Source organism: Vipera ursinii (assembly GCF_947247035.1).
Source record: "Vipera ursinii genome assembly, chromosome: 3".
NCBI classification, from domain to species: domain Eukaryota; kingdom Metazoa; phylum Chordata; class Lepidosauria; order Squamata; family Viperidae; genus Vipera; species Vipera ursinii.
Window position 1 is genome coordinate 34,124,827 of NC_139516.1, and position 144,179 is coordinate 34,269,005.

Below are 144,179 nucleotides of genomic sequence, written 5' to 3' on the forward strand. Positions count from 1 at the left end.
GGGCAAAACAGGAAGATCCAAGTACAAATTCCTTTTGGCGACAGTAGGACAAAGAAAGGTTTGGAGGTCATCCTGTCACCTTGATTGTGGTGAGGAAGCCTCCAGTTGCTTGAAATGGCCTGGTAGTGTGGCTTGCCGTTAAGAAACATGTAGTTAAGATTCATTTAAGAGGGAAAGTTTCACAAGAGAGAGTGAAAGGCTGAAAGTTACCCCAAGAATCAGACAAGTTAAGGCAGGGACATTAAAGGCAGATGATGTGAACGAAAGAATACCATACACAAGCATTTGTTTATATGAAGAAAAATTAGGCACATGAGGCTTGAGAAAAAGAGAGGTGATAAACAAAGTTCTAGAGGAAAGCAGAGACAGGCTAATTAGAATGGGACCAAAGAAAGCCAGCCAACAGACATTCTGACAGAGAAAATGGGAAAAGAGGTAGTGACCTGAAAACAAGTATACTGAATCAGTGAATAGTGGATAAGAGAGAATCAAGAAATATGTTAGACTAGGACAACAAACACCGCCCCCATGTATAGTGATTTGCACAAGCTGAATTAAGCAAGATACAGGGTAGGTGAAAAATCCTGTAACAGTAGTCCTAACATTTTGACGTCATTTTTCCCCCCTGTATTAAGATTATGGTAGACTTTCATTTTTCTATATACTAGCCTAGGGATTCTGTTTTGTTTGGCCATTACAACTTTAAAATCAACATATTAAGATGTTGAAGACTGACTTAGATATTTCATCATTTAAACACAGTAGAAATATAAGGAATAGAAGATTTCATGCACTGCAGCATTAAGAGCTGGTGTTATTTTAAAGATGCTCATATAATCTTTCACATTTTTTAAAAATAATTTTATTAAAAGTTTTCCCAATGAAGGTTAAACATACAAACTAATATATAGAAAAAAGAAAAACAAATAAAATATATAGTGAACTTCTTTATAGCAGTTATAAGTACAGATATTTAGCTCTCTTTAAAGTTATATTATAACTCTCTTCTTTCAATAATTATCCTGTCTAATTATCAAAACTATAATTTTAAGTTATTTTGTCCTGTTTTATACAAAAAAAATCCACAAGGGGTTTCCACTCAGCAATAAATATATTGTCTTTTCTCTAATCAAACAAGTTAATTTGGTCATCTCAGCAAGTTCCATATCTTCTCTAATCATTCCTCTATTGTAAGTATTGTCAAATATTTCTATCTTTGTGCATACAATACTCTCACTGTGGTTATCATACACAAAAACAAAGTTCCATGAATTCCCCCCCCCAAAAAAACCTTTGTCTATCAACACCAAGAGGAAAACCTCTGGTCAGATGGAGGGGATATAGTTATTTTAAAATCAAAAAAGATTACAAGAAAATTAAAATTAAAGCAAATATTATTCTATTTTCATCCTGTTCTCCCTTCTGAAGATTTCAAAAGTAGTGAAATCTTCAATAAACCAATTAGATATGCTAACTAAAACAGTATAGGCATTCATGTCTTTCTTAGGAGAAAAGTTATTAGTTGAGGCCTTGTCACAGAGAAAGCCCAATATCCTTGCCATGATGTTGCTACAAGACCTACCTGTGGAACCACAAACATGATTTCCCTAGACAGGTTAAATGATTATGAAGAAAATGAGTACTTCGATCCTTTCACGGGCCAGCATTCAGATGCTGACTAACTTTGAAAAGGCTGCAGCAAAACCTATGGAATGTCAGGCTCAGGAAACATAAAGCCAAGAATCACATGAGAGTGATAAAGATCAGCACCAAGACAACTGGAACAGTTAGATCAGGGGTCCTCAACCCCCAATCTGTGGACCGGCACCAGGCCGCGGCATGCCAGCAACCGGGCCACGCAAACAAGCGAAGCCCCATCCATGGGATGCAGGCAGCACGCAAAACTATGCCTTCTCTGGTCCGTGGATAAATCTTTCTCCATAGAACCAGTCCCTGGTGCCCAAAAGGTTGGGGGCCTCTGAGTTAGATGATGTAAAGCTTCCCAGCTCCTGTACCCCAGTGAATGGAGAGAAGATTAGAGCCCATCTATGATGCTTCTTGCCAAGCAAAGGAGTAAATTTCTTGATTAGTGATAGCTGGCTGCAACATTATTTACGAGGCAGTACTAACTCATATTCTTTTGCTGGAAAAAAAAATCTGACCTCTGATTTTTGTGTGGTAATTTGCATGGATGCTACCTGTAAAAGCTTGGACTCAATGATAACCTGCACCTGGTTCTCAGAACCTTGGATTAATTTTGGACTATTTTTTTGCATGCTCTTGTTAAAAAATAAACTATTTAGGCAAGTGTCTGTTAAGAGAGACTGCTTTGGTTTGCTTGCTTTGTCTGCTACCTGTTTGTCCTTGAGTAGAAAGTGAACTACTATAGTAACTGTCAGTCTTTCAATCCAGAAGCAAGACAGATCCTAAGCCATTTTTAGGCTACTGTTAATCCATTCACTATTGGAACAACTTTTTACGTTCTCTATATTTTAGGAACATCTTTCAAGCAAATGATTTTGCTCCCTTATCCTTGAAAAATAAGAGCTGTCATGATGCAAGAAAATATTCATGGTTTATAAGTTAATAAGAGTTAACTGGTTTGAAAAAACAGGAAACATCTATCTAACATTTGGACAAGAGTTTGTGATATATTTGCCATCTAGAAGTCTGACTGCATAAAATAAATATGATTAATTAGCAAGAGGGAAAATAAGCATCAATCAAAACCTTAAAAACATAATACAGAGGTGTGCGCAAGCATACTCTGTTAAAGTGTTTTTTGTGTCAGAAAGCAAGATACTGACAGTTTTCCAAAGAAACCACAGGACAAAAGAATGATAGACTCCTCACAAATATCGCAAAACATATTTTTGAAAAAGGACAAAGTGTAATTGTTTTTATTGCTTGGGTCACCACTGGTAGCCTTGCGTTTCCAGGTGTCACTGAGCCACAAATTTACCTCTTTTGTCGTGGAACGTACCAGTGGTTACTTCGTGCTTCAGAAATGCTATATGAAACCCAGAAAACTGGATTCAGTAGGAACAGGTGTGAAGTTCAGCATTTTCGGCCAAACTCACCTTCCTGTTGCACCGCATTGGCCACAGCCTTTTTCACGCGTCCAGATTTCACTACAGCCGGATCCGAGTTTGCATAGTCGGCCACGGTCACTGCGGAAAGAAAGCGACTGTTCAGGGCACCTGATCAGGGGACAATGGCTGCCATCAGAAATGACGCCCAGGCCTCGCTACTCACTCCGCTCTAAGCAGACGTCTTCGGCCCGAAACTTGAGGCGCTTTCGAGCCCCGCGCTTGCGCATGGCGGACGGAGGTGCCACTACCGCTCGATCTCGAGGTGCCATTTCGTCACAGGTGGCCGAGGGGCTGAGCCTACCCGGTGGGCTTCGCAGCGCCGCTCCTCAGCCATCCCGTCCCTGCCGGCATCGTGACCGGCCGACGGAGCAATTCTCGCGATACCCAGAAACACCCAGGCTCGGGGAAAAGGACAGACGATCTGACTGCGCCTATGGAAGCGTCATCGGTTCGAGACGGGAGGCGGATCCGCGATCGGGGTTGCCGGAGCGGTTCAGTCTCCAGGCCAGGGGTCGGCAACCTCGGCTCTTTTATGACTCGTGGACTTCAACTCCCAGAATTCCTGAGCCAGCTATGCTGGCTCAGGAATTCTGGGAGTTGAAGTCCACGAGTCATAAAAGAGCCGAGGTTGCCGACCCCTGCTCCAGGCTCTTGGGCTACGAGGCGGGCTCGGGTTATTTTGAATTTTCTCCTCCACGATGTTTGTTTTCAAATATAGGACCAGGGGGTGATCTCTTTTCGGCGGGATTTTCTCCCCCATTTTCAGCCTCGAATTTTCCTACCTTACACGAAGAATAGCACGGCAGGTAGCATCCTTGTTCAACTTGTGAATTAGCACTCCTCCCCCCGGTCGTTTTTAATTTATTTTTTTTAAAAGAAAGAGGCGAGAAAGGTAGTTTCGGCTGGAAGGGGGATTAATTGGACGCAGCAGTGAACAGAACTGCATTATACTCCTATAATGGTCGTAGGCACCCTTAGTTGTACTCGTAATGTTTTTCCCCCATTTCACTGAGCCACCCTTGGTTCTGCCTTTCCACGAAGGAAACTGTTCTGTGAACCAGAGAGAAACCGTTTCTTTTTTCTTCCAGTGAATCGGGGAAAAGAGGTAGACAGGATGGAAAACCGAATTGAACATGAATCTCCATTGAGTTCCCAGTGTGAGAAGTAATCATACCGGTAGTACATGTTAATTTTCTTCTCCTTGGTTTCCTCCTGCCAAGTTCAAGAATACAGTGTTCGTTCTACAAGAATTTCTCTCTCCATAATTTCAAGCAGAACACATAATTCCTTTTTTTCCTGGCTGCACAGGTAGAATGTGCTTTATATTAAAATATCTCCTAGCAGGAACCTCCAAGCATGTTATTTATCCTAGTAAACTTAGCTGCAGATACTTCTGGACAAGAAATACTTTCAGACTCATTTCTTCATCTGTTTCATGTAATAGCTGAAATTCCTTCCTTCCATTTGAACTGGTTCGTAGATGAATTTTTTAGCTAAACCAGCTTAACTATGAATTTAGAGAGCATAAAACAGCAAAATCCAGATTTCTTCTAAATGGCACGGAAGAGCTCAGATTGCCTGTTTTTTTTTAAATCCATATCTGTTAGCTGTAGTTTGGGCTAACACATACACACACAAACAATGAGTCCACTTTTTACAGATCTTGTGAAGTTAATCAAAATTAGGATTTTTGTGTAATTCAATATATGGAAATTATAAAACTATGTTCATTCAATAAATATATCGAATCCTAGTTTGCTTATACCAATTACCTGAATTTATAGAAACTTATCAAACCATAAACTACTCATAGTGGTTGAGTTTCCAGAACACATTATGCTAAAATAAAGGTTTCCCCTATCTAGTTGTGACTGACTCGAGGTGGTGCTCATCTCGATTCTTAATCAGGGGAGCTTGCATTGTCTGAGAGATGCTTCCATCATCATGAACGTACGGAATGCAGTAACCTTCCTGTCAGTGATACCTATTTATCTACTTGCATTTGCATGCTTTTGAACTGCTAGGTTGGCAGGAGTTGAGGTGAGTACAGGAGGTCATCCTGTCATGTGGCGCTCAGGTCCTGAACCTGGCTGTTCGCTTTCCAGCTGACAAGCACAGCATCTTTAATTGCTGAGGCAGTTTGTACTTTACTATGTTGTATATGTTGTATGTTCATAAAGCATACAGAATTAATAAATTGATTTGGCTTGCTGAACACTCTAAATCAGGTATCCCCAACCCCCTGTGTTGCAGCCCACTATTGGGCCTTGAACAGTTCAGAACTAGAACGTGGAAGTGGCAGGTGAGCCCATGCGCGCACATCCTGCTTGGTTGAGTGTGTGTGTGCACACTTTATTTGCATGAGTGGCAGGAGTGCATGCCTGCTGCTTGCGCAAATGGAGCTGTGCTTGTGTGCTTGCCCACCACTTGCACAGAACCATCCCCGCATCCCCACCAATGATCTGCAAAGCTGGAAAGGTTGTAAAACTGCTCTAAATCATAAATTAATTACTGAACTAGTTTGCATCACACTGGGGTAAAGGTAGCCAGCCTCATTTTAGTCTAGTATATTGTATGAATCCAGCCAACTAAAAAAAATATCTTTATGATTTAATCTACAACATTCAGTCAAAGCTTCTTTATATTCTCTGCTTTACTAGCAGTCAAATTGTAATTAAAGACCTAATTGAAAAAGCAATTTAAAAATAAGCCACTTATAAATGATGATGTACCCAGGGCTTTTTTCTCATAGAATGGAGTTCCGGCACCTTTTTTGGATGGAACTTTGTAGGGTAGGCAAGGTGGGTTGTATGACGTGTGAGTTCCGGCACCTTTTTCTTTTACCAAAAAAGCACTGGGCACCTAATGAAGTACATTGCTTCAATGTCATGTATGCATTCATTTTTATTATAAAATTTCATATTGGGTTTAGTTGTAAATGAAACGTCTGTTTAGATGGCTTGACATTGTACAAACCCCTCATGATATAGTTAATGTATTTCTCATAATACACTTAAAAGTAGTGGGATAAGGTAGAAAAACTTGAAGAGAGGCCATTTTTTAAAAAAAAAAACCACATATGCTTACTGTAGAAGATCTTGTGACTTATTGGAAGGAAGCTTATTACAGAATAAGCTTATTACAGAACTGAATTCAATTAAAATTCAGGATTTAAATCAATTGAAATTCAGAATTTAGTTAAAATTCAGAATTATATTAATTTAAGTTCAGAATTAAAATAGTAGAATACTTTTATGTAGCTTATTACAAGAAGGAAGCTTATTACAAAAAGAAGCTTGTAAAAAATAGGACTGCTTCAGGGGACCTTTGGAGATGTGAATTTTGTGGAGCTCCATGTACCAGAAATGGAACTGCTATTATGATCAATTGTACATTGTGTTACATTTTATGTAATTGTATCATTTTATTATTGCATTGCCTCTGGATGTTGTTCTTGTACATGAGAGTTATCTGATTGAATAACACTAACTTTAAGTCTATATTTTCTATACTTCCTATATTGTTTAAATTGTAATAAGACTGGATCCTTAGTGAGACACACCGTGATTTCTAAGTACAGTAAATACAACCTGATATGTGCCTATTTAATCAAAGCAAGTTTTTCAAGCTAAATAATGTTGTAAGGTTGGTAAATAATGGATTTAGTTTAACAAAAGAAGTCTAAAATCAAGCTGATAAATGGAAATAAATGGAAATATATTAAATACACTAGAACGTGCATGCCATTTTTTAATTTCTCAACGAGAGGAAGTTTATCTGACGGATTTTTTTCAGATGCATATTTGTATATGTGTGTATGCGTGTGTCGTGTGTGTATGTGTGTGTATCGCTGATTATTCAGTAGAACAGGTTCCCATATGTGTGTGTGTGTGTGTGTGTGTGTGTGATAATAAACGTTTAGGGTCGTCCGTAGTATAAACGAAAGAAGCCCGCCTCTGTGCTGTCATTCCTTTATCCGCATGGGGAGAGGCGGGGCTAAGGAAACATTTTCCAGGGGGAGCAGGAGCAGCGCGTCGCTTCTACCAATAGAAACAGCGTTGAGTAATATTCAGGAGAACGGGTTGGAATAGGAAAGGGGGCGTGGCGAGACTTGGGACAGGGACGGGTTTGGGGCGTGGCTTCGGCCGAGCCGGGACGCTGTTGTACCCACTGCGAGGCGAAGCTGCCGTCCAAGCGGTGAGTAGCGGTTTGTATCCGGCGGGGCCGAACGCGTTTGCGTCCCCCTGCTGGCTCCCTCTTTCATCCCTTTCCCACTGGGCGACATGCCCGGATGGGCGAGGCGCTTGCTTGCTTCTATTGGTCTGAGGGAATCTGGGCTGATCGTGGCGGGAGCGCCGGCGCGATGCGCTGGGGGTTAAGTCGGTAGTGGAGCCCGGAGCCCGGACGGTTCGGCGAGCCGGCGCTTTCCCGGCCTGAGCGCGTGAGACAAGTGCGCCGCCCGCTCCAAGAGGCCTCCGCCTATCCACCCTTGCCGCATCACGTCAGCCCCCTCCCCTGATACTGCCGCGGGAGTGGAGAGCAAGCGAGGCGGCGAGCGCCAGCGTGCTCGGGGTGGACGTCTCTGGATGCCCGATCCCCCTCCCCCGATTCTCGCCTTGGGCTCTCTGCCACGGAGGGGGATGCCGCCCCTTGGGAGCTTCCACGGTGGGCTTCCCGTACAGCTCTCCGGAGGGGCGAGCGGCGGGTTCCCTGCCTTCCAGCTTGGCGGTTCCCGCCGCCCATCGCCCCTGGGCAGCTGCTCCAAGGAGTGAGCCGGCAGCCTGGCTCCGAGCAAAGGCGGTAGAGGCGATGGGCGTAGACAGACGGCGACCGCGATGCTGAGCGCAGGGAAAGAGATGTGGTAAGCTGGAGGTCGCCAGCTCCGCCCGGAAAATCAACGCTGCCGGGAGAGACGGAGCGGGTACGTGCGTCCTTTGTACCCCGACGGTACGAGGCTGGCTTGTGGCTCTTCGCGGGGAAAACTACTGTAAAAAAACGGATGAAAAAGCCCCAGCCTGTTGCTCTTTAAGGCAAGCCGTAGCCGCCGCTCTTGCTATGATGTCTTGAATAGTATTTAAAGCCAACTCATTTTGTCGTCGCTCAAAAGAGGTATTGATACCTGAAAAAAGGGCTGAATCTATTCGTCTTTTTTAAAAAAAGGTCTTTGAATAACACAGACTGGGGCGTATCGATTTTTTTTGGCTAAGATTTAACGCAGTTTTGCAATTCGCATTTATTGCACTGTTTTCATCGAATGTCTTCCTATTGAAGGTTCTGGTTTTTTTAGGCTGACAGCATTAGGTGTTATCAGAAGCTTATGTGAAACCAGGTAGTATTATGATTTATTTCTTCCTAGAAATAAATAATATATATAATCCCTGGACATATTCTTGTGAAAAAGGGTATCATGGATTAATTGCTTACTTGAGGGGATGGGATGAAAAGATAACCTTAATTTGATTATCATAATGCTCAGATGGGCCAGATGCATTTCCAAAGGTAGTTTGTAACTTGAATAGACTCCCTCCATCCAGAAGCTTTTGAAATCTAGTTTGAAATAACAGATGGATTGACAAATGGTTGAAAATAAACAAGGACAGCATGACAGTACAGAACAAGAGAAACAGCTGCCATAGCATAGCAGCTGCTAAACCATTTTTGTGTGTTCTGTAAGCATCAGATTTTAGAACTGTTTATATGTATATACACAGATCCCACTATCAGATTAAAATATTCTCAGTGTTCTGAATTAGATTTTACAAAACTATCTTTTGTTATTTGATTGTATGTTAGATTTAAACATGTGCAACCTCTTGTTCAACTTGAAGGCAGAAGCTTGTTTGAAGAGCCAGACTGCCTGCTTCTGTGTTTTTAATACTTGCACACAGTGTGAAGTAGGCCAATCATTGCCATGCACAGTATTGTGGCTTTGTATAGAATTAGCTTAGAAAGATCATTTGAGGCATCAGGAAAAATTTTCCAGTGCTTATTAAAAAGTGAGAGTCATTGGGAGTTTGCAATTTTTGCCTTTTAAGACAAACATAGCAGAAGAAAAATAATTTCAAGGCCATGGCATCAGGCAGAGAATAAAGAGGTGTCAGAAAGTTTGTAAATGTCTGTTCCTCCCAGCTTTCTTGCTGTATGTCCCAAACTCTTTTCATTTGTGTATGCTTTAAATTTAACCTCAGGAAAAACAGATTTGTCTGTTTGGTTTATTATATTGCCTAATTAATACAATCTATTACTAAATAATAATAACAAAACAATTCTTTCAGCTGATTTATATGTATTTTAGACTCTGGAAGTCCAGTTCTTATTACCAAAACAGTACATAGTATTCTCAAGGTATTTTGACGTATAAATTGGGACCACCTAGTTTGGGCCTCCTTCCGTATCCCCATTAAGTTGCCCTCTGAAGGCAATGTACCTACTTGTGAAAGCGGGCAACTCAGACTGCTGGGTCTGCAGGAGCTGGAGCATGTGGTAGTTCACCCCGTCCCAAGGCAGCAACTGAATCTTTAATGTGAATCTGCTGATCATCAATCTGTCGTCCTAACCTCATGAGCCCCTACACTACACTACATTCCCTCCTTGACATCAGTGAAAGCTGAGGAGCACAAGGCATGCAGGATAATTGAGAAATCTAAGAGTACCAAAAAGAAGTCACTTCATGCTTCTCGTTGTAGAAATTCCTTCAGTTATTGTGAATCAGGGCAGCTGTGGAACATGCTGAGAATAATAGGGAACCCAGAACATCTCATTCTTTTCATGAGAAACCGATATACAGGTCAGGAAGTCCCAGTATAGACAGAACATTGTGGAATAGTGGCTCCAGGTTGACAAAGAAATAAGATAAAACTATATTGTCTCCCCTTGTTTATTTACCTTTTATGCTGAATACGTATTAAGGGAAGCTAAATTGGAAGAAGATGAGCATGTTTTTGAAATTGGAGGAAAAAACATCAATAACTTGTCCTATGGTGTCCTATGACACTATGTTAACCAAATGCAAAAGATCTGCAAGGACTAATAATAACAATGATGGAGAAAATGGGACAAAATTAGATATAAGTAGTCCTCGACTTACAACAGGACACTTAGCGACTGTTTGAAGTGATGATGGACACCCCAGAGCTACTTATGACCCAGTTTCAAAGTTCCAACAACTCCCCCCCCCCACACCCCATGAACACATTTTTGCATTTTGGGCACTTGGTACCCAGCCTGCATTTATAGCTGTTTGGGGTGGGTTGTTTTTTGTTTTTGTTTTTTTGCTGGAAACCATGATTTTCTTCCTCAGGTGTTGGCCTTCATACACACCAAGTTTTTAACCAAAAACCAAGAATATCATATTATTATTATTATTATTATTATTATTATTATTATTATTATTATTATTATTATTATTATTATTATTATTATTATTATTCATTGCATAGTCAGCCAGATGTTTAGATTGGGGTTTGGCATTTTTATCCACCTAACAAGTCCAAAAAAATCACAAGGACTTTTTAATTGTTCTCAGCATCCTTCCTCAATGTCAGACCATTTGAAGCTTTAGCTTCTTTTCTATATTTCTGGATATTTGTCTGTAAGCTTAGAAGAGATCTGGGATCTGTCCTCTTTACAGTATCTATACATGTTTGCACCCCACCCTAGCCTTTTAGGTAGCTAAATTGGTTTTATCTGTTATCCTCCTTTGTTTTTTTTTCATTGGAATTATCTGGAGCTTTGCTTTTTGTATCTATTTTTTTTTCAGGAACTCTTGGGGTTCCCCCCCTTACTTCTCCTTTAATGAGACCCTACTTATGATTGCTCTAGGATTATTACATTTTGTTTCATTATAGTCCAGGATATACATTGTGTATATACTATACTTAATTTTACTTTCTCTTGAAATTAAGAACTTTCAGAATTGCATAATTTTTTAGTGTTTTTGCATACTCCATTTCCTCAATTCAGTTTTTCCTACTGGTCAACATCAAGTAAAGAATATCTGACCTTTTTGTACTTTCCTGCACTCTCTGATGGACAAGGTTGTCAGCAACACAATTCAGGAATTTATTGAAAGAAATATGTTTGTTTCTCAGCAGGTATTGGGGTAATTAAAGTTTCCTGTCAGTATTACTTAAGTTACTTTTTTTTTCCCAATCTGTAATTTGCAATCTGTAGTTTGCATCATCTGTATCTTCTCTTTAGTTGAGCAGTTGAGCATGTTGTTGTTAAACACAACATAATACAAGCCTGCTGATTGCACCCCTGGGATCTCTGCCTTCCTAAGCTTTTTACCTGAATTGTGGAATGCTTGGGTATACCTGTTTTCTCAGGCTCTACTCAGAGTCATTAAGTAAGCTGCTACCAACTGGTTTGAAGAGGAGAGATTTTCTCCCCCTTTTCATTTCTTGAATCTGGATGGGATCAGTACAGGAGATTTCCCTGTTCCCAAGAGTAAGGTCTCAAATAATTCCAGTTTTCACCTTTAATTAGGATTACTGGACTCAAGAAGTTTTGGAATGTGTCAGGCTGGTATAAAGCCAACACTAGAGTAACAGCAAATAAAAGATTTTTATTTTATTACTTTCTGTTCTTTTTGTACAAACTGTACTCATTGATGTGTTGTAAAGCTTATGGTGCAGATTAAATACACAGTGATTATACAGATACTTGCACCAAAGCAACACTCACCTTGTGAACTATTAATGCTTTTTGTGTGTTAAAACATGTTTTATTGCATTAGTTTCTTCACTTGACAGTATTTGAAGGTGTTGTTCTGATGTTCTTAAAAAAGCTTACGTGAAGTCCCAAAGGTGATATTCAAAAGACAACTGGACTTTCTTGGTTTTTTCCCCTTGAAAACGTTTTGCTTTTCATCCTGAAGAAGCTTTCAACTGAAGCATCTTCAGTTCTAGAACTACAGTATGCCTGTATGACTGAGAATGTCCATGGATAGCTTACATGAAGCTATTATCCTTCATCATACCCTCATTTAATCAGCTTAAATAAGGAATAGGCATTACTTTTCTAGTTCTTTTTATGGAAAGGTATGTTATGCTGATGTTGAATATTTTGTCGCTATTTGATTTCCCCAGGGTGTTGTGTTGTGAAGATTTTCTTTAATATTATCTTTAGTGAACAGTTCCCACTTCTTATTTTCAGTGCTCCTGACAGAAGTGTTAATGAAGCATTGAGTCATATATATATTGCTTTGCTGTATTTATACTAAATTTGCCCCCTCAGTTAAATTTTCTATTAATGTTATTTGAGCTTTGAGAACAGAAACGCTATCTTTTTGTGTGGTTATATGATACGCGGTGGCTCAGTGGGTTAGGACGCTGAGCTTGTCGATCAGAAGGTCGACAGTTTGGTGGGTCGAATCCCGAGTGCCGCGTAACAGAGTGAGCGCCTGTTACTCGTCCCAGCTTCTGCCAACCTAGCAGTTCGAAAGCATAGGGACCACTGCGGTGGGAAGGTAACAGCATTCCGTGCGCCTTTGGCGTCTAGTCATGCCGGCCACATGACCATGGAGACGTCCTCGGACAAGCGCTGGCTCTTCGGCTTTGAAGTGGAGATGAGCACTGGCCCCTAGAGTCGGAAATGACTAGCACGCATGTGCGGGGGAGCCTTTACCTTTACCTATGATATTAACCTTGGTGTTCCCCTGTGGGACAATGCAGTATTCTTTTACAATTAATCCACCACTGAGATTTTTCTTTGAAAAGATCCCTGTTTTTATAGATTGCTATTGGACAGTGCTACTGAAAAGACAGAGAGCAATTCTACAGGGGGCTTAAGCTGTCTACCTCACAGGTTATCAGGTAGAAATGAAATTAACTTGGGAAATCACCCTCCAGATGTCAAAGTTTGGTAAATAATATTGGCTAGATGTTCTGTCAGGACAGCAGTTACCACAAACTCCCATTGATAAATTTTCCTCCTTCATCCACTCATGCTGGGAAAGCAAACGTCAATCATTCCTATTTGTAAACACAGTTTCTATCTGCATAAGTAAACAGCATTCAACAGTCATAAAACCATAGACCTATACAGTTAGAATATCATCTCAAAAATCATTTAATCCGATATCCAATTCAGCACAGGAATTGCTTGCTCAGGATTTCACCAGTCCATTGTAGGGTTTGGGACATGCCACTTTTCTTGTTATTATTGGAGGCAGAAGAGATGGATGGTTGTCGCCTTTGAGATGAGTAAGGAGTCAATTGATGATGATGTTTTGAATTCATGTCTCCCAAACAGTAACTGGGCCATTCTGGTAATTACCTTGGGTAATTACCTATTATTATTGTCTATTTGCACGATCCTGAACTGTTCTGCCGACTGTTGAAATTTGTTTATGGAATTTCAGAAATGCTAAATGTATGTTAGTGACTTTACTATTTGCACCATTCTTTTTTTCTTAAACATTTTAATTATCAGCACTACAATCTGATCCTATCTTTAGTGCTCAGAAATAAATCCTTTGATAATAGGGCTTTGCAAATATGAATCAATATGGGTACAGCATGATAGTAATATCCAGTTGAGATCCTTCTGTTGATAAAAGCATTTGCAGGTAGAATAGAAAGAACAATTCACATACCTTTATACTGATCCAAAGATTTTTTTATTTGGTAGGAGGCAAAATTATTGAAAATTGTTCTATTTAACTGGTGAATGCTTTCTATCAGCAAAAGAATATCAATTTCATGCTGTCCTATCTTTTAAGTAAATAATTTTGCTTAGTATTCTTAAATGTCTGCTGAGAAAGGAAACAGAAATCTGTATTATGTTTATATAGGCATATAGGATACTTAATAAGCAATTTGTATTATTGTCCCTATGTTGTGTAAAGTTTGTAGTAGTTGAAGAACAATATGTGTTACCTGTTAAGCATATTCTTGAAAAGAACACTCTATCCATTTTTTTGTTTATAGTACAATAATTTGCATGCCACCTACTTACCATGCTCAAGACAGCCTGCAATCCTAAAAGAGTCCAATATATATTAAAACTCATATCTATTACTGTTGCATGCTGAAGATCCTACAGTCTGAACAGCTAAACAAAACAACTACAATATACCAACTGGATTCCCCTCTAATTATTTCAGATTTCACAGTATTTTTGTAAATTGTATAATAGTAGTAGGAAATATAAATACAGAAAGTGATATATTTATTGTCATGGTGGAGGTTGTAAAATTGCTTTTAAAAATTGTGTTTGGGATTTAAATAATGAAATGTTGCCTTGCAGAACAATTGTTTTGTGGTTGTCGATACTTTATTTGTTTAATAACAATGTCTGCTATTTCATATCATCTCTGAAATTGTTTTTGTACAGTGAAAGTGAACATGTCCTAATATATTTGTGAACTGATATTGCACTCCTGATCTTCAATATATTTGCTATTTAAATAATCTAGACGATATCACTAGAGCCTTGGTGGAGCAGTGGGCTAATGCCTCCTTAAGTAACACCAGCTGCCTGCAATTAGTGCAGGTTCGCATCCCACCAGGCTCAAGGTTGACTCAGCCTTCCATCCTTCCGAGGTAGGTAAAATGAGGACCCAGATTGTTGGGGGCAATAAGCTGACTTTGTAATAATGCTGCTTGGGGTGTGTGTGAAAGCCCTAATAAGCAGGCATATACATAGAATGAAGGCTACTGCTAAGCTTGTAAGCCGCCCTGAGTCTTCGGAGAAGGGCGGGATATAAATGGAATTAAAATAAAATAAAATAAAATAAATAAATTGTTCTGTGACAAAATATAGGGGCTCAGATTATTTAATCATAATATTTTCTGGATGGAATGATAGAGCACTCTAGAAAGGCATTCCCTATTATTAAATTTGCAAAAAACTATTCTTTAGTACAGGGGTGTCAAACTCAATTTCATTGAGGGCCGCATCAGCATTGTGGTTGCCCTCAAAGGGCTGGGTGGGTATGGCCAGGGTGGGTGTGGCCTACTGGGTGGGCATGGCTAGAGTGCATATGGCCTACTGGGTGGGCGTGGCCAGCTCTACATCGTTGGCATCAAGGGTGCCTATGGGGGCCTGGGCAGGAGTGGGACAGATCTGAGGGTCTCTGGCAGGAGGAGGGTCTCTGGGCCAGGGCCAATGCAGTGGGGGCCGTTCCCTCACTGTTTCCAGGATGGCTTCGCGGGCCGCATGAAACCACTTTGCGGGCTGGATCCGGGCCCCGGGCCTTGTGTTTGACATGTCTGCTTTAGTATATATGTCACTTGAATTCTAATCTAGGAGTTCTGCTATTCAGTAATCAGTGTCAATGAACAGTAAGATTTTAAATCAAAGCAGTCACCTAGCAACCAAGGCAGAAATCAGTTTCAAATCACATATATCATATTTAGGAGCACAAGCTGGAATTTAACTGAATATGAAAAAGTACAAAGAATCCATTGTACAACATGCTTAATACAAAATCAGATATTTGTTTGGCATTTTTCTAGAGCTCCCACGTAATTATGCCTCTTTTAGTATCATAGGGTATTTGTTAATTTTTCATACCTTGAAAAAACTGAGTTAAATTAATTTGACCCACACAAAGAAATGAATGTATTGGTAATGGGTCCAGAAGTATTAGTCAAATAAAGATTTTGTTTCCAAATTATAGAGATTATATTTTGTCACAATTGTTAATATATTGGAGGAATACATACATTCCAGATCAGATTCTGCACAGTAATATACAGTACAGTAAGTAAATTATATAGTCAAACATATTCTCTTGAAAACTAGTTTCTATTACGTCCTCTAGTACATTGTATTTTCCTTCGACTTAGTCTTTATCTACTTTCATACTTGCATTTATCTTAAACATTGTACACTTACTAGATACTTGTAGCTTTGGTGCTTCCTGTTTTCAGAGGAATTGTACAGCATGAGATTAGTGAGGTGCTCAGCTTTGGAGATGAAAAATTGTTTTTGAAGTAGAAGTGGGTGTTTATGCTGTAATAGACAGAGTATCTCTGGAAAAAAATAACATCTTTTCCTGGAATCCCAGAAAAATATGTACTTGAGTTAACAAGTTATTGAAGTCGTCTCTGTGCCTGCTTCAAAGTATCTTCCAGTACCCCCTTGGTGCCTCTGGTTTAACAATTAAGACAAATATGGATGATGCCTTTGCATGGGTCAAGTATTGTGTGTGTGTGTGTGTGTGTGTGTGTGTAGAGAGAGAGAGAATGCTTGTAATGATATGGAAAGTGAATCTATGTGTATATTTGTATGCACCTTTACTTTTTCCTGGAGTCATGTGATTTTGAGGATGCCACTTGATATCCTGGGAAAGGGAGCAGCAGCTATTTGGTATTGCAGATAGAGGTTATATTTATGCTCCCACATGCTTTGAAACACCTTTTGCAGGCTGAAACCCGGAAGCATGCCATCTTATTAAAGAATAATGGAATAACAGAGTTGGAAGGGACCTTGAATCTTTTCCTGTGATCAAAAAGGAAACCCTATACCATTTCAGACAAGTGGCTGTCCAGTGTCTTCTTAAAAACCTCCAGTGTTGAGCATTCACAACTTTTTTAGGCAAGTCATTCCACTGATTGTTAATTGAATTAAAAAACGGAGTCTTTATCATGATAACAGAATTGATATTTTCTTAATGAAATATAAATTACAATTTTGAAGGTTTTAGTTCTCCAAATCAAGTAGCTCACTCAAGGTTCAAAGACATAGAGAAAACTGCCTCTCACGAGTTGTGATGAGGCTAATCTAAAGGGTGCTTCTTGGGCTGACAGCTGCAAAGATGTTTTTTGTGCACAGGCTGTATTTGTTTCTATCCCATATCTAACATAATGATTTTTGAAATCTGCATTAACCTTGACTTTATTGTATCACAAATATCCATGCCACCCAAATCTAAGGTCATACTAAATTTCATTTTTAATGTGTGCCATTGTGCCCACATGAAAATAAATGTTATCTATCTATTATCTATCTATCTATCTATCTATCTATCTATCTATCTATCTATCTATCTATCTATCTATCTATCTATCTATCTATCCATCCATCCATCCGTCTATCTCCTTTGATGGGTAATTTGATTTGATCCCTAGCTCCACTGTATTCTACATTGTTCAGGCTCTATGTTCAGTATAGTGTCTTCTTCTGGAAACCACTTTTGAAGAAAGATTCAGACAAACTGACATAGATGCAAAAATATGATCATTGTCATCTAGACAATGATCAGGAGACTGAAAACTAAATCTCAAATGTTTAGCTTTAAGAAACAATAATTAAGTGAGATGTGATAGCACTTTTTAAGCACCCAAAAGACTGTGCCACCCAAAGTACTGGTTCTCTGACAGTCCAGAGAGCATAAAACCATAATATGTTACCAGAAGGATATATTCCAGTTGAATCTTAGGAAAGCTTTTCTTCTGTTTGATAGTGGAAACTAGTGAACTCTTTTGATGGTATTTGTTCAATATACATTTGAGATGTTGAGTTCCTCTTTGCTAGAGTTGTTCAAGCAGAGAATCATCTGCTGAGGATTCTTTGATTGAATATTTGAGTGGCGCAGGGGATTTAACTAAATGGCCCTTCCAATTCTATGATTTTGTGGAAGATACTTTTATTTTCAGAGAATAAGCAGAAATTACTTTCCTCGGTTGTTTTGAAATGCAGATAAGATTTGTAGTCTCTGTTTAGCTGTAATAAATGTTGTGCCATATATTCATCTTTAGGACATATTGGTAGTATTTTAAATTTGAGAGTATGTGGCCATTACATTTTGATTGAGGAAAAGGCAGAATATAAATCATTTAAGTATTATTTTCTGTTTGTATTCTTTGAATTGTGCTATTAGTATGCATCTTTAAATGTCTTGCTCATATAATTTCCTATAGTTTATCATTTTCCTGCAGGCAGTTATTATATTATGAAAATTTCTAACATACCGTATTTGAACAAGATACTATGTGGGTATGAAGGGATCTTATAGCATAGGACACAAAGCACTTGTAATTGGTGGGAATTATAATAAAGAAGCTCTTTGTACCTGTTTTCCTTAGAAGTAGGCCACTAAGAATTGTATAATTAAGAATCAATGATCAAAATTAACAGCTGATCAAAGAAGTTACCCCACTGCTGTTACTCCAGTTTGAAAATTAGGTTCTTAATGAATGAAACTCTACAATATAGGTACACAGACTTCTCTGAACAGACATCTAGAATTTTAAGATCATGTTGTATATATTCTCACAAAATGACTAGAATGGAAAAGATTACTCTTAGACAAAGTGGTTGCCATTGTGGGCAAGGTCAATCCATTTGGTGTCAGATGCATACATAGCAGTTTATAATTTGACAAATTACAGTGAAAGTTCAGCCCAGTATAGGAATTTGGTTTATGGTGTAAGAAGCAAACAAATATAATAGTTGAAGTAGAAATTGAAAGTCAAGTTAATATTACAGTGAACATTACTATCCTGCTCCAAAAACCTAGTGGTAAAACATAGTTAAGGCAACAGCAAGATAGATAAACCTTCATTGTCATTTTTTATTGTGAGCACATTGGCCCAAGATCAAGTGGTACTGGAGATCAGTAGCACAATTTGTGTTTTAAAATCATGACATCTCAAGATCATAAATATTATTAGGTAACTGTTCTCAGGCAGAACATTTACACATATGAAGCTATAAATCCAGGTGATGATAACCAGCCATAAATTAAACCAACCAGAGCTACTGGAAAGCAAAAGATCATTTTTGTTATCATGGATTGGGTGGTGGTGGAGAGTGAACCTCTTTAAAATTAAACATTTTTGTAACACTTTGATATTAGGCTTTTGACCAGGTGTCACCATCATCTCGAAGAGTTTGGTGGTTCTTTGTTTATGGATTGGGTATAGGATCTAGCTACAGTGACGGTAGGAATTGGATCTTCTTAGATAACAAGTAATACAATCAAAGAAGGAAGAAAGAAAGAAAAATAAAGCAAAGTAAGTGTGTTAAAGAAAAGAAAAACACAGGAAGGGGAACATAGAAAAAAGAAAGCATGAAAAATTATGTATATAAAGAACAGAATTCTGATATCCTCTCAGTAATTATACATACAGTTCAAACCGTTTTCTCCAATTTCATTCTAATTCTCTTCTTTCTGTAACCTTTCTAATCATCAAAACCATAATTTATCAAATCATTTTCTTCTTCAAACATAAAGTCCTGGTGGAGTGGACAAATCAGAGTTTGTTGGAGGCAATTTCATAATTGTCTGACAATGTCATAGCCTGGCCATAAAACATTAACTGGCTGCTCTGATCTGCTTTGACATTGGATATAAACTGCCTTGCTATCACGTTAGTCTTTTTAGCCTGAAATAATTAGGTAGAGAAAATAATTAGAATCTTTTCAAAATAATCATTAGAATCTTATAAATCCTGCTGAACATTTTGATCTGTTGAATATGCAGGCATAGAGACATACCTAGTGATCTGTTGAACATACAGGCAAACAAAAATATGAGAACCAATGAATTTGTGAATAGACTGGATTCACATAAAAGGTTTAAATGCACAAGAATCATCTCTTTTGATTTATATGCTGACAATATTTAGTATATTTTCCATTTTTAAATTTTAAAAACTCAGCTCTGAACCTATTATATCAAAAGGTAGCTATAGAAAGAGATAGATGAGGATATACATCAGAAGAAGCTTTTCTACTTATAACAGAATATATCTTAATAAATATGGCAACTGAATCTAAGAATTATAGCAAATTTCAAGCAGTATTGTTGCATGAAATTCTTTGAAGGTAGGTTCAAGTTCATATGAAGTGTTAGTGCCATTTTATAGTGCCCTGGTAAGACCACACTTGGAATATAGCATCCAGTTTTGGTTGTCATGATATAAAAATTATGTTGAAACTTTGGAAGAGTTCAGAGAAGAGTAACAAAGATAATTAGGGACTGGAGGCTAAAACATATCAAGAATGGTTGCAGGAATTGGGGTATGGCTAGTTTAACAAAAAGAAGGAATAGGGATGACATGATAGTAGTGTTTCATTATCTAAGAGGCTTCCACAAAGAAGAAGGGGTCAACCTATTCTGCGAAGCATCTGAAGGCAGAACAAGAAATTAATCAAGGAGAGAACCAACCTAGAAATAAGGATAAATTAGCGGAATGGCTTGCCTTCAGAAGTTGTGGGAGCTCTAACAAAGGGAGATTTTAAAGAAAAGAATGGACAATCATTTATCTGAAATTGTATAGGGTGTCCTGGTTGAGCAGGGGGTTGGACTAGAAAATCTTCAAGGTCCATTCCAACTCTGTTATTCGGTTTTCAGAACTCACAGGTTTGAAGTAAGTAAAATGAGAGAGAGACTAGGATGAAAAACAGGAAATATTTTCATTATATAGTCTTTTTTCACTATGAGTCATTTTATTTATTATTATTCAGGCTGTTTTATTTTATACTTTCTAATGGAGAATGGAGAGAATTATTGCATGTAGTGATAGTAGAAATAACAAAAATGGATTTTTAGTTTTGATCCCCTGAGCACTGCCCAGTATCAATACTGTGAAATGGGTGGCTATATAAATTGTTTATATAAATAAATAAAATTGATAGCACTGGGTAATTATTTTCAAACTATAATAGGAATGAAAAAAGTCAAAATGGAATAGATAGTACTTTAAAATGAGTAGAGCTCAGTGAAGGAGCAAAATATTATAGTAAAAGGTAAAGGCTCCCACGCACATACGTGCTAGTCGTATCTGACTCTAGGGGCCGGTGCTCATCTCCGTTTCAAAGCTGAAGAGCCAGCGCTTGTCCGAGGACGTCTCCATGGTCATGTGGCCGGCATGACTAGACGCCAAAGGCGCACGGAATGCTGTTACAGTCCCACCATAGTGGTCCCTATTTTTCTACTTGCATTTTTACGTGTTTTCGAACTGCTAGGTTGGTAGAAGCTGGGACTAGTAACAGGCGCTCACTCTGTTACGCGGCACTCGGGATTCGACCCACCAAACTGCCGACCTTCTGATCGACAAGCTCAGCGTCCTAACCCACTGAGCCACCGCATCCCTTAAAATATTATAGCAATATAGAATATTAAAGAAGAATATTAAAACCATAAAGGAACAAGAAAACAATGTTGGAAAAGATGATAAGCCGAATGGCAGAGACTTAGATGAAAATCTGAGTCAATGGGGAGATACTGGATTAGAGTCAGAGATTAAAAAAGGTGGGGAAAATTTCCTACAACATAAATTTCAGAGATGCAAGTGTAGAAGATGGGGAATTTGAAAAAAAAGTGCTCAATAATGTTACAGTTTCATTCAAAGAATGTGATGGAATATGCAAGAGGTCACCAAATTAACTGAGACTGTTGTGTTTGACATTTTCAGAAAAGACTTAATGGGAATTGAGCTGAAATAATGCTTGGAGCTGTAGTAATAGAGAATCTGACTCATGTGTTCCAAAAAAGAAAGAGGTTCCCTTCCACCCAAATGGTTGTATACTCAGCAATTCAATGCTATAGTGTTACACTTGAGATTTTTTTGATGTCTTCCACTCAGCTTTCCAAAAAATCAAAGTGACAGAAATATTTATGAAGTCCAGATCTTTTAGAACCGGAAATGATGACCAAACTGTGCAGTGATCCTTCTTGTATCTTGTTGTGTTGCTAGTTTTTTCAATTTGTTCTTTGGGTTGTCATATAAAATTCTACATATAGGTAACCAGTTTCTGGCACAGTATTTTTCAAAATGATTTGGAAAGCTTTTTTTTTTTTTTTGCTAAACTTCACATGGTAATTCTTCCTTTCCTTGCAAACTTTAGATCACTCACTCATTTATAAAAATGAGAGGCTTATTCAATTTTTCTGAAGTGTGAACAGTAGTAATTGAGAATTGAAAAGAAACGTGCTGTATTTCACATCTTTTTCTCAATCAAGGTATTACTTCTAGATTTATATGGATATAGATCTGTGTTATGTTCATGAGTAGCATAGCATCTGAGCCACTGGCTTACAGAGGATCCTTGCCTTCTTAGTTTTTTTTTAACCAAGATGTCTGGAAAACAGAATACAATCTGCCAACCAACCTACTTTCATTTGCCTTTCTTTTCCTCATTAACTGAATTTTATAAACTTATTTGCATGATTATTTTAGTTACAGCATTTAGATGTTTTGTTTTTTTTAAAAAAACAAGCACAGATTTTAGAAGTAGAGGAGGGAGTATAGACTATGCCTCTCTCTGTTGACAGCCTATATTTTTACCATTTTGCATTTTTCATGGCACTTTAGTTCGATTTTAGTTTTTAATCATCTTCCCAAAAGAGAAACTACCATTTTACTGGCAGTATGAAAACTTGTGCATATATTACCTTCTCCAAGCACTTTTCTCCTTTCTCTTTTCTATTTTTCCCTCTGTCAAACAGTTATCCAGAGCTAGATCTGAGCTATGTTTCTGCCTGTGTGACTCTTAAAGTACACATTCATAATTACAATCCTTGCCTTTCTTTGCATGAATACACATTTTGACAAAAATATATGACTAATTGCTATTGCAGATTAGTAAAACTTGAAGGAGAAAGGTATCTACAGTAGTCCTCAATTTACAACCACAATTGAGCCCAACATTTCCATTGCTAAGCAAGACAGTTGTTAAGTGAGTTTTGCTCCATTTTATGATTTTTCTTTCCACAGTTGTTAAGTGAATCACTGCTATTGTTAAGTTAGTAACACAGTTGTTAAGTGACTCTGGCTTCCCCATTGACTTTGCCTATCAGAAGGTCGTAAAAGTTGATCACATGACCCCAGGAAACTACAACAGTCATAGATACATGCCAGTTGCCAAATATCCAAAATTTGATCACATGACCCATGGAGATGCTGCAATGGTCATAAGTGTGAAAAACAGTCATAGGTCACTTTTTTCAGTGCTGTTGTAGCTTTGAACGGTCACTAAACGAATGGTTGTAAGTCAAGGACTACCTGTATCTGGCTTGCAATGATTTTGGATGCTGCATAATATTCGTTATATAATGTGCTTCCATTAGGTCTCGTTGGCTTGTTTTGAATCATGAATTTGGTGGAAAATGGGTACATCTTTTTTCCTGTTAGTTTCACAGATTAAATGCTGTGAATATTTTCCAGTAAATGCAGAGCAATGTGTTCTGTTGATGCATAGAAGAGCAACTGATGGAATATGTTCTTTTGATAATGGTTTGTTCATTTTCCAAACTGAATGGACATCCAGACCTTCTCAACTAATATAGTTTTATTTCAATAAAACTATGGAGATGGGTTCCAGCACAAGTCCGAAAGCTTGGAAGAATAAATCTGGTCCTGGTGACCGAACTGGACTGCATCTTCTAATATAGCAATATAGTTTTGTTGTCTGTTTTCTAGAGGCTGAAATCAAATAATTTTCTATTGTAACTTGGTGCTAAGGCAAGCAACATGATATATTAAAGCTTTCAACTGATGTGGAGCAAGGCATAATTATTTGTCTCGTCAAAGCTTTAGTGTGTTACAGTGTAGACTTTGGCAGCACTGCTTAGTGCTGGCACCTCTGAATAAATTAGCACTTATTGTGATCTAATGCAGAGGAGGGATTGTACGTGTTTGTGCTCAGAAATCAGAGGCTGCTGCAGCTGCATAGCTGCATCATTTAGTTACTAATAATTGCTGGTTCAGATATTGATATTAGAATGTCATTAAGTGTTTTTCCTGTCCTGATATTTTAAAGTGAATAGTAAATCTATGTTAGTATTTCTTTGCATTTGTAGCACAAGGAGGGTATTCAAACAGATGCCCATTTTAAACTACAGTTTATGGTGGTGCATTTGTCTTCTACGCTGAGCTGCACCGTGTTGCTTTTTGTCTGAATTTATGTTCGGAGTCCCACTCTTTGTAACAAGAAGGGGTATTCTAGAGTATTCTAGAACCATATCCCACATCATAGGAAACGAATTTGAGGAGTGAGAAAGGTGGGAAGAGAAAATACAATTTTTATCCCTTTTCCTCGTGTGACTCCGCAAAGGCTAAAAAACCTCAGGAAACTTGGACATTCCTTATAAAATGAGAGGCTGTGTTGTAACATTTTGTCCCGCATCTGTGTATCTAGAGAGAGGAAGATTTCAGCCCTGAGCTACAAATATTCTCCTTTATTAGAGGAAGATATTGCTCCAAAATGTTATGTAAATTACATCAAAATAAACCAAGTACTTTAATTTACACTTTACAGTATAGAACAAAGTCACACTTACGTTAGCTCAGATTTTGGGAAAAAGTTAGTGATGCAGGTGAAGGAAATTCTACCTTCCATTGCTTCAAGTTGATTGGGCAAATGTGACTAAAATTCTGATAAAATAGTTAAAATAGTATTCTCATAAAAACTGAATAAAATATGATATGCAATAATGATAAAATGACTACAGAAAGTGCATGCATTTGAGAGGGAGAAAAATTGAGAAACAGAAAAAAGCAAACATTTTGCAATTAACTTTCAAATGTCTCTAGCATTTTTATAATATAATCAAAAGTGTAAAACATAGTGTTAATATTATGTAAGACATTAGCTCTTCAATGTTGAATTGTGCAATGGTTGTTCCTCAGTTTTGTTTCTATTGTATTAAATTACTGAATTGATTTGCTTATATTTTATATGTATAAGCATAAAACCCCCAAATCCATGTAGTTTTTGTGGCTTCAATATGGGAATCGTTTGCCATTAACATTCTAGGGTTTTTTAATATTATTTTCCTAGTCTAGCATTTAGCCTTGATATTTGTTGGAGTTCTACCACCTGAGTACATACTGACTACACCCACCTCTGCTTATCTGTTAGGCTCAGCTGCATATTTTCACCTGCTAAGACATGAATCTGTTCTTATGTTTTATTATACTAGAAAGACATATTGAGTGAATTGGGTAAGTACATAGACTGTATGGCTATACGCTCCTATGTGCTCCCTAGTACATTTATGGGTATATTCAGTGATGATGTTTTCATCAGGCAATTAGAAAGAAAACTTACTAATCCTTCTGGGAATCAGCAATAGATGATTTGCAATCTTATTACTGTGGAATCTGAAGATCTAGGAAAGACAATCAAGATGAAAGATTCTGTGGAAGAGAAGTCCAGAGAAAGAATGCTGCAGGTGAATGAGTAGTTATACAAATTGTTTTATTAGGAAATGTTTGGGGCTTGGAATTTTAGTCTCAGGTATCAGGATGATGGATTGATGGTACAAGACACAGTAGGTTGCATCCCAGAAAACTCATAAGCCACATTATGATTCCTTTTGTACCGTAGTATTCAATTGTCTATCTATACAGTAATGTTAGAGTATGGAAATAAACCAGTTAAGATTGAACTCAAAGGAAGGGAGATAGGATTTAATTACTATACTGGAGACCTAATGGCATAATTTCAATATGTGGAATATAGTGAATGATATTGTTGTTCCAAAGAAATGGAAACTGCACAAAGGAAGAAAAATTGTACTATATGTTACAATGTTAGATCTATTCAGAAATTCAGTTTACTGAACTTGGAATATACCATAGTCAGAGTATTTGCAAATTGCTGGGAGGATAGGATTGGATCTCAAGAAAAAGAAAAAAGAAGAAACTTCCTCCCCCCCCAAAAAAAGAAAAAGAAAAGATAACTCACTGGAAGGAGAACCAGAAAGAACAAAAAATCAAACCAATGAGATCTAACCATCATCTTAATCAAAGACCTAGAAGAACTGGGTCTTTAGCAGGTTTCATAAGATCAAAAGAGCGGGAGTAGTACTGATCTCTGGGGGAAAATTGTTCCACAGTATATAAGTCATCCCCAAGAAGGCATGCTTTCTAGGTCCTATAAAATGATACTACTTAATTAATGGGACTTGGAATTATCCACTATAGGTGATGTCACCAGAAGGGCAGAAATATATAGAGGCAGGCAGTGTTTCAAGTAACCAGGCCCCATGCCATGCAGGGGATTATAGGTGATAATCAGCACTTTGAATTGCACCAACAAACCAACCCGCAACCATTGTAGGTATTGAAATAGAGAGGGGGACACTCTCTCAGGCCTTCTCTGCATTTACATGGCCAAACTTTGGGTGCTTGGCAACATGGACACATTTATGGCCATTTGCAGCAGCATGTGATTACATTTTACAATGGTTTTGCCAAAAATTGAAATTTCTGGTTTTTGCCCAAACTGTGCCCATAGCAAACAATTGGTTTGCTTACCGACCATAGTGTTTGCTTAACAATCACCACAAAAAGGTCATAAAATTGGATCAGTCTCATGACTCATCCATTTTATGTCTGTTATGACCTATGACTGTAATGGGCAGGCTCCATTTCTGTTGTATGTCAAGGACTACCTGTACAGGTAAAATTCAGATGAGTTCTAGCCTCCCATGGAAAATGACAGCACAATATACGTAAGCACCTAAAAATGCAAGTTAGCGGTAGGTGATATTTCAGAACAGGATTTCAGGACAAGTCTTGAAATCTCTATTCTTGGCCTCTTATGGTCAGATTTCCACATTTTGGATGTGGGGTACAAATAAGATAAAATGAAGTCCAAGGAAAATAGCATTATTCATCTTGAATCTGCTTGTGTTTTGATCTCATATCTCCTTATTAAGTGAAAACTGCTATTGATATTTATATATTACCATCTGTTGAACACAAGATTGGAAACAGTTTATTCTGATTATTTTCCAGCTGTAAGGAAAAAATGAAAAAAATAATAGAATAAAGTTGGATCATGTCCATAAGTGCTGAATTGTATGTTGTAAGAGCATGTTGAATTTTGTTAAATTCAGTGCATTCATTTATACATTTTCAGTTGGTTCTTCATATTTGTCTTATTTTTAAGAAATACGGTTTCTGGGATGCTGATCAAACAGTGATTGTTTCTAATGCTTTAATTTCTTTGCTAGATATTATTGATTCTTTTTGTGGCCAGCATTTCGTCTCAGCGAAGATCATAGTTTATCATTATAACAAGTTGATTTTCATTTTGGGAAGGAACTTATGGGAATGCTGTGGTACTAATGCTTCTATATTAAAATGTATATCTGGGCTTGACCAGAAAATCTTAATTTGAACAGGGCATTCTTCCAATTCTAGCATTCAGTAACAGCCCCTTCAGTACAGCTGAGCTTTTAAAACTATATTTACATGTTAATTAATTGGAGAATAGTTTGAATGTATATTATCTTTTGCCGGTGGCATCTGGTATTTTTTGTTTAGGAAGAGTGGTACTCAAGAGTCTTTTCTCAGAAATACTTGGCAATACATTGAATTGTATTAACGGTAGAACTACTTCAGCTTCCATTAATCTTACAGTATGATAAATTTTCCCCTCAAGTGTGTTTTCATGTGACTTGTGGATAGCTTTCCCTGGCAATTTTTTTTGTAGACAATATATCTTAGTGGACTTCATGAGCTGAGGGCTGTCATAATAGTGGAAAGACTAAAATCTACTTAGTCCATGAATATATATTTGGATATAATTCCATACACATGGAGAATATTAGCTTACTGGATAACGGTTCCAGCTTTAGTGCATTATTTGTTTAATTTAAAATATTTTACTGTTGCCATTCTGAATTTTGTCTGGGATACAAAAAATACTGGTACCATGTATAATCTTGAGAATACTTGTTCAGTATTCAAATTAATTTGTCATTTCTTGATAAATGCGTAAGTTTTTTGAAAAATATTTTCAGTTTTGGAATGCCATATCTTAAATTAGCTCTCTTTTTGATGACATTCCAGGCCAGGTTCAAGATTTCAAGATGAATTTCAACTGCAAATCAATTCCCCAACCTGCCATATATTTATTTGATTTAGCTGTTGCTAGTGCTTTTATATATAGGCATGGATAATGTTTTTTGGGGGGGCAGAATTTGCTATTCTGAATGTATAAGACTGCAGAAGTTGCTGATGTGTTTATGCCACTGAAAGTGAGGCTGATATTTTTCTGCTTGTGTTTGTGTGTGGGTGTATTTTCAGTGTTTTGGGGGTGGTGATGGGAACAAGACACCTCTGGGAAGGACAAAGCGCACTCTTAAAACAACTTTTCCCCGGCAGCCATTTTAGGCCAATTTTAGGTTTGGAGAAAAGGGTTGAAAGATAGGTGGGAGGATTTGCCTTGCAGATATTTCTCACTTCCATTTAAACTCTTAAAAATCTGAACACTGCAAAAACATTGAGTTGCAACCAGCCTATAAAATGGCAATTTTAGAACTATTAGGGATTTCAAATAGGATTTGGTGTCAGGACTCTCTGAGGTATTCTATTCCCAATTTTACTCTTAATTTTGGTGGGAGAAAAATTCATTCCATTTTGCCACAACATTCAGATGCACCCTCTTTTTTCACTTATTCTTGTTTTAAATTATTTTTTGTTCTGGTTCTTGTGTTGTATTGTTTTATTTCCATACAATTTTTTATATTTCATATTTCTAGACTGCCCATCTCCCATAGAATGTAAACTGAAAATATTTGTTCAATAAATTGTATTAATCATATTTTTAAAAGACTGAGACTATTTCCAGGAAGTAAAAATAATTCAGTGGTTTACTCATGTGCTTTGGCACTATATGATCAGGAGGTGGTGCTATAGAAATTATTTTAATGTTGATGTTACCTTTGTATTGCAAGAAAAATAGTACAGTTTGTGATCCCTCTTTCACACATTGGAAGTGATATACTTCAGTAAAGTTGGATGGTGGCAGTAGAAACAACCAAGTCATTAACCTAGCAGACATGTCAAACTTGTGATGTCACATGACATCGTGCAACGTGTCGGGACAGTTTTGCCATTGCCGGCAATGGGGTGGGCGCGGCTTCTGGATGATGCGTCTGGCCCGTGGGCCGGCAGTTTGACACCCCTGCAAGAAGCAGTACAAAAAATATGAAAAATCTAGATAGTATTACAACTCTAATTTCTGTAATTTTTAATTGGGTGAAATTGTACACCATAGTGGAAAACCTTTTGAACCAAGGTACTTCAAATGGATTTGAAATTTGGCAAATTTTATAAATCATTTTATGAGATAATATAATCATAAAACACTTTATGATAATAAAAACAGTTTATGATAATATAAAATGTCATAAAATATTTCCTGTGCTGATATTTGACTGGGCTATTTTGAAACAGATACATCTCTGCATTTATTCTAGCACAGTGGTGGCGAACCTTTTAGAGACCGAGTGCCCAAACTGCAACCCAAAACCCACTTCTTTATTGCTGGGTGCTAGGTGGGCATGGTCCACTGGGTGAGTGTGGCCATGGTGGTCATGGAAGATTGGGTGGGTGTGGCCAAGGTGGGTGTGGTCACCTCAATGTTGCTTGTGGGGAGGGACACCTGTGGGGGGTGGGCAGGGTTGGAGGAGCTCCAGGAGGTGTCTGGCAGGTGGGGCGGTAGGCAGGAGACTCATCCTGTGGGGTTAGTCGAGGCAGGGTGGGGATGCCATGGCCGTGGGCCAAGGCAAGGGCTGGGGCAGTTGCTGCCTGACACCATCGGCCCCCGCACACAGAGGCCAGCAAGCACATAGGGCCAACGGTGTCCGTCACTAGCCACAGCCTGCTGGCCCCTCAACAGGCACTCTGGAGCTCCGCAGCCCGTCGCCAGCAGTTCAAAGAAGCTGCCTCCAAGATGGATGGTTGGCCAACAGCTGAGGAGGTGATGCAGTGGGTCGTGCCTGGGAAAAGGAGAGCATGCGAGGCCAGGAGGGACGGGATGGGGGGAGGGAGGGAAACCAGCCGTGCTGGGAAGCATTCAGCCATGTGGGACCTCGGTGAATTGGCAGGCGGCTGGTTGAAGAGGGACAGTTGCCACCTCCGGGGCATGGCGCGGGTGCCCACAGGGCTCTGAGTACCATCTCTGGCACCCGTGCCATAGGTTCGCCACCACTGTTCTAGTTCTTTTAAAGGCAAGGCAGTAGAAACTGTCATTGTTGAAGGCATTGAGATATCTGATAAGAAAATATCTCTGAAATGATGATCCAAAGACTCCTGCATTGTCTAATATTCTGATAAAAATAAGCAAATATTCTGCAATCGAATTTTGGTTAAATGGATCTAGGCAAAATATACTTAATGTAAAGATACATTACAGTAAAGAAGTCTGCAAAAGATACAATGTACAATAAATATTAAAGCTCTGAAATTAGAACAAATCCTTCATGGTATCTACATCTAAAAACCTGATGGTTAAATTAAGAATGGCTAAGGGGAACAAATGGTAAACTGTATTAATCTGTGATGTAGAATTCTCCATAAATTGTTCCCCTTCTGAATTTTCTCTGAAAATTAAAAGCTTAGAAAGGAAACAAAACTGACCATTCTAACCTGTAATATTTTCTTTTCCAACAGATTCTAAATGAAGAATGAAAGACAAATCTTTGGCAAAAGTTTAACCTTGCTTCAAGAATGACCAGTCTATTTTTCCTTTGGATTTCACAAACTATTGCTTGATCTGTCTACGTTGATTTTTATTGATCATATCAGGACAAGTGAAATGTTTTGTAGGCTTTCTAATCCTTTCTAGATCTTAAGACATCAAGGATTTTGGTGCTGAATGGAAACAATGAACATTTTTAACAACAAAGAACTCTATGCCCTGGTTGATGGTCATCACTGGAGAGTTCAAACAAAGATCTGTCAAAGATTATGGGAATGATTCTCACAAGATCACATTGTCAGTTCAATCTAGGGGCCTTGCTGATCATATTTACTTTATATATACTTTGAGCATAACGATGTGATGACTTTTTCTGATTTTTCTAGATATGTAATGTTAGTTTCAGTTATTTGCAAAAGGAAATGGAGATTTTATGGACTTTTTCATCTACATTTGATAGTTGCCACAATCTGCAGTGGCCTACAGTAACCATGTGACCTTAACTTGCTGTTTCTACTGCCGTAAGAGGCATCCTAGGGAGATTTCCTTGTTCAAGTTCTTCCTCTAGCACAGGCAATTTGCAAAGTATTGCCATGATGTGTGAGGTAATGCCTACCATTAGTGAGGGTGACCCCTTAGGGCCACAGCCAGGCTCTGATTCTGATGCCAACTTTGAACAGCTGATGGTGAACATGCTTGATGAGAGAGATAAACTGCTAGAGACTCTTCGGGAAACACGTGAGACACTATCTGTGACTCAGGGCCGGCTGCAAGAGACTTTGCATGAGCGAGACCAATTGCAGAGACAGTTAAACTCTGCTCTACCTCAGGTAAGAAGATAAATATACCAGATTTTTGTTAGCTGAAATATAAGCAAGCAGCAGGAATAGTTAGATTCAAGTGTATTGATCATGTGTGATTTAATACAGAGAAAACAGCTTTTATACTGTAATCACTAAATGCACTAAGACATAAAGATGATACTGTATTCATTACGTTCTTATTTGTCAACAGTGCTTGACAGAGGTAATGCTTCTAAAGTAGTGTTGGCTTTCTCATTTAGAACAATTCTCTACCATCACTATTTAGAAAAAATAGTCTCTCTAGGTATGCAAAATGAAGACCATGAAAATGAAAAACCCTCTCAAACAGCTTAATATCCATTAGATTCTTTGAAAAGTAATAGATTTAATTTCAATTTAATGGAGAGAGAATAAATATTAGGGCTGCGTAATGCTTTGGGCTCATTTTGGAAGAGATTGTTTGAAAAAAAATGGGAGAGCGAATACTGTATCTGTGAGAAATTATAGTACCTGTTTCGGTTTTCAGGATTATGCAGCTGCAGCTGGAAAAGTTTGCTTTAATGAGTCACAGACAGGTGTTTGATTCACACTCCTAAGCACTCTAAAGCACCTTTTTTGAGTTGAAACCAAAATACTGTCCAGCTTTAATAAATATAAATTTAATCTAGCTAAGATGACTGAGGTACTCAATTTAGTATTTAGCAGTTAGTATTTTTACAATAGCAGTAATTGGTAACTTCACCCATCTGTCTGTTACAATATCGGCTTTTTCAGGTACCATTCAAGGATCACAAGTACTATAGTAGTATATAAGTCATAAATGGCCTGGGCTGCATATTTGTTATTGCTGAGATTATCCACTCTACTTCTGGCAACAAGTTTTATAAAGTTTATGTGATGAACTTAAAATCTTAAATCTTGAAAATTTCTCTGATGTTACATGTGGAATTAGTTTATTTTGTAATTGCTTCTTTCAACAGGAAGTTTTAAATGCCTCAGGCTAAAGAAAAGAGCTCTTTAGTCATAATTATTCATATTTAATGTATAGCAATTTTGTAGTATATTGTATGATTACCATAGTACATTTCCAACATTTGTAATTATTTAAATTATGGTTTACTCCTCATTAGCTTTCTTAAACTGTGTGGTGCCATGTGTACTTGAAGTTATGTAAACTAGTTTTGTAGCCTGTTGCAGTGCTTACTTACACATTTTTGGGTAGAGTGCTGCAGCAGTGTGCTATTTGATGAGAAGCATTTTGAGTATATAAAATAACTTCATGTGAGATGGCTAGTAACATAACACATGTTCGTATATACTATTCTCCATCATCATGCTGAGAAAAGGCGTTCAGGTAAGACAACGCCCCTTCTATGTAAGAACTATGTGTGAATTTATGTAAGCTTTTAGATCTATCTATGATTTATCTATGAGCTTTTAGATTAAGAGTAACTTGCAAACAAGGCTGGATTTTTATGAAAAGACAATGCAGGTGCCATTATTATCCAAGGCTGTGAAACAAGTAGCAAGAAGTCTGTCACCACATAAGGGTGGGAGAAAGAAAAACAAAAAATAGAGGCTGGATTCTGTGGTATGTGATTTGGATTCTGTGGTATGTGATGTTTATTATTAGGTCTTTTTGTATCTATAATAAAACAACATGTCAATCTCAGCTTTAGCTTTAACTCCTCCACTGTTAAACGTGGCCTGAATGAAGTTCTAACAGTACTATCAGCTACTCATCTCATCTACAAGAATGAGAAAAAGCACGAAATACTCCAGAAATAAACCATGCATATACTTGTAAATCGCTTGAAATGTATGTGAAACAGATTGCTACCACCTTTTTAGTGTCATAATCACTAAACAGATTGATTGGTTAATGAGGAACAAACTAGTGCCACAAGTGTGGTGGAATTTATCCCCAGTGACAACTCACCTGCAATCCAGGATCCAGCAGCCATAATGGGAGCTGTATCAGTTCTCAGTTGCTTTGTTAGTTGATGTATGATGAAATCAGGGAAATTTATTTCCTTTCTCAATGAGTTGTACATCTTTCTAAGACCACTTGGACTGATTTAATGTGAGGTTTATAATTAGCTTTCTGACAGAGGGACCGGCAACCAATTTATAGCCCAGACGTGAACAACTATGTCAATTTTGTGACATTGTACGGGGCTATTTTTGATGAATCTTTCAAACAGGTGACTGCCAACCATAAAGTTGTAACATAAGACAAATGCTCAGTGAGATAATGTTGATTGTCAATTGTTAACTCAGATGTGGTTTGGAATGAATGAGGCTTAAATCCCAATTTAAAAGGGTGTGCCAGGAGAAGTACAGGAGAAATGCATACATTACCGCAAAGATTTTGTATACATTAATGCAATTCTACTTGGGGATCAGTGAAATACGTGATGAATTATGGCACTGTATTGCCAAGAGAAGAAATATTCTTTGTGTTCTGTACATTATTTTCTTTGGTTCCATCATTCCCACCCCCTCTCTTTCATTAGTGGTTTTGAATATTGAGCTCTTGTAGCTAGGAGACTGGACAGCTCCTCTTTCTGAGAAGAGCTAGGTCAATGCACACAAGATCTACAGTACGTGTATCATTTGAAGAATCTAGTTACATTTCAGGAGACTGCCTTTCCAAGAGACTACCCCCTTCTGAAATGTCAATAAAATATTTTACATTTTGCAATAAATAAACAACCAGATCTAGCTTCTTCGGAAACAAATCAATCCCAATATCTGACACAGTAACATCTGAAAATTAAAAAAAAAGATCAGATATTTAATCATTTGTGTAACATTTAAGGCCTAGTTGCTCAACTGTAAAGCACCAGAACTTATTTTATTCTGGTGCCATGGGCAACTTCATAAAATCTTCAGTTGCATGTAATGTACATATCTTGCACATTCAGCCTTGTGAGAATGGAATCTGTTGATTCCAGTGTTTGTGGTTCAGCTAAAATCTCATGAATCTTCTCTTATTTATCATCTATTATCATCAAGAGTCACTCAACTTTATTTGGTTTTCTTATTACAATTTCTGATAGTTGCAGGAATAGATTGTCATCAAGCTCACAATCCATTTGCTGAAACTGGGAAAGCATTACATTGAGCTCCCATGCATACAAACTTCATTACCTGCATTGCTTCACATCTCTTACCTTTGCTCAGCACAGCACAGAAAGAACTTCCCTACATTTTATCCTAAATATTCTGGCTTTGATCATGTGTGTGAGAATTGGAAGCACAGATTGTAACCCCCCCCCCATCAGTTTTGTGACTATATCATAAACCTTATTCTTGGGCCTCAGCTTCCTGCAAAATATTGCTGACCCATATCAAAAACTGAAAGAACTGGCTAAAGACACCTGTTAAAAAAGCTTCATTTTTTTCCTGCATATTTAGACAACATTCATTTTGTTGTAACTGTTGTTAAAAAGAAGGATTGTTCCTTATTACAGGTTTCTGAACTCTGTAAGAATTGTGAGGACGTAAAATATTGATTTAAGAGCCTTGGTGGAGCAGTGGGCTAATGCCTCCTTAAGTAACACCAGCTGCCTGCAATTAGTGCAGGTTCGAGTCCCACCAGGCTCAAGGTTGACTCAGCCTTCCATCCTTCCGAGGTAGGTAAAATGAGGACCCAGATTGTTGGGGGCAATTAAGCTGACTTTGTAATAATGCAGCTTGGGGAGTGTGTGAAAGCCCTAATAAGCAAGCATATACATAGAATGAAGGCTACTGCTAAGCTTGTAAGCCGCCCTGAGTCTTCGGAGAAGGGCGGGATATAAATGGAATTTTAAAAAAAAGATAAAACAGGAGGAGCAATAAAGAATCAGTTGATGCCAAGATTCATTAGTGGTTTATCTAATCAATAGCAACTCCATTTTCAAGTATTTATACCTTTCCCTCAATTCATGTTTTCAAATTCCATATTAAACTCTCTGTCTCCTTCTATAAGGGCTTGACAGCAAGTATTACATTGTCCCCCTCATGTATGAACTCTTATAATAACTACAGAAAGCACATATTTTTACTAGGTTGGAGTCCAAAGGGATTTACAATTCTATAGTAATTTAATGAAAAGATAGCACCTTGTGTCCTATGATTCTGCAAAGCCTGACTTTGGACCCAGACCTGGGGTTGATGTTTGAAGTAGTAGTGTTTTGCTTGTTTTGTGTTATTTTTTGATCATTTAGTCTGGGGTGAGTTTGCGGTTTTAGGTTTTACTTGTTTTTTATGGATTTGGATTGTGCTTGTTTATTTGGTTCAGTTTTGTATACTACCCAGAATCCATAAGAATTGAGCGGCTATAATAAATTTAAATAAATAAGATTTGGATACAGTGACAAGAAGGAATGACCATATTCAAGGATAAACCTTTTGCAAAAATTGCAAGAATGACAAGTAATAAAGATATACCAATGCAGGAAAATTTATGTAGCTCAGGTTGAACTGTGGAGTTTTTGATGTTCTCTGAGCTTGGTTATTTGCTTGAAAACATTTTCTTACCAGACTAGATAACATTTTCAGTGCTAGAAGTGAATGAAATTTACTGTGTTCATATACTGTTATATACTGTTATATACTGTGTCATATACTGTTGCTTGCCTTGTCGGTGTTGGTGGAGGTGTTGTTTTCTCTTTGGTAATTAGGCTGTTGTTTACTGCTTGATTGTTTGGTGATAATCCTAGTGTTACTCCGTGCTTATCTAAATGTTGATTACTTTCAAGGAGGTGTTCTGGTCTCTTGGTTCCCTTTTTAGCTTTGTTATTGTCTCCTTGGAATGGTGTGTAAGTGTTGTTTATCTCTATGTGCCTCTTTAATGGCCGATTTGCCTGAGTGCCAAGCTTTCAGGAATTCCCTACTATTTTTGGATTTAGCTTGGTCTACGAAGCTTTCCCAATCAAAATTATGGTTACATTTGTCCATAAGTAATAATAATAATATAAAGTTGGAAGGGACCTTGGAGGTCATCTAGTCCAACCCCCTGCTCAGGCAGGAAACCCTATACCATTTCAGGCAAATGGCTGTCCAGTCTCTTCTTAAAAACCTCCAGTGTTGGAGCATTCACCACCTCCGGAGGCAGGTTGTTCCACTGGTTAATTGTTCTAACTGTCAGGAAGTTTCTCCTTAGTTCTAGGTTGCTTCTCTCCTTGACTAGTTTCCATCCGTTGCTTCTTGTCCTGCTTTCAGGTGCTTTGGAGAATAGCTTGACTCCCTCTTCTTTGTGGTAGCCCCTGAGATATTGGAACACTGCTATCATGTCACCCCTCATCCTTCTCTTCGTTAAACTACACATACCCAATTCCAGCAACCGTTCCCTATATGTTTTAGCCTCCAGCCCCCTAATCATCTTGGTTGCTCTTCTCTGTACCCTTTCTAGAGTCTCAACATCTTTTTTACATCGTGGTGACCAAAACTGGATGCAGTATTCCAGGTGTGGCCTTACCAAAGTTATGAAATTAAAGAGTTTTAATCGTATTGTCTGATAGCTAGTTGGTGTTCATGGATGCATTTTGCTAGTCTTCTATCTGTCCTACACAGTGGCTGTTACAATCCTTAAACTATGTGTTATAGATGATTCCCGTTTTTATTTTTGGGCTACATGAGTTTCTTAAGATGGTTTGGAGAGCTTTAGTTGGTTTGTATGCTACAATAATTTCAAGTGGCATTAGTCTGTTTATTTTTTTCTGGGATGTTTTTAATGTATAGTAGTTTTATCCTTTTCAAGTTTGTGTTGGTTTGTGCTATAGTGAATTCAATGGTCTGGCTTTTTTTTTATAATGTTCCATTTGCATCCATTTTGTTGGCTATCGTATTGAAATATATATTAAAGAAAGTAGGAAGTCATAAAAAAAGTATTTCAGCAACTGAAGTGTTCCATATGAAGTCCAGTATATCCTAACACTCTTACCGTATTTTCCGGCGTATAAGACGACCCGGCGTATAAGACGACCCCCTACTTTTCCTGTTAAATTATAGGGTTTGGGCTATACTCACCGTATAAGACTACCCCTCTTCCAAACCATCCACTCATTCCACTGTTCTCGAATGGCTTATTTAGGCACACATCCAGTGGCTGTACCAACGATGTCAATCCTGCAGGAATAACTGCCGCATCTGTGTTCATTCTTGCCAGCCTTTGCTTGCTGTATCTAGGAGGACATCCTCTCTCTTTTGAGCACACTAGCTTGCCTCTTTGCAGTCTTCGTTTTTGTCTTTGTCACATTATCGTGTTGTTCTGCTATCACGGCACCTTTGCTATTGTATAATTTTTCACTGACTGAGAACTAAATATCATAGCATTATGGGCCTGGATTTTTGCTCCAAAAAATTATGCCACAAGAATAGGGTTGTTTAAATACTCCAAAATGTCTAGCTCATTGTCTGTTTTGCAACGACTGCAAAATTACTTCCCTCAAGGAAGATTTGGTTATGGTAGCACATTTTTCCCTGACCTTTTCTACAGTTATTCTACTTGTATTTGCAGATCTCATCAGAAGACCCAGACAAAGAATATCTCTCCAGTAACTAATAATATGGTGAGGTATACAGTAATTTACAGTAATCCATACCAGATTGGTCATCACCCTAGGTCAGGGGTAGGCAACCTCGGCTCTTTTATGACTCATGGACTTCAACTCTTAGCATAGGTGGCTCAGGAATTCTGGGAGTTGAAGTCCATGAGTCATAAAAGAGCCGAGGTTGCCTACCCCTGACCTAGGTCAACAAGGACCATGCTAGGTGTTGGAGTTCCTGGATATCTGGTGACAAATGGGCTATAGGACTCTCAGGACTGTTGGCTGAGCAACCAAGGCCAGCACGACTACTAGAAGAAAAGTTGTTTATCAGTCAGAAATATAGAAAGATTGAAAACAAAGAAATAATTATGTTACCACAATTCAAGTCCAGCAAGAAAAGGATATCTGAAAAGAATGTAGCAGTTCTGGAAAGAGCAACATCCAGAATCAGAAAGTAAGAAAACGGGGTAGCAGATCAACAGTGATTTATAATACAAAGTAAAGTATTCACAGGAGCAGAACTGGAAGAATTACAAAGGTCTACCCAGGGTAAAGAAATCAAAACCTTGCCAAAGGTGCCTCAAACTATAGAGGCAAACCAGAGGAAACCAACATTAGAGGAAGCCAGCATATCTATTGAATCATTTTCATTCCCAAACCAGTCACTCTCTCCTCTGCCTTCTCTTCAGAAAGAACAAAGCCTTCTAACTGAAAATGAAGAATTAAAGAAAAGAACAGTATAAAACAATAACATGTTTGCCTGTATTGAAGATTGTTCCAAAGTGAGCACAAGTATTAAAAGATGCCAATACTATAATATCAAATATAGGCATTAGGTCACTTAAAGAAACAAAGTGAATACCATACAGTATGGCTGCAGTTATAATTGAATACCTGGAATGCAGAATCAATGAAAAAGAAAGAAAGCTAAATACTGCACCACCAAAATGGAAGAGTGACTGGAAAATAAAATCAGCATGCTAAAATCAGATGCAAACAAGTTAAAGCAGTTTAAAGAAAAGAAGCTGAGAAACAAGAAGACTGTAGAATACTTCATCAAGAAGTATCACTTAGAAACAAGGAAGATTAAGGAAGCTCTGGAAATAATAAAGCAGCAAATAACAATTATTTAATTGCAAGATGATCATCATACATGTAATTTGAATTGCACACTATAGGTAAAATCTCCAATTTCAGTCAAATCAGAAACATTTCTACCAATCCACTCATGGAGAAACTGCAATGAACTAGTTAATACCTGACAAGGAAGAAACGGTACAGTTCTGGGCGCAGATATGGGATAATCCAAAGAATACCACAAGGATGCAGCTTGGTTAAAAGATGAGATGAAAGAACTTGTAATAACAGCAGAAATTGTAGAGAAAAGAGCAAGGAAGAGCAAGGAAGATCAAGAATTTGTCAGCAACAGGTGAAGATGAACTGCATGGTTTGGGGTTGAAATGTCTTACTGGTCTACACCCATACATTACCAAGCAGTTTAGCAACATATTGCAAGGAGGTGAAATTGCAGAGTAGCTAACATCTGGCAAAACCTACTTGATAATGAAAAATTCAGCAAAAGCGGCAGCACCAGGCAACTGCAAGCCAATTACCTAGTTACCAACAACTTTTAAATTGCTAACTGGTTTGTAGCTGATGCAGTCCAATAGCATCTTGTTGAAAATAAGCTCTTTCTACCTACGCTGAAAGGAAACCATCCAAAAGCAGAGGAACAAAAGATCAATTTCCAATTGACAAGATGACTTTGGAAAACTGCAAGAGAACGAAAATCAACTTGAATATAGCTTGCTCTGATCACAAGAAGGCACTCAACTCCCTGCCACATGATTGGATAATCAAGTGCCTAGAAGTAACAGGAATCAGTAGAAACATCAGAAGCTTTGTGCAAAAACCATCAGTGCAATGGTAGACACAGTTGCTGATTAATGGTGACAGACTGAGAGAGGTTAATATTAAGAGAAGAATCTTTCAAGAAGATTCCCTGTCACCATTCCTGTTTGTTATTGCATTACAGTAATTCCTCTGTTAACAATACCAAACAAATCAGGTTATGGCTGTCCAACATCATTGAATTGTCCTGTGGAGAGTTGTCCTGTGGTGAATTGACCATAGTGAGTTGTCCTGTGGAGAGTAGGCCATAGTGAGTTGCTCCATTCTGTGCAAGAAGATCACACAGACTGATTACAAACAATACATGAAAAAGTAGGAACAATAATGCATTGGAAGATCTGCAAGAAATACCATTTACCTGCAAGCAAGAACTGATGGGACCATAAGAGAAAGTCATAGAAAATGAAGAAGCTAAAGTGCTCTGGGACTTTAAAATTCAAAGACAAGTATCTGCCATATAACACCCCAGATTTTACAATTGTCACTAAGAAAGACAAAAACATCAGATAGTAGTCATTGCAGTATATGAAGATGGCAGAATAGAAGAGTAAGAAAATCCCAAAATACAAAGACCTGCAAATAGACTATGTAGAATGACTGTGGCAAAAGAAAACAAAAATAGTACCAGTAGTAATAGGATCTTTGGGTGCAATCCCAAAACATCTGGAGAACCATTTGAACAGCATTGAAATCACTGTCAGTCAATTGCAAAATGCAGCTTTACTTAGAGCAGCTTACATCCTGCAACGATACCTTGGTAGATCAAAATGCCAAACCAGTCTAAACATCAGGCTGACTGTGTGATGAACCACAATAATAATTATTTAATTCCACTTTTAAAAATAAATAATTCAAGGTAGCAAACATAACTAATGCTCCTGCATCCTATTTTTCCCACAATAACCCTGTGAAATAGTTTGGGCTGACTGAGAGTGACCATTTCCTGGCTTCTAGGTCAGTATTTTAATCATGCACCAAATTGATTTTCAGCAAAATGACAGTATCTTTTTCTATATCTGATTAAGTAAAGTTTCTGCTTGAATTTTACTGTCATCCTGCCAGTCAAACAGAAAAGTGCGGAATGTGCAGGATTATATATAACAAAGTTGCTAAGCACATTGGTTTGTGCTTAAATTGTAAGCCGCCCTGAGTCTTCGGAGAAGGGCGGGATATAAATGGGATTAAAATTAAAATTAAAAATTAAAAGTTTATATGGAGGATTCGATAATTTATAAGCAACTAATGTAATCTATTGATAAATGAATATGGGTTATGATATTTCCCGCCTCAGAAAGATTAGTTATCTGTTCACTTTTCCTTTCCTGCACATAAAATAAATAAAATATACAAACTATATTTAGAAAGGGCAAATATTAACTCCTCTTTATGCATGACTTTATTTTTATGTTTGGTTTTACAATTGAAGTTACTGTTCTAAATTTTTTTTAAAAAGTTGAATCAATCACACAGTGGTCTATTAAGTTACTTTCGTGAGCCTGGTAGGTAATCTAGTATCTGATTTACAAAGAAATGTGAGTGTATCCTCCTTTTATATATTTATAGAATTAGTAAAACTTGTAAAGAAGAGTCTTTCAAAGGCTGACTTCAGATTGATGTATTCTTCATTGTGGTCTCAAGATTCACACAGATAGGTCTCATTCCTTCACAGCACCACTTTGGAATTGTTTAATTCTAAAAAAAACACCCTATTTTTTATCTCCTTGAATTTACTCATTGAAAATAGGTTTTTAAGTACCCATTATTTTGGATTTATTGAGCTGGAAAATTATGTGTCGTGAAGAAATCTTGCCTTCCTTATTTTTTCAAAAAACAATCCTTTACAAAATACTTTATTTTTTGTAAATTCATTTTGAAGTTTTTTCATTTTACTGAAGACATTATATTGTCTGCCAACTCCTCAACATCATTGGAAAAATTTCATTCTTCATTTCATTTCATCTCATTTTGTTTCATTATTTTTTGGAGATTTATTATGTTTTTCCTTTTTAACTGCTATAATTTTTTTCATCTCAATATTTCCCCACATGAATAATGATAACCATCAAGCTTTGCTATGGACTAGCTAAATACCTATGCCCTTTTATGGTTTGTACTGACTCCACAAAGCAGTAGTAGTATTGTAGAAAAACTTTCTCCTTGATGGGTTTGTTAATAACAGAGACCACAATACCTATCAATTGGTAAAAGCAAAAATTGCATTTATTTTGAAATTGGAAACTATAGTAACAAACCTAAAAAGGCAGGGATGCAACCCTGTATACATATTTTTGTAGATCAGAGCATGCATATATCCATGAGGCTAGAGGTAGTGAGGTAATGACAATAAATAATGGTTTATTGAGAAAAAAAGCTTCTGTGTTTTAGAATAAAGATTGTTTAGTGAGTCATTTTGTTGTCTCCTCTTGCTTGTCATAGCTTTCCTTGCCACCAAGTATGCTTTATCCTTGTTATTCGAATCCTTTTGCCTTGTAAGCATTTTTATTGCTTCTCTAAGAAACCAGGAAAGGTGACTGGGGATGGGTGGTCTGGTTAATCTAATTAATTGAGTATCTCCATAGACAGTCTAATTAACTTTTTTTTCTCTTCAACCATATATTTCTTGACTGGAATCATATCTGGTGACCATATAAGCTCAATTATTAAGTGCTGTAGATTGAATATCATTCTAAGACAGATGCAATTTTTGAAAGAGCTCATCCATTTTCAGTTGCCATATGATAATCAATTTCTTTTTCTGGTAAACTGGCTACACAGTTTGTGACTCACGAAAATCCACAATGAAAGGGAAAAAATGGTTATTCAACCATAAGTACAATTCTTTGAGTGGTCATCTGTGGATAAACACAACCCAGTCTGCTAACTTGATTAATCTTAGATGATTTAGTTGGTTATACTAGAAGTGTATGGCATATAAATATGATAGATAACAAGTACATTGATAATGACTTCACTGTTCCTTTTGTTTCACTCTGTTGGTCTTAGGAACTGAAGGCATTCAGTGGAAGCTACATTTAGTACATATGGGAAGCAGGGCTCCCCTCCAAATGGTTGGGTAAACTGTAAGTTTCAGTGAGACCATGTACAAATGCCTGTGTAATATTTTATCCTTGTAAACCTCTAGGGGTCACAGAGTTGGGCGGCTATATAAATTTTCTTAAATAAATAAAAATATTTATTTTTTACTTTATACATGGATACTTGAACTTACTAATTCTTGGTCTAAGCACCTGGCCTGATTACTGTACTGCCAGGTAGCAGTGTAGAGAAATGTAGACTTGACAAAGTGTCATATAGATAGCAGTATATTGAAATATAATTGTCAGTATTTCATTGTTTTATCTACTTAACACTATTCTTGTGGGGATGGGAAATTTTTTCACAGAAAAATAAAATTAATCTAAGGGCAAGAGACTTCTTTGAAAGTGCTGTTAGCATCATAGTGGTTGGGGTTTGAATTAATATGTGTCTGTATTTTTATGAGATTTCTCATTAAAAGTAAGGAGTTCGACATCACCACTTGCTGTTTTATGGTGGTGCCAACCCCTTTTTGCTGCTAAGCCACCACAGAATCCCCTAAGAGCTTGACAGGTATGGGAAAACCTAAACACTTGAGCTGGCCCCCTCGTGTTATGGTCTTGCTACATCTTCACTGAACAATCTGTCTTTTGGCCATTCTCTAGCTGGGTCATCCGGTTCTGTTTTATCAGTAAGTATACAATGGCCCAGGCTGAAGGCTCCAACTAACTTTTGGATAACTCTGTCTCCTGCCTCCAATTTGCTACCTTCCTGCTAAGCGCTCATCTTTTGGAGTGAGAGCCCTAGCAATGGTGTCTGTTCACGCTGAGCAGCTGGGCAAAGAGCATGCCAGGTCACCAAGGGAGGGTTATGTCTCCTGGGCTCTGCAGCCGCTTGGATTAAGGGGCTATCCAGTGATTTACTTTCTGCTCCTGCTTCAATTCCTCTGCCTCTAACATTCAGGGTAGGAAACATGCAAGCAATGCAAAGCAAACTAGGTCATTTGTGTATCTGTGAGATCCTCTGGGGGAGGCTGCTGGCTCTTCTGGCTTCCAGCTCCTGCTTGTAGCTCCTGTGCCTCTCTTACCAAATCATACATCTGCCTTCTCTGTATCTTGAAAAGCGATGTGATTAACACAGGCAGCAGATGGGAAATTTCTGCAAGCTTTGATGACACAGTTACAGTGCCCAATCCTCCTCATCCTTCTAGGTACAATAGGAAGTGATTTCCTACTGACTGGAATCTCAAACCAAGGTGTGCACTGGCATCTAGAATCTGTGCTGCTTCTAACCTTCCTTCCTGGATTTAGTTGCTATTCTCCCTTCAGTCTGTAGAGCTATGGATTTACTGATCAAGGTGGCTATGATCTTCCTGCATGAATACAGGGAACCAATTCATAAACATCTGTCTTCCCAATGGCATTAATTTCAGCATGTTCATGTTTCAGGTAAGCAGGGTATTGCTTGCAATACCTATCCATCCTAGCACTTCCTTTTTCTAGATAGAAATACTCCAGGGTTATTAGGTTTTCAGGCCTGTCTATACTTTCAAACAGACTTGCATCTTCTTTCAGAAGTTATTTGTGGGCATGACATCCTGCTTTTTTTCTTTGTTTTAAGGAATTGAAAAGGTGTTATGATAGGTAGCTCCAAAGGTCTTTGTGAGGGCAAGAGGACTTGGGCAGTGTTAGTGTTACTGGTTATACCACCAGCATTAAGAGCTAATAGTTCTAGGGTTGTTTCCTGGGATTGGTATTTATATGTAAGAAATGGGCCCTTGACTTTTGGAAGCTACTCATCTAGAAATGCTTGTTCTTTGCTTTAGGGTACTTGAACAATCAGAGAAAATTGTGTGTAGGGTTCTGGAAGTGAGTAATAGCTCAGTGAGTATGAACTTGCAGTTTGTTAAATCCCCCCTGCTGTTTCAAACTGCATGCTGTATTTGTTGATTAAAAGGGCAGACATTTATACTTTGTTCTATACTCCTATGTTCCCAGAGGGCAATTACCAAGAGTCCTAGAAATCATATGTAGAAATGTTATGTTAGAATTAGGATATTTAAAGAAATCCTGGAATTAATTTCCCCCCAGTTCTTTTATAGTTTCTGGTCAAATAAGCTTGCACGATTTGATAAGTTAGCGCCAGAGACAAGATTAGTTTTGCTTCTTTGTATATTGTACTTTGACAGTTTTAATATTTCCCTCTAAAGAAACTTATATTGTAATTTTAAAGAAGTCAATTTAAATTTATACCTATAACTGTTGTAAAAGGAAATCAGAAGCCATTCTTTATATTTCTTTTTTCTTCCTTTTCTTTCTGCACTTTTTGCTTTGTTTCCTCTTTACTTTTTCTTTCATCTTAATTATTAGTTCTTAGCTTTTATCTGTCTTGTTTCACACACACATGCACACACTTCAGTCTATATGTTTAAATAGCCACAAAATTAAGTTCTAATTATAACATAGGGCTCAAATGATTGTTCACTGTTCTCTTTTTGAAGATGTTTTTATGCTATTGCCAAAATCTGGGGTAGCACATTTTGAATACCCCATTCTGAATACTTTGAATGAGGAGGAACAGGAGAAAGGTGTTGTCATATTTATTGTGGGCTTCCTAAAGCTTCTCACTTTACTATGTGAGAAATAGTATGGTGAACTGGTGATTTTAAAGATAATCCAACAGAGAGACTTTTATTTTTGAAAGAATGGCTTCAGAGACAATTCTGAAAATATTCAGGCTGTTCTCATACGTAATCTAAGAGACACAGAAAATTTTGTTGTTTTATTATTATTACAGCTATCACTACTGCTATTTTATTTTCTAAGATTTCAGCTAATATTTGTTACTGCAAACTAAAGAGTCATATTGACAGTTATGAGAAGTTTGAAACCACTGTGCTGATTGACTGGGACAATATTGTCTTTTCCTTTTTTTTCTTTTTTGAGGGACAAGGGTTTTTCTGGCTGCTAAAAATTGGGCTAATTTTGTAATGCTTAGTCAATAGTACTGATTGCTTTGGCATCTGTTTTGATTTACAAAATAAGTTTGGCAGAAACCATAATTGCAATTAGATGCCTCAAATGAGACTAATACTCCTGAATTATTTATTTCTCCTCCTATTTAGAATATATATATATACCTCAGAATATATATATATATATATATATATATATATATATATATATATATATATATATATATATATATATGTATATATGTATATAATGGTTTATTATGGACTCCATCCAGACATAGTCATGCTTAGAACTGATCTATTCAGATAGATGGTATTCCAGTTAATCATTTCAAAATTCCACTGATTTTAGTGGGTATGCTATTCTAGATGTATGAATCCTATTCAAATACTTTAAAAGGTTTTTTTTTAAAAAAGAATGAATATATGACATCTTCATATATTACTGCATTTTTGTCGATTTGTTTCTAAAAACATACGCTAATAATTATTAAATATTTAAATTTAAAAACAACATGCGTTATCATTTATCACAGGCATGTGATCTCATTCTACAGGTAGACAGATAAAGTGTTCTCCCTAGTTTTCTGGAGAGTAAAGAGAAAAGAGGGGAAAAGTACTTTTAGTCTTGCAAGGTTTAGGTTAACTATTTGAGATTGTCCAGATAAGAAGCACAACCATGAATACTAACTATCTGTTAACTTACTTGAACAGTACCTTGCAAGACCAAAGGAAACGTGAGTCCCAAGCAAAAATACTGACATGTTTCTTTAAAAAACTTTAGATACTGTGATGTATACCAATCACACTATTCTCTTTTAAACAACTTTCATATGTCCTGAAATTCTGCTAAAATCTTTCTGACATTCATAAGAAAAAAATCACTTTGTAGTTTTTGGATATACTTTTGCTACCCTTCCTTTTGTATAAGGGAATAATGATGGTATATTTTTAGCCATGAGGCATAGATGTAGTACTTACAATAAGGTGCAACAGCTAATTACCTAGCTTCTCCATAAACAAATCATATCAAATATTTTTGTATTTCTCCATGTTATATCATCTATTCTTGCAACCTTATATTTTTTAACTTTCTCACAGCATTTTTGATGTTCATAATTTATAGCAATTATTTCAATTCTACTACACCTCTATAAATTCTGATAGAAAGCTATAAAACAATCTTTCCAACATTCCCCTCACTTCAGTTGCATTCCAAATTTTATCACCACTGTCAAGTGCAGGAAAATCAGAAGTCCAAGCAGTTCAAATGAATATAAAGGTTTATTGCAAGGTTACGCTCTCTACAAGAATCTGAAACTCAAAGCAAATTGGCGGCAGATAAGAGTCAGTGGGCTGTACTTAGACCTCTTGTGGGTGAGAAGGGACTCAAGACTGATGATATGTTTGACTTCGCTGGCTCAGCTTGGTCATCTCCTACAATCACTTTTATTTTTATTTCTATTTACTCTTCTGAAGCCTTCCTGCATAGCCTTTGTCACAGATTTCCAAACAATATTTTATTTCCATTAAAACTGTACCTTAACTAGTAATAATAATAATAATAAGTTGGAGGCGACCTTGGAGTTCCTAACTCTTTTTGATATATATTTTGCTATGACCCTTTTCTCATTAAACGCCAGGTGCAAACAACCAGAACGATTCCGTGAACAAGCCCAAGTAGATACTTTATTGTTGCTTACCTATATTACAAAAATCTCACCAGACTTCCCTTGGGAAATGACAGATATAAACCTAAGGGTTTGACCTCAGATGTTTTGTCCCCTGAATTGACTCTAAGCTGGAATGTCTTTCTACTCCTAAAGGGGCTCCCTTCTCCTTTAGCTGGTGATTCCGCCCTCAATCTTCTGTCTTCCTCCCTTCAAATAACTGTCTTCTGTCAATCTTCTGTCTTCCTCCCTTCATTTTTTTGCAGCAGTTATTCTCTTACATGTGATTTGTTTTCTCATCCACACCCCTTTCCCTTAATCATTCCATCAAGCAACCTTTTTCATATTTCCCATTAACCTAATTCCATGTGCTTCTCTAGCACTTTGTAACATGATTATTTTTATTTCATTCCAAGCAATTTCATTGTCTTTCTTTACAGCTATTTGCCAATCATTTTGGGTAAGATTCAAGGTGCTGGTTATGACCTATAAAGCCCTAAATGGCATGGGTCCGGGTTACTTACGGGAGCACCTGCTGCCGGCATCAACTTCCCTTCGTCCAGTGCGCTCCCACAGAGAGGGCCTCCTTAGGGTGCCATCGGTCAAAGAGTGTTGACTGGCGGCCCCCAGGGGGAGGGCGTTCTCTGTGGGCGCGCCAGACCTTTGGAACCGTCTACCGGTTGAGCTCCGGATGGCTTCCGACCTTCGCTCCTTCCGACGGGACCTAAAAACACATTTATTTGAACATGCCGGCCTGGTCTGATGGGTTTAGGGGTATTTTATAGTTTTGTATTAATTTATTGAATAGGGCTGTAGTATTTAATATTTTTTAATTTTTCTATATTGTATTTTATTGCATTGCCCTGTATACCGCCCTGAGTCCTTCGGGAGAAGGGCGGTATATAAATTAAATTAAATAAAATAAATAAATAAATTTATCCTCTAATCACCTTTAAAATAGGGCTCAACCTTTTTCTCCCTGTAGTCATTCTCCTTTCATTCTAACATAATTTAGTTCTTTGGATGTCCATTTCCCCCCAAAATTGATTTTTGATTCTACCAAATGATGGTACAATCTCTCTTCATCTTAGTATCCTTCACTAATTCTCTCACTGTTTCTTAATTAATCAAACAATTGTGCTTTTAGATCTATTCCTTGTGAATGAATCAATTATTTCTTGTATGTACATGTGGCAATACATACGTTAATCATGTATTTGAAGCTGACCTTATCAACTGCTTAAAACAGTTACTCATAAGTCATCATTCTCTTTCAGGTTTGGGTCTTTGGGTGTCTCAAACAATTTTCTTTTACTCTTTCACTCTTTCTGACAAATCCTTTCATCTCTTCAAATGAAATAACTTTTGCTTCTGAGATGCATTCATTCAGAAAATTGCAGTTTTCCTGTAAAATAATCTCTGAGTTTCTTTTATCACCACTCATTAGTTTTATTGCACACATATTTCACTACCTATGAATTCCTACACACATGCAGAGTAACTTAGGTGAAAGCAAATAATATTTTCTGAGATATATTTAAGTGCTTTTGTTCATAATAAAACCTACACCTTCATTTCCTGCGTGTATTCATCAACTCTACTGCTTTAAGTCAGGTCATTTTCATTCATATCTATTTCACCATTCCCCGTTCTTTTGTTTCACAGTCACAAAAATATATCTGTTTTTTCTTTCTTTTTTCATTCCATTCATTAATTCATATGCTTTATCATTTACTTCTGTTACAGTCCAAGTTGCAATCTTCCATAAACCATCTTCGTCAACCGATGGGCTCATGAATATTGACCTCCACCACTCATCAAGAAGTAGGTTACCAGTCTTAGTTTTAACCATGTCAGATGCAGCATTCCATTTTAACAGTAAGGACATAACACCCATCAGTTGGGCACATATTGGTTAATGTGCCTCAAGCACAAATGAAATGCAGTTCCACCCCAGGCATATTCACATTACATTACGCAAGCAAGGATTTCTGGCTGAAAGGTTGCCTTTGAAAGTCAGCCTGCTATTGCTTACATTACAGTATAATAAATCAGACAATTACCATTTGCACTAACTTTCCTAATTTTCCTTACCAAGTACTACTTGTAATATACACATATTTGGATTTTGTCTTAGTGAAAGACACACACAGGAGGATTTCTCCCTTCTCACTTCTTACGCTACACTACACTTATTTTACTAAAATATCAAGCCAGAGAAAATTCAAGCTGATTATATGAATGCTGTTCTCTTGTTTGCATTCTAACATTTAGGAAAGATGTCCGATTAAGAGCACTTTGAACTATTTCAGATGCTCTTTAATATGAAAGTACAATTTATTAATGTCTCCCCAAAGAGAATCAAGTATTTTCACAAGTATAAAGAATCTCACAAAATAGTTTCTGTTGTAAGGTAATCTGTGTCTGTAGAAATTTCTCCAATTGTCATTTAATTTTTAAAGTCCTCTGAAATTATAGAAGGAACATTTGAGTGAGAGAAAGTAAGAAATGGGTGTTGTTATTAGCTTCCTTTCTCTCCATCATCAGGAATGTTTTACATCTCTAACAGAGTCATCATCATTGCAGCTTCTCTAACTGACAAATACCTGGCAACACCATTGTAATAAAAAGGTAAAAAGACTACTTACCCGAGTTTTCTTGGAAATAGATAGTGTCTCATAGTAGTGAAAGTTTCATTGAAGGGCAGCTGTAGCTTTGCACTGTCAGAGACAATATTGTATGTCAAAGAGGGCAGCGACAATCAGAACATTTTTGTTGATTATCTTGCTTCTCCCCCAGGACAGTGTCGCCAACATTCAATGGCAAATGATCAATTATGAACTATGGTTTAGTTCTTTCACATTAGCAGGCGACAGCACCTCTTTGATCTTGTCTGGGTTTAAAAGCTAACCAGTGTTAGTATTTGAATGGGAGGCCACCATGGAATGCCAGATGAAGTAAGTTGAAAAACATCTCATCCCAAAGGGTTTAAACATAAGAGAAAAACCAACATCTAACCTGTCAGTCTAGAATGATGCCCTTAAAGAGCAATCAGCAGTGAGAAGATTTCCCTCAGAGCGTGCATGGTGGTGGCAAAATCAATTTTGTCTTGGTTTTATGATTTCCTCTCATGGGAAAACAGAATATCTCTCCCAGCTGGTTCACAACTAGAAAAGCAGCACTCCATTTCCACAGAAGTTGGAAATTGAGAATGCAATAATCAGTCTAGGAATTAGTAAAAGCTTGATGCAAATTACAACCTTAATTTGTTTAATGGGAAATGATCTGAGCTGTACCTTGTTTTATGTATTCTGTATATGCATTTCCTGTCTAGAGGAGCAGCCACTGAGACAAATCCTACAGACTTTCTCTTTCTGGTTTTATCTTCCATTTAGTTCCTTAACTTTGCTACTCATTAGAAAGTGTTACATTTCTCATTGAATTGTTCTGATAGAAAATTTAACTTCTATCATTTACCTGGCTAATTGGCTAAGCAATAATGAAGAAAAGAAAGCAGAAGAGATAGTTTGCTACCGTACTTCTGCCCTCTCCAAATAAGTCAGTGCAAAGAAGGACTTTATCTGGAATGAAATGGATAATGGCAATATTTACTGATTCGATTCTTGCCCAGAAATTGTAGGAGGGTGCAGGACAGTTGAGGGTGGGAGATCTGGATATCTCTACATGGGAGCCAGGAGCACCAGTCAACTATACCTCTCTGCATGTGGTTGGAAGCACCTCCAATCACACCAGGCCTGCAAGTACAATCTTTCACGCCAGGGCTGTCCCCTCCTTTTCTGGCGATACTACCCTTTGATAATGAAAAAAATGCTTACACCACAGAATCTACATAGCATAATGATTACGGTCATCTTAAGACAGGGGTGTCAAACTGCTGGCCCGCATGCCGAACGCATCATCCCAAAACTGCGCCCACCCCATTGCCGGCAATGGAGAAAAAGCTCCGATATGTAGTGCGACGTCACGTGACGTCACGAGTTTGACATGTCTGTCTTAAGGTCTTACCTGCCAAAATTCAAGCTCAGAACTCATGGAATAATGTTAGGCAGCCACTCTCAGCCCAGACTATCTCTTGGGTTTGTTGTGTGAATAAAATTAAGACAGGCCCCAGTGTAAGCTATGTTCAAAACTCAGAGGCTTTCAGAAAGCTGATGAAAATCTTGCTTGGTGGGAAAACAAACAAATAAAAGCAACTATGTATTGTTCTGCTACCAAAATGCACTTTTTATATACCAAAAATGGACTTACTAGTAACTGTCTTAAATGAACAGACTGCTGTTTCTTTACCTGATGTTTCTTATTTTCTTGAATTCACATAGGAGAGGAACTGAGGGCAGAAGTACTGATGGTAATGGAATCTTACTGCCATTTCAGATTACACTAAAATAATAAATGTAACTTTGGAATGCTTGAATGCCTTGTGAAGTATAAAAACCTGCTGATAAGTGTCAGAATAAACAAGTGTGCTGCTTTTTGTTTGCTGAAGAACAACTATGCATTCTATTCAGCTGGTTTTATAATTCATAATCAGATGTGTAACAAAAATCCAGTTTCGGTAATTGAAATATTTTATGATCTTCTTAGGCAGGCGGGGAAGGATAGGGGTGCAATTCCCTTTTTTTGTGGCATTATGTTTCTTTAGGCAAAATCTATCGAAACCTAACTTAGTTGTGGAGTTTATGGCTGTCTTGCAGGAATTTGCCACATTGACCAGGGAACTCAATTCATGTCGAGAGCAGCTGTTGGAAAGGGAAGAGGAGATCTCTGAGCTGAAAGCAGAACGCAACAATACGCGGGTGAGTAATAAACGAGTTTTACGCTGGATGCCATTCAGTTGGTAGCTTAATCCAACAGGAACATTTACATTTGCAGATAACATTCAGCCGGGCTTTAATCATAAGTTGTTGAATGTACCAGAATGGCCTGATTTGAGCATCATTAGGCCAAAAGGAAAGAAATCATATGGTTTCCTTTAATGAACCTAGAATTAAATACTGAGGTTAATTGAGATGCAGCATGGTCTGCCTTTCTCTGAGGTTCTCCCCAACACTAATCGACAGCCATACAGAAAATGTGCAGTTTTCTCTATCCCCAAGTTTTAAGAGGATTGAAAGCTTTTTGTAGAATTTGCCATCTTCAGTAATATTTGATATTACTGTTCTCTGGTTCTTTTGATTATGGCAGGGTTTAACATAATCTCTGTTAAAGCCACTGTAATTTCTGTAGAATGTTGGCCTTCTTTGTTGTATTTCTTAGAATGCAGCTTGGTTTTCATACCTGTAAAGGCACTTTAGGACCATGTCTAGTTATGGAGAATAAATTCATACCCTTCTGTTTGTGACAATCCTTCAAGTATTTGTAAACCACTGCAAAGAACATTAGGGACTTGTTAAAGGCAAGTTCTGAGATAGCTAGGTTGGTGTAGTGGTTAAGGGAACAGGCTAGAAACCAGGAGACCATGAGTTCTAGTTCCATTTCAAAGTAAACTGGGTGACCTTGGGGTGGTGACTCTCTCTCAGCCCTAGGAAGAAGATATTGCAAACCAGTTGTGAAGAATCTTGCAAAGAAAACTTGCAAGCAGTCTCTGAGAATCGGACACAATTGAACTGGGAAAAAAGCCAGTCTCTAAAGAAAAGCCAAGTTCTAGAAAGGAAAATTGCTAGCTTGCCTGGCGTTTTTATTTCCATACCTTAAGTAATATAATATAGAGGTCCTTAAAATATGAGATACTGCAACTCTTAAAATGATAATTTATACGACTACTTCATGAATATACGTAAAGTTTCTTTTGAAAGTAAACTTGGGCATGAGATGCACAACTTTCACACTACTTTCTTTGCTTAGGTTTACTGTTTTCAGCATTACTGGAAGATTGTTAGCTTTCTCAGCTACACATCAATGCATTTTCCATTTGAAATGCTAGAAATTTAAAAAGAGAAATAGAAGTATTGAACTTCACTAATTCTATACTTAGAGATGCTTCAAAGATTGGATGTACTACTACATGCCACACTAGCAGGAAACCATCTGCCAGACACAGTGCTGTTATGATTGGCAAATGGTTTTGACAGATGGCTAGACTCAGGAGTTTAGCCATCTCTCAAAACTCAGTCTGGGCTTTTGTCTCAGTTTTGGCTGCACAAGACCAAAGTAAGCCTGCCAAAACAAAGTACGAGTGAATTTTAACAATACTCCCACTTCGCCTGCACAAACTTGATCAACTTAAAAAAAACACCTGTCATAGCTTGTAACCATCTTAGGGTATTACAACCCCCATTTTGGGGACCCCAATGTAATAAATCATCTTATAATACATTTTTTTAAAAAAGGAGGATAATTTCTGAATTAATCCAAGGATAGTTTTAAAAAGCTTACCCATCTCTCCCTGTGTTACATTACCTGTGAACAATCTCTCCATGTATGCATGCTTATTAATTTATTTTTATACACAAAATCTTATCTAGTAGGTTTTAAGACTTCAGCCTTAGTCTGATGTCTATATTTCTGGTGCAGAAAATGCTCTTGCAGTTAATTATTCAAATCAAGGACTGAAGGCTTCATCTTGCTTATGGTGACTTATATAAGGAATAACTGGAGCTGCTGTTTGATTTTCAGCTTTTGTTGGAGCACTTGGAGTGCCTGGTCTCAAGGCATGAACGCTCTCTGAGGATGACTGTAGTGAAGCGGCAAGCTCAGTCTCCGTCAGGGGTTTCCAGTGAGGTTGAAGTTCTGAAAGCCCTGAAGTCTTTATTTGAACATCATAAAGCATTGGATGAGAAGGTGAGACTTACGTAGTGGTTAGTTTTGTGGGAGAAAGTTTAGCTTTAATAAAGCCATCTGTTTTTAACTCATAATCTTTTTAAGTAACAAAGTTGTTGTGATCTCTAGTATTGCTTTGGCTCAGCACTTCCTTAGAGCTCTCTTATGCATCTTATGATCCTTCCACTAAATGATTTCCATATTAAAAGGCTTTGCCCTTTGAAGAAAATTCTCAAATATTATTGCTTTACATTCCTGGAAGCTACTGTCAAAACTGAATTTGTACAAGTCTCCTCTAAAGGGATATTCCAGCAGTCCGCTTCCACTCTAATTCAACTCTATATTTCAATTCCCAGAATGTTGGCTGGATAATTCTGCGAGTTGGTCCACACATGTTAAAGTTGCTGAAGTTGAAAAATACTAATTGAGACAACTTTCTGAAATCTGTTTATGCTTACAGACAGTGCTCTTTCCAGATGCAGACCAAGTCACTATATGAAAGATCATAGTCTCCCACAAGAGAATCCTTTGTTATTTGAATGTGGTCCAGGCTCCTATTCCTGACACTTCTGCACCCTTATGGCAAATAATTTGAGAGGAGAGTGATCTCATTAAATTGTTTGTATTATGAAATGGAGTTTCAGATGCTAGGTGTTCTTAAATCTGGCACCAATAAATTGCAAGAAACCCCTCTATCAGTTTCCCTTTTAAATAACAGTTCAGTTTCTTTACATTTTCAGGTAAGAGAACGCCTAAGAGCAGCACTGGAACGAGTAGCGACACTAGAAGAACAGCTATCCAGTGCCCACCAGCAAGTAAATATGCATTTCATTTTCTATCCCAGATTTCGTAGGAATGTTTCTCAAGTAATCTGTCAGTTCTGTTTACCACAAGCACGTGGCACAGAGCAACAAAGCCTAATGTAAAAATGCGAGTGATCTGTCATTATAATAATGATTTTGGGCTAGCTACTGTCTCTCAGTCCAACCCATCTCACAAGCTTATTGTTGTGGGAAAAATAGGATGAGGAAGGTGTGTTTGATTAGTTCGGGTGCAAATTAAACAGATGATATCTAGACAGTGTCATATCCAAGGAAGGGAAGAAAAAAAAAAGAACATGACAGAATAGATGGCAGCCATGTAAGGAGTAAGATTAGATAAATGCGTGCATGCTTTATTTTATCACGTGGTTTAAACTGTACAAAATAACTTATTGGATGTGGATTGTTCTATCCAATAATTTGTCATAAGTGAAAAGTAGGTTCGCCTCCTTTGAAAGCTTTTAAAATATTGGTTTAACTGTCAGAAATGTTTCAAGTCCCTTGTTCTATAAATGCGTTTCGCATTTTTTTCCCATGTTTATGAGAAGTGTAAGTTCTACTGAATATGTATTTTCCAGGTAAATGCTCTTCAACAAGGATCTTCCCAAAGGGAAGCACCTGTAGGGGAAGATGAAAAAAGGACTGAGGGCAAAGAATCTGGGCAGAAAATGCTTTGGAAGGTGAGAGGCAACTTTCTGGGAACTGGATAATGGCCAAGATACCACTGAAATACAGTATGTCTGCAATTGTGAGTTAGACAATTATCTTCCATGGGACTCCTTAGCCTGTAGGCAAATTTTGTGTTTTCTTTGCTGTGTTTTTAAAATTTTGAACTAGGCTGATTGAACAGTTTCCCAATTGTTCTAAGATTTCATCTCATTTAGACACTTTATTTTCCAAAGTTATATTGTGTAGAGCTATACACTTGTGTAGAGCCAGTTGGGTGTAGTGGGTAAGGAATCACTCTAGAAGCCAGGAAACTGGGAGTTCTAGTTTTATCATAGGCACAAAGCCATCTGGGTGACCTTGGGCTAGTCACTTACTTGCAGCCTTAGGAAGTGGGCAATGGCAAACCTAAAAAACCTTGCCAAGAAAACTGCAGGAATTTGTCCAGGCAGCCTCTGAGAAGCAGACACAGCTGAATGGAAGAAAAAACTCACCTGATTATGTTGTTTACAGATAGAGTTATTGATACCTTGGCACTTGTTGAGTAGATATTAGAAACATGCAATGACACTTGTTCAGTGTTCTAATTTATCTATTCTCTATGGATATGAAAAATTGGATTTTTTTTTCTGTATCACTTGACAGAGACTCCCCAATGGCTCTATACACCCAGATGATGAAGCAAGTCAGATTGTGGAATTGCAGGAGCTTCTAGAGAAACAAAACTTTGAACTAGCGCAAGCTAAAGAACGGTTAGTTGGTCTGGCTGCCAGTGTTGCTGAGCTTGAAGAAGATCTAAACACAGCCAGGAGGGACCTCATCAAATCTGAAGAAATGAGCAGCAAGTACCAGAGGGACCTGCGAGAGGTCAGAGTCCTAAATTCCAGTTGTGAAAATGATGGCATACCAAAAAAAAACAACCCTCTTCTAAATTAATTTAAAATAATTCAGTTTTTCTAGCTAGACTGAAGCCAAATAGCAGCCTGCGTTTATTGAAGTAACTGAAGAAATGGGTTTAGTTATGAAGTGATAAATTATAAAATTATTGTAAGCCCTCCCGGAAAGCTAATCTAGTTTAGAATATTCTATTAAAATTCTTGAAAAAGCTTGGCAGGTTCCTTATATATTTAGTGCAAGTTCTTGAAAATCCAGGTTACATTTTTTCCCTACCAGCCTCTCTTCCTTGTTAATCTCCCTTTGCTTCTTGAAGCCCCCTGTGGTAATATCTTCGACAGATAGTGAAAGGCACTAATTTAATTAATTAATTTAATTTAATTTAATTAATCAATACTGTACAGATATTCTACAGCTGCAAATGATGTGTAGAATATACTTTGCTGCCACATATCGGAGGATTTAACTTGTTGCCCACTTCCAACTATAACAATGTTAAAATGGATACAGGGTGAATCTGACTTACAATGGAACTAGATCGTGTTAGACTCGATGGTTAGAAGTAAACCTGCGCTTTTAATATTTTCTTTCCCAGGCTTTGGCACAAAAAGAAGACATGGAGGAGAGGATAACTACCCTAGAGAAACGCTATCTGGCAGCCCAGAGAGAAGCCACTTCCATTCATGACCTTAATGACAAGTTGGAAAATGAGCTTGCCAATAAAGAGTCTCTCCATCGCCAGGTAATGGGGTCTAATATCATGGCAAATGGAATGCCAGTGTCAGTCTGATAGAGAGCTTCGTGGATGATGTGCTCTATTTTTGAATGCCCATTTTGCCTCTTTAGCAGAATTTTCTTCCTAGATATCCTTCTTTTTGAGATGATTCTTTCCCAGGAGCACTACTACTTTGCCTTCATGACTTCAGTACTGTATGTGATGTTCAAGTGAACAATTGGGCTTGTTTATTCTTGCACATAAACCTGTAATAAAACTACAGAATTTAAAAATAATATTTACATGTAAACACAGTTAAAAGTTTCTTTGAGTAAAAAATGTTTAAAGCCTTGTCTTTGCCAACGATTCCTTGGCTATTAAATTAGGTACCATGCAACCTTTTCCCAAATGGGACGTGGCAATTGAAAAGCCCTATTTTCTGATTGTGGAACATTTAGAAAATGGCCTATTATGTTGATTCGTGTGGAAGAAGCTGATCTTTATGTACAGGTTCCAAGCAATACCTAATATTAAACTTGGTTTTGTACAGGGCCCAAATCCGTTTACCTTAGTGGTTTAATATTCAGAGTATTAAAATTACAAGACTGTAATTTTAAAATTTTTGCATGAATTTGCTGCTTAACCTTTTATTTATTTATTTGGGAAGATATCTGCTAAACTCCCATTATGAAGAAACTTGGTAATACGTATAATTAGTAGTAGGGGTGTGCAAAATGTTTTGATTTTGAAACATTCTGGGTCAAAACATTCCATTTTGAGCATTTCAGAAACGTTTTAAGCTGAGAACAGTTCTGTTTCAAATACAAAACACCCTGTTTCAGGTTGAACCATTAAAATGCTCAAAACAGTTTGTTTTATATTTTAAATAATTGTCGTACACAGTTAGAATAGAGACAGGGTGTTTTGGAGTCAGAGTGTTTGAACTCAGAACATTTTACACAGGATTAAAACATGTTCTAATGAACATAATGTAAATATTCCACAACCCTGTACCAGTAAATGTTGATAAACAGGTTTTTTAAAGTCAGAATCAAAAGCGTGTATAATGAAAACCGGCATTCAAGCTTTTTCTTTGATTCTGGTTGGAATATATGCATTAGAGTACAGAGCTCTGGCGTTGTTTGGAACTATCCTTAGCATTTCTGGCTCCTGGTATACGAGTACATTGCTGCCATTCTGCATCATTCCACAGTGTGAAGAGAAGGCCAGGCATCTTCAGGAGCTTCTGGAGCTGGCGGAGCAGAAACTGCAGCAGACAATGAGGAAAGCTGAGACTCTGCCTGAGGTGGAAGCTGAGCTAGCACAAAGAATAGCAGCTCTTACCAAGGCAAGTAGACAGGACTCTAGTGAGCTTTCAATAAAACCTAGGATACTAGGTGGTCCAGGCCACATGACTTTCTTGGGATGGAAAGCAAGTTGGAGAAGGTCATGAATTTGTCTTCTAAAAATTGACTTTTGTTAAAAAAAGAAAAAGAAAAGCTCAGCATTATCAATTGGACTAGCATAAAGTTCTCTTAGAGACATAATTATCCTAAGAAGTAGCTACTAGCGATGTACAGTTAAGATCCAATATGATTCAAATAGTTGATGCTGTCCAAATCAGAAAAACTGAGGCTTTGAATAGCTGAAACACTGGATTGGGTTATTTTGAGTTAATTTTTTTGGAACTGATTGAGAAATCCAGTTTATATTCAGATTGTGTATAGCTGCCTCCTACGCTGGTATTTAGGTAAGACTGGTTGTGCTGAACTTTTTTAGTGGATTATACTAGGCTTTACTGTTTAATGCACACAGAACTGGAGGGCAGTAACTGCTGTCCAAGGATGCTTTAAAGCATATTTTAGCCCATTAAATTGTCAGACATTTTGTGTGCTTATTTTAGTTTGGGATTAAGATCCATTTACCAAGTCCATGGTATTGCTAGAAAGTCTGTTATTTGCACATAGATGCATATAAGGAATCTGATGCGAGCATTTTGTACACTTGAATGAAATATAAGGCTTGATATAAACCAGAACTACCCAGGAAATATGTGCTGTGAGGTTCAAAAAGCTTTCTCAACCATAAAGTAATGAATTCAACAAGGAACTCATGTCTGTGCCCTGGGCTTGAGAAGGTCTATTTCTAGAATCTCTCAGAGAATAGTTTGCTGCCTTTCCAAATACTTTACAAAAACAAATCCACATTGGTTATATCCCAGATGCTAAATGTGATCTTATATACGGTAAGAACAAGTCTTCTGCATTTTTCCCAACCCACATTTCCACAACTGATTTGTTCATTCCTTAGAGCAGTGTTTAATAATAGGTAATGTTTGTACCACCGATGAGCTACAGATATTCCCTGGATAGGATGTGATTAATTTTCAGGTAGTCCTTGACTTACAACAGTTTGTTTAGTGACAGTTACAGCACAAAGTGACTTATGACCATTTTTCACACAATCGTTGCAGCATGCCCAAGGTCATGTGATCAAAACTCAGATGCTTGGCAACTGACTCCTCTTTATGTCTCAAGGTCATGTGATCACCTTTTGCAACCTTCTGACAAGAAAAGTTAATGGGGAAGCCAGGTCCATTTAATAACCATGTCACTAACTTAACAACTGCAGTCATTCACTTAACGACTGTGGTAAGAAAGGTCGTAAAATGGGACAAAATTCACAAATAATTGTCTTATTTAGCAACAGAAATTTTAGGCTCAGTTGTGATCGTACATTGAGGGCTACCTGTATTTAAATCAATGCATGGGAAAGAATGGGAGAGACCGATAGAAGGGCAAGCAATCACTCTCCTGTTTTAGCAGTATAGCAGGCAGAAGGGCCTTCCCAACTTCTAGCTGTTGCCGGCAATGAAATAAGGTAAAAGAAGCTGTTTATTGGACAAAGATTGATCTTTTGACTCATCAATAAGGTATATATTTCGTTAACTTAGGGTTGTGCAGAAACTATATCTGGACTGAAACAGAAACTTCATTCTGATTGTTTGAATATCTCAGAAGAAAATCAGCTTTCTTCTAACACTGGAGTAAAATAAAGAGAGCCTCCAGAATACAATCACAATGTCTTAATCCAATTAAAGTAAATATTAGATTTTTTTTTATTGAGATGCCAGTCAGTGAAATATAACTATAGGCGCATATGAAAGTGTTTATTATATGTTTGTTTTGCAGTTATAGTTGTACAAATTATTGTTAAGAACAATTTTTCATGTAGTTAAAACTTACAATAATCAATGAATATAATAACAGAAGACATATAAATATACAAATATTCTTTAAAAAGCCAGAGTTTTTTTTTACTTTGGTGGGATTCAGGTACTTTGATACATTGGTTGAGGAGGTTGAGAACCACCATTTTAGAGAACATCTTTTTTTATATAGGCTGAGGAAAGGCATGGCAGTATTGAAGAACGACTGCGGCAACTGGAAACTCAGTTGGAGGAGAAGAACCAAGAATTGTCACGGGTAAGTTGTTTTCTGTAGAGAACGTAGCTTTATTTTATTTCAGACCATAGTATTGTTAAATTGAAAATGGTACTTTGGTGTTACTTGTTATGTTTGTTTGTATGATATTAATGTTTTACTTACAAATGTGGCAGGTTCGCCTGGTGCGCCCAGGTTCGCCTGGTGCGCCAGTTGTGACCCTATCTAGACCGGGATGCCCTGCGTACGGTCACTCATGCACTCGTGACCTCTCGTTTAGACTACTGCAACGCTCTCTACATGGGGCTGCCCTTGAGGACCACTCGGAGGCTCCAACTGGTACAGAATGCAGCCGCGAGAGTTGTGCTGGGAGCTTCCCGATACTCCCACGTTACACCTCTGCTCCGTGAGCTGCATTGGCTCCCAGTTGTCTTCCGGGTGAGATTCAAGGTGCTGGTAATGGTCTTTAAAGCCCTACATGTCATGGGTCTGGCGTACCTTAGGGATCACCTGCTGCCGGGATCAACTTCCCTCCGCCCTGTGCGCTCCCACAGAGAGGGCCTCCTCAGGGTGCCACCGGTCAGAGAATGTCGTCTGGTGGTCCCCAGGGGGAGGTCCTTCTCTGTGGGCGCGCCGGATTTGTGGAACCGTTTGCCGGTTGAGCTCCGTATGGCGCCCGACCTTCGCTCCTTCCGACGCGATCTGAAGACTTACTTGTTCGAACAAGCTGGCCTGGCCTGATGGGTGATGGGTTTGGATTTTAACATTGTTTTTAGTGTATTTTAACTTATTGTTGTTAGTTTTGGGCACCTTGTTTAATCTTTTTTTAATATTTGTGTTCTTGGATTTTTATATGTTTGCCCTGTTCACTGCCCTGAGTCCTTCGGGAGAAGGGCGGTATACAAATAAAATTATTATTATTATTATTATTATTATTATTATTATTATTATTATTATTATTATTATTATTATTATTATCATCATCATCATCATCATCATCATCATCATCATCATCACATGGATTGCTTGTTGTGAGAAAGGATAGCCCACATTTTACATCTTCAGCCATATTCACGTTATTTTATTTATTTATTTATTTATTTATTTGTTTTATATACCGCCCTTCTCCCGAGGGACTCGGGGCGGTGTACAGAGCAACGTATGTATACAGTTAAACAATAGTAAAAACAAATGAACCCCAAGAGCTGTCAGGCCAGGCCGGCCTGTTGGAACAGGTAAGTTTTTAAGTCGCGCCGGAAGGTGCGAAGGTCAGGGGCCATCCGGATATCGGTAGGCAAGCTGTTCCAGAGGGTTGGCGCACCCACTGAGAATGCCCTCCCCCTGGGGGCCACCAGCCGGCATTCTTTGACCGGTGGCACTCTGAGGAGGCCCTCTCTGTAGGAGCGCACAGGACGGTGCGGTGTTGACGTTGGCAGTAGGAGCTCCCGTAGGTATTCCGGACCCATGCCATGTAGGGCTTTGTATGTCATCATTAGCACCTTGAATTTCACTCGGAAGGCAACCGGAAGCCAGTGCAGCTCACGGAGGAGAGGTGTGATATGGGAGTATCGGGAGGCTCCCAGAAGTGTTCGTGCAGCTGCACTCTGCACCAGCTGAAGCTTCCGAGTGGCTTTCAAGGGCAGCCCCATGTAGAGGGTTAAGCGATAGGTTGTTACAGTGTAGTTAAATCTGTGGCACTGAAGCAATAGAAGAAATCACTTAAGTTCCATGTTTACTGTATGCAAATGTAGTATGATTGTGTTAGGTGTAGTTATCTAAATAATTAGCTGCACTTCTTAATTATTAAATTATTATAACATTAATTTAATGTTATAATATAAGATAATGAGAATAATGAGAATAGAGCTGGAAGAGACCTTGGATGTCTTCTATCTAGCCCCCTGCTCAAGCAGGAGTCCCTATATCATTTCAGACAAGTGGCTGTCCACTCTCTTCTTAAAAACCATAGGTGGTCCCATCTATGACAACCTCTGTCTAAAACTCTATTTCTACATTCCCTTTTCCTGTTTCTGCCTCAAGCAAAGTGATCTGTCTTACTTCTGAGATGTCATGTTATGGCCCTTCATATAGAATACAGATTAATCATGAGCTAGCAGAAGTTGCAGCCTTGGCCTAAATCAGTAATATTGAGATCATGGCCTGTGATGACCTGGTCAGACTGCATCTGGAATACTGTATCTAGTTTTGATTGTCATAATGCAAGAGGGATACTGAAGAACTGGAAAGAGAGTACAGCTAAATACAGTCACGTTGGGAGGCTTCAGGCTAAGTCCTATGAAGAGTAATTAAAATAGGTGGGTATGTATAGCCTAAAAAATAGGCAAAAGTGAGGCATGATATCAATCTTCCAATAGTTGAATACTTGAAGAAGGTGTGGATTTATTCGCCATAGTTTCCAAGGGTAAGACAAGAACCAATAGGACAAGCTTTATATAAAGAGATGCAAACTTGAAATAAGGAGGAATTTCCTACTCTGAGAGCTATTGAGCAGTGGAACAGCCTCCCTCCCACCTAGAATTGTGGGTGACTCCATCCATAGCTCAAGGTTTTCCAACAAAGGTTGGACAACCATTTGTCTGGAATGGCCTGTGATTTCTGCCCTAGAAGACTTCCAACCCTATAGTTCTGTGATATGCTAATTAAAATTTCAACAATAAATGGAGATATTTTTTTGAATATTATTATATCCTAGAATAAATATTTGCTCAAATTATAGCGCAACTCATCTCTGATTTTCAGTGCATTTAATATTTATATTTTTCTCAACTGGTGTAAGTTAAAAAAAATTAGAGGGTAGTTCTCTTTTAACATTTTCCAGTCAGTAAAATGACCATGACATTGTTGCAAACATTTTCTTACATTATAATGGGCTAGTTATAGTGAATAGTAATTACTGTTTTCTTGAATCATTAAGGTTATTTTTAATGCAGTCTCAAAGCAAAGTGCTTGGGAATATTTGGCTGATCTTGATATGTCCCCCAGGCCCGTCAACGGGAAAAAATGAATGAGGAACATAACAAGAGGCTCTCCGATACTGTGGACAGGCTGCTGAGTGAGTCCAATGAGAGACTTCAGCTTCATCTTAAAGAAAGAATGGCAGCCCTTGAAGAAAAGGTATAGTGCAGATCTTTTTATTATTATATATTCAAATAGGAAAATTAATTTTGCTGATAACTAAGATGGTATTAGAATGTTCATAACATCAAAAATCTGTCTTAAAAAAAGAAGCTAATGGGTCATATCATAGATGTTTTGAATACAGGTAGGCCTCAACCTACAACAGTTCATTTAAGTGACCGTTCAGAGTTACAACGGCACTGAAAAATGTGACTTATGACCATTTTTCACAGTTACAACCTTTGCAGCATCCCCATGATCATGTAATCAAAATTCAGATGCTTGGCAACTGGTTCATACTTATGACCGTTGCTGTGTCCCAAGGTCATGTAATCACCTTTTGCAACCTTCTGACAAGCAGTCAATGGGGAAGCCGGATTCACTTAACAACCGGGTTACTAACTTATCAACTGCAGTGATTCACTTAACAGCTGTGGCAAGAAAGGTCGTAAAATGGGGCAAAGCTATCTTAACAAATATCTCACTTAACAACAGAAATTTTATCCTCAATTGTGGTTGCAAGTCGAGGACTACCTGTAGTAAGTGTAACAGCTGTATTCAAGCCAGCGATTTATGTAAAAGGAATATTAGAAAATTATTATTGCTCCAGAGCATTAGAGCACGGGGACAGGTTGGTTAGAGGGGTTGACTCTTTGCTGCCTTGGTTTTTACAAGACTTTGCCTCCTTTCTGGGATTTTTCTCTTTGTTCTTATCATGAACTATGAAAGTATGATTTAAGTAGCTGCTGCAATAAAAATGGAATAGAATTCTGGCTTAAAAAAAAATTTTTTTTGAAATCCCTTTATTTCATTGACCCATATTCACATCGTGAGTTTCTGAGAAACTTATCATGTACTTCTCTGTACATATATATCTCTGTGTGTGACACACAGTCTCACACACACACACACACACACACTATCAAAAAGCCAGATTTTGGTTGTTTGAGATGCAGTTGAATGATCATGGGCAAGAAAGGTAATTTTGATTTACAGCCAATTGGTTGATTTTTGTGAAGAGGTAGTCCTATTAAATAAATATATGTATTTCTGGACTGAAAATCCAGTTGTTGCCCATTTGAGAAAAAATTATCTTCAAATGCTGTCAGTTTTTATGGTAATTGGGTCTACTTTCTACGATCTGATCTTAGGCCCCTTATATTTCTAACTACTCATCTTTTGGTTTTTAAGAACACACTGTTGCAAGAATTGGAAAATACTCAAAAACAGATTGAAGAGCAGCAGCATGACAAGGTAAATGCTATTACTAAACCTTGTGTAAGGAATACCAGGCATATTTATCAGAGTTACTTTTGATATCTTCAAATAACGTAGTCAAACTGGCATGGCTGATAGTTTTCATAGTAATAACCAACAGTGAATGTAACTATTGTATAATGAAGCACTTGGTGCTTCTTTTCCTGATTAGAAAAGCATAATTCTAACTTCCATGCAAATGAACCACAAGTAAATTGAGTACAAAGTCATAATCTAGAAAATATATTGTCGAGACTTACATTCAATAAAAAGTTAGATAAACAGGTCACATAGATTAGGTTTGTTCTATATTTAGTTATAGATTCTTCTCTGAAAGACTATTTTCTAGCAGACTCTCAGCTTTTTTTGGGCAGCACTTCAGAAGTGTCCCTTCTATCTTGTCTCTTTGCATTAGTATTTTTCTGTTTTCTGCTTTGTTTCATTGTTATCTGCTTGTATATGCATTTTAGCTTCACAAATGCAGTTAATTTGAAGGTTAGTTATAGCTGACTGTAGCAATTGTAGAGAAACAATTTCTGCTTTTATTCTGAACAGAGGAGGCTTTCTGATGAAATTGACAGGTTGAGACTAGAAATTGACCAGTTAAAGGCAAGAAGTGGACCTTTACTTGACAGTGTACACACCAGGTGAGGACAGTCATTTCTTTTTTATTTTATAAACACTTTCATAAATTAATATCTTGAATACGTCTGTAAGGAACAATTTTATGTATGATTTTCTCTAGAATAAAAATTAAGTTTGCTGAAAACCTATCAGTAGGAGGTTTCTTGCACCTTTTTGAGTTTTTCACACTGAACAGAAGAAGCTGGGAAATGGTTGCGTTCATTCAAACTTGGGGAAAAAAAACTTGTTATCCAATACAGACTGTTCCCCTTCATTACATCCAATGTTATTGTGATAGATGCTGTATTATTTTTCTGTCTCAGAAGTAAAAAGGCTACCTGGATTCAAGTGAGTCACAAATTGTCTTTACGTAAGGCAGTTCAAATTCATATTTTCCACTTACTCAGTGGTTGCTTCACAGCAACATGCACTTTATGATAGTCTCTTGTACGTTTGGATTTTATTGGTAAGTTCTAAACTCATAGTTTTTTTTAAAAAAAATCATGACTAGAATCTTGCCTACTTGGGAGGACAAAGGGAATAATTCATAATTTTACTTATCTGTTTCAAGGTGGGAAGAAAAACTCATTTCCCCCAAAATAATTATTATGGGCATAGGGAAAGGATTGCTTCAGGGACAGCACATCAAAGGACACAATGCCAGGAAGTTAGTCATCTGCCTCTTAAGCACCACTCAAACTCTTTGGAACACAACAAGGAGATCAACCTCACAGTGATTCATTTATTGGCAGGAAAGTGCTATTTTTTCAATGACAAAATACACAATTTGCCACTCAGACTGACTCCTGGTACCTGGAAGAGACTCTTGCCTGAAACACTGAAGGAAAAGCATTTGTTCTTATGAATTGAAGTCTGATTTGGCTTAAGATAGCATCCCATTCAAGATAGGAGAAGGATATGCTATCCTGATGGTCAGATAAGGAAAATAAATAGTTCTCTCTTTTTCATTCAATAAAATTATTTTGTAAGCCTGATCAGAGCTGACTACTACCGGGAGCATTCTTTTATGTAAGAAGGATATTATAGATGCCACAAATTTGGGAGCCAGTCTTTGAGATTTGAAAAGCCTGTGACTTTTACTAAATTATGAAGTAAATTGTATATTAACAACAAATACATTTAGTGTATATCCTTTATGAAGCCAAATAACACTTGACAAGAAGGATGGTGTCAGTAGAGTTTGGGTAACCACAATAGACCCAAAAGTACAAAAAGATCTCTTTTGGGGGATGGCTATTAGACCCTTAAAGCAGATTTACAATAATGACTTTAAATCTTACTTTATGTTCCAGGATAAGGTGTTTGCCATTCTCCTACATTTTCAGGTTGCAAAATAAGGCTAATGAAATTCAGATGAAAGTGAAATTGGCTTGTCAGTTATATATTCAGAACTAGGTGTCCTCTATATATCCCAACAGGAAGACCACTAGGAAACTGCAGGAATGGTGGCAAGACTATTTTTTTAAAAACAAACAAACAAATCCTACAATAAGAAAGGGGGAACTTTTCCCCCCATATTTTTTAATAAGAAAACAACATGAATTTGCCCATGTAGTCATTATAAAGTGAACTTTGCTCAGAGAAATTTTATCCTTATCTTAAAATCTGGATAGTTGCTGTAATTTTGGGATCCAGTAGAGGGTGCATTTATCTAACATGCCAACAAATTTAGTAAAGCAGACAAACACATAAAATGCAATTGCTTTGTTTACTTTTTATTTTGTAATGTTGGCGTAGGAATTATCTCTGTATAGTGTACTGAACTCTTTTCTTCATTCCATTTATACTTTATATGAGAATATTACTTGAATGTAATACAATTTATTGAAATCATTATCTGGATTGTCAACTGTATGTACGGTACATTTCATGTTGTAGCTGATTGCTTTAACCCTTGTTGATGCCACCTTACCAAATCAGACTCCAGTTTATCTGGTAAGATTTGTAGAGACAATATATTATGAGGCCCTCTGCCTGAGAAAAATCGTGCACTCTTCCTTTACTGAAAAAGCAAACATTTTTGTAAGCTTGCCATTGCTTCTTAGAAAAATGTATGAAATATACTGTAGCTCTGTATGTTTAGTCACTGTGGTCTAAAGAATATTATTTCTGCCTAAGCTTTTTGTCTGATTAATCCCCGGTTTAAGTAACATTGACTTTTTTTTCCTTGATTCTAATTGGAGGAAAAGGGAGACAGATATCTCCCTTGGATTGAATAGTTGGTGTGGGGAGGGGTCGGTAGCATATTACAATTTTTAAAGAAGGAATTGATTTTCTCTTTTAATCTTCTCAGTTAATAGTTATTTTGGTTTTATACATTTTAATAATTATTTTTGGTTAATTTTGGTCTCTGTGTATCACATTCCAAATATGGATTCCCCATTTGTGCAAAAACTCTATTATTGAATTACACTTCACCAATGGAAGCACTCCCATAGCTCTTTCCAATAGCTATCCCCAACAGATACCTGCCATTTAATGAATTAGCATTCATTCTCTCGCTCTCTTTTTCTGTTCTGACCTGGCACTGGGTTGGTCATTGCTTCTTCTTTTTTCATTCACACTAAGGTGTGTGGATCATTGTCCAAACTGGAGCCCATTCCTATGACTCAGAGCTCTCAACTGCAGTTTATACCAGACCAAAAAAACAAACAAAAAACCTAGGCCTAATTGATATGATCACTTTCTATTACTGAGCTACAGTTGGAATTGTTTTGTATCGTCTCAAGGCATCTCAATCCTGAACAGTCTATAGCTAAAGAACCTGTAGCATTAATACCATTAGAGGAATTTATTTCACTGTCTTGCTACCATGGGGAGGGAGGGGGAAATAGGTTGGTTATACACAGTGATTTTTTTGTAAAAGAAAAAGGTGCCGGAACTCACACGTCATACAACCCACCTTGCCTACCCTACAAGGTTTCATCCAAAAAAGGTGCCGGAACTCCGTTTTGAGCGTTCTATGAGAAAAAAAGCCCTGGAGATGCAAGTTACATGTGAGACAGGTTACAAGGATTGTAATAGGTTACAAGGATTGTAATTCCATAAAAATTCCATAAAAACATTTTTAACTTCTGCATTAGTGTTCTAAAGAGTGACAACCCCCCCCTCTGATGAGCCAACACTGCCCAATACAGGTAGTCCTCGACTTACAACAGTTTGTTTAGTGACCATTCGAAGTTACAATGGCACTGAAAAAAGTGACTTTGACCTTTTTCACACTTATGACTGTTGCAGCATCCCCATAGTCATGTGATCCAAATCCAGACACTTGGCAACTGACTCACAGTTATGATGGTTGCAGTGTTTTAACTTGAACTGATGGTTTTGGAAACCTGTCCAAGATTATCTTAATAGGTATATAAGCTTTATAAAATTGAAATATAAATTAAAAAGCGCACTCAAGTTTTGGTGTTCATCCATTTCATGTTGAGCAGGCTGTATTTTCAACACATCCTCACAAGTCCCCAACTGCTCACCACTGATATTAAATACTTAGGATTTCATATTCTGCTTGTACTAATATAACAAAAATTGTATGCGATGCAAAATAAAGTAGAACACTTTAAAAATAATATTGTTGTGTTTCATGTGATGATGTTAGTACTTACTATCGAATATTATTTATTTATTTTATTTTTATTTTTATTCCATTTATATCCCGCCCTTCTCCGAAGACTCAGGGCGGCTTACAAGCTTAGCAGTAGCCTTCATTCTATGTATATGCCTGCTTATTAGGGCTTTCACACACACACCCAAGCGGCATTATTACAAAGTCAGCTTAATTGCCCCCAACAATCTGGGTCCTCATTTTACCTACCTCGGAAGGATGGAAGGCTGAGTCAACCTTGAGCCTGGTGGGATGCGAACCTGCACTAATTGCAGGCAGCTGGTGTTACTTAAGGAGGCATTAGTCCACTGCTCCACCAAGGCTCTTATTGAAGGTTCCCTGTCAGGTATTGGCCGATCATGAAGTTGGAATTCATGCGTAAGAAGAAGCCAGTTGGTAGGACTGAAAAGTCTTATATCCAGTAGATATCACAGCTGTAGCTTTTCCTTTTGATTTTATTCTCTCCAGAATGAAATGAGGATCTCGGGCACATCCCATGTGGTGAGAGATTGGTTGCTGGCTTGGGTGGGAGCTTAATGTGGCATATGACAAGCTTAACAGATAAATATTTTAAAAAGAGTTGAGGACTTCAGTTATGTCATGGGGATAATTAATTTTAAACATGCACAGATACATTATTTAAAAAATAAATATCATTTTTAGACAGTACATTTCAAGGATGTTTTTAAATCACTGAAATCCTGTGGAATACTTCATGGAATTTTTAGGCCTGGGTTGAATTTTAAGGATCATCAATGGCTGCTTAATATTTCTGAATTTCTTTTGATATCCAGGTACAAATTCTTTAAGTCTTTTATTTTTATCTTATTTTTTATACCCAATTTTACCTTGGAGAACATGTTACATTTAAGTATATATTTGCGTATTTACGTATTTATTACATTTATATACCATTAGATCAGGGGTGTCAAACTGCCGGCCCGCAGGCCGGAGCGTCACGGAGAAACCGCGCCCGTCCCATTGCCGGCAATGGGAAAAAGTTCCGATACGTCTTGCGACGTCACGTGACGTCGTGAGTTTGACATGTCTGCAACTGCATTAGATCAACAAAGAACTCCTGGTGGTTAAAATTATTCATTACACATACACAAGATAAAATAACCACTTTTTTGTAGTGATTGAGTTGCTGGTCTAGCATCCAAATACTATGAATTCTAGTCCTCCTTAGGCATGAAAGCCAGCTGGGTGACAAGTCTCTCTCTCTCCTCTCTCCTCTCCCTCTCTCCCCCTCCCTCTCTCCCTCCCTCCCTCAGCTTGTTGCAGAGAAAATAGGAGTTGTACAAACACAAATGTGGAATGTGAATCTAATAATAATAAATATAAATTCTTGCAAAATTGTTTTCAGTCTTAATGAGACTTTCTTTTTAAAGTCAAACTTGCCCCTCTTTAAATATTAGTTCTACTGTTGACCTCTTTCCAACTCTCCAGCATATTTCCTCCCTGCAATATACAGTTCATCGTGTTTTGTAAAGGTTGTAAAATCCTGAAATCATGTATAATAAAACCTGATAATCCACCTGATCTAGGTATTCTTCCTGGTTTATTTTTTATAGCTTCAGAAACTTCCGTTATAGTTATAGTCCATTCATATCTCATCCAAAATAGCTTGTGTTTCCAGAGTATGGATTCTAAAGCTTAAGCCATCAGGTATTGTAAAATTGGTTGGAATCATAGAAAGAGGAAATCAGAAATTAAATACTTACCTCTATTCCTTATACTTTTTACTTCATAAAACCAACTTAACACACTCTGCTTCTTTCTTATAAGAAGGAAATAAATGTATTTCTACTGTATTGTTAAATAAAATTTTAAAGTTGGAGGGAGAGAGGGAGGAAGGAAGGAAGGGAGGAAGGAAGGAATGAAGGAAGGAAGGAGAGAGAAACAATTGTGTCTCTATTCTCTGGAGGTGAAAAAGTATTCCTGAAATAGGTCTTGATCTTCAGGACACCAGGTGTTCCTTCACTGATAATTAGCAGTACTCTATCCTAGCTGCAGTACTCTATCCTAGTAATCCCTTCATGGATTACTGCCTTGTCGTGGCGAAGGGGCTTGCGTAATTCAATGAAGCTATGAGCTATGCCGTGCAGGGCCACCCAAGACGGAAAGGTCATAGCAGAGAGTTCTGACAAAACGTGATCCACTGGAGAAGGAAATGGCAAACCACTCCAGTATCTTTGCCATGAAAACCCTATGGACAGTACCAAAAGGCAAAATGATATGACGCTGGAAGATGAGCCCCTCAGGTCGGAAGGCGTCCAGTATGCTACTGGGGAAGAGCAGAGGGCTAGTACTAGTAGCACCAGAAAGAATGAAGCAACTGGGCCAAAGCCGAAAGGACGCTCAGCTGTGGATATGTCTGGTGGTGAAAGGAAAGTCCAATGCTGTAAAGATTCTTTCTCCATAGGAACCTGGAATGTAAGATCCATGAATCAAGAAAAGCTGGACATGGTCAAACAAGAGATGACAAGACTAAACATCGACATCTTAGGTATCAGCGAACTAAAATGGACAGGAATGGGTGAATTTAATTCAGATGACCATCAGGTATACTACTGCGGGCAAGAATCCCTCAGAAGAAATGGAGTAGCCTTCATAGTCAAGAAAAAAATAGGAAAAGCAATACTGGGATACAATCCTCAAAATGACAGAATGATCTCAGTTCGAATCCAAGGCAAACCATTCAATATCACAATAGTCCAAGTCTATGCCCCAACCACCGGTGCTGAAGAGGATGAAATTGACCGGTTCTATGAAGCCCTACAGCACCTTATAGAACTAACACCCAGAAATGATGTCCTTATCATCATGGGGGATTGGAATGCTAAAGTAGGAAGCCAAAAGATAACTGGAATAACAGGCAAGTTTGGCCCTGGAGTACAAAATGAAGCAGGGCACAGGCTGATAGAATTTTGTCAAGAGAATACGATGGTCATAGCAAACACTCTTTTCCAACAACCCAAGAGACGGCTTTACACATGGACATTACCAGACGGTCAACACAGAAATCAGATTGACTATATGCTCTGCAGCCAAAGATGGAGAAGCTCTATACAGTCAGTAAAAACAAGACCAGGAGCTGACTGTGGCTCAGACCATGAGCTTCTTGTTGCAAAGTTTAGGCTTAAATTAAAGAAAGTAGGGAAAAGTGCTAGGCCAGTCAGGTATGAATTAAATCATATCCCTGTTCAATATACAGTAGAGGTGACAAATAGATTTAAGGAATTAGATCTGATATACAGAGTGCCTGAAGAACTATGGACAGAGGTTCGCGACATTGTACAACAGGTAGCAACCAAAACCATCCCAAAGAAAAAGAAATGCAAGAAAGCAAAATGGCTGTCTGAGGAAGCTTTGCAAATAGCTGAGGAAAGGAGGGAAGCGAAAGGCAAGGGAGAAAAAGAAAGATATGCCCAATTAAATGCAGAATTCCAAAGAATAGCTAGAAGAGATAAGAATGCCTTCTTAAATGAACAATGCAAAGAAATAGAAAAAAACAATAGAATAGGGAGGACCAGAGATCTTTTCAAGAAAATTGGAGAGATGAAGGGAACGTTTCATGCAAAAGTGGGCATGATAAAGGACCAAAATGGCAGGGACCTAACAGAGGCAGAAGAGATTAAGAAGAGGTGGCAAAATTACACAGAAGAACTATACAAGAATGAGCTTAATGTCCCTGATAATCACAATGAGGTGGTCACTGAGCTCGAGCCAGACATCCTAGAATGTGAAGTGAAGTGGGCCTTAGAAAAGCTGAGCAACAACAAAGCTAGTGGAGGTGACAGTATTCCAGCTGAGCTATTCAAAATCTTAAAAGACGATGCAGTAAAAGTGCTACACTCAATTTGCCAGCAAATTTGGAAAACTCAACAGTGGCCACAGGATTGGAAAAGATCAGTTTACATTCCAATTCCAAAGAAAGGCAGTGCCAAAGAATGTTCAAACTATCGCGCCATTGCACTCATTTCTCATGCTAGTAAAGTTATGCTTAAAATTCTACAAGCTAGACTCCAGCAGTATGTGGATCGAGAACTACCAGAAGTACAGGCAGGATTTCGAAGAGGCAGAGGAACTAGAGATCAAATTGCTAACATACGCTGGATCATGGAGAAAGCTAGAGAGTTCCAGAAAAACATCTACTTCTGCTTCATTGACTATGCTAAAGCCTTTGATTGTGTGGATCATAACAAACTCTGGCAAGTCCTTAAAGAGATGGGCATACCAGACCATCTTATTTGTCTCTTGAGAAACCTATATGCAGGCCAAGAAGCAACAGTGAGAACTGGACACGGAACCACTGATTGGTTCAAAATTGGGAAAGGAGTCCGGCAAGGCTGTATACTGTCGCCTTGCCTATTTAACTTATATGCAGAGCACATCATGAGAAAGGCAGGGCTAGATGAATCAAAAGTTGGAATTAAGATTGCCGGAAGAAACATCAACAACCTAAGATATGCAGATGATACCACTCTAATGGCAGAAAGTGAAGAGGAACTAAAGAGCCTCTTGTTGCGAGTGAAGAAGGAGAGTGCAAAACTTGGGTTGAAACTAAACATTAAGAAAACCAAGATCATGGCATCTGGCCCTCTCAATTCCTGGCAAATAGATGGGGAAGAAATGGAGGTAGTGACAGATTTTATTTTCCTGGGCTCCAAGATCACTGTAGATGGGGACTGTAGCCAAGAAATTAAAAGACGCTTGCTCCTGGGGAGGAAAGCCATGGCAAATCTAGACAGCACACTAAAAAGCAGAGACATCACCCTGTCAACAAAAGTGCGTATAGTCAAGGCTATGGTCTTCCCAGTTGCAATGTATGGCAGTGAAAGCTGGACCATAAGAAAGGCTGAGCGCCAAAGAATTGAAGCCTTTGAACTATGGTGCTGGAGAAGACTCCTGCGAGTCCCTTGGACTGCAAGGCGATCAAACCGGTCAGTCCTAGAGGAGATCAACCCTGACTGCTCTTTAGAAGGCCAGATCCTGAAGCTAAAACTCAAATACTTTGGCCATCTAATGAGAAGGAAGGACTCACTGGAGAAGAGCCTAATGCTGGGAAAGATTGAGGGCAATAGAAGAAGGGGACGACAGAGAATGAGGTGGCTGGATGGAGTCACTGAAGCAGTAGGCATGAGCTTAAATGGACTCCAGAAAATGGTAGAGGACAGGAAGGCCTGGAGGAACATTGTCCATAGGGTCGCGATGGGTTGGACACGACTTCGCAACTAACAACAACAATCCTAGCTGCTACTTAAATTTATTCTTATATTTATATTTTTTAAAAATACTTTTTTCTGAGCCACCTGGACTGTATTTTTGTTTCAGGATTTGGTAGTCTTGGAGATACTTATTTAGCACCCATTATCTAAGTATATGTTTGATATATATAGATTATGATAATGTAAGCTAGATTTTTATACAAAAGATGCTCATTTGCTTATAAATGTATTCAGTGCTTTGGTTGTTTCTTAGATAATATTGATATTATTGTTGCCTTAGTCTTTGATAAGGACCTTGGGAAACCAAAGGACATGTCTGCTGATATTTTCCTCAGTATTTGCCAAGCATCCTGCCCCTCCTTATTTTATTTTAAATACCGTAAGTCTTTCAATTAAAAAAAAACCTAATGTGAAGTTGAGACGCTGCAAGGCAAAGTACAAGTCTTAAATATAAGACTATATTTCCAACAACACCATCTACACATAAAGTCTAGATAAGATTTACCTTCTCAGGACAGAATGTTGTAGGAAACATTGAAAAGTTCCATTTTTCTACTGGACTATGGCAATCTATACAGAAGAGGGTCTGCTAGCTTCTAGAAGTTCTTTATTGTTCCAAAAAAATTACTGTGGAGTTCTTGGTGCTTTCTGAGTTTTGCTTGCAGATGTTTTTCAGTACCCACCTAGGTAGCATTCTGGAAAACTACTAACCACCTGCCCAGAAAGGCTTGAATAATGCTGCCCTGATTTAAAACAGAACATTCATAGACAATGAAATAGCCCAGTTCTTTACAGTATTGCCCTTTGATATGTAGGTGGGTTGTGACTGGACACACTCATCATTGCAACCTTTGTGTAAGAATATCTATTACATAGTTACAATTTCTCTAGAAATGTTTATTAGCACAAACTTTTCTCACTAACCAGGAAGAATAAGGAACCCATCCTGTCTTGTGATTTTCAATGCATAATCTCTGGCAATATGTGTGTATTTTAGAATATTGATAGAGGATAAGAAAAACCATATTAGATGTATTTAAATTCAGACTCCCAAAACATCTTAGGGAGATATTTACGAGAGCGAGATTCGAACAGCTTGATACAATGGTCAGATATGGGAGATTTCATGCTATACCGTACAATGAGCGTCTCTGCATTTGCGTAGCGGCAGAGGTAGAGGACCTGGCTCACATCCTATTTGACTGTTGTCTGTATAAGAGGGTGAGAGATAGGTATCTTGGTCTATATACCAAACGAATGACCCATTGGGATCCCCATATCAAAATAACTTATCTTATGTCTGGTCAGAACTTGAAAATAACATTTAACGTAGCACAGTATTTAAACAAAATGATCCGGTTAAGATCTGCATATGTGGGACTGATTGGGGTAGATTACAAGGGCGACTCCGAAATATAATGTTATCATATTTTATCTACATCTTAAATTTGTATTTTATTACTATTTCATCTTAAATTGTATTTTATTTTAATTCCATTTTAAATTGTATTTTATCAAATTCCATTTTGGATTGCTTTTATCAAGTTTTGGTGATGGTTTGTTGCTGGAACTTTGCACTTTGATATGGCCCAAGGGCTAATCAATAAAATTGTTGTAGGATTTCTCTATAGAAAGCTAAGCTTTAAGCAATACAGCTTCCATTATTTCTTTAAAATAAATATTTTTTCCATTTTATTTTTTAATAGGTCCTTTGTTGGAAGTACTCCTGATCTCAGATACCCATTGAGTACTATGGTCCATCCATCAACAGACCCCTTTGCAACCTCTAGTCTTCATCGGGCACCAAAGAGCCGTTTTGTTGCTCTGCAGGAAGAACCCTCCAAGGTAGTAACTCCTAATGTTTGCCTTGCTGCAACAAATCTCTAGAGGGCAGCTCCAGTTACGCCTGCATCTTGGAGTACACCATAAAATCTTTGTATTGGCAACAGCTGCAACAGCTGTCTTGTGCTTTTAAAATTGGAGTGGGGGGGCACATTGGCCTTTCGCTTGGCAGTGACAGCTGCAAACCTAAACCCCTCTAAAGGAAAGAGACTCCCTGTTGTGCAGAAAGGCTACTTCACTGGATGGTGGCCAGGACACTACTTATGTGATGGGCTTATACAGAAGGTGGTAAGATAAATTTCAAAGGATCTTTGCAATACTGTGAAATCTGGAAAACAAAGAAACAGCTCTTAGCTTTTGTATTTCAGTATTTGGTTGGGATCTGGTGTTGCTATTTATTTTCTTATATTTTATCATTATTTTCATCAGCCACATTGGAGATTGGAGCTAGCCATGTATATATTTTTAAATTATTTTTTTGGGATCAAATAAGTATTGCTTACTTTGGGTAAAATGACATATTGAAATGAATTTTGAAGTTCATTAAATTTCTTCCTATTTTTTAATCATGTAAGTCATTCCTCAATCCAGCGTACTCGGTATCATAGCAAATGTATTAACAATTTCCTTAAGTTCTTTTTGTTAAGAAAGTACTTTTCATGGAACTCAAGACACCATACATACATACATAAATTTAATAAATATATTTCCAAACTGTTCCCATAAATCTTGAGAGCTGAAAGGGTGAATCAGCTGCAGAATAAAGGGTAATAAATTTCTTAAATTCTAATATAAATCATTAAAATTCTGTATAGGGCCTGCAACTCCCATATAAGATTAGACTGCTATAAATTTAATAGAGGATCACTGCCTGCTCTTTGAGATAGGCTAAATCAGAAAACAAATGCCACATGAATTACTATAATAATTACAGTATTACTGAATTAATATTGATATAGGGTATAATAACACAATCTTGAAAGCCTGACATAGGTTTTCTTCTCTTTTCTTACACTAAGGAGAATCAAGGCAGGGCAATCTCTGGGTTTGTCACTACTCTCTTCCATCTATCCAGGCTAAGGTGATGTTTACACAAAGGTTTTGAATTCCTTCTTCAAGGCCACCTCCATATTCCTCCACAATCATTCTACTATGAATCTTTGATTTCAGGATTTACCAAGGCTTCAGCAGAACTGTGCAGCAGAGTCTCTGGGATATCACAATTCCCTCTGAAACTCAGTCGGGTCCATCCCTGTGGAGGGGGCGGCATAAAAAAAATCTCAAGGGCACCAGGGTGTGATATGACCATGACAGGAGGGAAAATATTAGATTTGATCTTCTTGTTGGAGCAAGGGGCAACATAATCTCACCAGATAGTGTTGCCATTGCTACAACAAGAAGATCAAATCTGGTCTGTAATCACTGAGATGATCTGAGTAAGCCCATGGCTTCCATAATAGTCATAAATTCTTAAGCCGCTTTTGAGGCCGAACCTAGGGATGGCAGATTGAAGTCCTTCCCAAACCATAAGTCTTGGGAACTCCACTGTCAGCCCTGAGATGGCCTCTAGCATGTCAGGTTGTGAGATAAGCAATCTGGAACATCTGGAGTGGATGAAATTGCCCACCCAGAATCCAAACTTATTTTAAGAACCAAGATTTTTGGTTTAATCAGCTGAAAGTCAGTTATATGTTTGCTAACTTGCTAGTTCAATATTTTCTTGTCTATATTGCTGAGGGCTATTGTTTTGCTGTTTGTATTTCTGTAGCATAATGAATGCTATTTTATGCTATTTTAAGTGTTTTATGCTATTTTGCATAAAACACTTAAATCACTAAAATACAATTTTCCTAATGTTGCATAATATAGCTAGCTTATTATGAGTAAAATGCAGCTATTTTGCCAACCCAGAATCTGTCCCCCAACCTGAACTCAATTATCTGAAGCATTGAAGAACTATCGATTTTTCCCTTTTTTGTTTCTTTCCTGGCTTTGTGCCTGTGTATGTGACCATTCTTTAAGAGAATAATAGAGTGGGAAGGGACCTTAGAGGTCTTCTAGTCCAATCCCTATGTCATTTCAGACAAATCATTATCAGGTCCTTCAGTGTTGGAGCACCCACAATTTCTGGAGGCAAAAATTCTTAAATTCTTAGTCAAGCCAAGTTCATAAGGCTAGGAAGAGATACATTAGGGCAGACATGTCAAACACAAGGCCCGGGGGCCAGATCAGGCCCGCGAAGTGGTTTCATGTGGCCCGCGAAGCCATCCTGGAAACAGTGAGGGAACGGCCCCCACTGCCTTGGCCCTGGCCCAGAGACCCTCCTCCTGCCAGAGACCCTCAGATCTGTCCCACTCCTGCCCAGGCCCCCATAGGCCCCCTTGATGCGAACGATGTAGAGCTGGCCACGCCCACCCAGTAGGCCATACGCACTCTAGCCACACCCACCCAGTAGGCCACGCCCACCCTGGCCATACCCACCCGGCCCCCTGAGGGCAACCACAATGCTGATGCGGCCCTCAATGAAATTGAGTTTGACACCCCTGCATTAGGGAATGAGTAATGTGTAAATTACATCTCTGGCAGAGGCTCGCTCCTTTGCTTGGCATCAATAGGAAAGCCTGCATTGTACGTTATACATTCCTTTCAAATGCAAGAGATTCTCAAAGAACTAAATCTATCTTCTTAAGGCCCTGTTCTCAGCAGAAGTTTCTGGTTTGCTTAGCGGAAACATTGGAAATCATTTAAATGACATATATAACAATCTGTCATTTCAAACAGATATTTCAGCAAGATGGTGAAATTGACATGGCAGTTATGTGGGAATCATGCCTTACGTGGGTACCTTGTAATTATTTGTGTCCAGGATTGGGAGCATGGTCAAACAAGTGGCATCCTGAGTACTTCAGCTCACACTTTTGATAGTGATCCGGAGATTTCTGATGTTGATGAGGATGACCAAGAGACAGTCTTCAGCTCTATGGACATGCTGTCTCCCAGTGGTCACTCTGATGCTCAGACTCTTGCCATGATGCTGCAGGAACAACTGGATGCCATCAATGAGGAGATTAGGTATGTATATCAGGTGTGTGTGTGTGTGTGTGTGTGTGTGTGTATGTGTATGTGTCATTGCTGTACTTTGTTAATTTGTCCTGTCTATGTTCATATCTATCTATGTACATGCGTATTCCTGCTAGGGCACAGAATTATCCCTGCAACACATTTTTTTAAATCAGCACACTCATTCTCAGTGCATATATCTCTCCCCTCCCCACTTAAGCTGTGAAAAGGAAGGAAGGAAGGAAGGAAGGAAGGAAGGAAGGAAGGAAGGAAGGAAGGAAGGCAGGCAGAGAGGAAGTAATTCAGCACCAGAGAGATTTCTTTGGGGAAAAAATGATTAGTGTCAGCAAAGTGAAAAGGCTGTCATCAGGGGTGTGGGAGAGTACAGTAGAGAAGGTTGAGGGACCGTTGCTTAGAAGAACCTGAAAGTCCAATCCACCACCTTCCTAAGTGGTGTGTGTCTTTGGCAGCAGGCCTCATTATACCGGCATATTGGCAATAGCTCAACCAGGAACTAAGATCTTCCCAGCTCCTACTGGATGCTTTGCGCTGCAGGTACAGTATATATGCTATCCTGTATGCTTGCTGAGCATAGCCCTTCATGGCCAGTTGGTTTGTGTAGCTGGGTTGACATAACAACTGGTTTCCACAGGCAGCTGCCTGCAACATGCCTGGCTGGTGCTTTCTGAAATGCAAATCAGCTCTTACGTGAATTCCTGTATTCGCCACTCTTGTGAAATAGTGCTAGACCTGTTCAAAAACATATATTGAGTACTTGGATGAAAATATGTGTAAATGTTTGTGTGTGTGTGTGTGTGTGTGTGTGTGTGTGTGTGTGTGTATTTGGGTGCATTAGGAGCAGTGTTATACAATAATCTTCATGGCTAGCTGTAAGAAAAGAATATTTGTTATGAGTGCAACAGAACAAGTTTCAGCTGAGACTATTTCTGTGTTGCATTCTGCTTTTTTTCACTGTGCCCTTGACTTGTCGGCTGGTATCTTGGGGTTCTTTGACATGAATATGCCTATATGCGTACAAATAGACATCACTCTCCCAGAACAGTACTAGACAGATATTTAGATCTAGCGGAGCATCTTTCTGCTGGTCACCTATTATGTAGGCAACTTGAAGGATGGTACAGAATGTTTACTTTGTTTTAAATATGACCATTAAGCTGTTTTGGGTGAAAGAAGAGGGCCTGGTCTTTTCTTGGTAGGTTCCTATGACCCCAAAGCGAATTATGCTGGCAAACTTTTGTGCCACCCCACAAACTGGAAGAAAGCATATTAAATATGAGTAGGTAGCAGGGAGAAATATTAAATGCAATCTGGTTGGCTCCCACTCTAACAGCATTTTGGAGGGCCTTGAAAACCTGGTCTTGGAGAAAATGATAAACCCAGGAAACAACAGAACTCACAAGGCACCCCAGCCACATGAATTCTGTTGTTTACTGGACTTACCATCTTGTGTTTGCTTTGCTTTTATTTGTTTTTTTTTTGCTGGTGGTGTTTTTGAATTGAATTGAATTTTATTTTCTTTCTCACGTTATGAGGTGATAGAGTTTGATGATACCAAGATCAAATAAATTAAAATGGTTGCCTGGATGAGTTCTTAGTTCAGTTGCCTCAGACCCACGGGTTGTTCCAAGGGGACAATTAGAGCATGATGGAAGGTAGTCCAAAATTACTGATTGTGTCATGAATGAATGCTGGTTTTAATTGTTAACAGTCACGAGTCCTTGTAAAGTATAGAGATGCAAACATAAAAACGATAACTGAATAAATAAGGTGAACCAACAAGGTACCAAATAGATATATCTTATCCCAAATGAATCTACTACCAAGCCAGTTAATGAGCAATTTTATTTCTGTTACCATCTTAATCTCATAGTTGAAAGTCCATCACAAACATTTTTTTGCTTTGCTCCTTGCAAGAGTTTTTTTTTAAACTAATGACAAATTGATTTACCAAGGCTTTGCCTAAGGTCTCCAATGACATACAGGAAACAAATCACATGACAGTCTTAATATTGTAATGGAAATTACATTATTTTACATTAAATTACATTACATTACATTAATGTTGTAATAAAAGTTATAATGATAATTTTGCAGGAAATGAAATATAGCCATAGATTAAAACACAAGGAGATGTGTGACCACATCACAATTTTCAGCTATTAAAAAAAGGTGACTTTTCTAGCATTTTGGATTCCGAGAACACTGAAAATGTGAACTATAGATAAGGAGTGCATCAGATCAGTGTTAGGTTGTATGGATAAATGTTTCAAAATATTATTTAAAAATGATCTCTTTTTATTTGTTTGAATAAACCCAAGTAAGCCTACCTAACTACATAGATGGTTCCTGTTTCTTTTGGTATAGTACATAAGCATGGTGTACAGAATTACTCTGTGAACTAGAGTTGTGTTTAACGTAGAAATCTTGAATTCTTCTATCTGTCCCTCTTTATGAAAAATAGTAAAATCCCAGCTGAGGTTAAATTATGATTTGGTCTAGAATGATCCAGGAGGAGAAAGAATCAACTGAGCTGCGGGCTGAACAGTTAGAAAGCCGTGTCACCAGTGGTAGCATGGAAGCCCTAAATCTGACACAGTTACGCAAGAGAGCGTCCATCCCCACATCTTTAACTGCCCTGTCTCTGGCAAGCTCATCTCCTCCTGTCAGTGGACGTTCCACTCCAAAACTCACCTCTCGCAGCACAGCTCAGGACCTTGATCGAATATGCAGTATGACCCTGGTAAGAGTTGAAAAATAAAAAATAAAAAGTGTGTTCTGCTGGGAAGTGGGATTTTTGGTGGCAAGCTGTGCTCTCTACAATGCTGCCCTTATATCCTATAACCCATCTGCTGTATTGCCCAGCTACTAAGACCATTGACATTTCTAATTGTTTCTATTTAATATCTAAAGCTATTTAGTCTAATATTGCAGTGCCACATATATTTTTTTTCTTGACAAGTCCTCCACCATAGCTATTGCTCATAGTTTCTTTAGCCCTCTCTAGTCCCAGTTGTATTAGTAATGGTGTACTAGTAATGGTGTTCAAAGCCCTACATGGCAGGGGTCCGGAGTACCTTAGGGAACACCTGCTGCCGGCATCAACTTCCCTCTGCCCTGTGCGTTCCCACAGAGAGGGCCTCCTCAGGGTGCCACCGGTCAGAGAATGTCGACTGGTGGCCCCCAGGGGGAGATCCTTCTCTGTGGGCGCCCCGGAGCTATGGAATCAGCTACCGGTTGAGCTCCGGACGGCGCCCGATCTTCGCTCCTTTCGCCGCGAGCTAAACACATACTTCTTTGAACAAGCTGGCCTGGCCTGATGAGGGGACTGGGGGGGGGTTGCTATTGTCATTTTATTGGGGGTTTTTATGATGTATTTTTAGTATATGGGCATGTATTTAATCATTTTTTAACTTTTGTAATCCTGTATTTTTATTCTTGCCCTGTTCACTGCCCTGAGTCCTTCGGGAGAAGGGCGGTATAGAAATATTATTAAATTAAATTAAATTAAACAGTGTGCCGTCTGCTCCCTAGAGTAATGTTGAGCTAACTTCCACTGTTTTATGTCAATCTTTTGACAGCCAAGTGATTTGAGGAAACATCGGAGGAAACTACTTGTGAGTCTATCCTGTTTCTTTGCTCTTCTTTGTAGATTTATATTCTTGCTCTTTTTCTCTAACTGTATTTTGTCATCTTAAACATTGGCTAGTCTAGGTTACAACAAAGCAATTGTTGTATTCTTAACAATAAATTTATACTGAGAATGTTTAAAATAAACAAAGCAATGTTTATTCTGGCTATTATTTGAAAATGTGTCATTCCCAGATGCAGATAAAATGTTACCATATAGTCAGTGTTGGGATTCAAATATGTGAACAACTGGTTCTCTGTGTGGATGCCGCTTCTGGAAGTCCATTCTGGGCCTGGGCAGCAAAAAATTAGCTACCGGTTCTGCCGAAGTGGTGCGAACTGGCTGAATCCCACCACTGCATTTAGCTCTAGTCATATAAGTGGTTTTCTTATATGGTCTACCATAAGTATAGAGCTATAAGTGTTGCAGATCTTTTCCAATTACGGTAAGTTTTGTTGCTGAGAGACCATGTGTTCACTACAAGCCATTCAGATCATAACAGATTACTGCTGTTGGGTTGTAAGTAGTAATTGATATATTATGGACTCATATAATTAGTACTTATATGAACTTATATATGGCATTCATGTCCCTGTGCTTATTTGTAAATCATTAGAATGTTTACAATATCACACTTATTCCAAGAGTGCTGTGTGAATAGATGTATGTATTTGGTTTGTTCATGTATGCTTCTAGTAAAGTCATCTTGAGTATTTGCTAGCATAGAAAGGCAGGGTGTATATTAAACAAGTAAATAGGTAAACTTTGAAATCCAAAAGTCCCAAATTCAAGATAAACCTAGCTATTAATACAGTAGGAAGTGTGCTAAAATGTAAATTAGACAGGAAGCTTTAAAGTGAGTATAATTAGATATTAAAATAATTAAAGGATAAGACTCTGGAGGCAAAGAACAGGTAGACAAGAAAAAGCACACATTGCTAATTTTCCATAACTATGTTACATCCCATAAACTACAACAGATTAGAGAATATTGCAAGACTTATGTTGTAAACAGAGAACATCTTCCGTGAGAGGTGGAAAAGTTGCAAACTAATAGCTTTCTCTTCATTGTATTTCTGCTTATTTAAATTGGGACTTGGGCTTTGATATTTAAATCCAGTGCTGTTGCTGCCATATTTATTTATTTATTTAATTGATTTTATATACCGCCCTATTCCCGAAGGACTCGGGGCGGTTTACAGGGTGAGTTAAAACAATACAAATAAGTACACTTTAAAATAGAATTAAGTAAGACTAGCCCACAATTAAATAAATTAAAATTAAAATTAAAATTAAAATAATTAAAATTAAAATTAAAATAATTAAAATTAAAATTTAATTTAAGCTATTTCTTGCCTGCTTTCACCTGCCTCTCCATTTTATACATGTTTGCATTTAACTAGAATGGCTGATGATTCTATGCTCAGAATAAATTGGTTTGTGGCCAATTCCTATTTTAGAAGTAGTTTTTTCCTCTGCTAGGGGCCTATAATTTATTTCTCTTATGGAATGCTCTTTGTTCCTGGATGCTTAAATAACTTTATTTGCAGTGTCAAATTCTGTTTACTTTAAGAAGAATGGTTTGTGTTCTAGAATATTCTGAATTAGTCTCTTTGCTGATTTGCCAGTGATAGTTCAGAAATTTCTATGAGTGAGAATTGTGAACATATTTTTTATGAGACAGTAAGAGTGGCTTTGTTCAAGACCAAGTTCTGACAAAAGAGTGTAGTGTATTGATCTATTTTTTGTTACTTTTCTATTATTTTCACTTACATAAGCAGTGCTCCTTGAACTGTGATTCTGATGATTTAATAGGCAGTTTCTGCATGGTACTTCTTCCACTCCTCCTTGGTCTTTGGCTTAGGTAGTAAATTGCCAGCTCCCATCTGACAAAAATGTATTAGCGATGGTTATTTCAAGAGTAATCCTTATGCCCATAGAGTACTCCTTTGTATATGATTTTTACAAATTTTGTCTTTTTATTTCTTTGGTTTTTTTATTGAAAAGTTTTACAATACATTTTTAAAAATATAAACTCCCTCCCTCCCCCTTACCCTCCCCTCCCCCCCGACTTCCCATAGCTGAATACAGGGTATAAACTTTCCAAACTTAAACTAAAATATGCTAAGAAACTAAAAAAAACACATTAAAATCTATCGCACTTTAACTCCCCTAATGATTTTTACAAATTTTAAATAGAAATATATGACTTGCAGTTTAAATGATGGCAAGTCAGAGGCTCCTGTCCTTATTGCTACATATTACTGCCTCCATATTGTTAATGGGTCATAATCTATCTTTGCCTTCCTGCTGCTGTTGGCTCTATTGCCTCCTATTATGACTATATCACTCCAAATAACACTCATAAGTATAACTTGACCATTCAGTCCTTTCATTGGGCATACAGTGAGCAGTAATCTCCATGGAATACTTGATGCATGTGTTTCTGTTCTGTCTTCTCCTTTAATTAATTAACAAGTGTGCTAGGTAAGCGTGCTTGAGATTGGAGGAAAGTTTTTAGACAGGAAGATCCTGTCTAAGTTTGATTTTACCTTATCTGTTCAGTCACCAGCTGGTCGAGATGAGAGTCGAGAAGATAAAACGACCATCAAATGTGAGACTTCTCCTCCTTCTTCACCCAGGAGCCTCAGGCTGGAGAAACTTGGACATCCTGCTTTTGGTCAAGATGAAGGCAAGAGGTACATAAGTCTTGGAAAGGAACAGATGCATTCTGTCATTTTATTGGCTGTCAGTTATACTGAGTTATATGAGGTGAAAAGGCAGATATTATAAAAAAGTGTTTTCAAACTTTTGCAGTATTGAATTGGGATAGACAGTATACTCCATCTATAAAAACGTATTGAAGAATGTGCCTAATATTATTTTTTCCTTCTATGTGGAGCAATAGTAGAAGAATATGAGGCATGGAGGATTCTTTTCAAGCAGCGTTGTTGGAAAACATTTAACTGTTTAATCATCTTGGTTGTACACTTCCATTTCTCCCAAACGTATATTGCAGTTGATATAACAACACTCTTGAAGAGTTTTATCTTTGTGGTAATACTTATGGTTGCCATAGACCAAATTGGGTGCATGCATTGAACCATGGCTGCTGCCATTCCAATTTGAAAATTAATATCCTTATCTATCTCTATCGATAGATATAATCCTGCCAAGATAAGTAAATTGTTGAACTTGTTCTATAGCCTGGTCACGGACTATTATAGGTGTATTATCCTGAGCACTTCTGATTTGCATGAACTTGGCCTTCTCGTAATTTATATATTAGCTGATCTAGTTGGCCTCATTATCTAAACTGATGGTCATTTCTTGCAAGCATCCCTTTGTTTCACCAAGCACTGCAATGTCATCCACAAAATCTAAAACTATTAGATGGGCTGTTGCCCATAGGGTGCCAAAGCCAGGGTTATCCATTGGTCTATTCATAACAAAGTCCATGGAGAGGTGAAACAAGAATGGTGATAGTATACATCCCTGCCTTACTCCAGGATTTATATTAAAGAAGATTGTGTTGCCAGATTCCATTTGTACACAGCAGCAGGTTCTTAAAAATGTTGATAAAATGTTGAGGAATATCATAGGACTTTACAATATTCCATAGTGACTCTCTATGAATTGAGTCAAATGCCTTTTTGAAGTCAGTAAAACTAATTACCATTGGCTTTTGGAATTCTAAATTCTATTCAATGATATTTCTTAAGGTCAGGATCTGGTCCTTACAGGAGCATCCTTTCCCAAATTCTGCTTGTTCTTCACATAGGTGTGCATCCACTTGATGCTGCAATCTCCTGAGCAACACAAGGCATAGAACTTTTTCAAGGACTGATAGCAATATTATGCCCCTCTAGTTGTTACAATCACCGAGGTTGCCTTTCTTTGATACTTTAATGATGATAGAATGATGATGAATGGAAAATCTGTTAATGAAAGTCTCATTACAGTATATAACGTTCAGTGTATGATAGTCTGTAACAGAAAAATTGGGGGGTTCTTTTCTGGGTTCTAACATTCTAACTAAATAATTCTTCATATCTGAAAGATTCCACAGAACAAATTTTAGATACATGTCTCAGCTGTGTTTTCTCTAGATGTTTTGCACTGCTATCCTTTCCCACAGACAGAGATTAGCTGAATATGGTCTCTGAGAAGAACTAGGGTATTTTGAAAACAGGTGTGGGGGGGAATGAGGCTGATCCCAAGAGGAGGACCTTAACTTCACTATGTATAATGCCATCATAAACTTTTCTTTCTCATCCTTTAGTTCTCTAGAGGATCAAGCAAGTAACCCCAGCAGCAGTAATAGCAGCCAGGATTCATTGCATAAAGGCTCCAAGAGGAAAGGCATCAAATCTTCAATTGGACGCCTATTTGGAAAGAAAGAAAAAGGACGCTTAATCCAACTGAGCAGAGAAGGCACTACTGGGCAAGGTAATTGATTCTCTTCACCTTTTCTGAATAAAAGAATTCACAAATTTTGTGGAAGCTGACCATTTAAGCATAGTGGGCTGTCTTTCTATGTCCTTGGAAGAACAGAAAATAATATGATGGAAACAGTAAAAATAGAACTGACAATGGCAGTTAAATTTTAGTTTCCTTCAGTTTTTACAAATTCCTGGATTATATTTTCATTTGTTTCAATTGTTGAACATTTACATACCAAAAATGTAATAGCTGTAGACATCCATCAAAGATATTAGAAAGAAATAATACATGGCTGCAAAAAATGTATGTTGATAATATCCCACTTATATCAATAAAGTGTTAGCCATTGGCCTATCAATATGATTGCAATAATTGGATCTTCTAAATAGGAATTTGAACTATGAATTACTAGAAGTAGTGAATAAAGGTAATGGCTTGATCACATAGAACTGGATGGATAGGGAGTGGCATAGCATGAAAGTACAATAGCAGAAGCAGAGGAATTGGCCAAAGGATGGGTGAGGATGAGAGATAATTTTATAATTGTATTTATTTAAGATTTAGTGTATTGTTGGGTTACTATAAAAGTATCTCCTTGTTTATTCCATTGGATTCTCATGGATACTGCCAAATATTAAATCTTCAAGCTTAAATTAAGCTACCGTAAGTAAAGCTTGCTATTCTTGCAGATTGAATTACTGAGTTTAAATTTCTCGATACAAAACTGAATTTGCTGAGTAGTCAAAAAATAGTTTCTGTTTTTGAAGTTTTTCTTTAAAAAGGTAGTACTATTGTATATCACGAGGAGTATCTAGTCTAATTCTTCATCTATTGTGTTTCATAGTTTTGCTAACGGATTCAGAAATGAACATACAGGACTCTCTTGGTCTTGGCAAGCTAGGAGCACAAGCAGAAAAAGATCGACGGCTCAAAAAAAAGTGAGGACAGTTGTAATTACTGTCTTAATAAGTATTGTAGCAATTATTGCATATTTATGTCTTGATTGGGGTATAGCCTCTTGATGGATTACGGGTCACTGTAGAATATTTGGAAGGGATTTTAGCACAAGCTTTCACACTGATTGAACTGAATTATCATCCTAGAATAAGCTCATTTCTTTCCTGAAATAAATTGTAAGAAGAGCGTAATTAACTGCTTTGTGATAACTGTTCTGTTTCCTTCTCCTGAAACTAATACTTCATAACATTTTCAAGTTTTTTAAAGAAACAATTTAAATAAACAGGAAGATGGAGGTATTCATGGAAGGCAGGTTAACAAGAAAGAGGAAGATTTGAACCTTCATGATTCTTATATTTCAAAGGCTTTCTTCTCTATGCTGTGAAACTGGCATAAAAGGATTATCACAGTTTTCAGAATAGACTTGCCTGTCACTATTTGGGCAGGTGATCAAGACATACCTCTTTCAGAAAACAAAGCTTTCCCCAGATTTTTTTTTAAGTTTTTTTTTTAAATTAAACCAGGTTTTGTTTTAACAGAATAGGCTTTTAGGAGGTTTCTGAAAGAGGTATGTCTTGATCACCTGCCCAAATAGTGATAGGCAAGTGTGTTCTGAAAAACTTTTCCCAGATTTTTTAAAAATATTTATTTACTGTTTTATCATAGAGAATAAAATACAAAACAATAAAACAAACAAGCAAAATGAAACAAAACAGAAGCATGCATTCAACCTTAACAACAACAACAAAAAAGAAATAAATAGTGTGCAAAAAAAGAAGAAAAAGTGGCTAATTAAAGTTAACATTTAACATGTAGGATCCACCCTGACTGGGTGCTGAAAGAAAAGAAAAAGCAGTAAATTCTCCTCCCCTTTTACAAGTATATACTGTATATAAGTTTTAGTTGGAAGGTATAGAGCTATAGAGTTAGATATAATTGTGGAAGGAGGGTCTTTAGCACCCGTTGTATATGGTTTCCCTTGTCTAGTAGTCCATTATTTCCCAGATTGTTTATAACACGGGTCTCCAAACTTGGCCCTTTTGTGACTTGTGGACTTCAACTCCTAGAATTCCTCAGCCAGGCACTGTCCAGGTATTACATCTGGCACCCATTCACTTCCTAGAATAGGGGTAAGCAACCTTGGCTCTTTTATGACTCAGGAATTCTGGGAGTTGAAGTCCATGAGTCATAAAAGAGCTGCCTACCCCTGTCCTAGAACATGGTAATTATTTACATACAGAAAGTTGACTCAGGTTCTGATGCTAAAGATCACCCTTCCACACTTATATGTAATTCTATAGCTCTGTACCTTCAAACTAAAACTTAGCAAGAGGCTTGTTAACCCCATTTTGCCAAGGAATAGAAACAGTTTTCTTCAATGGTGCCAGCTGCTTGTTCTTGTGTCTTATGCCAGAGCACATTTATTTATTTTATTTATTTATTTGATTTGTATACCGCCCTTCTCCCCAAGGACTCAGGGCGGTGTTCAACATATGATGTTGAACAGCTGAGATGTGTGAAGGAAACACGTTGCCAAAATGTGTATCAGTAGTCATACTGGAAAACTGTTGCTAGCTTTCCAGTTTTGCTCAGTGAACTCAAAATATATGATCAGGGTAGAATAATACCAAATGGTATTAACTGCATATTGCATGCTTTCCTGTTGCCACATTCTGTGGGATAGTTTGCTAAATTTGCTATCAACTGTTTAGATAAGGGGTGTCAAACTCGCAATGTCCCGTGACGTGTCACAATGTAGCGTAACTTTTTTCCATTGTCGGCAATGGGGTGGGTGCGGTTTCGGCATGACGCATCTGGCCTGTGGGCCGGCAGTTTGACACCCCTGGTTCAGATTCAGTTTTGGGGTTTTGTTTGTTTTCTGGAGGAGTGCGCAGCTAGTAAAAATTGTTGTATTACTGCTCTGCTTTCCAGACATGAACTTTTGGAAGATGCTAGAAGAAGGGGTATTCCCTTTGCTCAGTGGGATGGCCCAACTGTGGTCTCCTGGTTGGAGGTAAGTTTCTTTTAAGTATTCAGTTTAATGAATCCTGTTTGGCCAGATAACCTGAGTTCATAATGCACTGATAGATTTGGAAAAAGCTGATGCATATCTAGATTTAAGGCAAATGAAGACATTTAGTGAAAGTATCTGCAAATAGAATTTCCATTTTACACATTCATAGTGTGAGGATCTGAAGTTTTATCATCAATCTTGACTTTGCAGTATAATCATATGCCCAGATTGTTGGGGGCAATAAGCTGACTTTGTAAAAATGCTGCTTGGGGGGGGCGAAAGCCCTAATAAGCAGGCATATACATAGAATGAAGTCTATTGCTAAGCACATTGATTTGTGCTTCTTAGATTGTAAGCCGCCCTGAGTCTTACAAATGGGATTAAAAAAAAAAGTCTGATTTTTAATTCCCCGGGATCATTTTTTAAGGCGAGGCATGTGACTGTGTGCGTAATAGCGGTAAAAATGAGCAGGCGAGATATGGAAGATTTTGGCTACTCACTGCCTTAAGGATAAACTAACAAACTTTCTCAGGTTTGAAATATATACAAATATATATAATCTCACAAATTTTGATTTAAGCTGTATTCATAAGAGAAATATTTTTTTCTTTGGATACTATCAAATTTAAATAAAACATTTGAAAATATTATGTAAATATAGAGCATAGTTGTTGTTGTTTTTAGTATTTTTGTTTTGACAACCCTCCCCAAATGGTAATAATTCAGCATAATGTATCTTATACCATGAAATGTGGAGAGGCTAGAAGAAATATACAGCATTGTCTTAAGAATTTATGTCATAAGAATAGGAAGAATTTAACAGTCAGTCAAAATCTCATATTTCAATGCTTTTATTCATTGTAAATTCTTAGTATGTGAAACTTGTGCAGTTCAAAATGCAGACTCATCTCTGGCCTTTTATGTTGCAGCTTTGGGTGGGCATGCCTGCCTGGTATGTTGCAGCTTGCAGAGCTAATGTGAAAAGCGGGGCAATTATGTCTGCCTTGTCAGATACAGAGATCCAGAGGGAAATTGGAATTAGTAATGCCCTTCACAGGTTAAAACTGCGCTTGGCAATCCAGGAAATGGTGTCTCTCACAAGTCCTTCTGCTCCACCCACCTCCAGAACAGTAAGCACTTTATCTTGGCTTCTTGGGATGTATAATCTGGGCTTTCTTTCCATATTTAACGCTAAGAACCTTCATTTGAATAGATGTAAAAAACCCACATAGTCCTTTAGGCAGACTCGAGACTGTAGGTCCTAGCTAGGATTCTGATGACAACTGAAATCCCCATATTCCTCATAAAAAGTCTATCGTATCATTTGTGTCCCATGTTTGTAAAATGAATAAAGGATGTTGTGCCTTTTCCATTTCTCTACACTTGCCAGAAATAATTTCACAATAGTTTTATATAAAATGCTGGCCAACTTAAATATGCATTACTAGCAGCTATGACAGCTATTGCAAGATGGGTTGGGTTTTGGTGAACAAGGCCTATTTTTTCCTGAAATATAATGATGTACTGCTTTGCGTTCCCTGCTTGCTGTGTGAGAAATATTAATACTATAGTCAGAAATATATGGAATAATATGTACTGAGATCCTTTCCTGTACCCACCCAACAGGAAGAGCAAGTAATAGGCTGAAAACTGAAGAAGCAGACTATAGCTGTAGGTTTTTTAATGTGGATTTTCTGAAAGGTACTTCGTTCACTTTACAACAGCTTGATACTAAAACAGTCTATGTTTACCAGCTGGGAGAAAATATCTATGACAAAACCATAATTAATATTTGACAGGGGTGTCAGCAGGGTGTTATGAAAGAAGTCAGGACGGCAGACATTTCTGGTATTTGGATAAAAGATCTTCAGGAAATTCTGTAGGCTACAGGCTATTGATATTGTGCAATAATGCTAACTACTTCCATATCATGTAAAAGAAAGTAAGTTATCGCCAGGAGTTGAGTTCAACTCAAGGGAGTTTTTAACTACTTTTGACATTGTCACAACTATTGATACTATGACCTAAGCTATGGCCACAGCATTAGTTTGGAGTTGAAAAGTTTTATTGAATATTCCTTGCTTTCTTATTCATATGTGTTATATTTTCACCCTAGTCATCTGGAAATGTCTGGGTTACTCATGAAGAAATGGAAACCATAGCCCCTTCAACCAAAATGGTAATTTTTTTTTTGTGGTGTAAGAGAATTCTGCCATCTTGTCGTCATTGTAAGCAACAGGAAAATAATTTTGCTTCTCAGTTTTCGCCAGCAGTTAAATTCTTTGGTTTAGATTAGAATAATCTTTGAGATAACATGAGGAACTAATATTAATTGTTGCAAGCCATGTTGGGAATTCTGAAAATAGTTGGAAAGACAGGGCATCAGTGGCCAAAACTCCAAATATGCCCTTTCCTATCTGATACAAATGGTCTACTTCATGTTCAGAAAGCCAGCCTGAATGCATAGTAACTGATTTGTTCTAGTAAGGGGCTCTTGTGTGATATGTTCTGGCACTAGGCTGGCTGTAATAGCTATTTTAACTTATTGAACTAAAGTTTGTATGTTAGTGCCAGAGCAAGTCAGTAAACAGATCACTTGTTCTTATTTAAGTGGAAATGAGTTTATTATATCCCAAAATGAGTATGTTATATACAGAAATAAAAACTTCTGCAGAACAAGAGAAACATGCTCATCTATCTAATCTTTTTTGCTATTTAACTATTTGTGTGGGTAATATATCCTTAAATATCTAATGCATGCGTTTTGATGACTACGTGTGGCATTTTGTTTAAATCTGTTTGGAGCTCTGAGAACAAATAGAATGGTTTATAATGACACAAAATGCAGCATATACATTTCTTTATGGTTAAGCAAAGAAATACATTAGTTGTGCCTAGTGGCAACATACACCCAAATCAGCATTTGGGCAAAGCCAATTGTAAGACCATAAGTTTGGCTATTCATTTTGATAGTTCCTTAACAATGAAAACAACTGAGAATTTAGTTTGTTGTTTGTCTGTTTTCAAAACATCAGCACGTTCTTGAGAGATCAAAATACTGACCACAATGAGATTCTCTAAATTAGAAATAGTGAACAATGGGAGGCTCTTACTTGGAACCATGTTTATGTGAGAATTTCTTGATCATGTTCATGATAGACAATGTGTTTGCTTTATTGGGGGGTGGGGGAAGAAACAAGGTTTCATGCAGTATCTGACTTTACTTATTTTATTGACATGCTACATTGTCACACTTAGGATACTGAGGAAGGCAGTTGGGCACAGGTGAGACTCCTGCATTATTTTGTGGATTTCCCCCCCTCTGTACTGGAAATACGAAACCCAGTAATTTCTAGTAAAATGGAGTTACGTACAAATATGAATCATCTGATTATATCAAATTGTCTTTTTGAGTAGTTTGTCTAGATTCATTTAAGATCCTCTTAGAGAATAATGGAAACAAATGCAGAATATTTGAACATTTTCCTATGTTTCCTTTTGGTTACCATTGTAGTACCTTACTATTTTGTCCAAATGGAAAGCTAGTCATATTTCACTTAATAATAACTAATTTCTTGTCAAGTCTTCAAAATATTTCACCAATTTTTATAATATATATATTTAGGATATCAACATATAAAACCTGCTACATTTTGATTGGTGTTTTTTATTTAATTTTAGCATTATTTATACCTAACCAGATTCTTTATTCTTCCTGTTTCTCTATATACACCATGAATATATGTGTGTTCTTTAACTTTATAAAAAACCAAAACCAGATATCTCTTGTTTGACAAACAGAAAGTAAAGAATTCTGTCAGGAATGAATATGGAATAGTTCTCCGTTCCTTTCAGATTTTGCTTTCTTACCACTGAAAATTTTGACAGTTAAGAGGACAGATCTTCCTTTGAGAGCTAAGATCTTCTGAGCCAAATATTTTCAGCAATTCAGTTACTTACTTTACGTATTAATTCTGTGCTTAGCATGTAACAAATCCTATTTCATTGTGTCAAATAAGATTAACAATCACATAAAAATATCCTTCAGATAAGTTGCATATTTAAAAAGCTATGCAGTGTATTTATTCCTAAGGTATTGAAAACAATATAAATTACCAACCAAATCGCTCTATGGAGGATGCTATTTCTTCATCTGAGCTTGAGGCACTTAGAGGAAAGAAATACTCATGTGTGTTTATTGTTTGTCGACTTCAGTTTGGCATTTAACACAATCATTCCCCAACATCTAGTAGACAAACTGGGCCTTTTAGGCTTAAACACTCCTTTGTGCAACTGGATTATTGATTTTCTTACTAACAGGCCCCAATGTGTGCAAGCTGGAACAAATATTTCTAACACCATTTTCTTGAGCACAGGTTCTCAGGGTTGCATCCTAAGTCTGCTGCTGTTCACCCTATTGACCCAGGACTGTTGTGCTAGGTTTGCCACCAACCATATTGTGAAGTTCACAGATGATACAAGAGTAGTAAGCCTTATTCATGAGGGCTTACCGCAAGGAGGTTGAGAGTTTGGTGAACTGGTGTAAGGAAAGCAGCCTAGTTTTAATTACTGGAAAAAACAAAGAGATCACTGTCGATTTCAGAAAAGGCAGGCACAGCCACACTTCTCTGTGCATTAATGATTCACCTGTGGAGATGGTTACCAGCATCAAATTCCTGGGTGTGCAGTTAACAAGTAGGCTGGCTTGGTCGCTCAACAACGAGACACTGGTAAAGCGGGCACAGCAGCGCCTGCATTTTCTGTGCCGCATGAGAAAAGCACATCTTCCTTCCCCTGTCCTGACCACTTCCTACAGTGGGATGATCGAGAACATCCTGTCATACAGCGTCATAGTCTGGTTTGGAAGCATCACTGCTTCAGACAGGAAGGCAGTGCAGAGAGTGGTGAGGATGGCCGAAAAGATCATTGGCAGTTCCCTCCCTCCCATCCAGGACATAGCACATAAGTGTTGCTTGAGCAGGGTCCATAAGATTGTCTGGGACACTACACATCCTCTTCATGTCCTGTTTTCTTTGTTACTTTCCGGGAGAAGGCTCCATGGTATCTGAAGCAGAACATCCAGATCCAGTCACAGTTTTGTTCCATACGGTATTAACCTTGTGAACTCTAAAACTTCCTCCTTAGGTTATGTATTCAAGATGGACAGTGATTAATATTTATATGTTACTTATATACATATGTTGTATATAGTATGTTTAAATGTGTGTTATGTGTACACTTTGCGAGCAAGCAACTAAATTTCATTTTTATGGTGTGACAATAAAGGTTAGGTTTGTCTATCTATCTATCTATCTATCTATCTATCTATCTATCTATCTATCTAAATACTTTATTTGTATTTAAGGTTTTTGAAGTATGACATATTTATGTTACAACATATATTGTGCATGGTTAATAATACTCAAGTAATCAATTTGAGACAATGTCACAACTGTCCAATGTAAGTCATACTGTCATATATTGAAAAATGTATTTGAAACTATGTTATTTAGAAGTTACAATTTTTGTTTGCAAATTGTTTCCTCAACAAGTGTTGAGATAATAGAATTATCTCAGATCTACTGAAAGTGATCCTGAAGCATTTTAAAGCTGTTATATCACTTTTTTTCTGTAGCGTGACTCACTAGTATATTTCATTCAGTTACCTCTGGTATTTTTTTTGTAATAATTACAATCTGTAGGCCTTCCAGTCAGGATTCTGTCAGTATTGCTAATAGGTATACTGACAAATGAAAGCCAGTTTGATGTGGTGATTAAGGCACCAGGCAAGAAACTGAGAGCCTGTGAGTTTTAGTCCCACCTTACACACAAATCCAGCTGGGTGATGTTGAAGCAGTCTTTTTCTCACAGCCCCAGGAAGGAGGAAATTGCAAACCACTTCTGAAAAACCTTGCCAAGAAAACTGTAGGGACTTGTCCAGTCAGTCTTTGAGAACTGGATACAGTTGAACAGGGGGAAAAACCCAATTATATGTCCTGTATGTCACTTGCTTTTTCTTTTTTAAAATTTTCACAGACTTTGGCGTATGGGGACATGAACCATGAGTGGATAGGGAATGAATGGCTTCCTAGTTTAGGTCTACCACAGTATCGTAGTTACTTCATGGAATGTCTTGTGGATGCGCGGATGTTGGATCATCTGACTAAGAAAGACCTTCGAGTACACTTGAAGATGGTAGACAGTTTCCATCGGTGAGCAAATTTTCTTGGAACATAATATGAAGCACTCTTGCAACCACCTTAAATTCCTATAGTTAGTCAAAGAGAGTGTAATTTTTTTCATGTTGAGGTCCACATTTGGCTTTGGAGAAAGGGCCACACTCCCAACAGAGGTGAAGCCTGGACAGACCTCAAATCTGATTTCATTTTATTCAACATAGTTGTCCAATGCTTTGGATTCAAAGGCAAGAACGGGTTTTGGAACATACCAGTTCCAAATATAGCAGTTGTCTGAAACAGTTTAAATCACACATCTTTTTCACGATCCCACTTTAGCTCCAAAATGCAACAATGAGGGAAAGAAATGAAGCTACTTCAAGTAATTGTGTAAAAATGCTCCATGAATGTGCTCCAAGTTTATTTATTTATTTATAAAATTTATTGGCTGCCCATCTTACCATAAGGTAACTGGGTGGCTTACAGTTACATATAAGCTAAAACATAAAAAGTTAAAAACAAACATTTAAAACCAAAGACACATGGGGAGGGTGGGTTTAGAGTGGGCGTGTGTGGGATCTATTATTACTCAATCAACCATTCTACTGTTCCATTTTGCCTTCAGATCCAAAGCACTGAGTGACTTTATGTTTATTTAAACATAATTAATACTATTTCTCTGCAGTTATATGTATTAGTTATGATTGATCATATTAAAATTAATATGATTAAATATTTGCAAACAAATATTAAATATCGCTGAGGCCATATCCTAAATTTGATTTAGTTTAATTAAAGTTGAAATTTAATGGATAAATAATAATTTGATAAGAGTTACTCCCCATGTATTTAATAACTTTCTGCTTCTGTTACATTAGAAAAGCTACAATTTAGTGACAGCTTGTGGAGAGGCTCTGGAAACCACATCCCATGCTTTTGAGAGTTGCATGTGATGCTAGAAGTTCAGCTCGTACACTCTGCCCTTTATCAGTCCTTCCTTTGACGGGAAGAGCAATAATGACAGGCATGGTAAGAGTTTTTTAGGCAGAGTAGCAACATATCCCATAAATATTAAACTCTCAAGTTATGCTACATTAAAACCCAAAATCAGAAAATTGGACCCATAATGTAGACAGTTCAGTATTTTTGAAATAGCGTCAAAAGTAGCTATGTATTAATGCCATAGGCAAAAAATATGTATTCGGATGCACACCTCTTGAAAGTAAAAGTGGTTTGAAAATTGATATGTCTCATTCTAAGTATTGCATTGTTGCAGAACAAGTCTCCAGTATGGGATTATGTGCCTCAAAAGACTGAACTATGATAGAAAGGAGCTGGAGAAGAGGCGGGAAGAAAGCCAGCATGAAATCAAAGGCAAGTAGCAATTTAGAAATGAATTCAAGGCAAGCTGCAAAAATATAGTTGTAGTGGAATATAGTCAGGAGTCACAAAAGGGAGGGGCTCTTTCCCAGAGGGCAGAGTGGCAGTAGAGTTTGGAATGTCTGGAGGCAGAAAGACAGTAAGGTCGTACCCTCCCTAGCAGTTCTCAGATTATGACAGAATAACAGAGTTGGAAGGGACCTTGGGTGTCTTCTAGTCCAGCCCCCTGCTCAAGCAGGAAACCCTATACCAGGGGTGTCAAACTCAATTTCATTGAGCATTGCAATTGCCCTCAGGGGGCCGGTTGGGTGTGGCCAGGGTGAGTGTGGCCTACTGGGTGTGCGTGGCTAAAGTGCGTATGGCCTACTCGGTGGGCATGGCCAGCTTGACATCGTTCGCATCAAGGGTGCCTATGGGGGCCTGGGCAGGAGTGGGACAGATCTGAGGGTCTCTGGCAGAAGGAGATGGGACCGGAGCAAGTGCCAAGGCAGTGGGGGCCATTCCTTCACTGTCTCTAGGATGGATTTCCAGGCCACATGAAACCACTTCGTGGGCCGGATCCGGCCCCCGGGCCTTGTGTTTGACATGTCTGCCCTATACTGTTTCAGACAAATGGTTCTCCAATCTTTTCTTAAAAACCTCCAGGGTTGGAGCACCCACAAGTTCTGGAGGCAAACATCTGGAGGTTTACCTATAGTTATTGCAGTTAATTGCTTTAGTTTGGTAATATTCTGTTTTTAATGACGAACAACAATAAAGGAACTACTCAGAACTCCACTTAAGGTTCCTGGTTCTCTGGACCTGACAGTAGTTCATATTTTGAATTATAGTTTTTAAAGCTCTTTTTCTTTCTATTTTTCAGAAAAGTCAAATCTCTTTATGAAATGTAGACCTTTTTTCTTTACTCAATGCTGTTTACTAAAACAATTTTCCTAGTTATAGAGAGAAGAAATACTCCAGAGTCTTTCTAGTTACTGACTGTTCAGCAGGATTTGTCGTGCTTGAAACCTGTCCCGGTTTTATTACTTTAATCTTTTTAACATTATTATATTTAAATATATTTCCAGTGGTTTTATATGTCATACTCACATGTCCTTGCAGGGGATTGTGACTGATGGAAGGTTGTAGACTTGGAGTATAGGTAATTGCCAAGGATCTCAAGTTCAGGGTGGCTGGGACTGGGTTGTGGCGCCTGTGGTTTCTTGGGTGGCAAGAGGCTGTTTTTGCACTTTGCTGCTGGGCTTTGTTCTGAGTAGAGCTTGACACTGTGCTGCAGCTCAGGGGCATCTTACAGTCCCATGCTGCAGTATGCCAAGAAGATCCTTTGTGCCATGCTGCTGGGCCAGGCCAGGCCAGGCCAGGGCAGCTGAGGCTTCCAAGGCAGCTATGGATTCTTACTGTGCTGTGGGTTGGGACTTATTGAAGCCTCAGAACTGTAATGAGCCAAAAAGCCCCTGAGCTGCAGCCTATTCTTTCTTTGGCCTCATGCACCCTGCACTCTTCTTCCCCAGACTTGCATCAGCCAACTTGTGCCACACCTGGGACTCCCTCTACTTCCCTCCTAATGACCCATATGTCTGGAATTAGAATGGCAAGCGGGACTGCCAGGATTGCTGTTGCTAAGTAATGTGGTTACGTGATGTCTTGCTTTGCAATCATATCACTTAGATATGGGAATTCTAGTGCCAATTGTGATCATAACTCAAGGATTATCTGTAAAACTGAATTAACATGCTGAGGAATAATAATAATAATAATAATAATAATAATAATAATAATAATAATAATAATAATAATAATAATAATAATAATAATAATAATAATAGAGTTGGAAGGGACCTTGGAGGTCTTCTAGTCCAACCCCCTGCTCAGGCAGGAAACCCTATACTATTTCAGACATTCAGACGTTCAACATTCAAATAATATTGATGTTATAGGCTAATTAACTATGGTTGCTCAGAGACTACATTTTCCGGTTTAGGAGCCTAGTCTAAAGCTACAGAATTGCCCTGAGACTACCAAAGTCACAAAGTAGTTTATTCCAACTTCATAACCAGATCTGAGATGAGACCTGGAAATTTTTTCTAACAAAACCTAAAATATAATTTTGCTGTTTATGGAAATGCATACTCCAACTCTTCATCCTTCATCAGAAGGTCCTCAAAAGCTTTTTTATAGTAGCATATGATAATCCTGGCGAGAATTAATTCAGTCATGCTATTCTACATATGGAATGCATCACCAGAGAAGCTTGTCTGGTACTAACTTTAATAATATCTTTGCAAAATTATTATCATGGAAGCAAAGATTTTTTAAAAAAATATTCCGTAAATATTATGGCATATTGTAAATATTCTTTATTTTACTTTGTTGATCTCTGGTTTTAGTAGCTTTGCTGATTTTATAGCTGTTGCTTATGTCATTTTGAACTATTCATTTATTGAATTTTACTGTATTTGTTTTCATGGTGTTCATTTATATTTACTGTGTAGTTAATCTCAATCATATGTCAGGAGCACTTCTGCCTGCTACATCTTATTTCTGGACTGTCTTCAAGATAAAGGTGTAAATATAGATTTTTGGTGTATGAATAAATTAGCACATACTTGTTTGACATTTTACAGTGGGACTTATTTCCCCAGAAACAATACTAGAAGAATATTATGACTTGAATACACAAGATGGACTATTTTTAGATACTACATCAGTATTTTGTTCTTTTTATGTCATGAACAGCTAAAAATAGTGAGCATTCTTCTTGGTAATTTCATTTATGTTCATAATTTCAATGTCTTTTAGATGTGTTGGTCTGGACAAATGATCAAGTAATTCACTGGATTCAATCTATTGGGCTTAGAGAATATGCCAACAACATCATTGAAAGTGGGGTCCACGGTGCGCTTATTGCTCTGGATGAAAATTTTGATTATAATAGTTTGGCACTTATTTTACAAATTCCCACTCAGAATACTCAGGTAGGAAGAAATGTTTTACACCAACAGAGTTGATGGTTATTTTTCATATAATTAATAAACTTTTTGAGATTATGAAAAACATGTTCCATGAATTTTTAATCTAACATTGTTAAATTAAACAGAAATGATAACAATAAAAATTCCTTTGTTATACTATAAGTTATTTCAGTCACACATTTCTTCAACTTAAGGAAGCCAGAATCTATGAGATTGAAAGCTTATTTTACCTGTTCCTTCCAAATCTGTCTATGAAATCCTTTTTCTGTATCTCTATACTGTTATGAGAACTGAATCAGAGTCCTGATTTTCAGGTATATGGATATGGATATGGATGAATGCATCTTTTTTTTGAACACTCACAAAGGCATTTGTATTGTTATTTTTAAAGATAGAATGCTGAACTAAATGGAGGCAATTGATTTGCCTATGCCAGGAATGATAAGCTTCTTGTTTGTGAGATCTAATTTATTTGCACTAAGTTCCACCAACAGGAGCAATTAAGCTAAAAATGGATGAGCAAAATCACATGCAGTAAAAACACTCTAGTTGGATCTGGTAGTCTCCCACAACTGCTGAGTCATATACTAAAGTTATGTAAATAGATATATAGAAATCTACTTCTGTGTTACAAGGGAAATCTTGCTGGTCCACCAGAAAGAAGAGATCTATTAGTGTAACTATCAAGTTATCTTCTTTGGTTCTGTTAATAAATAATGTGCATTAGTAGTTTTATTTGGCTTCTATTGCTTCTGTTGCATTATTTGATGTTGTTTACAGGCACGGCAAGTGATGGAGAGAGAATTTAACAATCTTCTTGCCTTGGGTACTGACAGACGACTTGACGATGTGAGTATAAAATATTTACTAAAACATGATGGGAATTTAAGAAATATTGTGCTGATAGTATCAGTTAGGAAATTGATGAAGCAACTAAAGGTCTGGAATAGGACTGATATTTTAGTTATCTCCTGGGAGGTTCATTGTGATATTCAGTTATGTGAAGGAAAAGCTGAAGAGGGCACTTCCACATTGCAAACATGCATGGGGTGAGTCCCTTGGATTGCAAGGCGATCAATCCGGTCAGTCCTAGAGGAGATCAACCCTGACTGCTCTTTAGAAGGCCAGATCCTGAAGTTGAAACTCAAATACTTTGGCCACCTTATGAGAAGGAAGGACTCACTGGAGAAGAGCCTAATGCAGGGAAAGGTTGAGGGCAAGAAAGAAGAGGACGACAGAGAATAAGATGGCTGGATGGAGTCACTGAAGCAGTAGGCGTGAGCCTAAATGGACTCCAGAAGATGGTAGAGGACAGGAAGGCCTGGAGGAACGTTATCCATGGGGTCGCGATGGGTCGGACACGACTTCGCTACTAACAACAACAACAACAATATGGGGTGAGAGAGTTTATAAATGAGGTAGTGAGGCAAAAATTTAAACTGAAGCCATCTTATTTCTTGAGGGACAAAGCCTTAGGATTGGCAGAACACACACTATTTTCTCTTCTTTTAGATCTGTGAGGGAGGGTTGCTTATAAAAAAACAATTCCTGCAACATAACAATTCTGTGTAGAACATTTGGTTTAGGTTAATTTAAACTCTCAGCAGAACAGAGCTTATCTATGATCTAAGATGGTGCTTCTCAATCTTGGTGATTTTAAGCCGTGTGGACTTCTGGTCCCAGATTTCCCCAGCCAGCATTTCTCTGTGCAATATATGATGTAAGTAACCTTTTCTTTATAGGGTGAAGACAAGACTTTTCGGCGAACTCCTTCTTGGCGAAAACGCTTCCGCCCTCGAGACTTTCACAGTATCACCATGGTTAGTGGGTCAGCAGAAACACTTCCAGCAGGGTTTCGAGTGACCTCTTTGGTGCCTCTGCCACCTCCGTCAGCACCACCAAAGAAAATGCCACCAGAAGGTAGGATGAAACTCTGCTATCATTCATGAAACATGAATTACACCACTCTAAAAACTCAGAAGATTTTTCTGGATCCTCCCTGGTGTGCATGATGCATTTTCTGCTGACATGCAGCCCAGTGCTCTGTTCTTTTAAGCACCACCCTAACTACTAGGTAGATATTTTGCATTGAATTTTTACCCCCAAAACATTCAAGCCTTTATTTGAGTTCCTTGAATTTGATACTGATATGGTAGAGGTTTGACACAGACAAAAAAGATAGAAGAATAATTAACAATCTCTTAAAAACATATATCTGAATTCCACGCAGAGCATTTGCTTAGTTGCCTTAATTGGGGTAAGGAAACAACAAATTACTTTATTAGATGTTTCTAATACAAAAATGTTATTTACTGATTAGTTGCTAATATGTTTGCCACCTTAAGTTGCTTGTAAAAAGAATAAAGGCGGCATACAGACATACAAATAAACAAACAAACCTTATATTTGTTGGTTTGTTTTTAACATCTGGAAGAAAGAAACTGAATTAAGCCTTTGAACTTAAAATAGAGTATAAAAGTATTTGGATTCTAAAATAATTCTAACAATTTCTGTGGATGCCTACTTCCACCATCATAAACTCTGAAATTCATTTCACTACTTTTCAGGTTTATTAATACCATTCCTTCACTGTTTTAAAATCTCTGTTACCATATCCTAAAGCCACATTTTGTTGAGACCAGGATTATGTATTTCATGTCTTTTAAGTTCATTGCATAGTAATTTATTAAAATATAATAACTGCTGAGAAATGCACCTAAATTCTGAAATCCATAATAAGCCAAAATAGGCAGTCATCAACAGGCAACCAAAATTTTAATAATGTGCTTTGCATGAGAGCTTGTTGACCCCACTAATTGCATGCTTTTGTGTGCTGTGCTAAATGGTTTGCAGTTGGCGCACCTGGGTCCCAAAGGCTGGAAACATCCACAGTTCGGACATATTCCTGCTGAAATTCAATTTCCAGTGGGAATTGGCCAAGGCTCCAGGTAAGTTTAGTAACTAGGACAGAACAAGCAGACTCTTCATATTCCATAGAGGATCCAGAAAATAATGGATGGGACCAGGTGTTTCTTGAAGTACGGGTAGTCCTCAACTACAACAATTCATTTAGTGACCGTTCAAAGTTACAACAGCACTGAAAAAAGTGACATGACCATTTTTCACACTTATGACAGTTGCACCATCCCCTGGTCACAAGATCAAAGTTCAAACACTTGGCAACTGAGTCTTATTTATGACAGTTGCAGGGTCCTGAGGTCATATGTTCACATTTGCCCCTTTCTGACAAGCAAAGTCAATGGGGAAACCAGATTCTCTTAACAACCATGTTACTAACTTAACAGTTGCATGATTCACTTAACATCTGTGGCAAAAAAAGGTCATAAAATGGGACAAAACCCATTTAACAGTTGTCTTGCTTAGCAGCAAAATTTTGGACTCAGTTTTGGTTGTAAGCCAAGGACTACCTGTTCCAAATTCAGTTCTTCATCTTCATGTTGCTAAATTCAGATCTTTTTTTGACCTATTACTGGGCATGGCTTAATCAGTTTTATCTCATAATAATCTGTTTGATCCATGTCTTCATGTTTAAGCAGGCCATAAACCAGTTCTCCCTACATTTAATTTTCAAGAGATAATAGTAAAAAATGCACTCCACCTCCAATCAAGCAATCTTGTTATATAGTATGAGCTAACAAAGAAATGATAAAACTAACTGACCCTTTATGTAAAATAAAGGATTTGTGGGATGCTAATAGTATATGAGACAGTTATATTTTAAGTTCAATTATACAGAAAAGAATAGCCTTTAAATGGCTATAATGTCAATAACAATAGCAATATCCTAGAGTGAAATATATATTTTTTTCAAAGGTTTTATTAAAAGGAAACTGTATTCAAAACCAGTTTAATAATTATAACATTTGCAATGAGGACATATCAATTATCACAGTAGAGCTTTTAGGCACCTTCTTCTATTCCAGATTATTGGGGGTGTTTACGCCACACAGCAGTTTGGTTACATGCTATAAGAGATACAAGTGGCTGAAATGTCCACAAAATCTTAGGGGGTTATAATAACAAAGAGGAGGGAGCATTAGGAATGTGCTGAATAAAGGCAGGGGAGGTCTCTGTGGAAGTGAAGATGACAGCTGTTGGATAAAGATAGCAAACTTTATCCCTTCCTCCCCAAGGCAACATCAACACTGATATCGATAACAGAGACAAAAACAGACTCGGCCCTGTTTATTGGGCATTCTAGCTGCATCACCCATTTCTTTGCTTGTGCCTACCACTTGTTCTGCTGAGTTCTGTGTTTATCAATACAGAGTGCATTCTGCCTTTTCAATAAAGGCCTAGTGATGTGGTGTGCCAGCTACACTGTTTTGGAAGTTTCGGGTGAGGCATCCTTAATGGAATCGTGTAACCTGGCAGAGGAAAGAGGCATCAACCAGGAGATTCTCCCGAGTGTGTTCTCAGTAGTGTGGGCCCTTCACTCGAATTCAGTCCTTGGCAGATGCCTAGCCTGCCACCCTTTAGAGCTGCCCCTACTGAATAGAGTTATTGGGGGAGCCGTATGAGAACATAAAGCTAAATCAGTTTTTCTCAATATTCCTTTAAAATACTCAAGGTGAAGTCTTTCCAGGCAGGTGCCCTTGAAATATATTAGCACTGAACCTGAAAGCATGCAGTTTTAAAAACTGTGGTCCTAATTCTACTGGTAAGTGCCTAGGCACAGAAGGTGAAATGATTTTGTCCACAAGCAGTACGTATTTCAGGACAACTTTGATTGCTGTTGTAAAGCAAAATTAGACTGCCAGTCGAGAATGAAAACAAATGCAGAGAAACTTGACACAGTGGAGTTTCCTTTCTTTCTGAAGTTTAATTATCTCATTATTTCTAATCTTTTGCAGCACATTCCCACTATCTTTATGGATACATGCTGGCTGCTTTCCGGGAGTAGGAGATTATACCTGCTCCTTTAGCTCCAAAGAACAGAAGCTACTGGTCAATCATTGTAGGCCTCATGGCCAGCAGAACATTCTTCCTCCTGCTTGTATACAACCCTCTGATCTCCTGTTTGGTATCCTTAACTCCCAATTAAATCTTTTCCCCTGGCTTTAAAGATACCCTCATTGAGAAAGAGAACAGGCTTCTCTGTCTCTAAGTCTGCACTATGTATGACACAATGATTTTGACATAGGTTTGGTAAGAAGTGGGTGCACCTTAATGCTGGTCTGCAGCAGTTCCTGCACCATTGTCTGCCTGTGCTACACTCTGCCATTATGCCTGAGAGCAGCAGAAGCTGCTTGTTCCTACTGTACAGTTTGGACCTAATAAGACAATCACCAAGAAACAAGGCAAATGAAAATGGGAAAGCCCAGCTCTGAACTCTTCCTCAGGTGCATTGGGCTTCTGCTGGAGCTTCTCATCACGCCACAAGAATTTCTGTCCATGGACAACATAGGTCCTCAGTTAAGAAATACCCAGGCTAGAAACAAAATGAACTGGTGCTTGATGGAGAGAAGTTGGTTACCAAGCAAGTTTTGTATGGGCTTTTCTTAGATCCCATGTTCATGTATGGAAGAAAATGAAACCCATACTGGGAAAGCAGAAGATGTTCTTGGACATCTCTGTACCAGGAGTACTCTCTTTTTCACATAGACAGACAGAAAATTCCCTTTCCTTCTCTCTGCATCTACAGGTAGCCTGTGATCCCCACAAAATTTTAGCTGTTACTATTTCTCTCTCCTAGGGTAGGATCTGTTTGTCTCTTCATGATGCCTTTTGCCTTGTGTGCCCTCCCTCCCCCTATTACTGACGTATTTCTTGGTGGCTGGAATGCCATATATTCATACAGTGCTGTTTGAAAGTGCAATATCCAAGAGACTGTACAGTTGCAATGTCTTTTTTGGTGTACAACTTGCCTAATACAGTATTAAATATTTTTTTAATTTACAGAGTAAGTGACCCCTTTATATGAATAATCTCTTTCTTTTGTTATATTGGTACTGCATGGATTCCAAACCCTGCAAATAGGTCAGGAATGGGTGTATGTGTGTTCCAATAAATCTGATTTTAAAGCAAGGCTGATTGATTCATACTTGTCTTCTACGTGAATGCAGTGTCTCTGTTCAGAATCATATCATGAATGTAGTCAAACTGGAAGGTTTATCTCATTTATTCCAGTTGGAAGATTTATTATCTCTATCTATCATCTATCTATCTACGGTATCTATCTATCTATCTATCTATCTATCTATCTATCTATCTATCTATCTATCTATCTATCTATCTATCTATCAATCTATCTACATAGCATCTAACTATCGTCAGAGTATATATAATTTATATAATTGCCCATCTTACTAATGTGACTCTGGGTAATGTACAATAAAACCAACAAAAATATTAATAAAACAATTCACATGAATATAAATAAAATCACAAATCAAAATCTCACATATAATATAACCATATTGTGGGCTCTTTATTACCATGGTAATCCCCAGACTAGCTCAAAAAAAAAATCTACCACACGTTAAGAGATTTCTGGAAGGACGATAAAGTTGGGGTTAATCTCACCTTGGGAGGAATCATGGGCCAAAGGATGGGTTCTACAGCAGAAAAGGCTGATCTCAGGGTCCTGTTAGGTGGAGAGCTTTAGCAGACAGGACCTGCAACATGCCCCTCTTTCTGCACCTGGTGGGATGGGTATTGTGACTGAGGACAGGCAGTCCCTCAAATGCTGCGTAGGGCTTCCCGTATTTCTCTGGCTGAGTAGGAGAATAAAAGTGGATGTCATGGCTTGATACTGTTCAGTATGCTGTTTTAGATCGGTCATGTTAATAACATAACCATTTTCTTTTAGCAGTGAGGTATTCAGGCAAGATGAGCTCATTGCTGTAGACACACAACACCTCTGTTGGGTGCCCTGCACAGAACATTTTGTCTCTGTGGATGTGCTGACCTCTTTTGTCAATTTCACAACTGTGTGCTATTTCTGTTGTTTTTCTACTAGTATACACTGCAGACAAGGGGAATTGTATCTTAGACTGCTAATAGTTGACATGTTTCTGAATTAATGTTGAAAGCACATTTTGCGACATTATTTTTCAGTGTCTAGCTTACCTTTTTCAACTGAGCTTGTTGAGTAAAAATATCCAATGCCCTACCTTTTTTCCCTTATGATTTAATGGCTAAAAATTATGCTGGCTATATGGTATCTCTCAATTTTAGCTTCAGGGAAGGAAATAAGGGAAATAACAGTATACAGTATGACTACAACACTGTTGTGATAGCATTACATTTTTAAAAAAATCAATTGCTATTCCTAGTATTTCCGTGGCTCTTTCTAAATAGTATTCTTTTAGGGAAATATGGGCTCAGAGGGTTGCAGTGAAAACTAAATGAACTCATGTTTTTCAAATAGCCTCAGAATAAGTTTATTGTACATCTATATAAGTCATTATACACCTATATTTATTTCTTAGCTGTATATCCCACTTTTTCTTCAGGAATTCAAGGCAGCATACATAACACTTCTTCCTCCATTTCCCCGCCCCCACAAGAACTCAGTGAAGTAGTTGGAGTCTGGAGAGAGTGCCTGGCCCAAAGTCAGAGAGTAAACTTTCATGAGAAAAATGGACTGATATTCTGCCTAGGTATTCCCATTAATTTTGTAAGGTAATCAACAAGAAAATCAGTGCTATTCCTAGGATGGCATCTACATAGAACTGTCCCTCCCTCCGTGTTTTCTTTTAGAATATGTATAATAATAATTAGAACAAATTAGCCTGGGAGGTCTAATACTTAAAGTATGTCTCTTTTTACTTGGAGATTCATCACCATTTGCTAAGTTTTGTACTGGCAAAGAAAAGTGGATGTATCAAATGTAGCACTGAAAGGGGAAAGGCTGGGTTCAAAAGATATACAGAGAATATAATTTATATGAAATACATTTCTTTTTCAAAGAGTATTTTAGTACTTTCAAAAAGAGAGCATTCCATGCCATCTCAAAATAAATTTAACCAAAGAAAACCTTTATTTTTTATTTAAAAAAATCTCACAATAAATTATCAAAATACAAAAATGGTAACTGCACACAATAAAAATAAGAGAGAGAGAGAATGAGATTTTAGTGGCAGCATTTTCTATAGCTTTTGCATCTGGAAATTGCAAACTAACTGCCAAAAGAAGTTGGTCGAATAGCATCTTTTTAAAACACACACAACATTTTTGCACACACCCACAATAAAAAAAAATTGGCCCCCAAAGGAACATTTCTAAAATCGGGGAATGAAACAAATTCTTCCTTAGCATGCTGTTCTGTTATTTCTTTCAGCCTTAATTAGTGTTTGCAATAATACATCAAATGACATTGGACATCCTATTCAGATCCACATTTTTTCATTGAAATCACAATATTCTCTTTGAAAACCAGGCAGAAACTTAAATGGGTATGATCAGGCATCTTTCTCACTAGCTTGCCTAGGTTTGGGGGACAAAAACAAAACCACTTTCAGACATATGGAATTGGATAAGTGGCTTCATTTGTTATCTAGAACAGTCAGTATTGGGAAACGAAATGCCATCCAGTGTTAGCTGGGAATTCCTCCCTATTTGGAATATCATTCAGTATTAGTGAGAAGAGAAATATCTCCTAATTATAATATCCTAGTATCCTGTTTCTTCTATTTTACAATGTGCTGGAGATGACAAAAAAAGTGTAGATATGGCCACTGTTGGCTGCTGCTTCAGTTCTGAGACCTCTCTTCCTGGAACGCAACAGCCACATCCTCTACCACAATACTATCCACAATTGAAGACAGAGAATGAAGATTGCGGTCTTCAGAAGAATCATCACTGAGCAAGTGATCTGTGGAGAACAAGGGAGTCATTTAAGTAGAGAGCCTTTTCTGAAAAACCCAATTGCCACTGAACAAGATAGGAAGGAGGGGAGATCTTATGGGAGAATCAAAATCTGAGACACCTTGTGGTGGAATTCAGTCATAAATTTGTCTGTCTCTAATATTTTGATTATTAAAGTCATTCTATGTATTTTTACAATGTATTTTATTGCATCTAAAAAAGAAGAATTCGGGAATCATGAAAAGATGGATAGGCCAGTATATAAAATTACGCATTCACATATTAATTAATCTTTTCCACTTGGAGAAGAACTATATCAAAGTATCAGCCTGTTTCCAGGTAGTATATTTGATTAGTAGCTTTAGAATAAGTGATAAAAATTATTTAACTTTAAACTAGATCTGATTAGCCATTCAGGTGCAGTACTGTGCTTAATAAAGTAGGGCCAACAGTCACCCTTGTCAGTGAAATATAGAAAATTGTCATTCCTTCTTCTTAGTTTCAAATCAGCTGGAGGAACCAATATGACAGCTACAATGTTGGACCACTGAAAAAAACATAAACATTGCAAATTATACTGGCAATGTGATGAGATTTGGGCTTGGTCATTAATAATTCCCAAATATAACATTGCTTATTGGAGTTTTGTGTTTTTTATTGGCTTGACTTGAAGAGGTTCAATTTGTACACTTGTTTCTTAATGTTTAAGGTAAAGGTTCCCCTGCACATGCATGCTAGTTGTTTCCAACTCTAGGGCCCGGTGCTCATCTCCGTTTCAAAGCCGAAGAGCCAGTGCTTGTCCGAGGACGTCTCCGTGGTCATGTGGCCAGCATGACTAGACGCCAAAGACACACGGAATGCTGTTACCTTCCCACTGCAGTGGTCCCTATTTTTCTACTTGCATTTTTACGTGCTTTCGAACTGCTAGGTTGGCAGAAGCTGGGACGAGTAACAGGCGCTCACTCTGTTAAGCGGCACTCGGATTCAACCCACCAAACTGCCGACCTTCTGATCGACAAGCTCAGCGTCCTAACCCACTGAGCCACTGTGTCCCTTTTCTTAATGTTTATGTTGTATCAAAAAGATCAATTTAAATAAACTTCCTTAGTTATAACAATAGCACTTAGACTTATATACCGCCCCATAGTGCTTTACAGCACTCTCTGAGCAGTTTACAATGCCAGTATATTGGCCCCAATAATCTGGGTCCTCATTTTACCTCATTTTACCAACCTTGAGCTGGTGAGGATCGAAATCCAGACTGTGAGCAGTTAGCCTGCAATACTGCATTCTAACCACTGCGCAACCAGGGCTCCTTGTGTATAAATATCACAGATAAGGCAGTTCCTTATTTTATGGAGCTTATTTTAAAATCTAAGTTGGGGAATTTCTGTTGCTTTTCAGGGAACACTATATAATTCCAATCTTCAGAAGGATCTCCAGGTCTCACATACAACACTTGCTTCTAAAAAAGCACAGTTGCCTATAATCTCCTTTACAATTCAGAACTTATTGCTATTTCTTAAGAAACACAAATGTTTTATCATTGTATTATTTTTTTTCTGTCTGTAGGTCATGGAAATAGTATCAAAAATGTATGTATATTAAAATGTACAGGAATGGAAGTTGGCAGAGAGTTACAATGTGGTACAACTTTAATTTCAAATAAGAATGGTCAGGTTTTTTGGATTTGGGTTTGGATACCTGTACCCAGCCTACCTGTAGGGTGAGCGCTGAACTCTAAGTGAGTGCTCCACTCTGGACTGCATGAGGTGCTACTAGATCCATGGTCACTTGGCACCTGGAATCAGAAGATAAAAATCTGATTGTACCCTCCTTGCATTCTCTGTTGTACTAGATCAAACAGGTCATTTTTATTGCTTTCTTTTCCTACCATTGCATTTTGTTCTTCAAAAATATATTTTGTGAAGAATCATCTGTTCACCTGTTCAGAATCTCAATCCACAATGAAAAAATTGATGAGTCTAACATAAAGATGATATTATTGAAACAGATTAAAACGCTTATCATAACAAAACACAGAAGGGGAAATAGAGCCACAATAGTCTGATAACCAGCTAGACTGAAGGTTTCAGAAATAAAAATGGTTACAGTGTATATATTGTTTTCCTGTGTTGAACATGAAAGGCAGAAAGGCCTTAAAGAAGAACCCAAACTGAAATGTAAAGGGGCTCAAAAATGTTCAACATAACATTTGGAGATATCATTTTTTCTTTATCTTGGAGTTATTCCCCACCACTTCTTGTTTTGCGGTAGGTTCAGAGATAAGCCTCAAAATAGATACTGAGATATGAGATTTACAGGATTATAGTCAGATATTATATTATGATATATGATATACAGTATGTGAAATGATATGAAATATATATATATGTGTAAAATAAAAACACAATGAGATTTTCTGTATATGATTTGTGTTGTACTTGTTAACCTATACATAGTTAGACATATATGTAATGACAAAGTATTAAATACTAGTGGTGCAATAGCTTCTTTGTGTGTTTGGGGGTGGGGGTGGCATGCAGCTGTTCCTCTTGTTCCTTTGGAAATGTATGTATGTATCTATGCATGTGTACACACACAAACATTCCAGATTTGAGTTTATATAGTATGAAAAGATTCCTCAAATAAAATAGTTTAGAAAAAGTCAAGAGACCCAGTTCTAGTGCATTTTGAACTTAAATAAATACACCTGACTATTAAAGTTGGATGACTTGTCTAAGACAACTTGCTTAAGCTGTGCCAATTGAATCAGCAAATAGTTTGTAAATATGGAAATATGCAAGGGGAAAATTAGATCCGTTGGCACAAAAATGACATATAGCAGTGATCATCGCTTATGAAATTTCTGCTAGCACACTCTTCTTGTTATTTAGAACAAATGTGGATGTGTTATTTGTAGGGAGAATTTCCTAAGGAAAAAAATGAATTATCTCCATCTAGTGCTAATAAATAGAATTGCCCTGATGATTATCTGTAATTAACAGTTGGGGCAAAAAAGGATGTTTTCTTCCAAAGATGTGGACATTTGGGGGGGGGGGAGAGGGGAAATAAAAAAAATCTGTATGATGTTAAAGTTTCATTAATTCTATCCTTGGAAAATCAAGATGACAGCTGAGATAACAGTGAATAGAAATAAAAAGTTACAAGTTTTGAATATTTTATTGTAATTTCAAGCACCCCCCCAATGTAATTTCAATAGCTTTATTAACAACTCTAGTTTTTGCGGGATTTTATCTCTCTCAAACACACATTTCTCTCATTCTTTCAAACATACACACAAACACTCCTGATATTCTTAATTAATAATTCTAATTATTAGAAAAAATATGTTTCTGGCAAGCTCATACATTGAAAGAGCGCTAGAAAAAAAAATGGAAAGTTGAAGTCACAAGGTAAATTCTGCTACCAAGGCCAGACATTCAGATATCTGCTCCTCTTTCATTTTTCTTCCTTTTGGATTGATACTCCAAGTCTGTATCCAAATGTCCCTGGGTGTTTTCAAATGGAAATGTCTAGGAACCCACTTGAACTTAGAAATGTCAGCACCCATCGCTCATCCTCTCACTCTACTTTGGCACATCTGCCAGAGTTTGATTCTGACGTGTCATCTATTTACCCATCAGTCACTTCTGTTTTAATCATTGTCCTTTTTTTGTGTGCCCATCTTGAAAAATACATCTAGGTGCGATGGCATGATTTCTCTAAACAACTAAAGTATGATTGTAAAATGTTTTTGATCATTGTGGGGTTGCTTTGTTTACTATAGTGCTTCCACACTCTTTGCAGTGGTGTCAATATTTTGTGGGTTCAGGCAGTTTAAATGAGAAGTCCTGAAAAGTTACAAATTAATATTTTAAGCTAGAAAAGCTGGCATTCCTAATTAATTTATAGAAACACACATGATGCTGTCAAGGATTGCCCACTAATAATGTATATTTAACAACATATACATTTAATAATACTATATTAAAATAAAATGCGTTCTTCTGGGTATATAATCTTCCAGTTTAAACAAACTTTTCTGAACCAGGATTGAGTTACCTATATGCAGGGCTTTTTTTCTCATAGAACGCTCAGAACGGAGTTCCGGCACCTTTTTTGGATGGAACCTTGTAGGGTAGGCAAGGCAGGTTGTATAACATGTGTGAGTTCCGGCACCTTTTTCTTTTACAAAAAAAGCACTGCCTATATGCTTGTTAATTGATCAGATATGTTAATGAGCATGGTTATCTTATTACTTATGGTATATAACAAAATCTTTGTTGTAATTTATATGCTTTTTAAGGCATATTGGCTTATTACAATGATATCATTTAAGACAGTGTATGTTCTGTTGTGAACTGCTGTCGGCTCCTTTGGAAAAGAGAACTGTATGGAATACGACTAAGTAATAAATGAGACTGGAAAAGACAACAGACTTGCTTTGTTTTGCTTTGAGTTAGGCTATTCTGTTTATAGGCTCATAGAAAGGTAATAATGCTGGATCAGATTACTTATTTATTTATCATTTAAATGGCACCCATCTCATAAGAAATGAGTTTGGGTAAATAAAAACAATAAACTATTCAAACACAGTCATATTTTTTTTTAAAAAAAGGGATTATTAGTTTTTCTAACCCAGGATGATTGATGTTGAATAGTTCTCCAAAGATTCAGGCAGGAATCATTTTAACTCAGTAGAATTACTCAGTAATAGGTACTCAGTATTGGTAATGCCAATATCTTAGGCTAGAAAAGTTGGCATTCCTAAGAACATAAGAGCCCTGTTGAATTAGTCCAAAGCCCCTTGTGGTGCTAGAGTCTACACAGTACAATGGCCAAACACTGCCACTAGCAGAAACTGCCATTAAGGAAACATTGCCTGTGATTCAAGAGTAGTTACATCAGTAGCCTCCATATCTTTGCCTCATCCACTTTTAGAGCTACATCAACTGTATGTGCTAAACTATTGTGATCAGTGTGAATTTTGAACATACTGTGGCCTGCCCACATAGTTGGAAGGGCTCCTATTGCTGTGAGTTCTGTGTCCCTGTAGATAGTTGCTTGAACCCACCCCTGACACTTACCACTGGCTGGGTGCTGGCATTACAAAAGCGTAGTTCTGGTTGGTCCCGTTCCTGTTGATTGAGGGTAGTGAGCAGAGCTTGTAAGCGTTCAATGTATTGGATGGCACTGCGCAAGATCTCCACCTTGGGAAGCCGCTGGTTTGGGTTCAATAAAGTGCTCCGTTTCAGAGCTTCAAAGGCTTCATTGACTTTCTTCAGTCGGCGCTTCTCTCTGAGGGTGGCTGCACGGCGCCTATCGATGGACACACTTTTCCTCTTGCAAACTTTGCATGCCCAAGGCAGACACTGGCCAGGACTATGGTCTGCCACAACAGAGACTTTTTCTTCTATACCTGCCCGGCCATCAGGACAAAGTGTCATGGCCGTTCGGTCTTGATAGGCAGCCTGTTCGTAGTTGTGTAAGTGTGGACTCAGGTAGTTTTCTCCATCATAGAACCGGTCTGTAAAAAGATATGGGTTGGTCTCTAGGAGTTCCATAGCAAGCGTCTGGCAAAGCAGAGTCTGTGTTGGGGAATGAAACTCTGGCTCCTCACACCAACTGCTTGGTGGCATTTAAACCCCGTGTGGGCATTAAATCACAGAGATAAATATAGCAAACCTCTAGGAAACCTGAGCTTGCCCTAAGCTGCTGCTTCACATCAAAACTTGTCCATCTGATTTCATGTACTCTCCCTATGGGGATTAGTTGGCTGCTTGGGGCAGTGTTGTGGCTGAAAGGGGGGGTTGGGGGGGGTGAGTGGATGAAGGAACTGGCATGTGCTCCAGAAAAGCTCAGCCGCCTCTCCAACAACAGTCCCGCGGATTTATTTTCACTTGCACTCCTACAATGATATTGATGATCAGTTGCTGAGCTGGCTACTCTGTTTAGCATTCCTTTCTCATCTGCTCCTTTCAGTTATCGCTTCCTGCCAGTCCTTAGGTTTCCTAGAATCTGGGGGAAGAAAAGGGCCAGGACAGGCCCAAAGGTGAGTCCAGACATTTCCTGAGAGGAAAATTCACCTCAACCTCTTTCTTGGAGCAGGTGACACAATTTGGCTGGATTCTTCTGAGCTGCCCAAGCACTGCAGTTCCATGCTAGAGATGTTTGGCTGCTGATTTACTGACTCCCATGCAACTAATAGTGGAAACGTACTCTACCCATAAAATGGAGGAACTGTTCACCAGATGTCATTCCTTCTTTAGGCATCTTGAGATGGGATTATTGTAAGGAGTTCTTCATACATAGACTAACACTGGGAAGACTTGTTTCCAACTCTCCACTAACCATTAAACTTACCATGTAACTTTGAGCCAGTTCAGTTCACACATTGAACTAAGCCATGAGGCTGGATATAAACGATTATTGTATTTCTTCAGGGCCAAGAGTCCAGGGCATTTTACTTCTTTATCAGCTGTCTTTGTTCTCAGATTGCTTTACTTCAGTTTCCTGGCTTTGCTCTTCAAAGATCAACCAAATCTGAGGGCAACCAAATCTGAGCTGCAAAAATCCAGATGACTACTAGATGGCCAGCTTTCAGTTGCATTAAACTTCCCTAGCCTTTCATCCTTTAAATATATTGAACTAACCACCTTTTATACCAAATCAGCAAAGCTGGCTAACAGTTAAAAAGTTACTGCTTAATAGACCTAAAAAGGACTAAATTGCATGGCCTAAGCTGCATTGGTGGTGTAAAAAGCATCTATCTGCATAAGACAATAAGATCTATCTCTAGCCAAGGCTGGGAGTTGGGGCAGTCCTTGCCCACTTTGGATAGGAAGGAAAGTAACTGCTGTTCCAGAATGCAGGAAATACCTTTTGATGTCTTTTTTATATTGTTTTATTTATTTTATATAGGGTGGTGCTTATCTCTGTTTTGAGGCTATTCAATGAACACTGTCCCAAGATGTTTCAGTGTTCATGTGGCCAGCATGATGTCATAGAGTGCAGTTACCTTCCCACCAAAGTGTTATCTATTTATGAGCACTGCTCCCTATAGTGGGCAACGACTAGTGGAGTAAAAGCCCAGGGACTCCTTTTATTTATTTTATTATTATTATTATTATTTATTATTATTATTATTATTATTATTATTATTATTATTATTATTATTATTATTATTATTATTATTATTATACCGCCCTATTCCCATAGGACTCAGGGTGGTTTACAGGGAAAATTAAAATACATAGTATACAAAATTAAAATCAATTAAAACTATTAATTAAATTACAGTCCCTGAAGTTAAACTAAAACCCAATTAAATTAAATTAAATTAAATTTTAGAGATGCTTTGTAACCTTTTGGGAGAAACGAGGTGTATAAACAAATACAAACAGAAAATTTATTTGCTGTGCTTCATTGCACCATCTTCTTTTACATCTCTTTCTGCATTTCATCTTACATATTCTGTCATTCACACAAGGTGCTGGGAGTGAACCAACTCAACCAGCAGAACATAAATGAGAGTTCATAGTCAGGATCTCTTAGTGCTTAATGCATAACTAATCCCCATTAAGTGATTCTGAGAATGGGCCCTTGCTTAAGAGCGATAGCAGTGTGCTTCTAGATCAGACTCCAGGGTATTTAACATGCTTTGCAAGAATCCCAGCAAGCAACAGGTGGGAAGGGGGGATGACTGCATTTGGGGGACTATAAGTTGCAATGACACTGTGTGGCCATTGTCCAATCCTCTTGCCACAGTATCAAATGTTTGGTCCTGTGCCAGATTAATGGGTGGCGATACAAAACACTTTCTTTTGGGACGGGCTCACATATGCTTAATTGTAATGTGTTCTATTTGGTTTTGTCAAAACAAGTTGTAAGCATATTGTTTTATATGTTTTATAAATTATATTAAAGGCATAGTTTATGGCTTTGCTCAGGTGATTCTGATTTATTTAATAAACTATGGGTAAATGTTCCATGGCATAACGTTTTGGTGGAATTTGAGCCTTAGGTTGGATGCATTTTAAGTTAGAATTAATCTAAAATCTAAACTTTTGGCTGCTTCCTATAGTATTGGAGGAAGCGTGACTTTCTATACATGTTCTGTTTCTAAATGACCACTAGGTATGTCCACTGGAACATACTGAAGCTGCTTAGGAGCCAAATTTGCCAAAGATATTTGTTCACTATCCATGCTGTATTCACACCGATTTACTGGATTATACACTAGTCCATACTGGTTCCTCCAGTGCACTGGATTCTAAGTACTACTTGTCTAGAGGCCCTTTGTCTGCTCCCCTCCCCCAACCATATGACAATCTTCCAACAATTATGAGAGTAGAAAAATCAACCAGATAGACATGGATCCAGTAGGTAATCCTATAATCACAAGGGACTGCTATTATAAATGGATTTCTATGGAAATTTTCAATCATCCAGGTCATGGTTATCCAAAAGGTGCTTTTCAAAAGACAACTGAACTTGCTTGTTTTTTTTCCTTAAAATTTTTTTGCTTCTTATCCAACAAGCTTCTCGAGTTCTGACTGAATAGTGGTGAATGGAAGGATGTATATTCTTTGCAGAATATAAATGGATTATTTCTGTTCTTGAATAAATTTGAGTGCTGCACATATAATCCCTTCTTCAACTGAAGATAAACACTTTATGCATCCTACTAATTGACTCCAGTCCATGAAATGTTGGACCTAATAAAATTGCTATTTTATAATCCAAGGATTCTTTGGTTTAAAAAGTTGAGTTGATCAGGCATAGTCTTTTCCTAAAATGACTTGTTTTATGGTAGGCTTGGGAATCTGTGATCATCTAGGAGTTGTCAGACTATCAGCTAGCACAGTCATGACAAGAAATCACCAATATCTGAAGTGCCACAACTGTCCCATCTCTGTTCTAATCAAATAACAGAAAGTGTTTTTGAGAGGACTTCAAAAAGTCTGGGTGAGAATTAAAAGGAAATAACTGGTTATAATGAACCCATTTTGCTTCATTGTGATGTATTATTGTGTTTTGAACTGAGATAATCAATAGCAAAATTAATTTTCTCTCCAAAAAATAAAATATAATGGATTTTTTCCTATGTATGGGATAAGCACAGAAAAAGGAATCCAACCAAAATGTCCATCACATCTAGCATCAACTTTGCACCATCATTGACAGGATTGTAGCTCTCTTAGATTTGAGTGCACAGCTATGGCTATTTCAATTCAATACAGAGAAATTTAAAACCTTGCAATGATTTCCTTATTTAGCACCACCCAGGCATCTTGTATTCTAGTTACTTATTAAATAAAGTTTTATTTTTCATTTGCTCCATGTTCTTTTCTCATTGTTTTTGCAGAAATAATTCACACTATGTTCAACAGAGCTTAAATCTGATTGGCATTCATAATGCTAGGATATGAGAGTTTACCATCCATCCAGTTCATCCAGCATGGCTTTCAGACCAAATACCAGTTGAGGGTCTGGTCAATGGAAAGAATGTAAGCAAAAAAAGAAAAAAAAGTGGTATTTTTCCTTTCAAAATCCCCCCCACCCAGACAGAGGGACTTTCTATTTTATTCACATTTCTCAGCCCACAGGCTCAATGGGGAGGGACTTTGGGAAAATTTCTAGCATGTTTCGAATTTGCCCTACACAGTTAGCAGCCACACCAGCCTATGATTCATTAGGGAAGGCTACAACTTTTTGGGATGCTCATAACTGAGCTGCTTAAGTTATGACCAGAATATGATGTTTAATTTTAAACAGAGCACAAATATAATTGCTTTGAGAATGTGCCTCCCTTACTCACATTTTTGGGCTGTATTCAAATTTTTGGCATCTGTGCAGTATGCAAATACATACATGGACACTCAGAATAAATTTGCTTTTGCATTTATTTGCAAGTATGTGCCTTATTTTAACCTGCCCTAAATCACATGTTCATACCTAGAGATGGATTTCAAGAATCAGTACATTTTAATTATTATGCAGAGCAGAGAATTTCATCTAATGGAGTATGTCACAATGTTGTTGGGTGAGAAAAGCAGCAATCTGGAAAAGGATCCTCTCTTGCCACATTTTTTTAAAAAGTGTAAGAAAAGTAGGGCACCCCTATCTGCTCTAATTGCTTTAATTGCATGCATACCTGGAATTGTGGAGTTGCTTTTACTACCACAGCTGCAAGTTTAGGCTGAACAATAACCTAAGTGATGGTTCAATATCTACCTGGCCATCTAAACTTTAGATAGTGGATAGAAATAAATCAAGGGGAATCCTGCACATACACATTCTCCTTCATTAATGTGCATACAAAGAAGAGTGACACCTTCATAACTTTTGTGATTCATGGCAGCTCAACTCTTGGCAGTGGGGTTTTTTGTAACACCAATTTTTTATGATTTAAATTTGGCTTGTCTTAATTACCTCTGATTAGAACAAGCAGACATTTTCCAAATGTGGATGTAGGCCATTTGGGTACTACTGCTCTCCTATTTTTTTGTATAAAACTTAATTGTTGTTGTGACTACTTGGCTGTAGGCAGGATGTGCTAAAAGGTGAAGATGGTGGCAACAATAGTGCAATTGAAATTTCATATATTTTTATGTGTCTACTTCTTGCTCTCAGATCTATGGGGTGAGTGTGTTTGCACTTTAATTGTTCTGTGTTTTACCATTACAGAGCTGCTATATTTTCATCCATCCACTGTTTGTCACACCCAATAAATGCTGGTCATTTCCATTCCTTGCCCGACTTATTTTTTCTTTCAGTTCTTTCTCCATTCTCTCCTCCAAACTGGCAATACTTCTGACATTTGTATTAAGTTCATCCTTTTTATTATTACTGTTGTACCTGATATGAAGTATATCCAGCACTTAAGTCCTGTCAATTTTTCCTTTTAGCACCTCTAAACTGGTACCCCAGAACTTGTAGAAGGTCTGTCAGTAATTTCCATATACCTTGGATAACTATATAAGAGGTGTATAGGGGCCTGAAATTTCACACTTTCAGCCAGTCCTTTTTTCATAAGTGGTAGAAAGAGAGAAGGTGCTTATGTCTGTAACATGGAAAAATAAGTCTACTTCTTGTTTTTTTTAAAAAAGCTTAAACTCAGACAAGAGCCAACCAAATTCAAAGCCCACACTATTTCACACATAGAAACACACTCATATGTATACAGCACTTTATATCCTGAACTCCCAATGAATGGTAAAAAAAATAAACAACAAGAAAAATTTGATTTTGGATGCTAGAACAAGAAAAAGAATTAAGAAAAATGCACTGATATGGCAGCTACCTGTGTGCATGCCTCTCTCAATGGTAACACAAATCGGGGTGGAAAAGTGAAGTATATAGGAGGATTGAGACCTGTAAGGAACAATAATAGCCATTGCTGACAAAGAGTTTTACCTCACTTGCAGCAAACTGTAAAGCAAACATGTCCACGGCAACCACTTTTTTCTTCTGCCGTCATGATCCATTGCCTTCATATGATCATCAATCTACTCCTGAGGTAGAAAACAATCATTACCTTTAATAGTATTAAATTAGCCAAGATATCCCCACCCTGAATAATTTCCCTGCAGGTTGTAACATCTGCTGGGAGCTGAGGAAATGAAGCCCACAAAACCCACCAATCTAACATGCTCTGTATGGTATAAGGAAGGGCAGTATCATTTGCTGGTATCATGTCTGTGGCAAGAATGACACAGGCAGTCCTTGACTTATGACCAAAGTTGAGACCAGCATTTCCATTATTAAGCAAGGTGGTTTTTAAGTGAGTTGTGCTCGATTTTAAAACCTTTTTGCTATGATCGTTAAGAGGATCACTGTAGTTGTTAAATGAATTATGCAGTCATTAAGCAAATCCAGATTCCTCTATTGACTATGTTGGCTGGGAAGGTCACAAATGGTGATCACATGACCCCAGGATGCTACAACCATCATAAATACTTGCTGGTGGCCAAGGGCTGAAATTTTGATCATGTGACCGTGGGGATGCTGTGGTGGTTATGTGTGAGGACTAGTTGTAAGTCACTTTTTTCAGTGCCATTTTGAATGGTCACTAAGTCAAGGACTATCGTATTGGTCACCAACAGAGGTAGCAAATTGTATTTTAGTACATTTTTGGACAGTTCAAGAAATGATGTATAACATTTTAACTCGGTCATAAAGAACAGCCCATCAAAGTTTTCCCACCAAAATACCAGGGAATGAAGCACAACACATCTTCAGTTTCAGAGCTTCCAGCTTCCATTTAGGCCTTTGTATCCAATTCTCTCTTCCTGAAATAAGGGAGAGGGGGGACACTCAAAGAAGATGGTTCATTAAACTCCAACTATATGAATCCTATGACAATCCTTACAACTATCATTTGGCTCCAAATGTCATTCTTATATTGGATACTGTATATAGATTGTTGTGAGTCCTTTCTAGTTGTGGCCACTGTAGTTCAGACTAGTATCTTACGGAATCCATTCCAGTTGTGTTAGCACAACACACTAGACTAAAATGACTAAAAGCCAAACTTAGTTGGCTAGTTTGTAACTTGTGTTATACCAACTCAGAAAACGTGTTTTTTTTTTCTTAAGATATTGGAACAAGACTGGGAGAGTCAGATTCATTCCTACCCTCAGCCATGGTATCCCAAAGGGTGATTTTCACCCAGCCATCTCTCAGTCTACTTTATCTGGAAAAATCACCATGAAGAAAAATTGGATAAGTGAATGCCATGTTTCTTATCTTGACCTCCTGAAGGAAAGGTGAGATATAAATCAAATTACAAATAACAGTTTCCCTGTGTCCTGCAACCCTAAAATCCTAATAAAATTGGAATAATTTTGTATACTGAGGTTTAATTAACTCTGGGTAAATGCACCATAAATGTATGGCAGTCTAGAGCCCCACTGGGCTTTTTATATGCTCTATAAGATTCATTTTGTAGTTTATGAAAGGATGTATCTCTGGCAACTTGTTGCAATGTAGTCTACTTTACACAGGGCATTCAAATTCAGTGTAAAGATCAAGAGCAATAAGAGCAAACCTGACCCTTGAAGTTGCCCATCCAGGTTAACTGTCCAGCAGCAGATTAAGTAGAAGCACAGATCAACTTGTAACTTGGTTGCTGCACAGCTGGTTGTGCCTTACCCCATTGAAATGGAACAAACCATCTTTGTTGATGAAAAGCTAGAAAAGTTTTCAAATTGTTCTGTTTTGCATTTCTTCAAGAGTCCCACAATTCCACTCTGACCTGGGGATGGATGAACCCAAGTAAAATGGACTACTACCTAGTGAAGCCAAGTGATGCCTTTTCTTAAATTTGGTTACACTGGTATAGGGGAAGGTTTGTGTGGAAGGATTTCTGGTTTGCTTGGCAAGGAATTAATTAGCCAATCCATTCCTGGATATGGTCAGGATGAGGCTACTAAGGACGGTCCTTTTGTGGCTCCGTAATTCCAAACTGGCTGGAGGGATTAAAGCTCTGCTGCCAGCTGTCAAGTTAGAACATGATGGATGTTCACTGATGGTAAGAACACAAAGGCAACACTGTGCACATAAGAGGTGAACGTGTTCCAATCTGTCACGGGCTGACATTTTTGTTTTAAAAGGAGGAGAATAGTTGGTGGGCCCAGAGTGGGGGCAGCTCACGCTGGAGGACAAAAAGTAGTCACGTTGCAGAGATGAGTCCTGTTTCAAAAGAAGAAAAAAAAACAACCAAAACACCAGGCACTCTTGAGGAAGCAGAGCCATAGTTTCAGACCTTGGATTCTGATTGGTGCTCTGGATGCTCTCTGAGAATGGCTGCAGTGCCTCCTACACAAATAAAATTTCGACCAACCTTGATTCATACGTTTCCTATCAATTATATATATCTGCAGTATTTACCATGATTAAAAATAAATATTTCTTTCCTGGATGCTGAACCTAATCCTGCTCCTTTTTGATGAAAATCTTGCTTCCAGCTTTTTCATGCTTTGCTCTTAATACGGTAGCTTTCTGGCACAACGTTATAGGAATCACATGCTATATTTTTAACACATTCCACTCACCTTTGAGCCCATTTCATTTCAATGATGCAAACTTTAATTAGTTTCACTGTTAAAGTTGAATAGCATGGAGAAATTTTCAGGAAAAATTAAACTGCTGGGGGCATTGCACATGGATTGTGTTGTTTAAATTTGATTTGTATGTATTCAGGAAATGGAGTAAAAATGTGACCTGTCAACTCAGGGTTAATCAAAAGAACAAACAGATATAAAACACAGACATATGCAAGGAATATATAAATATTAGAGCAATTGCAGGAATACACAACATTCTGTAACAGCAATGGAATTAGAGGTTTATGCACTATGGTGGATGAGCAAAAAGGAACTCTTCACTCATCCGTATTGAAATATGTCTCATCTAGCATAATTCATTTCAGACTCAATTTCAAAAGATGGCTGTTAACACACACACACACACACACACAAATACATGAAAATACATAACTTTTACTGAAATTGTTGTGTAGTGAGTTCTTTGCTGGCAATAAGCGAGATGAGAGGTTGTGAACAGGAACACTGCTTTATTGAGGCAAACAAGAACAGAACTGAGAACAGAGGCTTCTGCGCAGCTACTTATACGGTTGGCCACTAGGCGGCGGCCAATAGGTTTAAAGGAATCCATTCCCACCCCAAATCATCCAATGATCTTCTTGGACAGCAAGTCTGGCTAGTCAGTGACCGTTACACAGACACACCAATTGAGCAACCTTAAGCAGCATTCAAACAGACACATGAAACAGTTCAAGTAAAATCCCAATACATTACAGAAATATTGTTGTTTTGGTAATAAATTATAGCTAAACCAAATTTAGACCCTAATTTGGATGCTGCGTATGATTTTTATTTGCATTTATGTTATGCCTCATTTTTCCTCTGGAAAGTCAAGTGATGAACATGCTGCAATCTTATTCTTCCCTTTAATTGATAGTTATACAGAGATGTTGCAAGGTACAGTCCAAAAAGTTAAGATGGGCTTGTGATAGTATGGTTAAAACTCCAACTATTTTATTTTCAAAAAACCCAGCTTCCAAGATATGAAATGTTATCAACCGTTTTATAACCAGACTTGGGGATGAGGGAATTCCAGGAGTGAGAAAAACCGTAAGCCCCCCAGACCCATCACTTTTCAAAGAAAACTCTAGCACAATCCAAAAGTTATTAACTTGGCTCTCAAATCAGGTAGATGTGGGATGAGACCAATCTGATTTTGCTTCCAAAATGACCCAAAGCCCTGTAATAGAGGTGTCCAAAGTATCAGGTGGTGAAATACTGAGAAAATTCTGCAGCTCTTTGCCCTCTCCTGAAAAGAATTGAACTGACATGTTACTCATTTAAATATCTTTAACTTACATTTAATGATAACGTCAATATCAGTGTGGCCTGCAAATAAAGATATCAAGTAAGAAAATGATGTACTCTCAAGATAATTGCGAGTTGAATTCAAGGAGATGAAATACTCCTGAAAAGAAATTTAATTTTTGTTTTAGGGTGTCCCCCCCAGTAATTGTAAGCAGGTGGCCAGTAGGATCTAGACTTCAAAGCCCTATCTTTCGGTGGCATAGGTTTTGATTTAGACTGGAGTAGCAAAAAAACAACAACAAAACCACAACCTCTAAAGGGCAAACAAGAAATGCACGGTAGTATACCTTTTGAACTACAGCTCCTGTATTCTTTGCCACTAATAATGAAAAGTGAAGCTGAAAATGTCTGGAAGCCCCCAGGCTGCCTTATTTGGATAAATAACTTACATGATAAATCTATTGTGCAAATTTACCACCTAATGCATAAAGAGGTCTATTTTCCCCAACCCATGATATCTAATGATAACATGATCTCTAAAGGTTACTGTTAATATTTGAAACAACAAGTCATTCTGTCAATATTTTATCCAAAGTATAAGATTATTCCTTCTGGGACTATAAAATGCATTCCAAAGGAGGCAGCACATTAAGAATACCTTTGAAATGAGCAGCTCAAGCAGATTTTGTGCTGCTGTGTTTCAAATGTTAGATCTTTATTAGAGTTTGTAAAGCAGAAACATTTTGGGGTTTAATTTCAAGGAAATATTTTAGAAAGCTTTTCTCCTGAGAAGAGTGAAATGATAACAATAGTGTGCTTTTTTGATTTGTAAAATTTAAAAGATACAATGGTGCATTAGCAGAGTAGTTGTCTTGGGAAAATTCATAGTATGAATTGCAAGAGTTGCAATTTCCAATTTTAGTTTGTGTGTTTTGGTGGGGGAAGATGAGCTATTGCTAAAAGCCTCAAGGGTCTCCAACTGTAGATAGATATTTGCCTCAAGGGTCTCCAACTGTAGATATTTGCTTCAGATTTTTTTTCAACTTTTATATATATTATGGGTGAATTCAGGAAATAAATATCCAAAATACATACCTGTAGAATCTCTGAAGAAACTTGACATTCAGATGCATAAAAACCTAACCAGAGTCTAGACTTACCTCAAGTGAGGCTTGTCAGATATCAAATTCTTAGATAAATTAACAGCAAATCCATGCCATTCCATCCCCCTTACCTCCACAAACTTTCCCCATAACTCTTTCTTCCTAGCTGACAGCCACCTTGATATATTGCAAAGATTCAGTATGTTTTGTAGCCCTGCCAGTGGGAGAAGGAGTTCTTGCTAAGATCCACCTTGTTAAGGCTGAAATGGGAGAAATAAAACGAAGGCTCTGAAAACACAAGGAAGCCTTCAATCTAGGTAAGAAACTCCAAAATCAAATGTGGGAGAAGATAATGGCAAACCATTTCTATATCATTGCCCCCGTCCTGCTCCAACTGTTTGGACTTGGCTGTATCATTTAAATAAATTGGCTGCCAAATGATGAGAACTTCAGAAAAGAAAATGTTCTTCTATTTACTGGGGAAGAACATAAAACTTTTACAAGTAGATTTGGTGCTGGTCATGCTTCTATACCAAAGACAGAAAGACAGGTCACTGGTAGTGCCAATATTGAAAGAAACATTCATAATTTTACACAGAAACACAGTTTGAACATGGAATGTGAGAGGCTTGAACTAGGCAAATTGGAAATTATGAAAATGTAAATGAAGTATATTAAACTGAAAGTTTTAGGACTAAGTGAACTTATGTGGTCTGGAATACACTCCTTTAAATAAGACAATGACATAATAAACTATTTAGGGTATAAGGCTTATGAAGGAATGACATGTCAATGATACTTAAAAGGTACATTACTAAATTTATTTATTTATTTTATTTATTAAATTTTTATACCGCCCTTCTCCCGAAGGACTCAAGGCGGTGTACAGGGCAATAAATATCAGAATATAAATACAAAAGTTAAAAAAGAAGTTAAAAAGAATTAAATAATTATGCCCAATATAATACAATAATTACAATAATTATTAATAATTAATAATTACAATTACAATAATTATAATAAATATGTGCTCCATCCCTTGTTTACATGACAAAAACACATTCTAGATTCTCTTCTCCCTGGCTTTTTCTATATTATTGTATTTTTAAAGCATATGATTGACTTTAACTCAATAAATAACCAATTCACATATATTAAGACTATTAGCCAATCAGTAGTCTTTCTGTTCTAGTCTTTCAGAAGCAGTGGTGGAAAACATTATGGTAAATTTCAAGAGATGCTAAATGCAAGAAAAGATAGCATTATATTTGGTAATGTTAATATATATCGTTAGTCCATGTATGGTATGGCATATGCTGGATAAATAAATACTATATTGGGTGACTGGAAGACAAAATTAGAGAAATGAAGAGATCTGGGATTATAGGCATATTTGAACTGAGTAAGCATAATAATATAGGAGACAGATTAATGGAGTTTTGCAAAGATTGTTTTCATTCATTGCTGACACCTGCTTCAAGTAACATAAATGCAAATTCTACACCAAATGAATAACAGTGGTCTATGTAATAGGAAACACAAGAGAGAACAGCCCCATTCATTCAAGCCAAGACACTTCCAGACTCAGATTATGAAACAAATCATGAATTACTGGTGTCAGACTCATGGGATAAGCATAGAAATCAAACACAGTAAATAAGCCAATTGTGTCCATACACCTTCTGTATTTAATTCAGTGGTGGGATTCATCTGGTTCGCACCAGTTCGGCAGAACCGGTAGCTAATATTTTGTTGCCCAGGCCCAGAATGGACTTCCAGAAGCGGCATCCACACAGACAACTGGTTGTTCACATATTTGAATTCCATCACTAATTTAATTGTATATGCACATTTAATGTATTCAAAACAAAACCTGAGGAACTAAATCACAATGAAAAAGAAATTAAAAAATCTCAAGACGGACAAACATATAACAGGGGAATGCATATTTTCAGTAAGAAGCAAGAAAGAACACAGAAAAATATCGCCATCAAAACCTTAACCAGATTAAAAAAAAACAAGAAAGGAAATGCTTTTAAAAACAAAGGATGTTTTTAATATCAGAGAAATCACAAGAAAATTAAGAACTCAGGTAAGAATATGCAAGAGTAATCTTGGAACATACCCAGTAGAGGCCAATTATGTTAAAGGACTTTTGGAAAGACTGAAGTACAAAATGACAGAAATTCTTGAACAGAACAAATATATTCAGATTTTGACTCCACCTGAAGGTAAGAAAAGCAAAAGACCAGCTGTTTTGAAGAGGAAAGTATTGGGCACAGATGAACATTCATTGAACTGTGTATCAATCTGCAGGAGAAAAGACATTAAACTGCCAACAGCTTTATATCAACAAATTTGGAACATGAGTGTGTGGCCTAGAGACTGGAAATATAAAAGAGATGCAAAAAATATGTAAATTATCAAACCATTGCATTAATTACTGGTGCAAGCAAAGAAGTATATATAGAGAAAATAATGCAAAATAGGGAGGGTTCAAAATTAGCAGAGAGACATGAGAGCAGAATAAGACAAGGAATATAGGGAGGAGATTTACCTGGGCATTACTGACTACAAAGTAGTCGTTGATTGTCTGCACGTGCCAGAATGTGCAATATATGAAGGCTCATTGGGATGCCAAAAGACTTGATTTTTTTCAGGAATCTATACAATGAACAAGACATTATTGTAAGAACCGAGTTTGGAAAGGCAGACTGGTGCAGAATAGTGATAGGCGTGCATATTGACTCCATATCCATATATTGTAAATATAAGAATGGCAAGATTGAAAAAGATGGCAGCTGGGATCAAAACCAGATTGCTAACAATCTGAGATGTTGAGATGAAACCACCTTGTTAGCTGAAAATGAAGAATAAAAGGCGCTCTTACGAAAGCAAACATGGAAAAGGCAAAATCTTGCTTAATATTTAATATTCAAAAGACAATGGTAATGTCTAAGCAAGCCTCATAAACTCATAGCTAATGGCAGACCAGTTATCTTTTCTTGGATTTAATAATAGACAAAAAGGTTTTGAAAGAGGTAAACCCTAGAACGGATGGCAATGACAAACTTAGTTACAATCATGAAATTTAAAGATATTCCTATGATAACAACGAACAAAATAGTTAAAGCAGTTGTTTCCCAAGGTCAATGATGAGCTATGAACACTGAACATTAAGAGAGAAAGAAAAAGGAGAGTGACCTTCAAATTCTGGAATTGGAGGAGGTTCCTGAAGTTCCATGATTGCAAGGAAAATCAACCAAATAAAAACTGACTGCTCATTTAAGGTGATAATTAGCATGCAGAAACATACATTTTAAGCATGTGAAGTGAGCAGATGATGGACAGAAAACTATGTGCTTGGCAAATCTGAGGGAAGGGCAGGAAGAGAACATCAGATAAAATGAATAGATCATCTAGATAAGCTACAGTATCACAGGGAATAGGTCAAGATGGCAGATATTTGTCCACACAATTGTCAGCAATCTACTCTAAGTAACAAAACAAGCCTCAACATATAAAATAGCTTTATAAAGTACAAGATGTAAAGTAATAATGAAAACAGTGTTAAGGGTAGTCCTTACTTAACAACTGCCTTGTTTATAGACTGTTCAAATATACAGCATGCTGAAAAAGTAATTTTATGACTGGTGCTGACTTTTATGACTATCACAGATTGGGATTCAGGTGCTTCACCACTGTGGGCATTTGTATTATTCACAGTGTTCCACAGTAATGTGATTGCTATTTGCAAGATTTACAGCCGGCTTTCAACAAGCACAGTCCATTGAGAAGCTGGCAGTGGAATTGCAAGTTGCAGTCACATGATGTCTTGCTCAGCAACTCAATAAACAGTGTTTAGTTTAATAACCACATCACAAGTGAAGGTATAAGTCCATTATGGCAGAGCTGGCAACAGAGTTGCCAATCCCAATTGTAGTTGTTAAGCAAGGACCACCTGCATTTTGATTAAAGAACAACAATGCATATCCAGGGTCAGACAAAGTATTGCCAGGACCTTTTTCCTTCTGGATACCATGATGGAAACCTTCTCACACACCTGTTAATTGAGATGGTGGCTATGTAGGGAAAATCTGAAGGACTATTAAGGATGATCCATAAATGTTTAATCCCTGATTATGTAAAACTTAAAGCCAGGATCATGAGTTCCATGATGGCAGCACCACAAATTATAGAAAGCTGACAGAATAAACTCTATTCTTAGTCCAAGGTTGCAACCCTGCAGATGTTGCTTGCATTTCATTTCCATTGGCCTCAGCCAACACGATCAATAGCAAAGATGCCAGGAACTATAGTTCTGCAACATCACCAATCTTCCATTCATATTGTAGCCTTAGTAACAAACTGCTGCTTTTCTATTGTTTTCAAACTTGGCAAATAAAGAGAATTAAAGGAATCCAGTGTGGCTGGAACTACAGTATAATCAAGGGCTTTTGGAAGTATGATGAACTGACTGAAGGCAATAGTGATTTTTCATCTTGACATTGTTTTAGTACAACTTCCATTTGTTATACTTGTATGACTATCTCATACTTTTAAACAGAAGCACTGGATTTAGAGCCCAGTGCTAGAAGAAGATTTTTTGCAGATTTTTAATTTGGCTCTTTGTCTGTATGCTTTAGTTATGCTAAATTAACCTCTTTTATAACCTCAAAGGCCTCATCCCCAGTTTTAACAGCAGAAAACCTATATTGCACACTTGGAATGGCAGTCTCTATTCTCCAGCTTCTCATATTCAGAGAAGACAAATTAGTATTATGGTATACTGTATTTCTTACAGCTTTAGAATGAACTTAGCTTTTTCCTGCCTAAACAATTCAAAATTGATAGTTGCAACTGAACTCAGGCTTTACAACATTGCTGCAATTGTTGAATTTCAACTCCACTTTGTTAGGTAAGTTAGTTAAAAATATAAATGTAGAGGGGAAAACTTATCTTTATTGTTTTTGGAATCATGCCTATACCACTTACATTGTTAGATGGAAACACTGCAACCTTTAGACATGTAAGAAGTTGGGTCTTGCCAGCTGTGAAGTGATACTAAATTACATCATGATGATTGCTGGGAAGAAAAAGAAAACAAATATTGGTAAAATCTGCAGTTTTGGAAATATAAATTATTTCTGTTAAAGTCAATTTGTTTTACATTGTCTCCCTCATGGATAACATGGCTATTATTAGTTTGTAGGGACCTGACTAAACAAAGGATTGAAAGATACATTTAGAATGAATGCAGTGAGATTCTTTCAGAATATTTCATGTTGTTCTTCCTTACTGATAGGCCTATTGTTTCCTGATTGTCAAACTGACACCCAATTTATCTCCTCCTGCTTCTTGGATGCTTAAAGAATAATTCTATATTTTATTTCGAGGTCTTTTTCTACTGTCTTTCTTACCAACACTCAAATCTCCATTCACTTAGCATATATCCCTGATGCTTTGACAATGACAAGTTGCAACATATTTTGGAACAGCTGCTCTAACCCTGCCCTAAGATGCTAGGTTGACTCCACCCGCTCTCTTATCCCTTCTTGTGGAATGTGAAACAGGCTCTTCCCCTACGCTGGTGACACACAAATTTTCCAAGCAGGCTTCTTCCGGGGAGAATCAGTGCAGCCTGAAGTGAAGAGAACAGATGCTATGCTAATATGTGTTGTTGTGCAACCTCTCCCTGGACACCAGTGGTCCTAAATGGAAAACTTTAATTGTACTGGCAAGTTGCATAGCAGCACCCAGAAGACACCAGGGTTTTTTGGGATTTGAGCAATCGAAATATTCAGGGCAAATAGTTTCTTTTTGAGGAGTATTAACAATGTACAACCTGAGGCCTAAGTCTACATGTACTTCCATTCCCAAGCTTTGGGTGCACTCTACAGGAATGTCTAAAGTCTGTTACCTAATTGCAATTCTTGATGGGACAGAAGACCCAGATAATTAAATAAGTGAGTGAAGAATAATTCTATTAACAATTCAATAGAAACGAAAATACAAAAACAATTTTAGTTTGTATACTGTGCCTGTCCATTTCTTCTTTCCAGTGTGGCAGGTGCTAATAATCTTTCTGTAGTCTTAGGAACAGAAAGGTTAAAGTCAGGTTAAAGTGATGAATTATCCTCTCTGCTGTCAAGAGCCTGCTTGGAGATGGAATGTTAGTTGGTGTTTGAGATTGGTACTACAATTCAGTGCAGAGATAAACATGTGTAAGCCTATTGATTTCAATGGTCTTAAGCAGGCTTACCTCTGTGCTGGATTATGGCTTATGAGTTCTTGTGGACATGAAAGTGTGAAATGTATACACCATGGCTGGCGACCAAGGGATGATTCACATGACTGTCATGGCAAAACTGCCATTGTGGGGCTATGAGGAGTTAATACCCTGCCTTAGAAGTTGCTCTAATATTTGTTTAGAGTGGAACATATTGCAGGCTTTTCCAACAGGATGCCCTTCAGATGTGTTGAAATTTCAATTCTTAAAATTCCCAGCCAGTGTGGATGAAGCAGTAAGTCCCAATTCATCAATTCATTCCAAGGTGTGGAAAGCTGACTTACATTATATAAATCTTTTCTATATTTCCAGCATTTCCAGCATATCAAAGTACAATAATTATGTAGAAGAGAGTAGTGAGATCGCAGAAACCTTCGTTCTCCCATCAATTTCTGAATAAGCATGTTTGTCAACTATTCAGTCTGTTGCTAGGCTATATACTATTTTTCCCAAACAGAGGAAAGAGGACAGACTAGTTGGAAGGTTCATGGCCACCAGAATCTGACTGGCAAATATATCTTTCTCTAGGCTGGAGAGCTACCATTTCTCATATTTTTGCAATCCATTGACCAAAACTGATCTCCAAGCATGTAAGTGGCCCAGCTGAAAAATCACTGAGGACTGCTGTCATAGCTCAACTGCAAACTATTGAGACCTATCTGAGTAGAAGTCCAAAAACATTGCTCCAAATTTATTGTGGTATAACAGGTTCATAAAATAATGTATTCAAAATTCAGAATGTATTAATCATTTTCTAAATTTATTAGAATCTGAATGACTTATGGAAAAAATTCAATATGGTAGCTAAGAACTGTTCTTCACAGTACGTCTTAATTAGGAAAAAAATTCACTTACAATTCATTATTGCCCCATGAATCGAGACCTCTGAATGACACGCTTGTGCTTAAATATTATGCTCTATTGTTCAACTATTTCTCATATATCATGGGTTTCGTTACTCTGACACTCCCTACAGCAGGGGTCTTCAAACTTGGCCCTTTTATGACTTGTGGACTTCAACTCCCAGAATTCCTCAGCCAGGCACGCCTGGCTGAGGAATTCTGGGAGTTGAAGTCCACAAGTCATAAAAGGGCCATGTTTGAAGACCCCTGCCCTACAGCATCACATAAAACAATTCAGTTCTTACTCAATGTATTCACATGAAAAAAAAAACTAGTGGGGATATCAGTTGTTAATAATGGGTGTGCGTACTGTGGATAGGTGATGGGTGAGGAGACAGGTGGCTGATCTGGGACAGAGAAATGACGGAGCCTGAGTGCTATATTGCAGTCACCAGAAACTAAAGAAATGGCAGCTGTCTGGACATTGAAAAGATCTAAGATCTAAGGAGGAAATAAGGAGAAAATCTAAAGGGAAACTCTCCCCCCCCAAGACAGCTTAGATATGATTGTAAATGTTAAGACACTTAAGAAGTCGTGTAAAATGTTTTTAACTCAACATGTTGTTCTTAAGCTAAAGTGTTACTAATTTGGTACTTCATAAATTGCTCCCCACATGCAGCTGTTACCTGCAATTTGCAACTTATTATAGGGAGAACTGTTTCCAAATGTACAACAGACTGCAATCTGATGATAATAATTGAAAAGAGCTAATGAAGAGGAAATGAGCTGGGTTAAAATGGCCTTACAAGCTGGCCCTCCCTTTGAAGCTGAAACTGAAAAGAACTGTGGTCCAATAACAGTGGAATCAAGCTGCAGTGGGTAGACATAAGCAGGGGAATGCTTTTACTACTCTGTCTCATACTTTATTTAACTTATACAAGTAGTCAGTGCTTTTTTTGTAAAAGAAAAAGGTGCCGGAGCTCACACACGTCATACAACCCGCCTTGCCTACCCTACAAGGTTCCATCCAAAAAAGGTGCCGGAACTCCGTTCTGAGCGTTCTATGAGAAAAAAAGCCCTGCAAGTAGTCCTCAAGTTATGACCACAATTGAGCCCAAAATTTATGCTGCTAAGTAAAACATTTGTTAAGTGAGTTTGCCTCATTTTTTCTTGCCACAGTTGTTAATTGAATCACTGCAGTTGTTAAATTAGTAACACAATTGTTAAGTGAATCTCCACTTTCCCATTGACTTTGCTTGTCAGGTAGTCACAAAAAGTGATTACGTGACCCCAGGATGCTACAACGGTCATAAATATGAACTAGTGGCCAAGCAGCTGAATTATGATCATATAACCATGGGGGTGCTGCAACAGTCGTAAGTGTGAAAAATGGTCATAAGTCACTTTTTTCAATGCCATTGTAACTTTGAATGGTCACTAAGTGAACGGTTGCAAGTCCAGGACTACCTGTATCTATGAAGCTGAGGACATATAAAACTGTGGTGGCATGTCATTCGCTCATCAGTATGTATTTTTTAAATCAAACAAAGGAACAAATGTAATTGTTTATTCAGAATAATTATATAATTATTCTGAATGAATGTCTTTGACACAGGGTCAGATGGATGACAAACTAAATTTGGATTGTGGAAATGACATTGGGGTGAGGGACAAGAGGCTCTGGGAGTGTATCATGTCTCTTAAGTGCAATGTTAGTCATCATGGTCAATGATGAGGAATTTGGAAGTTGCAGCAACGTCTGCAAGAACACATGTTGTCAACGCTGATCAATCAGTTTAGAGGATATACCTCTATGAGAAAGTTCATGCCTGGTCAGAATCTAGGACACAGCCTTAATGACAAGCAGTCTTATCTGAGAAGGATAACTCCATTTCTTCAGCCAAATTATTAATTGACTTCGTAACCCACAGAATAACTAGTAATGTGACCTTCTTAAAACCAGCTGGAAGCTCGAGTTTGGAAGAATATTATAGCAGACTTGCACACAGGAGCAGACAGATTAAACCATTTTTAAACTCTTTCCAGATTTTGGAATAACAGAACTAAGATAACATCTTTCTTCAAACAACCACTTATATTTTAAGATTATTAGAAAGTCGGTGCTTTAGTGTAAGATATTCTGAAATTCCGCACAAAACATGAGATTCGGTTTAAAAATTAGCAAACAAACAAGTTTTTCAAATCGTATTGTGGTTCTTAAGGTCCCTTGCCTTGTTCTGTTTTGTTTCGTAAAAGCTTTGTCAAAATAGGGGAATAGTTCCCTTCTTCAGTTTAAAACCTTAACAGTGGCCAATGATCCAGGCCTGTCCCCTTCCATTCTACTAATTCTACCTGATGAAGTGGCTGCATTATTTGAACATACTGTATCATGGGTGTTGTTTATATTTTATTTATTTTATTCATTAATTTACTTATTGTAGTGATTTCATAGGCAGTTCCAATCATGAAGAACTCTGAATGGCATATATCTCAATATGTCAGCTTAAAAAGCAATAGTGCAATAAATCAAAATATATTAAATATAATAACTGTCAGCCTTTTGAGGTAGATCGGAACAGGAAACCGACTTCATAGGAAGACCAAAATTATACCTTTATTGAGTGGTGGGATTCAGCCAGTTCGCACCACTTCTGCAGAACTGGTAGCTAATCTTTTGTTGCCTAGGCCCAGAATGGACTTCTGGAAGTGGCAGCCACACAGAGAACCGGTTGTTCACATATTTGAATCCCATTAGTGCCTTTATTGCAAGTCTGCTTGTGTTTTTCCTCCCCTCTCTGCGAGTCAGAGAAGAGTCAGCCTCAGTCTCTTCTGAATACTATTTTCCTTCCCAGGCTTAAAGAATGCTTCTCTCTTTTTGTTTACATAACAGGGTTCCAAATATTTGCTTCAAGTCATTTCTCAGGTTGTTCACACTAACCAGTAAATATTGCACTGGGAACATTAATCAGTCTGTTAAGCCAATCTTCTATTGCCACCATTCCATTCCCCTAGTCCTACTAGAATGACTTGTTTTAATGACTTTTCTGAAAACCATGAGGGCAGGAATGGGGGGGGGAGACTGTTCCATAGAATGCTGTTCTATTCTATTAATTCCATTTTACGAAGCAGCTGCATTAACTGGGCTTATTGTAATTGGAATGGAGTTATACTCTGTGGATGTTATGTCATATTTTCCCCAAAACTTCTGTCATTGGGATAGATTACAAATACTGTAAAATATATCAACCAAACGACTAGCCCAGTCTTTCCTCCCTGACCCAAGGCTCTGGAATGATAACTCAGCTTTTGAATGCAAGACATGCTTTGGGTCCTATCCCACACAACCTGGGACATTATAAACAGACTGAGTCATGCTAGGATTCTCAGCTGTTATGTTGTTGAATGTGCCAAGGAAAGGCTACTAGTCTGTACTGCAACATATGCTCTGGCTCCAGACTCATTATTATTATCACACAAGTCAGGGCATTCTCTGCTTACCAATAATTGTCTTGGGACCACTTACTGGCTTGGGCTTCTCTGCTGTAAGTTGTCCTCTTACATACTTCTCTTTGCAAATCTGTTTACAAATCCTTCTTTGTGTATTCCCTCTGTCCCTGATTACCCTATCATTGAATGATCTTCATTTGTGTAATTTTTTTTTAGAATGCTTCTCAGCTAACAAAGTGAGATAGAGCTTGTGGCCTAGAGGTAAAAACAACTGCCTAATGTGCAATCAGCCCAGGTTCGAATCTCAGAAGGGTATGGCTGACTGATGAAAACAAATAAGTTTGAAATGCATATCAGTCTCCCTTTAATTCTTTGTTAGCAATCTAAAAAAAATTACACAAATATGAGCTGTCACTGTTGTGACTACTGCCTGTCGATGGCCTTCGGTTAGGCTGAAACAGGAAATAAAGATTTGTCCCATGTTTGGGGCCTAGCAAGGTAATCTAAATAGTTAACAAGCATTTAACACATATCTCCCTTGCTTCTCAGCTAACAAAGTGAGATAGAGCTATATATATATGGATAAATCTATAACTTCTAGAGGGCAGCAGATTTAGAAGGCTGTTTAGTGTCTCTAAATCTGGGAGTGAGCTCTGTTTGTTCCCCCCAAGCACTTACAAGTGTTTGCACTAAATTGCACTAAATAAATTTGCACTATGGGACTCACCTTTGTCTATGGTGAATGTGCTGGCCTAGAAGCCAGGAGTCTAAGTTCTAGTCCTGCCTTAGGCTTGAAAGCAGGCTGGGTAATGTTGGGCAAGTCACTCTCTCTCAGCCCACCCTACCTCACAGAGTTATTGTTGTGGAGAAAATAGGAGGAAGGAATATTAGGTATGTTAGGGTATTAGGAATATTAGGCCTTCTGTTATTTATAAGGATAACAAGGGGGAATGAATGAATGAATGAATGAATGAATGAATACATACATACATACATACATACATACATACTTACTTACATACATTCATACATAAAGCAAGCTTGGAAATCATTAATACTTTGTCTTTAAAAAGGTTCACTTTGAATACTTTAAAAGGCTTGATTTTTTTGGAAGAAACAGTGCAAGATGACCAATTTATTGCATCAGCAAAACATCTCATTCATACAAAAATTGCTGATTGTCCTAATGACGTTAACCACATCCAATGGTATAAGAAATATGTTCGTCCTTCAGAACACTAGTGTTTCCCCCACCAACCCCCATGCCTGGCTTCCCTGAAATAGCAGGATATTCTGCCATTCTTTTCACTTCCTCTACAACAGTTTTTCATGATTTTCATGTCAAGGAGTTCATTCATTCTAAAATGCACTCAACTGCACAAATGTGTTCAGCTAGCTAGCTCTCAAAGGGCCTGTGGTCCTGTTTAGAATAAACAAATAGCTGGATGGGTTTACGGAACTGATAACAAACCCTTAGTTTCTTTTTTGCCTTGCTGCAGAGAGATGTATCAGTGCCTGTATTAGCTAAAGGCAATTGGGAAAGGATCTGCAGACAAACATTGGGAACAATCGAAGAGGTAAGTTCATGCAGCAAACATGCCAACATTCTTTGCACGGAACAGAGCAGTCAATGGGCAAAGTGTAAGGTTATGAAGGTCAGAACAGAAGTAAACATGAAGATACAGCAGTCTATATCTAAATTGAAAATGGCATAAAATGGTAATCTGGAAATGCTTTTGATTATGAGTACTTTTGCCGTATAGTTCCTAGTTGATTTAGAAACCAGCCATTTGAGAACATCCTCAAAAAGCATTAAATTTGTATGGAGAAAAAGCAGGAGAAGTACTGTTTGTTTTTCTTACATTTATTTTTCCATTCAACCTCAATCCCACCTCCACCACCTCAGCTTCTTTCCCCAACCCCAGAATGGCAATTTTTCTCCTAAATTAAGTTATAGCACAACTATGTATATAAAAAAGTTTAGAATAAGCCAATCATTGTCTGCTTTTCCACTGCTCTGGTCAGAAGAGGCAACAGAAGGTGTATATGCAACAGAAAATACCTTCTCCAATTTGGTCACCCACAGATGGATGGAATTTCTATACCAATAATCCAACATGTGAAATTGTAGATTTGGGAAACTGAGGTCCAATAATTCTGGAATAAACCAGGTGCAGAAAAGCCACCCAAGCTATTTTGCTCAAAGGTTGGCATCTTTGAAAGGACACTACATTTGCTTTTCTAATCAATTTTTGAAATTACTTGTTAATGCTGTTCAGCTATTAGGAACCTTTGGATCAGCACCAGGTGAGAGGTTTTTTTTCAAACCGTAGTGAAAGAAGTATTAATTACAAGTTTAAGAACTTAAAATACTTGTGGGTAGAGGGAATAAACAGCAAAAGGGTGACTAAAGAACTTGCAAGAAAGGAGGAACGATCTCACTGCTAGAATTTTCAGGCAAATTATTTGTCAGCCTGGGTATCCTCTTTAGCCTTCTGAAATATGGGGTGCTCTTTAGCTAACTACAACTTTAGCTCAACCATGATGCAGGGCTGTTAAAGATTTGCAAAGATGTGAATTAATTAGCACATCATTTTTAGCTTATTGCGCAAAACAGTGTCACATATATTAATTCCAGTTAGATATGACAATGGAAACTAGGCCAGGTGCAATAAAGCAGAGATGTCCAGGTTTTTTTTTCTGTCTCACTCATAACCCATTTAGGATGATTTGTTTCTTTATCAAGAAACAAAATTTAGGATTGTTCTGCTCAAAAAGCATATACAAGAAATAAAGCCTGATAATTAATTGTATATACAAATATTGGGCAAAAGAAATAACCTTGAGAAACAGGTGGAAGAGCCCCAATTTCTGGGGAACAACGGACTGAAGATGGCTCTGAAAAATAGAACCAATGACTGTGGTGGAATGAGGAGCCTGTGAATAACCAGTTGTTTGTAATTATTATCTGGAGAAGGAATTGAGATCGCTCACATATGCTCTAGATAGCTGCTTCTCACAAAAAGACTGCAAGATAGCAGTCTTGCAGATAGGGTGTAGACCTCTGGGAATCGCCATCTTGCTCAAACAAAGTTTGACACCTTTGAAAAGACACTACATTTACCTAGTCCCTTTTCTAATCATTTTTGGAAATTGCTTGCTAATGCTTTTCAGCTACTAGGAACCTTTGGATCAACATGTTCTACAGCACCAGGTGAATTTTCTTCAAACATTAGAGAGAGAAATTTAATTACAAGTTTAAGCACTTAAAATAACTGGGGGTGGAGGAAATAAACAACAAAAGAGGGACTAAAACTTTCATTTAGAAAGCTCTAAATTGACTAAGGGTCCAGATAAATTGAAATAAGATTTTCAAATTAATTCTAAAAAATCTTTACCATGAGAAAATGTTTTTGTTTTAGAAACAAAGAAAAAAGAAAAAGAAATCAATTTCTAGGACATAATTTGAAGAGATTAAATATAAAGATTGTTAAAAGTAAAAAGAAAGAATATAAAGTTGGTTAATTGATCAAGACAAGTATCTTGTTATTTTGATAACTCTTATCAAATGGACTTTTTCTGGCATGATATAAGAGAAGGAGTGGCAGAGCCTGGAGACCAAGTCAAAGTAGGAATCAACCTAGAATCCTTAAATAGCAGGGGTGTCAAACTCCCAACATCACGTGACGTGTCGCGATGTATCACGATTTTTCCCCCCATTGCCAGCAATGGGGTGGGCATGGTTTTACCATGATGCATCCAGCCTGTGGGCCGGTAGTTTGACACCTCTGCTATATAGTGACAAGTGGACTAAGTCCAACCCCTCCCCCAAATTTCATTGACCCTTATCTAACTTTAAGCAGGTGTTAACCATTAATTGAGAAGATTCCTATAGCAATAAATCAGTTTACGGTAATTGGATCTTCACATGTGGACCTGGTCTTTCACTGAAATGATGAAGTTAACAGAATTACAGAATAACAAAGTTGGAAGGGACCTTGGAGGTCATCTAGTCCAATCCCCTGCTCAAGCAGGAAACCCTATACCATTTCAAACAAATGGCTGTCCAATCTCTTTTTAAAAACCTCCAGTGTTGGTGCACACACAACCTTTGGAGACAAGTCGTTCCACTGATTAATTGTTCTAACTCTCAAGAAATTTCTCCTTAGTCCTAGGTTGGTTCTCTCCTTGATTAGTTTCCATCCATTGCTTCTTGTCCTGCCTTCAGGTGCTTTGGGAATAAGTTGACCTTTTATTTGCAGCAGTCCCTTAGATACTAGAATATTGCTATCATGTCATCTCTAGTCCTTTTCATTAAACTAGACATACCCAATTCCTGCAGCCATTCGTTATATGTTTTAGTCTCCAGTCCCCTAATCATCTTGGTTGCTCTTTTCTGCCTTCTTTCTAGGGTCTTAACATCTTTTTTATATTTTGGGGACCAAAAACATCAACTAATACTGGGCCAGGATGAAAGAGTAATTCTATCTTTTATGTTCTATTAAATCTATAAATATTAAATATGGAGCATAAAAATGTATGGTAAAACATAAATGGCTTCAAAAGCAAACAGCTGCAAGGCCCAATAGTTTTGTGGACACCCCAATCTTTCAGATGGACATAGCATGAAAAGTCAGCTGTCTTTTGAGTTTAGATAAAAAAAAATCATCTTCAGCACAGAATAAGGATGCTGATGCAGTCAGTGAACTGTATAGAATTTTTATATAAAATGCATTCATTTTATGGACAGCTAAAATTAATTCACTATCTAGCAGGTCTCTCTCCCCCTTTCATACACGCACAGCATTCATACAATCTTCTTTGAATCAAATTAGACTGGTCACCCAAGTCAGCTTTGTCTAGGCTTCTTATTCTTTGTTCAACATTATGCCTAAAATAAGTAGGAGGTGCTTGCTCACTATTCTAGTTAAGAAAGACACAATTACGTTCTCAGAATAATCTTGATTTTCTGGAAGTGAAAAAACTTCCTTGACAAAAATTGAATCACACTTTGTAGTGTAGCAAAAGTCGTTTAACTGGCAGAAAAGTACCAATTGTATAATTTCCGGACTTATCAGTTTAAGTTAGGATCCTGTGTGAAATTCTCATCATTTGGAAACAGCTACGTTTTCCTATGCTACCAACCCTTGCTGTCCCATGCTGTCCCACAAGGGGGCAACAGCACCTTATGGAAATGAACCAAGGGAGCAGCCCAAACTGAGTTCTTATGGGCTTCGTGCAGAGTCCATTAGGTGGTAATCACACTATCTTGTTCATATTTAACATAGCAACTTTGTATACTGAAGAGAAATAAAATTACAATTTCTCTTCCCTTATTTCCTATTTGTTTTCTTTCTTTCTTTTATGTCTTACTCTGGTTCTGCACTTCACTTCATTTATCCTGCAATGGAGTGGTACGGCTTGCAGGTAGAATATATAAAAGGAAAGCACCACAGCACAATAGTAGAACAGATGGCACTTATGCAGAAAAATCCCAAGTTAAATTCTCAAATAAAAAAAGGATCAGATTATAATAAATGATTTGAAAGACGTCTGAAATCTCTCAAAGTGACAATATTGAGGTAGAAGGACACAATTGGGCATTCTTAGTTTTCTTTGTTACATCAATTGCAGGTTGCTTATCACAATAGAACAAGACAAGGCTGAAAACATCATTTTAAATATAAATGAATTAAATCAACTTTAATAAATAAAGTGGATCCCTCATTCTTTTTTACATTAAAAGTAAAAGAAAGGAGATCCATAGTTCTAATTTACCTCAGTAGGGAAGATTCCTAAAGGATATCATTGATTCCTGTCTTATATATTTACGTATTAAACAATGAGTTGGGCTTCTGGAGAAAACATAGTGGTCAGAAAGGTTCATATATTATTTGTCTGTACAGCTTAATATTTTTCATTATTAGAAGCTGATAGTTTATAATCCTACAATAATGAGCTGCATATTCAGCCTAAATTATGATAATGTCAGGATCAGCCAAAGAAGATGACTAAATCTTTTTTTCCCCCTAGGAGGGAAAAAAGCAGCAATGGTACATCTGAGGAAAAAACTCTGTATTGCTAGATTTTTCTGTGGAATTCATGTAATTTACTGAGTACCTAGAAAGATGCTTAGGAAATGCAAATTAGGATTCTATGCTAATGAGCTCCCATATTACTTACTTTTTCAGGCTAGCTACTATACTATAGAACTATCTCAATTTTTTATTAAACTTGATAGTGATCAATTCTCAGCATTCCTTAGATCTGCTGTTGTATATGTGTGAATTTTAAACAATAATTTCCTCAACACTGTTTTCCTCGGCATCCTTTAACCTATGTCATAACTGGTCACTTTTGATCCATTTTGTTAATTGCTGGTGGAGGTGGACATTTTTGGCAAGCAAAACATCTCTCTGGGTGCTTTCTTACATATTAAGAAAGTCTATCATGGAACATTTGGAAATTAAGAAATATGGCCTCAGTTTAGGATCAGGCTTTCAAGAACTAACGGTATTTTCTTTTTTTTAAAAAAAAATATTTTTAAAGTCTAATAATAGTCTCCTCTGAAAGGCTGTACTGTTGCATAAGAATGATATCTACTAACTGTTTTTTTATCTATTGATGTGGTGCATTTTTAAACAGAAATCAGGGCAACTATATTTAATGGACTTATTTACGGACATAGAACTGCAACATTTCTTGATTCTAAGAAATTTCAGAAAATGTTGTATAGTAGTTTCCGTTGTTTTAGGAAACAGGTTCAGATAAGAATCATGTGCTATAGCAAAACATTAAAACCTATTTAGTGATTTATAAAAAAAAGATTCTATAAAGTTTCTAAGGCAACATGATTGTGATTATGCCAACTTGTTCGACTGGCCATTTATAGTAAACAAAGAGGCATAAAATGGTTTAGAGAAGAGGATCAGAAACTACATTGGTGGTTAGTTCAATCTTGGAGTATCTTGGTGGGAAGAAATATCATTTTATTTTTTAACATGAATGCATCTTCTCTCTAAAGATTGATTTCTGAGAATTGTCCAGAAATACCATATTTGTCAGAGAAGGTGGAGGCATTGGCTGTCCATTCCACTCTGTTCGTTCTCATTCTGTCTGCACAGATGAAACCATCTTTCTTCTCCAAACCTGAAAGAACTTACCAACCCATTCAAACAAAGCCTCCTATGAAACAT

The 144,179-nt window shown here is 37.6% G+C and overlaps 3 protein-coding genes across 4 annotated transcripts in view; 1 reads left to right on the forward strand and 2 right to left on the reverse strand.

Annotated features, from left to right (window-relative positions):
* The window catches only part of TMEM183A (transmembrane protein 183A), an 11,694-nt gene extending 8,229 nt beyond the window's left edge, over positions 1-3,465 (reverse strand). For both annotated transcript variants that reach the window (XM_083357768.1, XM_083357767.1), the window contains exons 1-2: positions 3,256-3,465; positions 3,081-3,170 (exon numbers count right to left, since the gene is read on the reverse strand). In XM_083357768.1, the coding sequence (XP_083213894.1) occupies positions 3,081-3,170; positions 3,256-3,361 (196 nt within the window). In that variant the 5' untranslated portion in view covers positions 3,362-3,465. The remainder of the gene's footprint in view (positions 1-3,080; positions 3,171-3,255) is intronic.
* Positions 3,466-31,081: 27,616 nt separating this feature from the next.
* PPFIA4 (PTPRF interacting protein alpha 4) lies at positions 31,082-107,160 on the forward strand (the record flags this gene model as incomplete). The annotated part of the gene is made up of 29 exons (XM_083360192.1): positions 31,082-31,318; positions 52,134-52,235; positions 54,055-54,219; positions 54,939-55,013; positions 55,598-55,699; positions 56,331-56,552; positions 57,175-57,321; positions 58,508-58,642; positions 60,696-60,779; positions 63,741-63,872; positions 65,688-65,779; positions 76,325-76,463; positions 79,327-79,532; positions 82,041-82,281; positions 83,120-83,155; positions 85,735-85,868; positions 87,452-87,618; positions 88,457-88,550; positions 90,502-90,583; positions 91,513-91,713; positions 92,700-92,762; positions 93,842-93,868; positions 96,620-96,795; positions 98,036-98,133; positions 100,939-101,114; positions 101,892-101,960; positions 102,854-103,031; positions 103,965-104,059; positions 105,986-107,160. 28 exons carry the CDS (start codon positions 31,082-31,084, stop codon positions 104,021-104,023), a joined length of 3,639 nt encoding a protein of 1,212 aa, XP_083216318.1. The 3' UTR covers positions 104,024-104,059; positions 105,986-107,160.
* Positions 107,161-109,194: 2,034 nt separating this feature from the next.
* Positions 109,195-115,585, reverse strand: MYOG (myogenin; the record flags this gene model as incomplete). The annotated part of the gene is made up of 3 exons (XM_083357974.1): positions 109,195-109,950; positions 111,663-111,744; positions 115,034-115,585. 3 exons carry the CDS (start codon positions 115,583-115,585, stop codon positions 109,829-109,831), a joined length of 756 nt encoding a protein of 251 aa, XP_083214100.1. The 3' UTR covers positions 109,195-109,828.
* Between the last annotated feature and the right edge of the window lie 28,594 nt (positions 115,586-144,179).